The sequence below is a fragment of the Triturus cristatus genome, chromosome 4_1 (genome assembly GCF_964204655.1).
Source record: "Triturus cristatus chromosome 4_1, aTriCri1.1, whole genome shotgun sequence".
NCBI lineage: Eukaryota > Metazoa > Chordata > Amphibia > Caudata > Salamandridae > Triturus > Triturus cristatus.
Window position 1 is genome coordinate 908,262,468 of NC_140585.1, and position 144,179 is coordinate 908,406,646.

Genomic DNA, 144,179 nt, shown 5'->3' on the forward strand with positions numbered 1-144,179 from the left:
CAGGTTAAATCCTAATAGTGCATTATTATCTTTTGTCATATTTACCTATTCTGGCTAATTGTCGTTTTCTAAGTCAGAACTGGTCCTCAGAAAGTTCATCAGAGTCCTAAAGTCCCGTCCTCTTCCGTCAGCATAAGGATCTCTAGCAAAGAGCCGCATGGAGTGTCGCATAGAGTAGCATCGATCAGCTAGGGTAATTTCCCTCTCTAGACTACTAATATTTATACTAAAATTTACATATAACAGTAACATTTTCTTTATTCTCAGGCCACTGATTGGCTGGATTCAAATGCATTTCAATACTTTAGGTAACTTTTTGAGATTTTCTCATGTGGACGAAGATCTTCTTTAGGCGTATGGGAAAGGCTGCTCCTAGGTCAGAAATGTATCAGTCTGTTGGAAATAGGTGGATGTCGATAGTTAATTTTCTCCATTGGCAACAATTGCTTCACGTTCAGGGACATTGGCACCTCGCCCAGGGTAGTCTTCATGGGCATGGTCTGACAGGTCATGGAGAGGACACGGACGAAGTCAGTACAGGCGCCTTTCTCCATTGTTCGGCTGATGAAGTCATGTACTTTAGTTAGGATTCAGTCGGCGGCCAGCTTTTGGTAGGCCAGAATAGTCAACTTTAAGCAAAGAAACACAAAATCGTAATTAATACATGGAAATGATTAAACCAGTGTTATTCCCTTGCTAATACCCTTATGTGTATGCATTTATCTAGCCATATGCAACATTTAAAGCCGTTAATGCTGGTTTATTTAAGCGCAAATCACCTTAACACTGCCTAAGCAACACCTATGGTTTTAATATGCGTACAAACTTAGTTCACTTATTATTTTAGCCATGCAAATGCATTCCCACGTGTATTCTCTTGGTTAATAAGGTTGGTTTAGTACCATCACATCAATAAATTAATTATTAGAATTAATTATTAGTCATTTCAATATAAACTTATATAAATGGGTTGGGTATATAAAAAGAAAACATTTTACCCGCTCCATCAATGGCACAAGTTAGAATCTCTTAACATCCTTGCAACAGAGGTACAACATCCTCTGTCACTGTTATTTAATAACTACTTTATGTATTGTTTTGGCTTTGCAAAGCCTTCTACTCAGTACCAGGCCAACCGTTAAAAATCAAAAGGAACAACAATATCTTTCGACCACAAACTGGCCATGCCTATGCTGTCTAGTAGAATACTGGCTGGAATATTGGCTCACCTAAGATAGCCACAATTTATAAATTGAGGAGCCATTATAGGTTAGTGGGGGTGGCGAATCCACCAAAATATTGGGAGGTGTGGCTTGATGCCGACAAGAGTGGTGGCACTTTCAGAAGCTCCTGCGGTGAATATAGGCCCTGAGCTAAGGGTCTTCTACTACTGGCATCTTTATGTAACCCCTGAAAAGTTCACAGAGGGGTGAACCATTGGAAAGCCCTGCAGTGCGATTGAGGTAGCCACATGGGATGTGATTGAATGCCTGCATACTTGCAGTAGCTCTTCCCAACACGAAGGACTGAGTTATGCCTTGGCAATATGGATACTCTGTCCCAATGGTGATGGAGTATCCATACCAGCAAGAGTGTGGTCTGCCCACCCTATTTAAATTGGGACAGGCCTTTGGTTTAATCACTGGAGAGACTACTAGGTCTCTACCGTGATTAAACCTCCCGCCGGCCTGTCGGATTAAGGGCCGTCCGAGGTTGGCCTCTAATTCTGCCCACCTACTTTAGATTGGCAGAATTAGAGATCAGTTTTCACTGCCCATCACAGCCAGGAAAACTTTGGCAGGAAGGGGCATTAAGAACTATAAAATGCTCCCCCTGCTATGGAAGGGGAGTCCCAATGTGAGGGGAGCATTGTCTTTTTTATTTTCAAACTGAAAATCTCGCTTTGAGATTCTCTTTTTGAAAAAAAAAAGAATTTGCTGTACAGTTCCATCATGCTTCACGAAGCAGTGCGTTAAACAGCAAAAAACATTGACAGGAATCACCATGACGGCCGTCCCTGGCAATGCTTTAAGAAATGAGCGCTGGCTTGGTGGTCATTTCATAATTTGGCAGAAGGAGATGCAGTCAAGGTGATGGAGTAAATGACTCAATTGTCCTGACTGCCAAGGCCTCTGTCCACCAAATTATAAATTGTCTCCTAAGTGCAGTTTGCAGCATGCTGCGCAGAGCCCCCCTCGCAGATCACCTCCTCTTGCAAACACGGGGATGGTCTAAAGGCACACCTCGATGGCACAAAAAGATCACTGACTCTGGAGGGCAATTAACAGCAGTGCCATGGCCTCTAATCATTGTACACCGGCAGTACTCACTGGCAGAATAAAGTGAGGAGGTGAGACACCAGGGACCTGCAGACCCAGATTCTGACTGTCGATGATGGAGGAGAGACCCCCCCTTGGAAATCAAGTATACTGTCTATTCCAATATTGTTTCCCTGTAAGAGGAAATAGAAAGAGGATTTCAATCTATTAACGTGGTGCAGTCTTGGAATGGGCTTACACTTCCCTCATAATTGATGAACACATATTAGCTTAGTCTTGTACCATGCTGATGGCGCACCTGCCAAATTCTAGAATTTTTTCATATTTTTATACTGACCTGTTTTGTTCTTTTTGCCTGCACAGCAATGTACCTTCCCTGAGATAGACAAGTTGAACTCACATCCCTCAGAGGGATAACAATCCTTAGCAACAACTGTAGGAGGATGAGAGTGATGGGATCCTGGCCCTCAATACACTAATTGTGGAGCCACCAAGCATGTGTGGCTCATGGAGATAACTATTCACAGAACCAGCAGCATTGGCATAGACAGCTTTAAACAAATGGGGTACACCATCCACCACTGGGAGGCATTGAAATCTTATTCTATTCACTGGAATATAAGGGACTCTGAGTTCGGCCTTCCATAAAGAGCAGGGCGATTCAGTTCTGACTTATAGGCACCTCCCCTTAGAGATACCAACTGAAGAGTATACACGTGAGACAATTCCTTTTCTTGAAAGTAGTTGCTAACCCCAGATATGTCTTCATTGCCTCCAGACATGTTCGCCATCCCAGCAGTCAGGGGCACAGCTCTCACCACCTTACTGAAGGATCTAGTGGACATTAAGTTCTCCCTTGGTGAACACTGCAGTAGAAGCTATGGTCACAGATTTGCAATCTCTCAGTGGAAAGGTCACTGCATTTCTGATGCAACTTATGGTGGTGGAACAGCGGATTCACTCAGAGGATACTAAGATAGAAACAATGTACGAATCTCTGGAGTCCTGTAACAAGCTGAGAAAAATGACCTCATGGCCTTCCTCAGCACATTTATCCCTATGACGCTCAACATTACTTTTATTCCCCCTTTAGAATTTCACCATGCACATAGGGTGCGGTCTCATCTCAACTCATCCTCTTTACAACAATTGAATATTCTGATCTGCTGTGTCCCATAGCAACAGGCCAAACGGATTATACTGACTGCAAAAAAACATGGCCCCTGTTAATACAATAGTACCAAAGTGTTCTTTGTAGCATTTCTCATACAACACCAACACCAAAAGGAAACAATTTCTGGTGCTCCACCTCAAACTACACAAAAATGAAATTAAATATTGCTTCCTGGAGCCAGCATTGATGATCAAGCATGATCAATGGACTACGATGAAATATGAGAAGCATGAGGACTTAGAAGCTTTTTTAAACTAGATGACACGTGTATGGGCACAATACCGTTGACAGCATCCGTGACACCGAAAACAGAGGAGAACCTGAAACGGACGGAGATTATGGAACATGCAGAACATCTGCAATTAGAAACGTTGATGAAAAAAGGTGAAACAGCACCAAATATCACCCCTGGCAACCAATAATGCCAACACATAAGTCCAGGTCACCCCTGAAGATTTAAGGAGTAAGGTCACTGCAAGACAATCTCCCCTAGACCTTCAATGTTCTCTTTCTTCCGCTGGACAAGGTATCCTAATCTTCAATTTGATCTGGAATGCGACCTTTTCGTTGTCCCGGACTACAGACTGGAAATGACTTTGGCTAGAGATCCAACAGAGTTCCTAGTACACTATCATATGTTCTCTCTGTACTGTCTATCCTGGACTTGAAATTTGAATTGCACTTTCCTATTTTTGTTGATGCCATTTCTTTTTTCTGAAAGGGATTATCCTTCTACGGATGCATAACTTTCAACTGTAGGACATTCAGACCGATAGGCTGGTTTTTTTTGTGTTTCAATTTTTTGTTGAAATTTATAAAAAATAAAAAAAAATACATATATTATAATAACTGCATGCATTATCATACAATAAATATATAAGAAAATTGTTATAAGCATATAGTAAAACTTTCTGAATAATTAATCATATTATATAATTGAATAAATACATAAACATATAAATGCAAAGACAAATATTTGGATTTATATTGAGGCCATCAAAGATGGAATTAAGGGAAGGGGGAAGAGAGAGGGAAGGAAAGAAGGGATCACAAAAGAAAGCGATAAGTGAAAAATTTACAATATGAAGCATAATGCAATATGAGTATGTTCCAAGGAAAAGAAGACACTCTAGAAAAGCAATGCGAATAGATAAAAGATGAATATAAGGGTTAAGTAATTTCACTTGATGTACATAAATATAAATGCATGAGAAGACATTCTAAGTGATAGATAAGATAAGGTAAGATAAGATACAATAAATACTTACCATAACATAAAGTAATTATGCTGATTCAAAGAAAGAGAAAAAGTAATATTCTTTGATATAGACAAAATGTATTAAATTACATTATAGTACAGGCCGATAGGCTGTTTTGAGGGAACTAGAGTACTGCTGGGGTGGGACATTTGAAAGTTACAGTAGACCCCATCCTGGACAGGTCGGGTACCCCAGACTTGCGTCAAGATAAAGACATACATGTTTTGACAGACTTGATTCAAGATCACGGTCTGGTGGAAACTCTACAATTACTTCACCCATGTGAGAGGAAATATACATCCTCCTCCTGCCTGCACAGCATTTGTACTATAATCAACTACTTTCGCATAACACCATTGCTGGCTAGACGCCTAATAAAGGTCGCAATAACACCAAGTGGGCTCTCAGACCACAGTCTCATTGACATCCAATTGTATGTGCGAATACATCACAGTTCAAGGGTTCACAAGACAAGACACACTTATGCTCCCACCTCAGTCAATTTGTTTACGTGGACAAAAAAACAGTTGCATCTGTGCAGACACTGTGGGCCGAGGATGAAGTCTGTGTCGGCACACTCTTGTCAAGAGACTCGGAAATTGCAAAGAAACACCACACAAAACTAGACTGTGTTTGGAATCCACAATCCACATCCTGATTGTAAATTACTCCCAAACCCAGACATATAGTGCTTTGAAAGCCTTACTAAAAACTAATACAGTTCTTAGCGACTTAGATATGATGGAGGCTGAGAAATCCCTGCCCTGCCTCCATCAACGGCATTATGAAAGGAGGAAAAAGCAGGTGGATGCTGGTGGTGCAACTTCAACAAGCTGAATCTGTCAGAACAATCCCAGCCCTTTGTAGCTCTGTAAGAAAACGTATAATACTCTTGACATCAATCACAGTAGAATTCCAAAAATACTATCAGACTCTGTACATCTCAGGTATTCACCCTGAACCGGAAAATGTTGGCAGACTTCCGTAGGAACCAAGAAATATCCCGGATAACCAAGGAACTGGGCAATACAATGGAAGGAGATACTTTAGAGGAAGAAATTGCTGAGGCGATTGACAATATGACTACTGATAAGGCCCATAGGGATGATGGCTTCCCTAAAGAATTTTATAAGATCACTAATTTGTTTATCTCCCTGTTAACATCAGCTTTTAAAGAGGCCTTAGACAAGGGACATCTAAAGGATGAACATGTCAGGGCCAGGATATCTGTTATACCTAAACATTGTAAAGACCCCATAGAATGCTTTGGTTACAGGCCCATTTCTCTTATCAATACATATGTCAAACTTTTAGACTTTGCTACAGCAAATTGTTTGAAAACCCTCATCCCCCATTGATTCACCCTATGCAGGTAGGATTCATACCAGGTTGCTCTTTCTCTAATCACATACGCACCTTTTCTGATATCACACGGCAAGTTAGGGAAGACTTGGACGATAAAATTCTCTTTTTCCTAGATGCTGAAACAGTGTTCAATAAGGTGGTATGGAGGTATTTATTTCGAAAAATTGAACAAGTGAATGCATGGGTATGAGACAGGATTTCAATTCCTTGACCAAAAGGATGCATCATAACCCAATAGCCTCTGTAACCTGCAGAAATTACACTTGAGCCTTCTTCCAAATTCACTGTGGAATCAGACATGGCTGCCCCCTATCACCCATATTGTTTCTACTAAACCTAGAACCCCCTGCAATTGTGATACGACAAGATAAACAGATCAAAGGAATTATGACAACAGTGAAATTAAATTCTAATGCTGTTATGCGGACAACATCTTGTTGACTATCACTAACCCCTTAGAGTTAATGGCTGCATTGGTAAAACAAATATAATTATTTGCACCATTCACCTGATACAAGATCAATTGGTCTAAATGTGAGGCTCTTTCCTTGATTCCTGTTACTAGAAAGACATGAGTGGGAGGTCTACCCTTTCAACTGTTACCTTATAAACTGAAATACCTGGGAATGTACAACAACTAGGGATTGGTAGACACGATTCAAGAAAAACTCTCTTCTTTAGTTGATGAAAGGAAAATAGACCTCCATAGGTGGTCATGTCTAAAGCTTTCATTGTGGGGAATGGTTCAAATCATTATAATGAATATAGTGCCCCGGTTTAATTATCTGTTCGGCATGATCCCTCTGAGATGCCAAAAAAACTGTTTAACTGAGATAGAGAAGATGATCTCTAGTTTTTGTTTGTCACAGAGAGAAACTCAAATTAAAAGATTCACAGTTGTATGCTATCACGAGAAAGGGAGGCCTTTACTTGCCACACATGGAGAGATACTGGCTAGCCTACCAACTGGCACACACTATTTGTTGTCCACTCTCAGAGCTACTCCTCCATGGGTGCATATTGAACCACATGCCCTCAATGTTAATACCACAGGGGACTTAACACCCTACTTCTTGAAAAATTGGCATACTATAATTAGGAGAAGTTGGTCTGGTATATGCTGTCCACTATTTAAAGTGGGCCCCTTGCACCAGTCCAACTGACCCTTATGTTGTATGAGGTCAAAGATAACCTCTAGAAAGCTATCCGACGATACCCAGTTGGTATTTCCTTTTAAAGACCAAAGGTGTGACTCTTTTGAGAATATTAAGTGCTGCCTAAAGGATATAGCTCAATGGATGAATAACAACAAACTTAAGCTGAATGCGGACAAAACAGAGGTATTGTTTTTTGGTAAAAATCCGCCACCCGTTACTGATCTCTGGTGGCCAGAGGAAATGGGCTGTCCTCCCGCCCCTGTAGAATGTGCAAAAAATCGAGGAGTTAAATGGCAGACGGATTTATCTTTATCTGCCCAAATTCAGCAGGTGACAGGAGCATGTTTCAGCAGGTTGAGAAACCTGCGTAAAGTTTTACACCTTTTGCCTGAAAACCACCGGCGGGTCGTGGTCCATGCCATAGTGACGTCTCGTTTGGACTACGCAAATGGCCTTTATCTGGGCCTACCGGCATACCAGATAAAGAAATTGCAAATGGTTCAGAATGCGGATGCCAGATTGGTCAAACGTGTTCCATTCAGACAACACATCTCTCCGCACCTGAGGGAACTGCACTGGCTGCCGGTCGCCAATAGAAGTAACTTCAAGGCACTATCCCTTGCCTTTCGTGCACTCCATGGAACTTGCCCCAGCTATCTGAAGCATAGACTAGGGGTCTACAAGCAGGACCGTCTACTTAGGTCTAGCTCGCAGAACCTGCTACGTATCCCACGAGTCAGGAAAGCACGGATGGGAGGTAGATCTTTCATGCTCAGGGCATGCTATGGAATGCCTTGCCAAATGGCCTCCGTCAGGTTACCTCGGAATTGCAATTTAGGAAAACAGTTAAAACATGGCTTTTTAATCAAGGTTAATCTCCCTGGACTCCTGTTTCTATGGCAGGCTTTCCTACTCGCCACCTGTTGCTATAGCGCCGGGACACCTCCTCGGAGGTACCTGTTTGCGCTCTATAAATGGCAGTATTATTATTATTATTATCCTAGTGGTAGCTGTGGAGAGCAGCCTTCAGACTTAACCTTGAAGGAAAGTAAAGCAGCTTGTTTCACCAGAATATCACCTCCTGAATTAACTAAATGAAGGAGAACCAAACAGTAGTTATATAAAAATATGTATTTATTAATATAACACTCACTACTATCCTCTACATGAGGACAGAACACAAAGCACACAATATGAGATCAATAGAACAGTTGTAAGTAGCACAATACACAGTGGGCTCCAGGGGGACACAAAACCATATAATAAAATAGTGGTATAACAGTCCCAACTTCAGTCAAGACTGGGTCTGGAGCATGAAGAATCACTGGGACCCCAAGGAACAACCCAAGGTGAGTAGATAGGAACCCCACAAAGGATGGGTGCAGTGTGCTAACAAACTGCGGGCTCCGTACAATTCTACGGGGAAGTCGCTGTTGCAATTTTAAAGTTAAAGGACCCTTCTAGGAGGACTTCGAGCAAACCCTTTGGAACTTGAGAGGTTAGAGAGCCACCCCACCCATGGATACTTTAGTACCCGAGTTACCTATCCCAGGGGAGCCGGGTGCATAGGTCTGGAATAGTGTTGGAAACCGCTGTTGTTCTCAATAGAGGGCTGTGAAGAAGTACTACTGCCGTGAAGGTGAAAAGGGTCCGGTGGAATCCAAGCCTGAATTATGGAAGAAAGGAACCTGAAAGCAGAGGGAACAGAGTCTGGGTCACTACAGAGTGACCAGGGGCTTGGTAGACGAATGTCCACCAATGTTGGGTGCTTCAGGTGCGAAGAAGGGATGCTTGACTATGCAGCCACGAGAACCAGGAGATGCTGAGGTCAACCAGGAGCCAGATGTGAGCTGTTCTAGAAAGGATTTCGAGTGCTGAGGGGTCGGTGTCTGGCTGGAGCATCAACAAGCCTTGGCAAAAGCAACCCATGAAGGAAGGTCAAGCAGGTTACGGTGTGAACCGGCAAGGTCCAGGGGATTCACCAAGCAATGGGGAATCAGGGCACGTCTGGAGCAACCAGGAAAGCACAACAGAAATCAAGTTGACCCTCAGGAAGACCCACAGGCCATAGGACCAGGAGTCGGGAGGGGACCTCAAGCAAGTTTGCAAAGTACCAGCCCACGGAGCACTGCGAGTAGGCCAGAGTTCTTTGGTGAAAATACTGCTCAGGGTCAGGACTACAAGGAGTCCTACGCACAAACTCAAGAATTGCCAACAAGCATATGCAACTGCAAATGGACGCAGTGCACAGGGGTTCAAGCTATGCAGTCACCACGAGGGATACTGGTCTCAAACTTGCTGAGAGGGCAAATCAACCTCAGGGACCTTCAGAAAGCCACCTCCTGTGTAGCTTAAATCTTCAAAGTCCACAGGAGCTTGGGAGCAGCAGACTGGTCAGTTGTGTTGAGGTCCCTGCTAGGGCAGGGGAGTGACTCCTTCACTCCAAGGGAGATTATTCAGTTGTCCTTAGTACACCATAGGTCCTGCATGGAGTCTGTATGGAGCAAGGGCACAGACAAAGCTTCGGACGGAAAGGGGGATGAAGTCAAGCCCAGTCGAGGTCCAGTGAAGTCCAGAGTGTCCAGACGGTCGAAGATCAGTGGTTTCTTCTTCTGGAATCTTGTCCACATAAAATCTAAAGTCTTACAGCTGGGTAAGCCCTATTGTACCCACGGGAGAGGGTTCGACAGATTCAGGGGACCCTCCTAAAGGAGGGGCAGGACAGAGGAGAGATTACGCCCATGTCCTTTGTCCAGTTTCACGCCAGACAGAAGGAGATGATAGACGGAGTGCTGAAACCTTTCAAACACTCCCCTCCAGTCACAGATCTGGGTTGAATCCATCATCATTCCTTAGCTCACTTTGCCACCCCAGGTCAGATGCAGCTGTATGCAAATCAGTCTTGACCCTGTGCCTCATTGGAACAGTCCAGCCCAAACTGCCAAGCCATGTCTCCCCTGGACCGGAAACAAGCATCCTGGGATCTGTTTCGGGCTAACAGCCCTCATCAGCCAGACTAGCTTGTATACAGTGGCAAAGTGAGCAAGGGACCCACGTCTGGGCATACCCTGCCAACTTAGGGCGAACAAAGCAAACACAAGGAGATGATGGACGGAGTGCTGAAACCTTTCAAACACTCACCCCCAGTCACAGATCTGGGTTGAATCCATCATGATTCTTTAGCTCACTTTGCCACCCCAGTTCAGACACAGCTGTATGCAAATCAGTCTTGACCCTGTGCCTCATAGGAACAGTCCAGCCCGAACTGCCAAGCCATGTCTTTCCTGGACCGGAAACAAGCATCCTGGGACCGGTTTCGGGCTAACAGCCCTCATCAGCCAGGCTACCTTGAATCCAGTGGCAGTTCAGGCTGGACTGTCCCCATTGGGCGGAGGGTCAAGACTGATTTGCATATGGCTGGGTCCAAACTTGAATGGCATGGTGAGCAAAAAACCGATGAATTTAGGCCCAGATCTCTGTACTGGGGTGAATGTATGACATTGTTCTGCATTCTGTCCATCAATTGTTCTTTTTTGCATTTGTCTCCCCGAGTGGGACGGGTATGCCCAGATGTGGGTCCCATGCGCCTTCATGCCACTGGACTCAAGCTATCCTGGCTGATGAGGGCTGAAAGCCAGAAACCGGTCCTAGGATAATTGTTTCCAGTCCAGGGAGGACCTGGCCTGTCAGTTCGGGCTGGACTGTTCCCATTGGGCGCAGGGTCAAGACTGATTTGCAAATGGCTGGGTCCAAACTGGAATGGCATGGTGAGCATATAAACAATGGATTTAGGCCCAGATCTCTGTACTGGGTTGAATGTATGATATTGTTCTGCATTCTGTCCATCAATTGTTATTTTTGCATTTGTCACCCCGAGTGGGATGGGTATGCCCAGACGTGGGTCCATTGCTCTCCATGCCACTGGACTCAAGCTATCCTGGCTGATGAGGGCTGAAAGCCCGAAACCGGCCCTAGGATGCTTGTTACCAGTCCAGGGAGGACCTGGCCTGACAGTTCTGGCTGAACTGTTCCAATTGGGCGCAGGGTCAAGATTGATTGTCATATGGCTGGGTCCAAATTGGAATGGCATGGTGAGCAAAAAAACGATGGAATTAGGCCCAGATCTCTGTACTGGTGTGAATGTATGACATTTTTCTGCATCCTGTCCATCAATTGTTCTTTTTGCATTTGTCACCCCGAGTGGAACGGGTATGCCCAAACGTGGGTCCCGTGCTCTCCATGCCACTGGACTCAAGCTATCCTGGCTGATGAGGTCTGAAAGCCCGAAACTGGTCCTAGGATGCTTGTTTCCAGTCCAGGGAGGACCTGACCTGGCAGTTCGGGATGGACTGTTCCCATTGGGCGCAGGGTCAAGACTGATTTGCATACGGCTGGGTCCAAACTGGAATGACATGGTGAGCACAAAAACTATGGATTTAGGCTCAGATCTCTGTACTGGGGTGAATGTATGACATTGTTCTGCATTCTGTCCACCAATTGTTCTTTTTGCAGTTTCACGCCAGAGCATGAGCCACTGGCTCCTAGAACTGGTTTGAACTGGACTACGCACAGGGTCACCAAATGTGCCCGAGGTGCAGACTTTCAGGTGTTCTCAGAGTGCACCCACCCAGCCCCAATAAAGCTCCAATAAAAAAAATTGCAGTTGCCTCTTCTGCCAAATTGCTGACCCCACCCCTGCAATTAGGGAGGGGCGAATAGTTATATTTCTGTGTGTGGAGTCTCAGCTGGCTCTGCCAGTAGGAAACCTTGCCCCAGCAGTCCTTCTGCAATTGGAGTGCCGGGACACAGTAATGGTCAATCTGTCCTATTTAGGGCAGAATGACTGTCACTGGGTTTCCCACCCCAGAAAGCAAGGCTTGGCAGATCCAAACAGAGACGTAAAGACAAAGGCCCTGATGCATAGGGAGAAATCACCTGTGCATTAGAGATGTGGTTATTGTTTTCGGAAACAAACTTTCGTTTTCAGAATTTGCTTCAGAAAAACGAAAATTACTTCTATATAGGGTCAAAATACCCTAGTACCCATTAACCATTCTGCTCTACCTTCAGGGCATCCGCCATGCAAAAAGGCATAGAGAGCCTCGCTAGGAAGATTGGGAACTCTAAATATGGCTGGCGCTCTTCCATCACTAATGCAGTTGCAAGGGCCTCTTCAGACCTGGTGGGGTGGCAAGCTATAAAGCCACGAAAAAATTACTCCAACTGACCTAACGATGGTCAATCAAAATGCTGGCGTGGAAGAACAAGAAGACCGCACAGAGGTGGCTACAACCAGCGGTACGGACACCAACAGATGTATCCATGGCCGGGCCCATGTGGCCCAATACCATTCCAAGGTCCTCCCCAATTTCCTACTGGTCCATACTACCAACCTGACTACAACCAGCATTTTTAGGACAGGGCGGAAGACGAGGAAAACAAGGAAGACGCAGGAACAAGAGAATTCAATGGGAAAAAGACAGGACTCAGACGAACAAGTGGAGCAACACCAGAGGCCCGCAACAACCAGGCAAGAGCAACATGAGGGACTAGTGATGAACCTGACTAACACTACACTCACTACAGATGAGCTTACTGTCCTGGAGATAGGACTGGGCTTTGTCCCCACCACCTACCCAGACAAATTCCGTCTACGCTGTGAATTGGGGGAGTTTTTCAGGAAAATTCGCTTGAAGACTTTTTTCAGGGAGAAAGAGAGACCCATAGACGATCGCAACCATACAGACCTGAGACCGAAATCAACATGTTTTCCCCCCTCAAACATGATGCCTCCTGAAGTCCTGTCCTTTGAGGAAGCAGTTGTTAAAGAAGTTGAGGAGCTACAACCTAAAAAAGAAGGGTTCAGCAACCTGAGTACCAAAGAACGCATAGCCCTTGAATCTCTAAAATCCAGAACGGACATAGTAATAAAGCCGGCGGACAAAGGAGGGGCCACGGTGATCCAAAGCATGAACGCATACAGGACTGCGTGTTTGAATCTACTTGCAGACACACAGTATTACAAGAAGATTAACAGAGACCCGAGACAACATCTAAAGACAACCATCTGTACACTCACGGCGGACACCCTAGAAAGAGAATGGATCACCAAAAAGGAACATGATTTCTTGAACAAAGAAGATCCTAGAACCCCACTATTCTATACGATCCCCAAGATTCATAAAGGCAAAATTCCTCCTCCGGGTAGGCCAATCGTCTCCGGCGTTGGATCACTCCTGGAGCCACTGTCAAAATATGCAGATTGGTTCTTACACCCCCTGGTGACACGAATTAGGTCGCATGTACAAGACACCAAACACCTCTTCAACCTCTTAACGGATGTAGAATACAATCGTGAAGAGAACATACTGGTCTGTCTTGACGTGGAGGCACTGTACACTAATATACCGCAAGAAGAGAGCATCAGAGTAGTGGAGGAAAATTTGAAACTAGATGAGTGGATGTGGGCAGCCCCTATAGAGTGGATCATCACTCTCATACACCTGGCACTCACAGAAAACTTTTTAAAGTTTGAAAATCAACTGTACCTCCAAGTACATGGTACTTCAATGGGCAGTACATTCGCCCCAAGCTTAGCCTATCTATATGTGAGCTATTTTGAAGACCAGCACATCTAGACTCGGAACCCATACAATAATAAGATCATAGAGAAAGCAAACAAAAGAGCGCGCAATAAACCAAGAGAAGCACTTTTTGAGACACATGTGAAAACACAGCCAGGCCAGCTTATATGTGTCACCACATACAATTCATCGTCTAATGACGTGAAAAAAATAATCAACAGAAAATGGTCAATCCTGACGTCCAACAAACAAACTCACTTATGAGAAACCCATGTTCTCATTCAAGAGAAACACAAGCTTAGGACTCATTGGTGCACACTGATACACTAACACCCACGTCCATGAGTCATTAACACTTTGGAATACTCCTTCAGTAAAGGGACACTACCCCTGTGGGAACTGTGTTACATGCCCATTCACAGAGCACACAAATTACCTAGACCTAGGGTTAAATTCTCCCTGGAAACAGAGATCACATACCAACTGTAATTCTGAGGCAGTGGTATACCTAATCAAGTGCCCATGTGATCTGGCATATGTCGGAATGACCAGCCGCAAAGTAAAGATTTGCATTAGCGAACACAGAAGCACAATACGTCGTGCTATATCAGCGACTAAACTCACTGCACATTACAGGGAAAAGGGGCACAAAGACACAGAGATCAAATGGACCATCATAGAGATGGTCAAAGGCACTGGTAATTTACAGCGCAGACTCATCGAGCGAGAGCAACGGTGGGTGTACCGCTTAAAGACCCACGAATTGGGTCTGAATGATTGTATTCCTTGGAGTCAATTAAATAGATGAACTTTTACCACCCTCCAGGGAGTATCCTTTCCAGTTGAGTCAGGCGTTGACCCTTGTATCATCCCAAGACAGGGTTGTAGTAAACATATACACCTATGCACAATATTCACCAATGAATAATGATGCCGCCTGTTTTGCCACCTAGAGGATATTTAAGAGTGTACCACCTATACAGAGGGGAGTAGTAACCATGTATATCTATGCACAAAATTCACCAATGAATAATGATGCCTCTTGTTTTGCTATATAGAGCATATTTAAGAGTGTACGACCTATAGAGTGGGTTTTAATACCACAACTCGCCATGGTGTGTACTAACGCTGTACTTTATACCAGACTGACGGGAGTTGAGTGGCCCGTCCTTTACTACATTTCCCAAGATTCTTTTAACTACACACGCAACGTCTTTCACACGCGATAACGTCACGCGGTGTACGGTTGTTCCTTTATACTAGACGTCCTAGCGTTGCGAGGCCCGATACACTACATTCCCCAAGATCCTTACACCCACTCCCGCAACGTCACTCACACGCGATGACATCACGCGGGGGCGGTATCGGCAATCAGTGCCGTTTCCCACTCTACATGGACTTACAAATATGCCGGTCCCCGATACAAACTCGCACAAGCCGGGGACCGAGACCGAACAGGTTAGAAGGCGGGGCAGGACTCTTGATGAAGTAAGTGATCGCGAATGTGGAGGGAAGCATGATCATATTGGTCCCCTCTCTCCTGATACAGCAGAGTGAGATTCCCTGCTCCGAGCACTTTTCTGTTATGTTAGACCCTGACACTGCCAATTTTTTTCCCACTTGGGGCACACCACAAGGTTTGACTACAGAGCTACCCCTACATGGCCACACGGTCCCATGAGAAACGGAGACTCTCCAAAATTTGGGTAAGACAGTGTGTATGTCTGTGTATATTTATTTCTGAGAATATGATCAGCATGGCTATTACAACATAACACAGGGTTTTAACTATGGACACGACACGAGTGATGAGTGAGACTTTAACATTGTGATTGATTACATGATAACACGCACTGTCTGGCATGCAGATAATGTCAGTATGCGAGCAACTTCTCCACCGCACTATATTCTGTCACATAGCAATGTCATGTACAGATTTTGATGCGCGTGGCACAAAATTGGAAGAGAGTGAATACTACTAAGTTGCACAGCCCTTGGACACTGGTGGGCTCGTTCTCTTTCAATAAGCACGTATTTGGAAAACACAAACGTGGAAATACCACATTTATACTCATACAATGCTGTATGTTTTCTTCCCTCTTCTTTGTTGATTTCTTACATATGGAGACCCACACGTGATAGATAATTTGTTTGTCACACACGTAAGGAGCAGCTACTCTGCCCTTTATTCACTGACAGGAGAGGGACCCCCCTTTTCTGTACCCCAGGGAGGCCGACCATAGCCCTGAAGAAAGTCCGGAACCTTTATGGCCACATATGGACTGAGACATGTTGCCACTAGGGTCTTAGGACCATAACACTCCTACATTGACCCGTCTTTTAAGAGTTTTTTAATAACCCTGACAGACCCAAAAATAAAGGGAAACCGGAGATCTGTAGGAGGTTTTTTAATCTTTATAGCCCCCCTGGTCTTCTATAACTTCAAAGAGCTCCCAACACTGTGGTTGAGCCCACCCCGACTGATAGGCGTCGGGGTGACCAGATGATGAAGCATGACACCACTACAGTGTGTGAGGGTAACTAAACTAAAAGGAATTGCTTCCTTGCTCACCTGTTGGTGAAGTTACACAATCTCCTTTACACTTCATTCTTCACGTCCTCCCATTTAAGTGCATTTTGATTGACCATCGTCAGGTCAGTTGGAGTAATTTTTTCCTGGCTTTATGACTTCATGTGGGAGGTGTTACTCTGACCCAGTATCCTCTCTACCCTCCAGGCATTGAAAAAGTTTTTCATGCGCCTTCATTGTGTATACACAGGGTGGCAAGCTACCCAGAAAGCCACAAGCCATAAATGCAGTGCTTAATTTGAGCTAGTGGCTGCATGTGGGGCCGCCCTGCACTCATTTTTGGGGGGCTGTATGTATATTTCCTCATCAAACTTTGACCCAGACTAAGAAAGAGAACAGCACAAAAAGGGGGAAAGAAGGAGACAGAGAAAGCTGGGAAAACAGTGACAAAGAAAGTTGGGATGAAAAACAACCCGAAAGAGTGAGATAAAGAGACAGGGAGTGTTTGGTGATGGATGAAAAAGGCACGAGGAGAATCAAGACTATGCAGCCTTGGTATACAGGACTCTGACCTTCAATGGTGCCGGACATGTGTTTTTAAGCCAAACTTTTGGCCCCAGCACTTATTCTTCTACAAATTAAGCACTGCATAGAAGAGTCCATTTGTCTCTCCTTGACACTGTATTCCACTCTAAAAAAACAGCAGCAAGGGAAAAGTTAAGGTTTCACTGTAAACCCTACTCATGCAGCACCTACAATCTCTTTCAGGGAGAGACACAAGCAAGTCCCAAAGTAACCTGTGCTCAACCCTCTGGTAGCTTGGCACAAAGCAGTCAGGCTTAACTTAGAGGCAATGTGTAAAGTTTTTATACAGCACTTCAAACAGTAATAAGGTGAGAGCATAACACAAGAAAAACCTCACTTCAATTTAGAAATTGGAGTAAAGTTTAATACATTATTTGACAGACCAAAAAAAACAAAAATCCAATCCGTAGAACAGGAGATATGTAATTTTAAATATTTAAGTAAAAATAGCGCCTAGAAGCAGAAAGTCTCAACTGTGGTTATCTGGTTGTGCTGGATTAGGGCAAAGTTACAAGTTCAGGCTGACCGTGATAGAGCACAGACCAAATAGAGGGACCAAGTTAGGCCCACTGTACACAGTGCCTTAAATCCTGTGTTGAGGATGCATTGTGCATCCGCAGTACTGAGAAAGCTGTGGGCCTGCAATGCAGAGTCCTGCATACTCAATGAGGAGGCTGTCGAGGAGGTACTTGCAGTGCAAAGTCCTGCATCAAGGATGCGTCACGCATTGGCGGTTCCGTGGAAGCTGTGGGCTTCAATTTGAAGTCCTTCATCATCATCGAGGATACTATTGATGAGGGGCTTGCGATGCGAAGGCCTGCATCGAGGAGGTGTTGCACAGCGGCGGGTCCAAGGAAGTTGTAGGCTGTGATGCAAGGTCCTACATCAGGGATGTGCAGCGAAGTGGTGGCTCTGATGCTGCTATGAGGGGATGTGTTGCGCCGCATCATTTCTGCCCACAGAACCACGGCTGGACTAGCAGAGCCCTCTCAGGCCCACTTCCAAGGGTCTAGGATTCAGATGGTACCACTTGGGGGGTAGGACACATAGCGGACAGACGCCAGGTGCTCAGTTCAAGAGGGTTGGTGCCTTTTCTGTCCAAGAGGCTCTGATCAGGAGGCCAGCCCACTAGCCCTTTGCATCACTCTGGTGGTCCTGTGTTCTAGATGCAGGTCCAGTCCTTATCACTCAGGCAGCAGGGCAGCAGAGTAGCAGGGCAGTCCTTCTGAGTCTTCCACAGGTCCAGAGGTGCACTGACAAGTTGGGTCTGAGGAGACATTATTGATACCATGTTCCCACTTTGAAGTAGGAGACGTTTCTAGAGGCTTCCACCCCCAGAGGTGCTTGGAATTTTCTGCCTCCCTGTCCTGGCCCAAGCTAGAATGGTGTCATAAAAGACTAGTGCCAAACCCTTTGTGAGTGTTCTCAGGCAGAGCCTTTGTGATGTGCAAGTGTGTAAGGTGTGGAATACTATGAATAAAATGGATGAAAAATTGGACAAAAGTATGGGAACTTTATTAAGTCTCTGGAATTATGCTGTGCGTCCGGGACAGGAGTGTCACGTCGCTCCAGTGCTTTGGGTACAAGTGTGGAAGGTGACAACTCCCCCCCCCATCAAGTCAGAGAAGGCCCATCCTGCCAACACCTATTCTCCTTTGTCTCACTGTCTGGGAGGAATACACAAAGAAAAACTGCCTGCTACCCTTAGTAACGGGACCCAGGTTACAGGCTGTAGGCACCAAATGGATAGGACAAGAAAATGCCAACTTTCTAAAGTGGATTTTCAGAATTGTGACTTAACATTAAGTCTGGGCAGTGAAATCCGCAAAAATTGATTTTCAGAATTGTGACTTAACATTTAGTCTGGGCTGTGAACTCCGCTCGCGGAGTTTGCGGAGTTTTCCGCACTCCGCGTTACACAGCGCTTGCGGAGTTCCGAAAAACTGGAGGGTAGATTTTTTCCTCGCTCGCATTCGTCAATGTCAAGTTGACAAGCTCAAGCGAGGAAAATCCACCTCCCGGCGAGAATTTTCCTCGTTTGCGATTGTCAACATCAAGTTGGCGAGTGTGGAAAATCATGTACACAAAGGGAGCAAAGTGGGATAAGAAGTCAGACCACCCCCCACTCCACCAAATATAAACACTATTAGGTCTGACCTCTATTGAACAGAAACTCTCATCATTTTAGGATATGCAGGGAGTTTTATCTGAAACGTTCAATTTCCCAGGCTAGTCCAGATTACTGTCCATGAACTGGTAGTCCTTACTGTTCAATTTAAGAAGAAAATGTCAATAACCAAGTCACGTACACATAACCCAGTGGTTTCACGCCATCAAATAAATGTGTACAACAAAAAATGGGAAGTGTGGCCAGAAAGCCCCTCACGTATGCAAACCCAAGGAGCTGCTGGATGGTATTCGCCAGTATGCCCACGTTATCATCATAGGTTTCTTTTGTGGCCTAAAAAAAAAGGGGTTGTGTGCTTGAAAAACCTCAACTGTGAGAAATCAAAACAGTAAAAACCAAAAATTGTGTGTGACAGCCAGCACTGAGAAAATAAGACTCACTCGTTGCACACTGGTCCTCAACCGTGAAAAGAGAACACTTATTCTCGCAATTAAAATGAGGTATCACTCACATACAAGATATTCTGTGGGTGTCCTCAAGTTAAAAAAAGGCATGTATATGGCCACTTTAACTCACAGAAGGCCAACATTTTCTGTTGCCGAACTTATTTAGGGCAACTTCGTCAGGGCTGTCGGGGATACCAGTCTTCACCTCATTCCTTTATCACACCAAATCTGTAGTTATTGACAAGGTTAAAAAAGAAGAAAGTGCCAATCACGAACAAACCCTATGTCCATCATATTTGTTCGGTATCCTCTTTTCAACAAAAGAAGACCCTGCACACACTTGTATATTTACCGAGTGGTTGCTGTAGTCCCTCGTACCTGCAACCACCTTCAATCAAAGGTCCCGCGCAAAATAGTCGCGTACCACTTTCCCAACTGCAACTGTCAGTCTCCACCTGTAATCACACGTATCTTAGGTGACTCGTGTGCAATTACATATGTAAACACACTCTTATTACATGCGTGCCCTACATCGCCCAATATTCACTGCCCCTTTCTTGACAATGGACGACCTTGAAAAACCTGTTACACATATGAGGCCAAAAGCTCTATAAAATATCTGTGGATCCCATCAATCACGGTTCAATTTATTACAAAAGACCAAGTCCCAATACTTAGGGGCTCGTAGTACTAAATGTGTGGAAAATCAACCTCCCAGAGAGATTTCTCAAAGCGGGCAGTCAGATTTCTCATTGCGAGTGGTCGCGTATGCTCATGACCGCTCACGTTGAGAAACCATCTGTTCACATCGAGAAAGCTACCACTCGAGTAAAAATCTACTCGAGCGGCAGTAAGGAAGCAGTGTCCGCTTGCGCTGTGCATGGTGCAGTTCACGAGTATTGCACAGTGCACACAAGCACCTGGCACTGAAAATCATTGCGAACGGCATTTATCTAATGCACTCCACTACTTACGGAGCTCTGTGTAGCGCGGGAGAGTTTTTTTTGCACTTCGCAGAGTTCCACTCCACGGAACTCCGCGAACTCCGCCCAGGCTTACTTAACATCTGGCCTTACCATTAGAGAGGGTTTTAAATCACAATTGATTAGACATCAAACATGAGATTCCAACTTGCTTCAAATTGAAAGGAACCACTTATTAAACGAGATAAGGTAACCCAGTGTTATCCTATGGGAAAGGTAGGCCTTGCAGTAGTAGTGAATAACAAATGTAAAGGTTTTTCACTACCAGGACATGTAAAAGTTAAAAGTTCATGTCCGACTTTTTAAATGCACTGCATCATGCCCTCTGGTCTGTTCAGGGCCTACCCAGGGTTGATTTATATGTATTAAAAAGGAAGGATTAGGCCTGGCAAAAGGTTTATTTTGCCAGGTTGAAATGGCAGTTTAAAACTGTACACACAGGGTGCAATTGAAGGCCTAAGACATATTTAAAAGGCTACTTAAGTGGATGTCATAATCAGTGCTGCAGGGTCACTTGTAGCATTCAATTTACAGGTCCTGGGTACATATAGAACCACTTTACTAGGGGCTTTCAAGTAAATTAAATGTGCCAAATGGGTGTAAGCCAATTCTACCATGTTTAAAGGAGAGTGCAAGCACTGGTTAGTAGAGTCCTAAAGCCAGCAAAAACAAAGTCGGTAAAATCAGGAGGATGGAAGGCAAAAAGTTAGGCAAAAACCACACCAAGGACGTCAGAATCAACAGGGCATAAGTGGCATTATTTTGGTAATCTCTTGTCAAGATAGTTTTGTGTATTTAGGGCCTCATGTAGGTGGGCTTGCATTTACCACTTCATAAATACCGAATCATACCGATTCGGTATTTATGAAGTGGTAAATGCAATGTAGGTAATGAGTCTGTAAATATTACCGATTCGGAAAAATTCGGTAATTACCGAATCGGTATTTACCGATTCGGTAATCAGGCATACCTTCCCATTGATGGGAAGGTATGCCTCATTACCGAATCGGTAAATACCGATTCGGTAATGGGGGAGCACATGCAAGGGTGGCAGGGTGTCACATTGACACCCTGTTGCACCCCTGATTCGGCCATGTGTGCACATGTGGCACACATACATGCCCTAAGGGCATGTATGTCTGCCACATTGCACACTTCTAAGCGCTATAAAATGCTTTTCAACATCCATTCCTTATTTACCACCAACTATTAGTTGGTGGTAAATACCGACTCCAAACAACACCCACACACTCCCCCTACATCTCATTTCTGTATTCGGAATTTACCGAATCGGTAAAATTACCGAATCGGTAATTTTACCGATTCGGTAAATTCCGAATACAGAAATTCTCCCCCTACATCTCAAAAGCCAAAATACCGGTCGGTAACGGTATAATTACCGAAAATCGGCCGTTACCGACCGGTATTTGGCTACCTACATGAGGCCCTTAATGAGATAACACCATCACACCATGCCACCTACTTAGACCCCCATTCGGAGAGAAATTGTAACACAATTGACATCCTCCCAGTGTGAGCAGTAGAACGCTGGCAGTCAACAAACACTTTGGTTAAATTTTTTACCCGAGTGGAACATTTGGGTAATGTTTGAGCGCAAAACTATAAATCCAAATGTGAGATGTCAACAGCTGGCTGTTTGGGTAATTCTTGAGGGTAAAATTACAAATTTGAATGCAGGAGGCAGTGTTTTGAACCCAAGTAACTGGAAATCAACTCAAAATTACATTTTCAAGTTGAGTTTCTTCCCAAAGAGACCATTTGGGTAATTTTGAAGTGCAATACTCATCTCACGTTATTCCATATAATTCTGCATAATTTGGCATAAATATACTACAGAAAATTACGTGAGTTACGCATACTCCTAGTTTCACCCTCGATTTTTCGGTCTTTTTGTAATAACCAAATAAATCAATCTTGTTTCTTTTCAATTGAGTCTTTCTAGCTCTTTGAACATTCATCCTAACTTTCATGTCTCCCAGTTGAATCCTTTCGTACCTGATCTTTTTGTCTACTTTCACCTCCTCCTCCTCTAATAGTAGACGGGGAGCCAGAATACAAAGTTAGCAAGATCTGCGATTCCTGATTTTTCAGAGGTAGTATGCAGTTTTTCTTTCACTGTCAGGGCTATCTTGCTATTGAGCATTATTGGGTTCCTGACTTTTCTGTCCATGCCCCCAGCATGCTTCATCAATTTTTCTGGCCTTACCTGACAAGCCTGGGGCTTTGGGAGGGGCGTATACTGTTGTGGTTGATGCATCTCCATTGCCAGCACACCTCAGAACCGAAGTACCTTGCATGGTCCTGCAGTTCCTGGGGTTCAGAAGACATGGCTTGTAGCCCACAGCAGCAGGCTGTGTGTTTCACTCACTTGGGGCTACCTTAACTTGTGCTCCTGGGCTCATAGCTGCTGCTCCTTGCTGTTCCAGCTCCTAAATGTCAATCATCTGAGGGTTTGCTGTGGCCTTTTAAAGCTGCTCCGCAGCTAGTGCTCTTCAGGTTTTCGTTCTTTGTTCTTTTCCTTTTGCTTCATGGCTGTTTCTTCCTTGGTTCCTTCCTGTCTTTACCAAACCTATATGTTTCCTGTCATGTGATGCTTGAATGTCATTTCCTTTACCTGTTCCTCTACTATATAAAGGTTTAAGTCTGGTTGGAGAGAACATCAGAACAAAGCCATGTTCCTTCACTTGTTTCCTTGCTCCCTCTGCTTGCTGACCCTGACTCTTCGCTCCTGAAGAATTCAACGATAGGATTCTGGATTCCTGGTTTTCTTTAATCATTTGAAGACTTCATCCAGCAAGGAGGCTTTAAGGCTTTTTCCTCCTGAGTAGGTTTCAGCTCCTCGAGGGCACTTGCCTACCACATATTCCGGTGTGTGGTGACATTGTGGCTTCCCCAAACAGTCACCTGTACATTGGACAGCAGCTAGCCCAGTCCCGGATTACGGGTAAGCGTCCAGACCTGAACACCTGATGCCAGAAGCCATCTCTAAGAGCGTCACAGTCCTTTCGGCTGGATGCAGACTTTCAACAGAGTCAAGATCAGGAAGTTACCTTGACCAGCCCTGACATTTTGGGATAAAGAGTTATCTCTTCTAAGTTCCAGCTTGGTACTGAGGAGAGAGATGACCCTGGCAGAACATTGCAAGCTAATTTCCAAACTCTCAAATATTCCTAGCACCAAAGCATACTATTATTTGTTGCGAATGTGTTTCTTGTTGTGCCCGTGTGGGTGCCTTCTGGCTGTATAAGTCCCAGGACTGTTTGTGAAAAAGAATGCCAACATGCTGTGGGTAAAGCTCCAAAGACAAGAGCTATACCCACCCAAAGGCCTCCTTCTACGAGCCCAAGGAAGGCAAAGAATAATCAGCCCTCCCTGCCACAACCGAAGTACCGTGTTACAGGACTTGCACCGAAAGGCAGAAAACACTTTTTAAAACAGCATTCGTGTCTCTGAAACCAGTACAGGAAGCCACATAGGTAGCCGAGTCAGACGAACCGTAAACGTCAAAGATTCAGATGTCAAGAAAAAGTGGAAAGTTAACTTGCAAGTCTGCCTGCCTTGGGTAAGGCAACTCCTCACGGGAGTGAAGGCTGTGCGAGAATGAAGGGTACTGATGAGTAATTGGGTCTGTATCCAATACTTTCTTTCAAACCACATCCTGTCAGATTTCTCTTTGCTTGTCAGCAGACTCCTTTTACAACTCTATAATTAAGGTGTTTCCAAGTAGAAATACATCTGTGACTAGCAGGCTTAACTGCTGCTGTCACTATAACGTGATGCTCTGTGCAGGATAAAGACCGTGAGCGTGGCATATTAAATACGTCGTCGATTGAAAGGAGACCACACCAAATGTAGCTGTTTTAGTGTCTAAAGAATGGGTGTCCTAATTAAACAAGACAATGGCACTCTTTTTATGAGACTGCAAATGGGTGAAAGGGTGGGACTCTGCAACAGGCCCTTTAACACACGGAGCTACCTTCAAGCAAGACGCATCCAGCATGAAATTGCGCGCTCTCTCTCTCCTCTCTTTCCTCGACCACAACGCAGCATCCGGGGCTCTCTGTGCACTGCAGAGGAAGGGACCTGACAAGCACAAATTATAGAGGCAGTAATTGTATCTCACAGAAATTTCTCGGGGAAAGGGGGGGGGGCGGTGTACTGGGAGGCTGCAGCGACATCATCACTGGCAGGGTGTGCATGTCACACCAGCGAGCAGCAGGGCTCGGAGACATCACTTATTTACAGAACAACCGTACTCGGGCGGGTTGTTAGCGGCTCAAACGCGGCTCTCTCTGTCATCCGTAAATGGCATCCTGTTTGCTCCCCCGGATTCCTTCTCCGCGCGGCGCATTATTTATCCGTTTTGTTCTACGTCCCCAGCCTGATTTATCAAAGGCCTCGCGCGCTTCTGCCGTCCTCCGTGTCAGCGCTACATCCTCGTGCGTCGCAGGGCCGCATATTCATCTTTTTTCTAAGACAGCTCCAAGAGGGGCAGAGGTAGCTTGGGCGACCATATATGCACTGAGTTTTTTGTTGAAAATATTTCATTTAAGTTTTAATTCTTTAGTCAGTCGTTATAAGATTTCGGTGTGTAATACTTAGAGAAATAAGCTTGTGTGCCCTTCAAGCCCGGCTCCAGGAATTTTTATTTGGGTGGGCCAAGGGTGCATTTGGGTGGGCCACTGCGGCCTATATGTCTAGGCAGTTCAAAAGGGGGTGGTGATGGACGGAGCATCAGAACCAATCAAACACTCACACCCAGTCAACAGATCTGGGTTTGATCCATCACCGTTCTTTAGCCCACTCTGCCACCCCAGTTCAGACATGGCCATAAGCAAATCAGTCTGACCCTGTGCCTCATGGGAACAGTCCAGCCCGAACTGCCAAGCCATGCCTTCCCCGGACCGGAAACAAGCTTCCTAGGACCGGTTTCTGGCATTTCAGCCGTGTTCAGCTAGGCTTGCTTGAATCCAGTGGCAAAGTGAGCAAGGGACTCACGTCTGAGCATACCCTGCCAACTTATGGCGAACAAAGCGGTACAAAAGGGGGTGGTGATGGACGGAGCATCAGAACCAATCAAACACTCACACCCAGTCAACAGATCTGGGTTTGATCCATCACCGTTCTTTAGCCCACTCTGCCACCCCAGTTCAGACATGGCCATAAGCAAATCAGTCTGACCCTGTGCCTCATGGGAACAGTCCAGCCCGAACTGCCAAGCCATGCCTTCCCCGGACCGGAAACAAGCTTCCTAGGACCGGTTTCTGGCATTTCAGCCGTGTTCAGCTAGGCTTGCTTGAATCCAGTGGCAAAGTGAGCAAGGGACTCACGTCTGAGCATACCCTGCCAACTTATGGCGAACAAAGCGGTACAAAAGGGGGTGGTGATGGACGGAGCATCAGAACCAAATCAAACACTCACACCCAGTCAACAGATCTGGCAAGGTATGCTCAGACGTGAGTCCCTTGCTCACTTTGTCACTGGATTCAAGCAAGCCTGGCTGAAGACGGCTGAAATGCCAGAAACTGGTCCTAGGAAGCTTGTTTCCGGTCCGGGGAAGGCATGGCTTGGTAGTTCGGGCTGGACTGTTCCCATGAGGCACAGTGTCAGACTGATTTGCATATGGCCATGTCTGAACTGGGGTGGCAGAATGGGCTAAAGAACGGTGATCGATCAAACCCAGATCTGTTGACTGGGTGTGAGTGTTTGATTTGGTTCTGATGCTCAGTCCATCACCACCCCCTTTTGTACCTATATGTCTAGGCAGGCCTGCTTCAGGGCCCTCCTTTATGTCTTCTTAGTCTTACAAGGCCCAGTAAAATTCATTCTTTTCCAAATCTCTTTCTAAATATTATCACTCTTAAAAACTGTTTTTTCTATGTAATTTTCCTTTGATGGGAAGAGGAGGTTTCTGAGGTGGTAGTATCAGGCAAGAGACACTACTTGGGCTCCCTCTGTTCGAGCCTTCATGGAGGATCCCTCTACATTACTACCTCCACCTGACCCCAGACTCTGCAACACACTCCCTTGCAGGCTTGATTATCCACTACTCCTCTCCAGTGCACCTTATCTCACAGCTGACCTTGGGCCCCAGCCCCATATCAGGCACCATCGGGCTCCACTTTCATTTTTCCCGGTAAAAACATTAGTAAAATCACCTTCAAACCTAAAACTTTGAATATAGCTGTAAATATAATTAGCACACACTTTAAAGTATGTTCCACAGTAGCCCTTACGACCCGACTGCTAATTAAATAAACAAAAACAGAAAGGCCATGACAGGGCCGGCTTTAGCGCTGATGCGAAAGTCTTTTTTGGTGCCGCACCAATAACCTCTTTCTCCATAAATACCTTTACTACCACCTTCCAACAGTGCCCCTCATCCCTCCATGGCCCCTCTATTGACCTCTTCCTCGGATTCCTTCACTGCCATACGCCACAACTGCCCCTCATCTCCCCATAGCCCCTCCTCCTCATGACCTCCTCCTCGGATTCCCTCACTGCCACCCTCCATCAGTGCCCCTCATTTCTCTGTAGCCTCTCCCCTCATGACCTTCTCCTCAGAATCCCTCACTACCACCCTCCAGCAGTGCCCCTCATCTCTCCCTAGCTCCCCTCTCTACCCCATGACCTCTTCCTCGGATTCCCTCACTGTACCCTCCAACTGTGCCCCTCATCGTTCTATAGCCACTCCCACTACCTCCTCCTTGGATTCCCTCACTGCCACCCTCCAACAGTGCCCCTCATCGCTTCATAGCCCCTCCCACAACCTCCTCCTGGGATTCCCTCACTGCCACCCTCCAACAGTGCCCCTCATCTTTACGTAGCCCCTCTCATATGCATTTCATTTGTTGTGTAGCGCTACTCATATCAGTGTAGTGTGTGTCAGTACTTTACACCACGCACACCTTATACAGAGACAACAAATCATACAAGTATGTAAATTAGACAACAGGGAATGGCATATAAGCCAATGAGGATTACAAGGTGTATGAATCACATGTCATCCATAATGGTGGGCAGTATATTTTAAGAGGGTTTGGTCTGGAGAAGCACAAACTCAGGATTTAAAGAGTACTCCAGTGGTTAGGGGTTGGCTTTACTGATAAAAATGTATATCTGCCCAAAGATACTCATTTTAGCAACATTAGAATAATGAAAGACTGGGGAAGTTCTAACTATATCACAAAACAAAAAAAGCAAAGTTCTAACTATACCATTCAGGTTTGCATGCAGTTCTTTGATGATAGTTCATTGGTCACTGTCCTATGTTAGGATTGTAACTTCTGAACTGCTAGTAACACAAGGATCTCTGTCACAATGACAGTAACCCACTGAGCTTCCACATCAATACAGTTCATCTACACTTAACTACTAACAGAGAAATGATTGCTCTCCACCAGGATCATTAATCACCAGCGTTATCTGGGCATTTTTTATTGTCTTATTGTTGTCCTGCATCGGCCATGATAATGATAAAAACTGATTAAATGAAGCACACACAAAGTATGCGTCCTGCTGGGCCTGTGCAGATTTTAAAAAGAAAAACAAATAGTGACACATTCTCTTACCTACTCCATTAGTCAAACTTAGTGTCGCAGCCTGATGTGATAAGCAGCTGCAGGGGTTGGGATGGGTGAATCAAAATAAACAAACTTATTTTCTTCTGCGCTGCATAGAAAAAGAATATCCACGCAGCAGGACAGTAGGCAAAGGTTACCGCTGCCAAAGAAAGGATTTGTCGCCTTTCGCCATGCCCCTGGTGGAGATGAAGGGGTGGAAAAATAAACAAAGCCTTGTTAACATGTAAATGGACTTTTAAAGACCTGTGAAGTACTCAGGTGCGGCTGCGATAATCTCAAAAACTGTCTGTGTGTGTGTGCTCGGGAAGCTGTCTCAGCCCAGGCGCACACACACGGCGTGGGGGGAGGGGCTTTGACGCACTTTGAGCCCCATGGCGTTACGCGCCTGCCTTCAAGCCCTCACCGCAAGGGCCAAGGCTCCTGTTTGGGTGGGCCAGGCTCATGTTTGGGTGGGCCTGGCCCACCCGGCCCACCCGCTAGAACTGGGCCTGGTGCCCTTATGTAATTAAATGCTAACTTTACGTAAACCGTACAGTGAGCATCTATTCAACAAAAAAACAGTTGGGAGTAAGGGACATCAGACACTGTTTGACATCGATTACTTCACAGAATGGGAGTTCATATATCACCCAATAATGCAAGGAAGTGATGCCACTAGAGTTGACATTACTGAAGTGAAGAACTCTAAATAAGTGCAACATTTTTAAAATAACACAATTGTTACACAGATAATTGTCTAGTTTTGATATTAGCATCATCTAGCCCACTTTAGTCATCATGTGCCATCACACAGCCATAGACATGTTGTTGGCTCACAACTTGAAAACCGGGGTCAGACGTTCAGTGGTGGTTGCTGTGGCATTTAAGTGGTGGGGTAGCGTGGGGGTTTGGGAGGACAGCGCGAGGGGAAAGAATAAAAAAAAGAATCCTTATCTGCATTCTCCATCTTCGGTGCTCTTCTGGCCTCTGCTTCTTGACACCCGGCGTGCCACATGGTCCCCTACGCCAATCCAGACGCTGCTCTCATGCTGGTATTACCCAGAATGAGAGCAGCACCGTGATTGGTGTGAGCGCCATAGTTAGGCACTCACTAAGAGACTACGACCCTTTGCTTGTTCTGTAAGCACAGCTGGGGTGGAGAGATCTAAGTGCGCATGACAGCTTGGCTGGCCTTGGACAGCCGACCAAACTTTCATGCGCACATGAAGAAAGCAGTGCCACCACTCCTCCTCCTTACTGCAGTGGTGTCAATGTGTCGGAATGGATGGCTCACTTTCCGCTCAACCGCAGGAAGTAAGCAAGGAAAAATACAATGATAATAATCTTTTCTATTATCATTTTATTTCATTTTTCACTGCTCAAAAGCAGTGGGGTGAGCGCACGAGCCACAGCTGCAGACGTTACTGTTCCAGTCTAATGGTTACCTTCTTAGAAAATGAGCCTGGCACACCTCTTCATGGGGCCAGCACCCACACATTGAGCTGAAAGTTAGCAAAATAATTGTATTGGTTTCTGTACTCTTAGTGCCCGCTGGAAGAAAAGAGTTGTAAATCTGCTCCAGCAGAGTTACACCCTCGTATAGGTGCAGATTTGCAACTTTTGGGAATTCACAACATCTTGCATAAGTATGCCTTGAAATTTGAGTCAACTGCAAAAACAGCAAGCTGATGAAAAGAATGCATGAACTAATCCCAGCCACAAGCAGTCTCTAGGGGGCAGCTGTGCCATTCTAGACAGAGCCCTGCTTTTTTCAGATCAGTGATGGTAGTGATCCAGTAGAAACAGTCCAGTCTGAACTGACAGGCCAGTTCCCCCTCCAGGTAGGAACACAAGCAACGCGAGACCGGTTTCAGCCTACTTATGTCTCATCCGAGAGGTATAGTTTAAGTCCTGTGGCACACTGAGTGTAAGGCTCTAATCTGGGCAAACCCATCGCACTTAGGTTGTCTAATGCAAAAACAACATGTTGATGGAAGGAGTGCTTGAATTAATCTCAGGCACTGGCTCAATCAGGCTGCATTCCAGACCATCTTTTTGCCCACTTTGCCACTTTAGACTTATGCAAACCAGTTTCAGTAAGACTAGTCTAGCCTAAATTGCCTGGACACTGTGCAATGGAACCATGCATATTTCTTATTCTGCAGTGTGTGTTTGGCTCTGTTGAAATGATTTATTTTACAAAACAGAAAGCCTAATGTCGCAGGACTCAGTCGGAGCCACAGAAAGAAAACATGGTTCATTAGAATGGGGTTTTATATTTGACTCTTAGAACTGCACTTACATCCTCTGAGGCTAGGGGCAGCAACAGAACTGTCGAAATTAACAGAGGACAAGCCATGAATTCTAGCTGCTACCTCTGGCCAGCACTAAGTGACGACTATGAAGCTGTACCATATTGTAGATATTACGTATTAATGGACTCCTAAATTGTCAATATGCAGTGTTAAAATGATAACATTGCTTTGCGGAGAATGTCAGATCATGAGAAGGCACAATAGCAAAATAGAGGGTATGGTTTAGGGGTGGCACATGTTATAGTCGTTCACTCTTTTATGGAGTTTGTTCTATGCAGTGATTATTTGTGGGCTTTTACTAATGCTCACACCTTGGGTTTGGGTTTATATACATCCCCGTTTTCTAATTTTATATTTGTATTTAACTTCCACTTATTTTTCTTTTTTCATTTTCTGATTCTCTAAATTTATTGCCGTGGTAGATATTCAAACCAAATTGGCTTGAATTACATGTTAGAGTATTTTTAGTTCATAATCACAGCCGGGAGTCTCACAGAGCTATATAACCTTAGGGACCGTATACCATTCAAATATGGCGCTAAAAGAGCCGAGATCACCGACTATATACTGTGAGGAGGTCTTGAGTGATCAGGTGTTTACTAGAACACGTGACATGATTGGCAGATCTCATTTAAGACGCTGGCTTTTTCATACACGGTTTCGTCGTGGACTCGGAAGAAGTAGACTTTTAGTCAGGTAAGACGAGAACGCTGGTGTTTCTTTCAAGCTCTCAACAGGAAAATGTGTGTGTTTTTCAATTAGAATTGTCTATTTTGAACTTCAGGGGGAGATTTTTCATAACTATCGGACCTCGTTAAATGAATAGTATCGTTATGATTTATAAGGCGCAGGATTGAAAGCCAGCATGTTTTACGTGTTGTCTGTTTATTTGAGCACTTGGCGCACAATCTCTTTGGTAGTTGCTCTAATGTTTAAAACGAGATTTTAGGAACGGATGATGGATATGGGATTATCCATTTGTAATAATTATCAATCTATTGTTGAAAGTTTGTTTAGGCGAGAGTTCGATGAACGCGTGCTCATGGTGATTTCCGTTTTTTCTTTTAGAAAATGGAGCCAACACATTGGCATCAAAATATACAACGACATTGTTGATTAAATATGCATATAGTTCCCTTTTGAAGTGGTCTGGAATCTTTACTACAATTTGATTGTTTTGTGACGTACATATGACTCAGGGGTACTTATGCCGTTTGATTATTGGAGAGGTAAGATTGATTTTTCTTCCTTCCGTAAACACCTTTCTTCCCCCCTTCCCCTCTCCCTCTGTTAAGGATAGGGTTCCGTGGTAACTTGCCTGGTTATTAATTTTGTAATATTGCTTCAATTAGGCCACTCATTTTTCAGACTTTTGAAACAAGTACCAACCTGGAGTTGATTATTTAGTGACGTTTTGGAGCGTGTTCACATGTGATGTTTTGGGTAAGAATTGATATCTATGGCCCATGCTTATATTGTACTTTTCAATAACTTTTTCGATGATTATCTGATGCGCCATCATGGTTACATATTTAATTAACAATACTAGAGGTGATTATTATTGCGAGGTTTCCCCCTTTGCTTATTGCCCCATTTTCTCCTTCTTTTTCCTTTTTTCTCTCCTTTCTTTTTTCTTTTTCTTCTCTTTTCACTTGTAATTTCTGGGGTTTTGGTCTTACTGGGACTCTTTTAGCACTTAATATGGGCATATCTTGCTCTTACTTATTCAGGTCGTTTTTATGTTACCTTATATACGTAAGGATATTATTTTTATACCGTTACGAATTAATATGATGAGGATTGTGTGTCAGGATTTACGCATACTCAAGTCAGATATTCAAGTCATGGTTCTAATTACTTAACTCTTGTTGTCTCGATCTATGTACCACATTTTAAATAATTTTTTAATGTTGTTAGGTATGTATGTATATATGTATATTGTCTTACATGTATTTCTTTGTCATTTATATATAAATGTGTCGTAATTTTCTATTTTTTATTAATTTTGAGTTTTGTGATGTTTGCGTTTTGTGATATATATATGGATTTTATGTTTGTATTTGTATTCATTTCAGCCCTGACGAAGTGCGTAAGGAACGAAACGCGTTGGCTGAGTTTGAATTTTAGAATTTAAATAAAGAATAAAAGACGAAATTTGGATCGTTTGGAAAGACTTTTATTCTCTGGTGCACCGTCCATTCTTCTAAAAGTTTGCCTATCTGGTTTCCAGAGAGCACAAGTACGGCCTGCTCTGGACGCGATTTGCACCAATTCAAAAAATTCAACATTTACTTGGAAATTGATGTGCTTAACATTGGTCAGCCGTATTGTCTTTTGTTTACACAATAGCAAAATATGTGATGCAAAGGCTCAGCATGCTACATGCAACCTTAGGTACACAACTGCATTATGAAGTCATGAACTGGTAATAATGAAAGTTGCAGTGATTAGATTGCATACAACACACAAAAAATGGCACCTGTGTGTGCCTGACATTATAAGGAGACCCACTGAAGGCCTGTGAATCACTTTCACTTAGGTGATGATTACGAGTTTTTGGCGGTCCATAGACTAACCAAACCCACAGTGGTGTGCACCCTACTTTATTGGTGTAGAGCCACAGCAAAAACCTATAGATAGAATACAGGAAAACACTGCCCATAGCAACAAGCAGACGAAGAAAGGAAAAATTCAGAGATGCAAAATTAGATATCGTCATAGAGGACTGCACCTGTCTCAACCGCTCCAAAAAAGGCAATTTTGCAATCCGTAATCTGAAATGTGAATCCACGGAATGTCATCCAGTGCATCAAAGAAAGACAAAAATAGTGGTATAAAAAACAAAAAGGTTCCCCTTTCCCACTGTTACAAACTGAAAAGGCTGTAGTCCAAATAGCAGCCTGGATATGGCAGAACTGTGATCAAATCTCAAATACTCAATTTCCAGGTTGCTAAACTTACAAACATATATATTGAAAAACACAATACAGAAAAGTGTATACCAACTAAACATACAATTTCAAAAAATGCTATGTACATCAATTTTTATTTACAAAACTTTTTTTTTGTTTATACAATAGTATAGCACAAAATGTGTGCCTAAATTAAAAAAACATTAGTCAGTGTTTTGACATTTTAATAAAATACATTATTATAAAACAAAGAACAAACTGTCGACGCAGAGTTTCAGTGTTAAGGTGGTTCGTCACCTTCTTCCGGACAATAGTTCAATATTAAAAATCTATATCAACAGTATAAAAATACAAAAGAAGCTATATTAGAAACAAAAAGCATTCCTTGGTGAAGTGTAGCTCACTGGTTAGAGGAGGCATACCCTGAAGCAGAGGTCAGACCCGGGACCAGGGTTTGATTCCTGACGCGGCAGGGTCTGGAGCCCAATTGTCCACGGACTCGATAATTCTCGCTTCGGTGCCTACTCTAAGCACGAGTTCACACTATGCAGCTCTGGGCAACAAGCTTGCTTAATCTCCACAACGGCCCCCCCCGCGGCGGGATGCCTGGCTTTCACCTTGGGGATGCCCAGTACGGGTTATCTCACAGGGAAAAGCCAGGACGGGTTCCCAATGCAAGCGCCGAGATGCCCAAGGGTAATTTGAGTGCTATATAAGACCGCACATACATACATACATACATCCTTTTAACATGCTTCACAATTCACAATAACAATTAGCAACTCAGAAATGTATCCTTTTTCCCTAATATGCAGTAGTCCAAAATATCTGGTAATTCTGCTATTTGTTTTTATTAAAATATATAAAATTAACAACGTTTATACACTGTTAATGCCCAAGGGTGGGTTTATCCCATATGTCTTGTTTAGCCATTGGAAGACAGACCTGAATACAATATACCTTAAATCTTGATACTGTAGCCCTTTTAATTGACTATCAGAAGGGATGATTCTCCCACGTTTCCTCTCTCATTAATCTTGGGGACACTCTAGTTGTTTCTAGAAATAGGGATATAATATTGGAGTCAAGACTTCTGATCACTTCTTCATACTATACCCAAGTGGATAAATCAAATAGGGCACATCACAACAGACCTGTATGGTCTGGCTCTTTTAGTTTCCAAAGATCCGTATTACTAATCTATCATGCTCTTTGACAGTCTTGGTATTATTTGAAATTCTACAAAAGATATATAATGGAACTTTAATAAACGGTCTTTAATAAAAGGTTCATCCTTATTCCACGTTTGGTGGAGGTATCAAGAATAAAATTATATTGTCCCACCTGTTTGTTGTCTTGTCACTATATCTTGATCAATTTATTAAAATCTGTTTTCAGTGTGATAATCGCACTATCAAATGAAAATAAAACAACCTAGGCTTAGGAATTGCCGATTGGGTTTTATTGCAAACAGGCCCTTTAATATACTATTTGATCGGTAAGCCTATAGCTTCTCACCTTTAAGGATTATGACAAAGGCAAACACGTAATATTTGTCGGGTTACCACATCCAGGTAAAGATACTTCTGGATATTTCTATCTGTAAAAAATCAATGAACATAGAGGCATTTTATATTAAGTATTGTGAGCCCACATCGTAAGACTATCCTAATCGAAAAATACCTTTGCCCACCTGTGTGATGTCTGGTCACTATATCATAGCGTGTTAATCCGAATCTTTAGTACTGTTAGTGCTACACTGTAAAGAAATAATGAAAACCTAGGCTTAGAGACTGCATATAAGGTTTATTTTAAAGTTTTTTTTATAAATGCACACAGTGTCTCTCGTAAAGCTTACACATTCTTACCTCAATTAAAAAAACATTGTTTTGTTGATAAATCAAACCGCAATTTCTGTCAGTTTGTAGAATCCAGTAAAATACAATTTTGGATGATCTGGGAAAAATAAACCCATTATTAATATTGAGGGCACTCTACATGCCTTTTATAAAAAAATATAAAAACAACGTTCCCTATTTTCGCATGGCTATCATTATATTACATATTGACAAAGAGTCACAAATATACTATACTCCTTCAGACTCACAAAACTAAATTATCTAGATATGAGAGCATGGCAATATAAATGGAAAAATGAGGGTTTCAATGTTCACCTTATATCTATACATTTCTCTGAAGGGATTGTTTTCAACATGACCCATTCCTAGAGACACGATGATTTCCATGTACCGGCCTGCATTTAAACTAGGTGAATACTCATGGGTCTTTAAACTAGTCTTCTTCCATAATTTAGCATGGCTATAGCCCCATCCTGTGTCAGCAGGTTCTCTTACCTTCGAAAACTGTATCAGGGAACGACCATCAATCTTGCTGTCCCTTCATCAAGATTTGACAGTGTGGCTTGTTCTGGGGCTCCTTTTACACCCCCATCCCTATGACGGCATGCCGTAATCGTACACACCTGTGTTTGCACGCCGTAAATGCTTGTATTTTTGTCCTGTGCATAAATAAACAACGGGGAGGCCATCTTGTAGTGTGTTTGTAATCCGAGAATTACGGGTCTTCCGCACAATCAGATCCTATTGAAAGACATATGGGCTGCTTTATTAACGCTTTAGTGCTCATATTAGGGTCCTATTTGCATCGCATTTTATGTGCCAAAAAAACCGCTAGTTCTATATTGTCATATTATTAGCAATATTCACATTGACAAATATGAATGAACGTGAGCCACTGGTCTCGATTCATAGACGATGTGTTTTTTATTTGGCTGGGCACAAAGGAAGACTTCGAGTCATTTATACAATGGTTACATTTAGGTGATGATAACTTAAGGTTCACATCATCTCATATCAATAAAATGTGTGAATTTCTGGATATTAAAATGAAGGACACCAATAGCACCCTATCAGTGGAGTTGTATACCAAACCCACTGATCGAAACACTATGTTGCACTTTGGAAGTTACAACCCTTCTGGTCAGAGAAATAATATCCCTTTTGGTCAAAACCTTAGAATAAGACAAAATTGTACGAGCATGAAAGATTTTGAATTACATGCAAAAACATTAACTAGGAAATTCACAGACAGAGGATACCCCAAGAAGATAGTGAATAAAGAATATAAACGAGCTAAATATTACAATAGAGACAGCTTGTTTGAACCAAAACTAAAGGGTAATGATAATAATCAACAAATTGTCTGTGTAACCAACTTTTCCAGTATAAGTGATAAAATTAAAAATCTTATAAACAAGAACTGGAACTTGATAAACGACAGTAATTCATTACTTAAACCACTTTTTGCATTTTGGAGAAATAAGACCATAAGAAATTGTTTAGTGCACACATACTCATCTTATGTGACTAAGAATCAACTGCGAACCATTGATGGTTCACAGCCCGTAGGCAATTTTCCCTGTGGTTCCTGCAAAAATTGTACTACTATCATGAAGGGCACTTCAGTGACGTACAATAATATAACTTACTACCGACAGAGTATAGTAAACTGTTACACAACAAACGCCATTTATTTGATTCTGTGCCCCTGCGGGAAAGGCTACATTGGAGAAACCTCTAGGGATATCAGGCTGAGACCAAATGAATATAAATCAGTGCTCCGCACTAAACAGAAGAATGCACCCCTAGTAGAGCACTGGATTGAAATGGAACATAAAATAGAAGATTTGAAGTGGTGCGTCATTGAGGCAATACAAATGAATGAAAGAGGAGGAGATCTGACAGCAAAGAGGAAGGAAAGGGATCAATTCTATATGTCCAAATTTAATACATATAAATGTGGACTAAACAGTAGGGAGGAATGGGAAAGAATTATGTACGGCTATTTGTAGTTCCCTCCAAAGTTCCCTCATTTAGGTCCTTACAAAAAAAAGATTTATGAAAAAAATGTTTGTTCCGTGTGAACCTCTGTGAAACTCATCATTATCTGTGGCACTATAGATGTAAGTTAAGCTGTGTCATACAATATAAATCCAGTATTCGCTATAGAGTAGGTCCCGCAACTTAATTGTCAGTGATAAAGCTGTTTGAGGATCATTACATTGTAACACTGTTGAGTAAGGATGAGGCTCTAGATGTAGATAATACCTACAATATCGATATACTGCTCAACACAACAGTCTGCAACTTAGAATAGAGAAGTACATAGAGACTCAGCACATTTCCATATTTTAAGATGGCCGCCATATTTTTTAATGTGAATATTGCTAATAATATGACACTATATATCTAGGGGTTAAAACAGCATATTATATGCCCCAATACTTAAATAAGGTTATGGAGAGAGCAGGACCCAGTACTTTCCGTATAGATCGGGTTCAAGTTAAACTACAAGATAGCCGCCACGCTTTTTACTGAGATGTGGGACGATATTGCATGCATTTATGGCATACAAACGTGATCACGGTTCCATTTCAAGATGGCCGCCCCCCTTTTTTTTGTGCACATAAAATGCGACGCAAATACGGGTGTTTTTAAAAAAAAATCCTTAAGTATGACAGTAAATAGGACTGTAATATGAGCACTAAGGCGTTAATAAAGCAGCCCATATGTCTTTCAATAGGATGTGATTGTGCGGAAGACCTGTAATTATCAGATTATAAACACACTACAAGATGGCCGCCCTGTTGTTTATTTATGCACAGGACGAAAATACAAGCATTTACGGCGTGCAAACACAGGTGTGTACGATTACGGCATGCCATCATAGGGATGGGAGATTAAAAGGAGCCCCAGAACAAGCCACAATGTCAAATCTTGATGGGGGGACAGCGAGATTGATGGTCGTTCCCGGATACGGTTTTTAAAGGAAAGAGAACCTGCTGACAAAGTATGGGGCTATAGCCATGCTAAAATAGGGAGGAAGCGTAGTTTAAAGACCCATGAGTTTTCAACTAGTTTAAATGAAGGCTGGTACAAGGAAATCCCCCTTATTTTTCCGTTTATATTCCCATACTCTCATATCTAGATAATTTCGTATTGAGAGTCTGTAGGAGTATAATATATTTGTGACTCTTTGCCAATATGTAATAGAATGATAACCATGCAAAAATAGGGAACGTTGTCTTTATATTTTTTAAATAAAAGGCATCTATAGTGCCATCAATATTAATAATGGGTTTATTTTTTCCAGATCATCCAGAATTGTATTTAACTGTATTCTACAAACTGACAGAAATTGCGGTTTTGTTTATCACCAAAACAATGTTTTTTTAATTGAGGTAAGAATATGTAAGCTTTACAAGAGACACTGGGTGCATTTATAAAAAAAACTTTTAAAAAAAACTTATATGCAGTCTCTAAGCCATGGTTTTCATTATTTCTTTATAGTGTAGCACTAAGTGCTAAAGATTCGGATTAACACGCTATGATATAGCGACCAGACATCGCACTGTTGGGCAAAGGTATTTTTCGATTATGATAGTCTTACGATGTGGGCTCACAATACTCAATATACAATGCTCCTATATTCATTGATTTTTTACAGATAGAAAAATATCCAGAAGCATCTTTACCTGGATGTGGTAACCCGACAAATATTACGTGTTTGCCCTTGTCATAATCTTTAAAGGTGACAAGCTATCGGTTTACAGATCAAATAGCATATTAGAGGGCCTGTTTGTAATAAAACCCAATCTGCAATTCGTAAGCCTAGGTTATTTTATTTTCATTTGATAGTGCGATTATCACACTGAAAACAGATTTCAATAAATTAATCAAGATATAGTGACAAGACAACAAACAGGTGGGACAATATAATTTTATTCTTGATACCTCCACCAAACGTAGAATAAGGATGAACCTTTTATTAAAGATCGTTTACTAAAGTTCCATTATATTTGTTTTGTAGAATTTCCAATAACACCAAGACTGTCAAGAAGCACAAAAGATTAGTAATACGGATCTTGGGAAACTAAAACAGCCAGACCATACAGGTGTGTTGTGATGTGCTCTATTTGATTTATCCACTTGGGTATAATATGAAAAAATGATCAGAGGTCTTGACTCCAATATTATATCCCTATATCTAGAACCAACTAGAGTGTCCCCAAAATTAATGAGAGAAGAAACGTGGGAGATTCATCCCTTCTGATAGCCAATTAAAAGGGCTACAGTATCAAGATTTAAGGTATGTTGTATTCAAGTCTGTCTTCCAATGGCTAAACAAGACATATGGGATAAGCCCACCCCACAGTGTATAAACGTTGTTAATTTTATATTTTTGTAATAAAAACAAATAGCAGAATTACCAGATATTTTAAATTACCGCATATTAGGGAAACAGGATATATTTCTGAGTTGCTAAATGTTATTGTGGATTGTGAATCATGTTAAAAGGAATGCTTTTTGTTTCTACTATAGCTTCTTTTGCATTGTTGTACTGTTTATATAGATTTTTAATATTGAACTATAGTCCTGAAAAAGGTGACGAACCACCTTAACACTGAAATGGCGCGTCGACAGTTTGTTCTTTGTTTAACAAATCCAGTTGGCCGCACACTGCTCGTCACACCAGCAAGTTGCCCCAAGGAACTCTGGTAGATGTAGTGGCGACGGCGAATGCGCCTATGCCACAGTGTTTGAAAAAAAGTATGTGTCGCATTAGCCATCCCTGGACACGTGTTTCGAGGTAGTTGCCTCTCGTCAGCAGGGAGTAGGTAAGTGTAAAGGGGTGCCGCGTGGACTGCTAATAACGTAAAAACAGGTAGAGTACCTCTCATGGCGCGCAGGTGCTGGTCCAGAGCTCGTCAGCCCAAATGGCTCAAGGGAGCCTTTATATAACAAATCCAGTTGGCCGCACACTGCTCGTCACACCAGCAAGTTGCCCCAAGGAACTCTGGTAGATGTAGTGGCGACGGCGAGTACGCCTATGCCACAGTGTTTGAAAAAAAGTATGTGTCGCATTAGCCATCCCTGGACACGTGTTTCGAGGTAGTTTCCTCTCGTCAGCAGGGAGTAGGTAAGTGTAAAGGGGTGCCGCGTGGACTGCCAATAACGTAAAAACAGGTAGAGTACCTCTCATGGCGCGCAGGTGCTGGTCCAGAGCTCGTCAGCCCAAATGGCTCAAGGGAGCCTTTATATACCAAATCCAGTTGGCCGCACACTGCTCGTCACACCAGCAAATTGCCCCAAGGAACTCTGGTAGATGTAGTGGCGACGGAGAGTACGCCTATGCCACACTGTTTGAAAAAAAGTATGTGTCGCATTAGCCATCCCTGGACACGTGTTTCGAGGTAGTTGCCTCTCGTCAGCAGGGAGTAGGTAAGTGTAAAGGGGTGCCGCGTGGACTGCCAATAACGTAAAAACAGGTAGAGTACCTCTCATGGCGCGCAGGTGCTGGTCCAGAGCTCGTCAGCCCAAATGGCTCAAGGGAGCCTTTCTATAACAAATCCAGTTGGCCGCACACTGCTCGTCACACCAGCAAGTTGCCCCAAGGAACTCTGGTAGATGTAGTGGTGACGGCGAGTACGCCTATGCCACAGTGTTTGAAAAAAAGTATGTGTCGCATTAGCCATCCCTGGACACGTGTTTTGAGGTAGTTGCCTCTCGTCAGCAGGGAGTAGGTAAGTGTAAAGGGGTGCCGCGTGGACTGCCAATAACGTAAAAACAGGTAGAGTACCTCTCATGGCGCGCAGGTGCTGGTCCAGAGCTCGTCAGCCCAAATGGCTCAAGGGAGCCTTTATATAACAAATCCAGTTGGCCGCACACTGCTCGTCACACCAGCAAGTTGCCCCAAGGAACTCTGGTAGATGTAGTGGCGACGGCGAGTACGCCTATGCCACAGTGTTTGAAAAAAAGTATGTGTCGCATTAGCCATCCCTGGACACGTGTTTCGAGGTAGTTGCCTCTCGTCAGCAGGGAGTAGGTAAGTGTAAAGGGGTGCCGCGTGGACTGCCAATAACGTAAAAACAGGTAGAGTACCTCTCATGGCGCGCAGGTGCTGGTCCAGAGCTCGTCAGCCCAAATGGCTCAAGGGAGCCTTTCTATAACAAATCCAGTTGGCCGCACACTGCTCGTCACACCAGCAAGTTGCCCCAAGGAACTCTGGTAGATGTAGTGGCGACGGCGAGTACGCCTATGCCACAGTGTTTGAAAAAAAGTATGTGTCGCATTAGCCATCCCTGGACACGTGTTTCGAGGTAGTTGCCTCTCGTCAGCAGGGAGTAGGTAAGTGTAAAGGGGTGCCGCGTGGACTGCCAATAACGTAAAAACAGGTAGAGTACCTCTCATGGCGCGCAGGTGCTGGTCCAGAGCTCGTCAGCCCAAATGGCTCAAGGGAGCCTTTATATAACAAAACTGACGAGAGGCAACTACCTCGAAACACGTGTCCAGGGATGGCTAACGCGACACTCATTTTCATTTTAAACTTTTGGCATAGGCGTACCCGCCGACGCTACTTCATGGACCACAATTCTTTGGGGTAACACGCTGGTAGGACTAGCAGAGTGCGGCCAATCGGATTTTTGTTTATATTCAGGCTCCCTTGAGCCGGTGGGGCTGACGAGCCCATGGCTACGCACCTGCGCGCCTTGAGTGGTACTTTACCTGAGAATATTTTTTGGCAGCCTACGCAGCAACCCTACACACACACCTACTCCCTGCTGATGAGAGGCAACTACCTCGAAACACGTGTCCAGGGATGGCTAACGCGACACTCATTTTCATTTTACACTTTTGGCATAGGCGTACCCGCCGACGCTACTTCATGGACCACAATTCTTTGGGGTAACACGCTGGTAGGACTAGCAGAGTGCGGCCAATCGGATTTTTGTTTATATTCAGGCTCCCTTGAGCCGGTGGGGCTGACGAGCCCATGGCTACGCACCTGCGCGCCTTGAGTGGTACTTTACCTGAGAATATTTTTTGGCAGCCTACGCAGCAACCCTACACACACACCTACTCCCTGCTGACGAGAGGCAACTACCTCGAAACACGTGTCCAGGGATGGCTAACGCGACACTCATTTTCATTTTAAACTTTTGGCATAGGCGTACCCGCCGACGCTACTTCATGGACCACAATTCTTTGGGGTAACACGCTGGTAGGACTAGCAGAGTGCGGCCAATCAGATTTTTGTTTATATTCAGGCTCCCTTGAGCCGGTGGGGCTGACGAGCCCATGGCTACGCACCTGCGTGCCTTGAGTGGTACTTTACCTGAGAATATTTTTTGGCAGCCTACGCAGCAACCCTACACACACACCTACTCCCTGCTGACGAGAGGCAACTACCTCGAAACACGTGTCCAGGGATGGCTAACGCGACACTCATTTTCATTTTAAACTTTTGGCATAGGCGTACCCGCCGACGCTACTTCATGGACCACAATTCTTTGGGGTAACACGCTGGTAGGACTAGCAGAGTGCGGCCAATCGGATTTTTGTTTATATTCAGGCTCCCTTGAGCCGGTGGGGCTGACGAGCCCATGGCTACGCACCTGCGCGCCTTGAGTGGTACTTTACCTGAGAATATTTTTGGCAGCCTACGCAGCAACCCTACACACACACCTACTCCCTTCTGACGAGAGGCAACTACCTCGAAACACGTGTCCAGGGATGGCTAACGCGACACTCATTTTCATTTTAAACTTTTGGCATAGGCGTACCCGCCGACGCTACTTCATGGACCACAATTCTTTGGGGTAACACGCTGGTAGGACTAGCAGAGTGCGGCCAATCGGATTTGTTTTTTTTTTAGTTTGTTCTTTGTTGTATAATTATGTATTTTATTAAAATGTGAAAACATTGACGAATGCTTTTAAATTTAGGCACACATTTTGTGCTATACTATTGTATAAACAACAAAAAAGTTTTTTAATAAAAATTGATATACATAGCATTCTTTTTGAAATTGCGATTCTCATATTACCATGACTACAGAATCTGGATTTCATTAAAGACATGGAGGCTGACATTATGCATTATTCCTTTAATGCAGTCCAAGCAGCCGCTTACATCACAATATTAAAAGGAACCAGAATAGAACAATAGCAACACATGAAAGGCATGAGCCATCAACAATCTGTCTCGTTTAAATGTGGAGGAAAATAAGTTAATTAAACTTGAAACATCAAAACGATCTGCTAACGAGCAGGATGAAGGAGAAGGAAGAACGAAGGTAAAACCAAAGGCCAAACTATACACAGTTAAGGAGCGTTACCTGAAAAGAGAAAGAAGTAAATATCTCTTGAATGTAAAAAATAGTGTCAAGCTTATCAAGCTAAAAGGAAAAAGAGATGAAACTAGTACTGTTAATAAAAAGTACAGTAATAAACTGTAACAAAAACAGCATTAAATCATTGTAAGACCACCAAGGGGTGAGATGGGAGGGATAATGTCAGCCTCCGTGTCTTTAATGAAATCCAGATTCTCTAGTCATGGTAATATGAGAATCGCAATTTCATTACAAGAACGGAGGCTACATTATGCATGTTGGTAGCTTTGTGAAACAACGTCAGACATATGTTCAATAGGCTTGCAATAATGACGTGCAAAGGTGCTAGCATTTGACCAGTCAGCAGCTTTAAGAATGTTGTCAAACTTACCTCCAGACCAGAGAGATTGACTGGCCATAGTACCCCTCTAAGGGAGTGAGTTTAAAATTTCTTTAAGTCAATACCTGCTAAACTTATAACAGTCTTAACCCATCTAGCAATAGAGGTCGAGGTTATGCCTTTGTGGGGTTTAACAAAGGATATACGTAATTGGTTAACATTCTGAGGGCGAAGAGCAAACATTCTGCGATCATACTCTCTCATGCAGTCCACAACGCAAGGTTTTGGACATAAATCAAAATATGGGTAAAAGATTGAATCAAACATAGTCTTTGTTCTTCTATAAAACTCAAATTTGATTCCGAACATGTTATAAGATCTATTCGTAATCTCCAGGGCTTTGACATCAGAGACCGTTCGTCATGAGATTAGGCATAGTAGAGTAGCCACCTTAATGGAAAGGTTTTTTTTTCTATTGAGGAGAGTTTTAACAGGCCAGTTATTGAAAAGATCAAGGATTAGTTTGACATTCCAAAGACTTTCATATTTAGGTTTAGGAGGTCTTCTTAAATGAGTGCTTTTCATCACGCTACAAACAATGAGATTTTTCCTTCCTTTTTACCATTGACAAGGACATGACCAGCAGAAATAGCCGATCTATAGCAATTGATAGTTCTATAGCTGAGGCCTTTATCAAATTGTTTAACAAGGAAGTTAACTATGTCAACAATAGGTGCTTCCAAGGAATCCAGGTTCCTTTCCAGGCACCAACATACCCAGATTCTCCATATGTTGTTATATCTGTAGTGAGTGCCTGGGGCCCAAGACTCTCTGAGGAGAGTTGCAGCCGTCGCCGAAAGTCCTGAGATTTCATTGCATCTCCTCACACTCTCCAGGCAAGAAGGGTTAAACTCCTGTTCTGAATTAGGGGGTGAACTCCTCTGTCTATGTCTGCAAGAAGATTCTCTAGGATAGGAATTAAGAAGGGGGGGTTGCAAGCTAGTTCTAGAGTGGTGGGGAACCATGCTTGGGATGGCCAAAAGGGAGTTATTAGGACAAGGAAGCACTATCTGAATAACTCTCTAAATCATGGCAAAGGGAGGGAATGCATGCACCTTGGCTCCTTTCCAAGATTGTAGTAAGGCATTGACTGCTAGAGCACCTGGGTTGGGCATCCAGCTGAAGTTGTTCTCCAGTTCAAAGGTTAGTCTGCTCGCAAATAAGTCTATCTCTAGAGGATCTAAAGATCTCCAACGCCACCCCCACAAGGAGCATTGACCAATGATGATGCTTTGCACCCGCAAGGGTGTGTGAGGGCACAACGATTACCCGCAGAGGAGTCTCTTTACCCTACTCTATATACATTTCAGAACTTACCTCTTGGAGACACCCACTTCTAGAAGCAGTACCGATTAGGACTGCCAGAGTGTAAACTCACCTTCGCCTTTAGGAACTGATACCCCCCAGTGTTCGTATCTCTAGAGGGCCCCAGATCTTGTTTAGGGTACTGAACACGGAAACATTCAGTTTCCAATTGCTGTGATCTAACAGGAATCTTGAGTTCCAGTCTGCAGAGATGTTCGATTTCCCCGGAAGGTATTCCGCTTTGAGAGCGATCTTGTCTTCCAGATAGAACATCCAAAGTTTATTTGCTAGATTCGAGAGGTCCGCAGATTGTATGTTTCATTGGTATACACTTTTCTATATTGTGTTTTTCAATATGTATGTTTGTAAGTTTAGCAACCAGGAAATTGATTATTTGAGATGTGATTACGGTTCTACCATATCTGGTCTGCTAGTTGGACTACAGCCATCTCAGTTTGTAACAGTGGGAAAAGGGAACCTTTTTGTTGTTTAAGCACATATACCCATCCATTTTCCAAGGATTAGGGTACCTCCCTTACTTTGTGACACAAAAATAGTGGTATGACATAAAAAGCGGTGCCAGGGATAATATTGAAGAAAACAGACAATTGGCAAGTAAACAGGTTGTGCACTTCTTCAGCAAAATTTGTATATGTTTCCAGAGACACTTGGGGAGAGCACAATAACCCTAAAGCAGCTGTAGGATGCCTGAAATAGACATATTAACACCGGTACCAGTGCATCTGCTCACTACTAACTTTATACATAGATTTTCTCCTTCATCTCTTGAAGCTAGTGCCCAGAAATGTGGAGGTTGATGGTTTTTCTAATGATCAGTGTGTCATTAGCTCCTCTTCCTTCTAGTCTCCTTGAAAGGTGTGCACATGTTCAATTTCAGTCTCACCTTACTACTTTCAAGCTTCTTGACACAAATCAATCCAGATTTCATCCTTTAAAAATCAATTCAGATTTCACCGTTTAATGCTTAGTACCACACTTGGGGATTTATTACGAGTTCGGCGGTCCATGGACGGCCCGACTCGCGGGGACATGAGAGTTGTGTTCCTCCGACCACCCCATTATGACCAGGGTGGTTAGGCCAGTTGCGCAACGGTCTTGAGACCGCATTATGCTTGGTGGGGCCACTGCGGCCCCACCAAGCATATTACGAGTTTCCTCAGCCCCACACTTTCATGGCAGTGCAACCACCATAAAAAGTGTAGTGGTGAGGAAACAAAGGGGACCCTATAGTGCCCTCCTGTGTGCATGCACACCAGTACATGCACAGCATTGACTGCAGAAGTCCTTGCCATGCAGGTACTGCCTTTGACGTTCCCATTGCAGTGCCTATTCCATAGGCACTGTCCTAAGAACGCCAAAGAACTGCCTGCCAGACAGGAGAAAACTCCTAATCTGGTGGGCGGTTCAAACATGGGTTTGGCGGTCCGAGAGCAAGGCGGTCCTGCTCCCGCACTGCCAAACTCATAATATGGTCCTAAGACTGTCACCATTCAAGTGTTGGATAGCACGTTACTTTTTCTGGAGAATGTAGAAGGTAGTGGGTACCTGTTGGACTTGGCCCTTTTTGCAGGGTCATCCCAGAACTTTTTGCCTTCCTCCTGTATATTTCTGACCTGTTGTTTGTGGTTTTGTGACTCTGGACACTTTACCTGATCAGTGCTAAAGTGCATATGCTCTCTTTTGTAAATTGTGTTATAGATTAGTGTTTCCATGATTGGCAATTTTATTTACTTGTCAGACCCTAGCATACTGTACTATGTGTGCCCAGGGACTGTAAATCAAATGCTGCTGGTGGGCTTGCAGCACTGATTGTGCCACCCACAGAAGCCGCTTGTAAAATGTGACTCAGGCCTGCCATTGCAGAGCCTGTGTGCAGTCTGGGACTGCCATGTCGACTTGGCAAGTTCACACACTTCCCAGTCCCTAAACATTCCCTTTTCTACATATTAGTCACCCCTAAGATAGGCCCAAGGTGCCCCTGTTGGCAAGGTGCATTGTATGTGAAAGGTAGGACATGCCCTAATGTGTGTGGCATGTCCTGATAGTGAAATACTGCCAATTTCGTTTTTCACTATTGCAAGACTATCTGTTTCCATAGGACAGAATGGGGAGTTTGTTTATAACATCTTATAATCATAACTGGCCGTAGGAACAAGATAGAAAAGTAATGTTTCGTATGCCTGACCTCAGAATGTTAAAGTGCATCTTTTAGGGAGGGTGATTTTTACATTCTGTGTTTGAAAATACCACTTTAGAAAGTAGGTATTTTCTTGCCTAACCTTCCACAATGATGGCTCTGCCCCCCTGTGGTGTGTCTGGAGCCAGGGCTCACACTGACAATGAAGGTTATTGTGCACTTGCAAAGTGCCCTAGGGAACTGGTTTTGGCTGGGTACAGACACGCTCTGTCTTCAGAGAACAAAGGATTTTTGGGTATAAAAAGAGGGGCCCAGACCCCAGACTTTTAGATCATTCCTGGGAAAATCAAGAGAAACCTTTGCCAGGTAGAAGAGCCGCAGAAGCTGAAGAGGAATACTGCCCCTGTGCTGTTTGCTGTCTGGGGCCTACAGTGGCTGCTTGCTGCCAAGTAAAGGAGAAAGAGGACTTTGCTGTTTGTTTTGTCACCTGCTTGAAGAAAAGATCTCCAAGGGCTTGAAACTGAGCTTGCCTTCTGTTCTGAAGTCTCAGGAACACAAAGAGTTCATCACTTCTGTCTCTCTGCAACTGGAACTGCTTTTTCAGCTGCCACAGAAGGAAATTGCAATACCGACGCTGGCGAGCAACGCCGTAACCTAGACTGAAGCCGTGGGCACTGCTCGTGAAGAGCACGATGCACCGCCCTACTTGCACCGTAGGCCTGACGCCTGATGATGCCTGATTGACTCTGAAGCCGTCAACAAGGCCGCTGCCTGTACCGGAGCCGAGGACACCACTCGTGACATGCACGACGCACCGTCCCTACTCGCACCGCAGCCCCGACTTCACCGACACAGTTCTTCATCCACGCGGAGCCGATCCTCGGCATGGGTGACTGCCGAATCCATCGACATCGCACCGTCTTAAGGAGCCGACGTATCGCTGCCATTCGTGATGTCACCTCCCCAACACAGTAAGGAACCGACGTTTCACCTCCCCTGTGCTGCAGTAAGGAACAGAGGCATCACCTCCCATAGTGTCGTAAGGAACCGACGCCGCAGGCGCCAATGAAGCATCACACCCCCAAAGCCGTGCACCGTCTTTGCTTTCATCCATTCCAAGGTACTGTTCTTTGTGGGTCTGCTTGACTCCGGGCCAGACACCACGCACCTCACGGTCAGCGCCGTACTTTGGGATATTCATCTGTCACAACGTTGTTATAACTCCAGGTGGAGTTATTTGTTGCTACAAGCTTTATTTGAGTGAATAACCTATATTTAAGGATATCTTGATAACTCTATTGTGGATTTTTGTCATTTGGTCTTGTTTAGGTTTAGATAAAGATTACTTATTTTTCTAAACTGGTGCGGTGTCCATTTGTAGTGTCTTCACTGTATTGCTGTATGTGTTCACAAATGCTTTACACACTGCCTCTGAGATAAGCCTGTCTGCTCGTGCCAAGCTACCAAGGGGGCGAGCAGGGGTTATTTTAGGAGTGTATCCCCCTTACCCTGACTAGAAGCAAGGGCCCATATTTGGAGAAAGGTGCCTACCTCTACCAACTACAGACCCCCATTTCTAACAGTACCACATTGACCAGCACATGGAGGGCTACTGAGTCGTGTTTTACTTGAAACTCACAGGTGAATGCTATTGGTGAGTATCTCTCCTGTTTTGAGTGCTGCCAAATGGAGGTTTTGGCCTATTGAGATATATAAATATTTAGAGATTAGCGGTACGTATGATCGCTGAATTATGGAAATCTGACCATATACGTCTATTCTTTTGATTTCTACTGACTTCCTTTGCACTTCCTTACATCTTTCAAGCGGCACTGCATCAACTTCAAAGCACTTGCCCTGGACCAAAAGAGAATATCTGGCTGATAAATTGAAGATAGAAATTAGTAGCTTGAGAAATTAAAGATATTAAAAGGACTTGATAATGAGATGGGTAAATTGCATTCCCAATGGGAATGGGAGTTTGCATAGGGATTGGAAATACAAATAATGCAGTAATTATCACACGCCACATATTTTCTTCAGGCACAGTTTAGCTGGACAAACCACCAAAAAGTACCAGGGTAAAATATGTGCTAAATCCCAAAATATAGATGGAATTTGGAGCTGACGGCACCTATTCTGCGTGTAATTGTTAATTGTTTCAGGGGGAAACTTAGAATGTGAAATATTTATCTCACCCAGTAAATACCAACATTAGGTTATCAGTATTTACTGTTTTCAGAAAATATCTTTTACCCCCATTTCACAGTAAATTCATTACTCCTAAATTCCACAAATTCTATACAGCTAGGCTTTCAGGCTACAACTGTTATGCTGCTGAGCCGTGTCAGACTATTCAGGCTGCTTTTGTGACTTGTGTATTGTTTATCCTTTATTATTCTGCGTGATTATTTTCCAATTTGATTTGTAAGTTGTTTCCACTTTGAGAGTCTATAACCTCTATATTGCTTTTTAATATACTCTTTTTGTGCTCATAATTTGGAGTGTGGCGCCACCCCTAGGTGTTAGATGTAACACTTAATAAAAATGTAAATTAAAGTACTAAAACAAAGCGTAAGACAAGGTGAAGTAGATCAGGCTATTAGTTTAATTACTACTAAGGTCACAAAATGTACCCCATAAAGAAGTCAGCACATATTTTCAATAGAAAGACATATACATGCCAAGCTTTTCCATTATGGTGTGGTAGGCCCATTATAGCACAGTGTAGGTTTCCAGTGGTAGAGCCAGAGAGTGTGACCCACACCCTACATGACATCATAAAAGAAACACTGGCCATGTAACATGCACCTCGTACATCCCAGCTACATGTTAGCAGGGCAAGGTGGTGTCAGGGAGTGAAACCCAGTGAGGAAGAAACACAGACACTTGGCAAAAACCAAAGGGCAAAAAAAACCTTTGCCCTGAGCATTTGCAGCAAACATCAGTGCCTCAACCTCGTTTGTCAGGGCTTTACATACCTGACTGCTGAGGTTGGCATGGTTGCAAAAAGTGTAATGAAGTCACATGTGGTATCAAGTAAAGAAACCAGCGAGCCCAATGTTTCATTCAGCATCATTGCCTGCCACAACTAACTCACACCAACTCCACCTTACGTTAAGGACATCTGCTCAGGAGATACATTTACAGTGTTACAGTCAGGCAGCTGCCGAGTAACATGCTACTGTGGTAGATGTGGCAGAGTAGGGGCAATACACTCCTGTAATAGACTTGGCTAAAGTGTGGTGTGCTCCCTGCCTGTTACTGCACAACATTCTCCAGGTGGCAAGTGGGATATGCAGGTGAAAAGGGATGCAATCAACAACAACAATGCTACAATGAAAGAACGCCATACCTGAAAACTGCAAATCGCGGTTGTAACTAATTACATAAGGTAAGGTACAAAAGATTCTTTCTTCACTAGTCTAATCATCGAAAATATGACAGAAAATGAGATTATCACGAGTTTTACTCTGGGCCCTGATGTGTAGAGCGTACACCCTAATCTATTAATATGTCAATGCATGTTCTTAAGTGAAATTATGTGCACTTTACGTTGGCGCAATTCACAGGTGACTCTTATTCTTAACTGTTTTTAAAAATTGCTGTCAATTGTTTATGTTTGTTTGTTTTCATTTATATAGCGCTAATCACCAAAGGTCTCTAAGCTCTGCCTCATAAACGACAGACCTAACATAGCAACAACGCTAAGCTTTTTATTTCACAATCTGTTTTTATCGATGGTAAAGCCCTTGGGGAGTGATTGCCTAATTGTCTGAAGCTCTCCATCATGACACACTTTATTTTACAATGGGTTGATTGGCTTCAGGATACCCCGAAGTCAATTCTATTCATTATATCGCTCAGTTATGTTTACGGGCAAATCACACCAGAGAAACTAATCCACCCACAGCTTGAGAAATACACTGGACCAGGGAGACTGCCTCCAGGGTCGCACTGAGACAAATATTGGGTCCGGGCACCAAAAAACAAGCATTAAAAATGCAATAGGTCTCACCTTTTATTAAGTTAAAACCATTTGCTTTGCTATACAATACCATTAGCAAAGCAAATGGCTTTAACTTAATCAAAGGCGCGACCTATTGCATTTTCAATGCTTGTTTACCCTGTACCTAATACGCTTTGTGTCCAGGTCAAAAAGACTAAATATTTGTGTGTGTTCCTGCTGTCCCTCTATCTTTTGGGGTCTAAACATCCACTTCCAATTTTCAGAATGTTTACCTTAATTTTCTAGTCTTTTCATTCTTCTGCCTTCTATTTTCAAAAAATCTGGCTTTGTACCAGAACAAGAAGTGAACTGAAATTCGAAGTTACACAAAGTTTAGGTGTTTCTGTGGACTAATCCATACATTAATGAATCAGCTGTAGTTGTGTATGCCTAGCTGAGTGGTCAAGGTTTGAAACTTGGTGGAGTCGCTCCGCCTTTAATCCTTTTGAGATGGTTAAACAAATACCACTGATAATGAAAATCGAATTTTAAAAAATCATTGGAGTATTGATAACACATTGTTTACTCTAGTCTTGTATCTGGCCAATCCAGCAAAATCAAGTCACAAAATCAGCAACATAACGCTCCACCTATATCCAGCTGCCGGGCAACTGTTAATTTATTGACCTACAATGCATGCAACCAATCAATAAGGCCCTTCAAACACCTCTGATCCGAAATCCTTAATCTAACCCTGGGTGTAATTTGTGAAGTAGCGCTACGCGTAGCTACGTGAAGTGCTCTTTGCACTACGCGAGCTACGCATAGCTTTGCAAACTGCGTAGTGCACTGTGCAAGATGCTGTTCGCACTGATCGCACAGTGCCGGATGCTTGTCCGTACTGTGCAATCAGTGCAAACTGCATCTGGCACAGTCCAAGCGGTCGTTTTCTGCCGCTTGAGTAGATTTCTACTCGAGCGACAGCTTTCTCAACGTGGACTGGTAGTTTCTCATCGCGAGCGGTCACGAGCATACGCGACCACTCGTAATGAGAAACCTGACCTCCCCGCGTTGAGAAGCTCGCCGGGAGGTTTATTTTCCATGCTCGCGATCAGCCACTTGATGTGGCTGATCGCGAATGAGGAAAAAGTCTCGCCGGGATGTCATTTTGCTTGCTCGCGGTCGCCAACTTGACATTGAGGACCACGAGCAAGCAAAAAATGACTGCTGCACTATGCTACACTACGCGTGTTTGCACTGTGCTACGTGCAATTCACATAGTAGAAGTAGCGCAAACTTCGCAAACTACGCGAGCGTAGCATAGTGCTTTGCCCAGGTTTACCTTAATCAATACCTCTATGAATAACCAGAACACAATATCTGAATGACATCATCAAACAGCAACTCTGACTTAACCATCAATGGAAATTTGAGAACTACGTGGATATGTAAGACCCAGGCAACAGACAGTGCTACAAGGCCACACTAACAGCAGAATGGGCACTACACAAATTTCAGTTACAATGCACTATGGTGGAAATTGCCACAAAAGTACACAGTCGGAGGTCCAAATGAATAAGGAACTGCCATGTTCAGATTTAGATCTCGCCTGAAGAACTGATTTTACAGTAATCAGTGTCTCGCTCCAAACTCTTTTACTGAAGGTCTTACAAGGTGACATAGCCCCAGCTTATTGCTCAGCTAACTTTGCTTCCAGCAAGAGCAGCGCTGAATGCCACGTACAGAAAAAATGCACAAGGACACAAAAAAAAGTCTCAGAAAAGGAGACAAAGGGGGTGAGACAATACTGAAGTAGCTGCCTTTATGCTGCCAGACTAAATGAATCTGTTATAAGGATTCACTTGAAAAAAATAATTTTGTACAGCAAAATCGCCGCTTGAATACACACCAACGTGAGACATGTGAGAACAAGTGTGACCACACCTTAAAAGGCACTGGGAAGCAGAACTACAAGTATGGTATGGGGCCACAACAGAACAACATAAACAGGGTCTCACATCTACAATTCATACCGAGCAAATGCGTTTTGAAATGGAAGTCCACCGAGAGGGTCATTCCTGCCCAAATAGGATGCAGTATTATTTCCAAGATCTCTTTTCCCGGTCTGAAAATAAGTTCTAAGACAGTGAGTGCAGCTGTTTGTAACCACTGCTACCAACAGGGATTGTGTGCTCAAACGTACAGTGCTTCCCAGAAAGTTAACTGAACATTTCATTTTCTTCAGGAAAAATGTCAGCACTCAAAAACACTGGTTTCATACACAGTAATTAATCATAGACCTTAACGTTGCTATTAACACGTGTCTATAAACAAAAACATCCAAAAAGTTTAGTAGGCACTGAAAAGACTCCTGTCAACAAATACAACCTTAAAGTAGCGTATACGACCAGTCAAGTGTAGCTGTAGGTACTTTGAAAAAACAAGTCAATGGACACACTCAGCTGACAAGTGGTGGGATAATGTTTTGTAACATTACAAACCTAAATTAACTATCGTTTTAAAGCAGATTTTGTCTTAGACTGGGTGTTCAAATTAAATAGTGAATTGCACAATAACTTTGCACATGAAATAATTATCAAAAAATCAAATCGGTTGTTATGGAGCTCAACAGGGTGCCCCCATAGTTGTTTTGTTTATCATTTTTAGAAATACGATCTTCTTAACGAGGGCTCCAACATGAGCAAAAAACGACTGCAAATCTTGTCAAGAGCCCTAAATTGGATGCATATTTCACAGGAGATCAGCATGTTAGTCTGAATAGGCTTTAGGTTGAACAATAAATCGTGCGCTCTTCTCTCCGTCCAAAAACAGCAAATGTTTCCTTACAAGTAACATTATACCACATATGCTTGAAATGTATTAAAAAACGCCAGATTGATTCGGTAAAATAACTAACCATGTGCATCATTTGTGTTCGCATAAAGTTAAACAAGAAACATACCTACCTACACCCATAAACACAATCGTGAGAAATGTTTTCCTAAATCCTGTATTTGCGGTGATGTGCATATTAAAAGAGGGAACTCCTCCTGTGGAGCTCCGCTTCCCTCACAAGACCGCATCGATTATCATCTTGGAGCTGGAGACGACAACAAAGGCCACGCTGCCGGCACAGGCCCGGCGCCTCGGCCAATCAGCGAGTGACACTAATAAATTAGCAACATGAACTCGTGTGTTTTTTAATTTACTTTTCACGGGGCAATACTGAAACGCATTGTTTTAATTTGACACTAACTGTAACAATCAACTTCAACAAATGTCTTCTGTTTAATTGAGCCAAATGAAAATGTGTTTAAGGTAAATGCTATATTTGCGGCCAACACCGCTAAATGACATTTAGTGGCAGATAAATACGAAAACAGGCGCTTGAAAACAGACAAGCCGGGCATGCCGACAAATCAGTGAAACAAGCGCCATACACGTCTTTTTTCCTCACTAGTGCTAGTTCACCACGTGTTTTTGAGAAATACAGTGCGCGATTACTAAATGTAACTGCAGTTACACCTGGACATTTAAACGTGTAAGGATATTAAATGGTGACTGCATCTTTTTGTTGCGAAAGGGTATCATTGTGTCCACAAATAAGGCTGTAGCACTTCACAGAATGCAAGGGTCAGAATTGTAAAAGTTGTATGCCGAGCGCTACATTTGGTTTCAAAAACACACTGAACCCCGACGTGAAGAGGGATAACGCCCCCATAATGTTGGCAGGAAAAAAGCTTTGAAGAGAATTCAAATATCAAAACGAACATTATATTTGTGGCAACTCAAGCGGCTAGAAAAGACAATGACGCAACTTTAATTAGCCGCACATCTGGTCGCAGATGTTTGTTCGGTCGTAGAACAATATAGCCGACACTGCTCCAACAAAACAACAAGCTATTTCAGCGCACAACAAACAGAAAAACAAGCTCTCGGCTTTGGCAAAGGCAGGCGATTGTTTATAATTGCATCACACTTTCACTTTAAGTGGAAGCGCGATGCAAAAATAAACACGCGGCTGCCTCTGCCAAAGCCGAATGATAACAAAAAAGTGCGTAGCGGCTAATTAGGAGACACTGTCTCCCACCGTCAGTAAGAGATACAATCCCGCTGGGCGTGGATAAAAGGAGACAGGGTGGCAACAATCAGCGAGTGACATGCCTTCGGTGCAATCAATTCACTGCCTTTGGCATAATTCGTGATGCAAAACGACGCGCACAAATCAAAACTTTAGGCGGAGCTGGGAGGAGGCTTCTGGAATCGTATTGATTCCAAGAAGCCTCCGGTCATTCTCATGCTAAACTTTTGCCAGAAATGGCATCTATTTACATGATGTTGGGTGTCAGCATAGTGTTTGTGATTTTGTAAAACTATCATGATGCGACATAACGAAAATTATGCAAGATTACATCAGTTTAATGGAAATTTAGCTTGAGCATAATCTCTGCTCCAGAAATTGTTAGGGCATTTTCGTTTTCTTTGTTGCACATAATTTTACCTACCTATAAATATACTATTATTTAATCTGGCAATAGATGTAATGGAACAATGAGTTTATTATATGCATGTAGGTTGTATTTCTGTAGTGCAAACCTAACCATAAGGCAGTGGACTGCTGTACTGGGTCACAGACAAGCTCAAAGTCAGTGAGTGATAGTAGAGGTAGCTGGTTTGTGGACCGTTAATGCACTGTGACACAGTGTTCTTTAGCTTCAACTCTTTCCTAAATGGGAGCAGTGTTGGGGCGGACCTAATGGAACAACGTTGTTTCAGATTCTATATGCATTGATGGAAAAGGCTTGTGACCTTGCTTTTACTTTTTGCAGTTCTTAGCCTGCAATCTGATGGCATCCTTGGTACAGGTGTGCCAAGAACCATCTGAAATGGTGAGCATGTCTGCAAGATAAGCGGTGGTCCTGGTTTAATTGGCTTTGTAAATGCTACAGGTGGTTTTTAAAATGTGTAGGCCAGCAGGAAGAGACAATGGAGTTCCTTCAGGATGGCGGTGGTGTGATCATATTTATTCAGGAATTGGACTTGCTGGATGTGTAGGATGTCCTAAGGGATGCTGCTGTGAATTCTTGGGGGCCAAGGATCTGGGAATTCCCACCATCTCACCATCCAGATCTGACAGTACAAGTGCTTTACAGCCGTTTCTAAGTTTCTTTCTGGAAGAAATTGTTTCACTTTGTATAGAAGAGAGAGTTATTACCAGACAATTGTTGTGTTTGTTTGCCAATGCGTTACTGGAGGATGAGGTTGATGTCCAGAATGAAACCGAGTGACTTGGCATTCAGTGAAAGCTGCAGTTCAAAAGCCATCAAGGTTCAGGTAATTGAGCCATGTGTGAAATGTAATTGCTTTTATTGTGTGTGATTATTGTGTCAAAGTACATCTAGGCTCCTAACCAATTACCACACTCTGTTGTAAGCCTTGGTGTTAGGCCCAAGTTGCCTTTTGAAAGTTAAGGGTACAAAGAAAGTGCTTCTATTGGAGAGCATTCATATGTAAGGCTCTGGGACACTAGTGGTAAAAACCTCATTACACTGGAAACTGCTCAATAACCACAGACAAACATTGGTGTAAGAGAAAGGGCACTACACCAGTTATACTAGCTGCTCACAATAATGAGACAAATGATTTTCCAAAGTCTTTCTTTGGTTTCCATAATCTGTGTCAGTGGATTAGAATTTGTATCCAATCAAATGTATTGTATTTGCATGATTTCATTTTGTTTTCACTGTGGCCACATTTGGCTGATTGAGGGGAACCTATCTTCTATTCACAAGGGCATCCCGATTATCTATAAGAAAGTCCTTAAAATGAGAGTATATGTAGCATTTGCTCATATAGGATTACTGCGTGCTTTACCAGCAGCTACTCACTACGGAACAGGAGCAACCACTACATACATGTGTGCTTGCAGTACCTTCCATATGAAATGGAGGAAAAATATCCTGTGTGAACACTCCTGGAAGAAGAACATGAGAAAGAAAGAAAGAAAGAAAGAAAGAAAGAAAGAAAGAAAGAAAGAAAGAAAGAAAGAAAGAAAGAAAGAAAGAAAGAAAGAAATCCATGATTAAGGGGTGATTTAGGGATTGGTGGAGGACATTACATCTGCCACTCTGGCAGACTACCGCTAGTGAAATTTAGAGATCACCACTGGGCTGGTTGTGATCTCTGTACCTTCAGAGAAACCCCCTTCATCGGGATTCCATTGAAGGTACCAAAAGTCTGGTGGATGGGTGCCGCTGGTTTTACCAGCCTTCCGCCAAACTTTTTATTTTTGAAAAACAAACTCCCACTGTGTGCGTTTATTTTTTAAAAACAACCCGCCACACCCAGAGAGTTTTGTGCTGGTTGTGAGCGGTCATTATTTGAGGTTTTCGGTTAGCCACTGCCAGACTACCAGTTCCAAATAGAGCGCATGTTGCGATCCCCTTACTTTGATAAGCTATTTCTGTTGACAAAGCCAATGGGGTATCGCCGACGGAAAGCTGAGGGTCGGCCTGACTCTAAACAGGGTGGTGGACTGAGAGCTTGGTGGACTGGGTACTCTGTCACATTTGTGATGAAGTACCCTGTCCTCCAAACTTTAACTCATGCCTCAAGTGAAATGAAACTTTTCCAGTCTTGCTGCAGGCGTATTGCTCACTGTCCATTCAATAGAGTATTCTGTACCATGAAATCGTGATGCAGCTGGCAGCAACCCCTTACCTCCATTGCATCCAAAGAGGACAAGGAGAGCATTTGCCGGCAGTAGGCAGACTGTCCCCTGTTATGAATTGGTCACAGTTGATGGACAAACGTGGCAGGAGACCTCTAAATGTCTGCTAGGGGCAGTGCTACTGTGAAGTTTGTTGCACTACCCCCACAAAAAGGACTGCTACCTTTGCCCTTGACCAGCCAGGACGCCTTGCAGTTGCGGGAGGAGTCGGCGAAGAGGCACAGCAAACGGGACTGCGAGGTCCAGGGTGCACGTCTCCAACCTTCGTGAGCACACCTGGAACCTCTTCCCTGCCCCGCCTTCTCAAAGCCCACGCCTTGCGGCCCCCGCTTCGCGGGTGCTGCTCGGAGGCTTTGACTATTTATTGACTGCTCCTGGAGGAGCGTGTTGGGACTGCTACCTTTGCCCATGACCAGCCAGGACGCCTTGCAGTTGCGGGAGGAGTCGGCGAAGAGGCACAGCAAACGGGACTGCGAGGTCCAGGGTGCACGTCTCCAACTTTCGTGAGCACACCTGGAACCTCTTCCCTGCCCCGCCTTCTCAAAGCCCACGCCTCGCGGCCCCCGCTTCGCGGGAGCCGCTCGGAGGCTTTGACTATTTATTGACTGCTCCTGGAGGAGCGTGTTGGGACTGCTACCTTTGCCCTTGACCAGCCAGGACGCCTTGCAGTTGCGGGAGGAGTCGGCGAAGAGGCACAGCAAATGGGACTGCGAGGTCCAGGGTGCACGTCTCCAACCTTCGTGAGCACACCTGGAACCTCTTCCCTGCCCCGCCTCCCACACGCCCCCTCTCCTATAGTAAGGGCCCAGCCCACACGCGCCAGCGGTACGCGCGCGGTCGCAGCTCGGACGAAGACCGGACAAAGAGCGGGCCGTTTGAGGCCGTTAGAGGACGGGAGAGGTCGGGCCTGGGCCATTCTCCCTGGATCCCCCAGCCTATCAGTGGACGTAGAGGATCGCTACTGGCACGTCCCCGCAGGGATGCCACCAATCGAAACCAGAAGCAAAAGCGCCACGGCCGGCGCATCTACTTCTAAGGGCACACTGGATAAATACTTTGTGAAAGCCGGGTCGCTGCTAATAGAGGACATCACGCTCCTGGAAAGACGAATATCCCAAGAGCTGGACTGGGTGCGGAGATCGTCCATGGGTCCCTTGGCCCAGGCAAAATCTCCTGTGGTAAGCTCTGAACTTATTGTGTTGGACACAGGGGTGGATGGCATGAACAATCTCACTGGGTCCCTGGATATATCAAATTGTATTTCACAGTCAAGCAGAAAGGATCCTAGTGATTGTGCTGATTTTAGCATGTTAACTCTCCCGCCTGCTCAACCCCACCCTAAATCCATTAATTTAAGTCCCACGACAGATAAGGATAATACCAACTCCAGAGTCGCTAAAGCGAATAAGCGAAAGGGGATTAGGGAAGGAGCTATCCCTAAAAAGAGCGGAGGACCCAAGACCAAGGGTGTGCGCAAATTAACTACCACAAAACCTTGCACAAACCCGTTAACAAGAAGCTCCGATCTGAACGATAGGGAAAAGTTCCAAATGGGTAGAGCTGGGCCCATCTGCTCCAATCTATTAGGGGAGACAAACAACCAGCCCGACTTAAATTCACGTGAGCCTGCTGAGGAGGATATCACCCTTGCCGATATAGGTACCCTCATAAGGAAACTCCTTAGCCCACTAGAGGAAAGGCTAATAAAAATGGAAGCTAGGTTAGTGGTCATTGAAAAATCTACAGTCCAACTAGCTGATAGTTTGAAATCAGCCAGTAAGGGTGGAGCAAAGGGTCCCGACAGGGTTACAAAAACAGGTCCCTCACAGCCTAACAATCGGGCTAAAAGCCCCGCACACATAATGCAGCAGGCATTACCCACCTTGCCAGCAAATATCAATACAAAACCGAGGGCAGATGCGCAAAACAACCACACGGACCAGTTTAATCATTTATCTTCCCCTCCAACTAGGGCAGACCAAATTGGGCAAAGTAACCCCGTCCCTACTGACTTACTGAATAATGTGGAGTCAAAGGCAGAGGGAGTGAAGAAGAGGCCAAACCCTGGACTAATAAACCTACTTCCAGAGGCAGCCCCATATACTGTTGTTCTGGTAGGAGTGCCAGAATTGAATGCTTCCTCCAAAGAATCCACTGCCTCGCTTAAAAATAAGGTGATCAATTGGTTATGCACCTATAGACCACTTCCTGAAGGTATATCAAGCCCCGTTCTTATGGTACGAAGGGTCTCGTGGCTGGGCAGTCTAACCAAATCTATTAACGGTGACTGCGTTATAGTTAATTTCAAAGACCCAAGGACAGTCCGTTATATTAGTGGATGGGCTGCAAACGAAGAGGGAACTACTATTCAATCATTACCCCTCTCCTTCTTCTACCCCCCACGAATACACGACAGGGAAGGTGAGACTTGGGGGACTCAGATGCAAAGATCGGTTGGGTGGGGAGCCCAAAATAAAAGGGGAGTCTTCCATCACCCAAGTAGACAACACCAAGGGCATCCCGACCTCAACACAGTGCACTCATACCCAGAGAGATTGGGCGGGGGACCACCTAGAGGTTGGAGAGTATCACCCAACCCTCGAAGAGAAGAGTCAGCCTATCATACCCCCAACATGGCTGAAGAGGGCTGGGAAATTTACCATGGGAAAGGAGGCAACTGGGGTGTAGGCGAGTATAATTATCCTTCCTGGAGGCCCCACCAGCAATTTCATCTCCCAACCTGGAATAGCTATAGCATTCTAGACATGGTCGATTGACTGCCCGCAGACCCCAGTGGGAAATCTAATTCTATAGCCCAGGAGACTGAGGATGAAATAAATCAAGAAATAGAGTTCCCTACCGACCTGGAACATTATGTGCCCCTGAGCAATGCCACCAGCAATACATCTCAGAATGCAAAGGGGCAAACAAGTATCCCCCTGTCGCACATAGAGACCATGATTAGCAAGAAAGGGAATGCTTGTACCCTCAACACCTCCTGGAGTGATAGGTCCCTGCCACTAAAAATATTATCATGGAATGTGGCGGGTTTGGGAAATAAGTCCGATTGCAGTGAATGGACTGAATACATTGATTCCAAAGACCTTTGTATGTTCCAGGAAACCTGGGAGAGAGAGGAGCATGCGAGGCAGGGCTTCGCAGTATTCTCTATCCCCGCCAAATGGGGGGGAAGGGGGCGCCCATCGGGTGGTCTTGAAACATGGGTCGCAGCCCACTTGGGATGCAAAGCAACACGCTTCCCAGTGGCTTCAGAAGATATACTAGTGGTCATATTGGAATGGTCCTACCGCTGCAGACTAGCGGTGGTGAATGTCTATTCGAGACCGGTTGCCACCTCGCAGGAATCCCCTACCATTGACAAACTCTCAGATCTTTTAGCTGAACTGCCCTCGGGGTTCCCATTTGTAGTGGGTGGGGATTTGAATTCACACTATGAACCCCTACCTGGTCTTTTAGATGGGGCAAGTCTAGAAGAAGAGGCAAGATGGCAAGTACCACCGATTGAATCCATTTCGCCAAAAGCCTGGAGCCCGCTGGCCGTACAGATTACTGCCCTAACCTTGAGACATGGAGTTAGGGCCTGTAATGGGCGAGCCAAGTCTGATATCCCGAGCAAACCTACATTTAATCGGAAGGGCAGGGAATCAAGACTTGATTACATCTTAGTGCAACTCTCTTCATGGTCACATGTCGTTGATTTTAAGGTCACCGACAGAGAAGATAGCGACCATAACGCCCTGGGGAAGTAGAACATCACAAGACATACCCTGACCTGGTTGTAGAAAACAACAGGAGAAGAATTAAGTGGGAAAAATTTGTAACATGCGCAGATAAACTGCCCCGGCTTTATAATAGCCTCATTCCCACTTTGGAAAAAATGGCGCTTTTGAGTGTTGGACCTAGTACAGGGGCTAACAACAATCAAATATGGCTGCTCCACGAAGAACTTGTAAAGACCCTATCTCTGGAGCTATTCAATAATGGTCCCAAGAGGGGTAGAGGAAGGAATCAGTCCACTTGGTACAATGTGGCGTGCCGTAGGGCAAGGAGAGATCTCTTGTCGAGTATCAAGAACCGCAATAGCAGGTCGGAGATACAAAACAAGAGACGTGAATACAAGAAACTAATTACTAATGCTAGGATCGAGTGGGACCAGAACAAATGGGAAGAACTTGCCAGTGCTCTAGCCTCCATGGACTCGCGGAAGTTCTGGAGAATTGTCAACTCAGGCTCCGAGGAACTTGTCTCGGCAATAGAGCCTAATATTTCTTCTAAAGCCTGGCAGGAGCACTTCCAGTCTCTGTATTCAGAGGTGCCAGGCCACGGTAGCAGCAATACTATCCCGCTGGTCCACAATTGTAAGGAAGGGGATCCATTTACTATAAGGGAACTCCGGCTTGCTATAACAGGCTTGTCAGCGGGAAAGGCACCCGGTTTGGACGGTCTCCCAGGTGACCTTTTCAAGCAGGAGCCAGATATATGGGCCCCCTATTTTATGGTGCTGTTTAATGCGATTCTTAAGGGCATGGAAGTACCTTGTACTTGGCTGGGCACAGAGGTGGTCCCGATCTTTAAGAAAGGCTCGCCTCTGCTCCCATCCAACTACAGACCCATTAGCTTGATAGATGTGTCGCAGAAACTTTTTGGGAGGGTTATTCTAGACCGTCTGCAGAATTGGATAGAGGAGACCGCTACTATGAGCACTTATCAGGCTGGGTTTAGGAAGGGGGTATCCACCATCGATCAAATTTTCCGCCTTAGTCTTATTTATTGGAGGACGGCGCTTTTGGAAGGGGGCAGCCTGTACACGGTATTCGTGGATCTACGGGCTGCCTTCGACCTGGTGCCCAGATCAAAACTCTGGAACGTCCTGGGCGATATGGGAGTCCCGCCAGACATCCTAGCCATACTGATTAAGCTACACCAGGATAATTTTGCACAGGTCAGGTGTGGCCGGATGGGGGGCTTAACAGAAAGATTCCCCGTTGATAGGGGGGTGAGGCAGGGATGTGTATTAGCACCTACCCTGTTCTGCCTCTTTGTCAACGGGGTAATCGCCCATTTGTCCAGGTGGTATCGACGCTCCCAAATTAAACGGCAGCAGGGTGCCAGCTGTAATGTTTGCAGACGACACCCTGCTGCTCTCCAAATCCCCCATGGGAATCCAAAGGATAGTGGACGGGTTTTTGGAATTTTGTACTGAGAGGGGTCTAGAAATTAATGCCTCTAAGACAAAGTTCATGATTTTGAACCCAACACCTTCAACACGTCCAAACCCTCTCTTAGGCAAGGTGAGATTGGAGAGGGTCTCAACATTTGAATATTTGGGGGTTACCCTGAATGAGAAAATGACATGGGGGACTCATTTGACTAGGGCAAATTTGAAACTATCGCAGAAGACGGGGGGAATCCTAAGAATGGCGGGCAAATCTATATATCGCCCATTGGGCCCTATGATACAGATCTACAAATCTCAAGCTCGGGGCTCAGTCGTATATGGGGCGGAGCTCTGGGGCCATGTATCTGCAGATAATCTAACAACAACTGAGAACAGGTTTCTCAGGCAGTTAGTGGCCCTTCCTTCGAGTACCCCATTGTTTCCCCTGAGATTGGATCTAGGTCTAAGGCCAATCGCCGAGGAGCTAGGGCTGAAGCCCCTGGCCCTTTGGCGAAGAATATGGAGTAGCCAGGATCTTGAAGATTACAGAAAAGAGCTCCAAGAGTTCATGGCTCTACCAAATATCTCTAACATTCCTTGGTTAAAATATATAAGGAGTACATGTGAAAGCCTAGGTCTTTCCGAACTATGGATCAACCCTGCTAACTCATGTAAGAGGACCTCTCGAAAGGCACTTTCACAATCCTATTATCAGTTGAAGCTGACAAATAGCATAGTTAACACACGGATGGGATCTTTAACCCACACATTTATACAACTGAAAGATTCCTACCAAATGGAAAGTGTACTGGACGGAATGGGTCCTGTGCTGGCAAGAAAGTTATACCTACAATGGAGATACGGATCTCTCCCTTTGAGGGCCTTTACGAGTTCGTGGTCCAAGCCCTCGGGGGTTGAGCTGTGTCCCGCCTGCACATACCCTCATGAGAATGATTTACATGTGGTTCTCTTCTGCAAAGCTTACCAAAGAGCGAGGAGATACTGGCTTTTACCTATTCTCAAAAACATGGGCTTTAGGAACTATCTACCGGCGTTCAGAATCCTCAAAACTGATCTGTCACCTCCGATCGTTTTTGCACTATCAAAGTATCTAATGGCTATGTGGTATGTTCGATCTCGCATTTTAAAAACAGGGGCCTCTGTTTAAAGTTTTAACTCATTGGTGTATTTTTTATGATTCTTTTAATGTTTTTTAAATGCCTTGAATCATGAAATTTTTGAAGGTTATTGAGTGATTGAACTTGCTTAAAACATTGTTAACTTTCAAAGTTTTCTTCTTAAATAATATATTAAATGTAATGTATTTTTATCTTTGATGGTCCAAGTGACCGAGAATAAAGATTGAAATCGTAATCGTAAACAGTGCCCCCTGGAGAATAAGGATGGAGGTCAGGGCATCTAGCCCAATGAAAACAAGTGGCACCCAGAAGAGGATGAGGTCCCCATCTTTAAATAAAAGTGTAGATAAACAAAGGACAACTGCAAGGCAAGTGATACGCACTCTCATCAGTACTGCACCAGAGATGCTAGTGGACAGCTTGCTATCTTATCAGAGATGTGACAGAAGCACAAGTGAGCCAGTCTCGGGGGCACACCTTGGTGCAGTGGGCTCTTGTTGCAGGAGGGAGGCCCACAAGACAGGCGGGGAGGAAGTCCAAGGGCACCTCCCTTAAGAGGCAGGAGTGGAGGTGAGGATACGATGAGCCTAGAGAGAGGTGATCAGCAGGGGAGTGCAGAGAGCATGCAGAGAGCGCCTGTGAGGACAGTGCCCCTACGGCAACAGGTCACAGAGCAGAAGAATTGGGTCCACAGGGGCAAGCCTGCAGCAGAGGGACCTGAAAATAGTATATGTATGAATGCAGAGATTGAAGGATTAGGGGGGCTTTTGAGGACACGGCTTCAGCTGGGGCAGATTTGTTGCATCATAAGATCTCTGCTGGAACAGGAGACTGGAACAGGGCATGCTCTGATCCAGGATCCCAATCCTAAGGGGAAGAAAGACTAGTGTACAGGCCTCAGAAGAATGGGCAGAGGCAGGTAGCCAGGGACTGGTTATATTCTAGAGACAGGAAGAGGAGTCAAGTGATGAACAGCTGGACAGTGACAGCAGTAGTGAGGAAGAAGTGGAGGCTAGAGGGCCGGTGGGGCAAGGGGCAGCTCCTAAATCGAAATAGCATTAGTACACCGAAACGGAAAGGGCCGAGGACACTAGTGGCAGAAGAAATGCAAGGTTGATGAGGAAGCGTTGGAAATAGAAGAAGAAAGTTCTGGTAGCGAAAGGTCAGAAATGGAGGACAGGTGGAAGGGGTGACATAGGTGCAGCAGAAGACATTGGTGGATCAGCAAGTGGCGGGACAGTTGTTATGACAACAGAGGTTCAAATAGGGTGGAAGTGACGTAGAACCCAGGGAGGCGATCGGGCAAAGAAACCAGCCTTGGAGCAAGCAGCCTGAGGTGCCCAGAGAGAAACAGCAGTTCTCTATTAGTAGACTGACAAACAAAATGGTGGAGAATGACAAATAGCACAGATATGAGTCAAATACAAAGCATTTAGTTCTTGACTCTCAGTTATAGGGATAACAAACAATCAGAGGCTTGTCAGGGAGGTTAGTGTGGGGGTACAATAAGCTCAGCACTCCACAAATCCCTCAACTGCGTAATAACTTATTTTACTGCCCAGTGCTTGTCTTTTATACAATACACTTTAAACTGCAATAGTGCTCACTACAATATTAGAATACTCTGACTCCACAGACAAGGGTACGGTCAGTGCTCCACCTCATCCTTTTCTATAGGATAGGAATAGCCTGGTGTAGGTCTTAGGCACAGGTGCAATGCCCATCCATATTCTCCCTTCGTTCGGGGAGCAGGCAACTGCCGCAGGTACACCAGCCTTCAGCTCCCATCTTGGGAGTAGATACGAGGGGGCACAGTGAAGTAACGAGGTGGTTGCGGTCAGGTATGCAGGCTGTCTTTAGAGTGTTGGCCCTCTTCTGAGCACATAGTGTCATGAGACCTTGGGCTCACTTTGTTTCTCTCGTTTTAGCTTTATATTTTACACATTTTAGCAGACATCATTTTAGCAACTATTTTTACATGTTTTGCTTGCCAGTTTTTAGAATTGCTTTCTTGCTATGTAATAAATACACTCTGTTCAAAGCTAGGAACAGAGAGCAAGATATTCCAGCGCTTGTGTTGCCCATTCGGAGACAGCTTCTAACATCTAGACATATTGCATCTGAGCTGCACCTTTAACACAGTGGTTTCTATTATATAAACAATGCACTGGACTTCAGAGAACAAAAGGACACTCCATCAAGACTGGCCTGGAACACAGGCTGTGTTTGACATGCTGCTCTGCTGATGCTGATCTTCAGCCCTGCAGAGAGGGATTGCCAATTCCACTTCAGGCTGATTACCCTGGCCAAGTTACCAGGCATGGGAGCTCAGGATAACCTAAGAGAATGGGCAGAGGGTTCACCCATTATGTTCTCTGAGCGGGGGTAGTGATAGGTAGTAGTGTATACAAAATCAGACTGCCATAGTTGGACTGTTTTTTGTTTTCACCATGTCCATCATGCTGGTTACATTGCTCTGTTATATCTACCTAATAATCACAAATCATTCTTTCTATGCAAGACAATTGTTTCAATAAATGTTTTAAAAACATTATTCATATCTTTCGTGTGTTTACCATGAGCATTCAAAAGTAAACAATGAAATGGGTAAGATCTGTTTTCATGATTTCCTTGGGGATCAGAAGGTCATGTTCGAGGTTCCTAAAATCACCTGCCAACCTAAGTGGGTTAGGGGTTCGGGTGAGGCACTGTGAGCTAGCTAGGAATTGGGATGACATTTTCTGATGGTGTGGATGGACTCAGTCCCTACAGTCTGAAGTTCTGTTGTCTTAATACGCAGTCCTCCCTTTCTTAGTAGGAAAAGTATAACAATAGTGGGTGCTCTACTTTATTCTATGCAAATTCCCTCTATGCCACACCTCGCTGCTTTACTTCACTGTACGCTACTTCACTCTACACCACTCCATAACGTTCTGCTCATTTCTGTGCAATCCACCCTATGACACTCTACTCCACTCCACTCCACCATTTCACTCTGCAGCACTCAACTGAACGCCAGTCTGTGCCACTCCCCTGTACACGACTCCATGGCACTCCACTCTGCGCCACTCCTTCTAAGCAACTCCACTCTATGACACGCTACTCCATGACACTTCACTCTATGATATTCCACTCTACTACTCTCTATGCCACTCCCCTCTGCTCCACTCTACTTCACTCCACTGTATGCCGCTCCATTCTATGACACTCTATGTCACTCCATTCTACGCCCCCACTCTACCCCCTCTACTCGACTCTCCTCCATGCTATTGCACTCAACAACACTCCTCTCTATGACACTCCAATCTATAGCAATCCACTCCATAACACTCTGCAGCATTCTACGCCATTCCACTCTACGACTCTGTACTCCACTCTGCTCCACTACTGTACTCTATGCCACTACACTGTATACCACTCTTTGGCACTCCACTGTATGTCACTCTATGCCACTCCACTTTACGACACTCAATGCCACTCCACTCTATGCCACTCCACTGTACAACACTCTACTCCACTCTATGCTATTCCCTCTATGACTCTCCATGCCACTTTACTCTACTCTATGCCACTCCACTCTACACCACTCCACTCTACTCTAGGACACTCCACCCACTCCACTCTATGATACTCCACTACTCCACTCTTCACCATTCCGCTGTGTGACACTCTATGCCCCTCCACTCTACAACACACTGTGCCACAACACTCTACTCTACTCTATGCTCATCCACTCTATGCTCCACTACTTTATGACCTCCACTCTACATCACTCCACACTACTTCACTCTACACCACACCACTCCACTCCATACTACTCTATGACAGTTTACTCAACTCTGCGCTATGCCACTCCACTCTATGACACTGCACTCCACTCTATGCCACTCCACTCTATGTCAATCCACTCTACTCCATTCTACACATCTCTCTATGCCACTTTACTCTACTCTATGCCACTGCACTCTACAACACACCACTACACTTAATGCAACTACATTCAATGTCACTCAATGTTACTCCAGTCTACAACACTCTTCTCCACTCTACGCCTCTCCATTCTACGCCCCTCTATACTACTGTATCCTACTCCACTGTACTCCGCTGTACTCCACTCCAAGACATTCTACTCCACTCTACACCCCTCCATTCTACGGCACTCTATGCCACTCCACTCTACTCCAGTCTACTCCACTCTATGTCACTTCACTCGAAGACACTCAACTCCACTCTACACCCCTCTATGCCACTCTACTTTACTCCACTTATGATACTTCACTCCACAGAACTCCATGACACTCCCCTTCATGACACTCCACTCTACTCCACTTCTCACCACTTCACTCAATGCCACTCCTCCTCGCCAATAACTTTTAACCATGCAGAGCATTAGCCACGTTGGTATACAACACGGCTAAAACACACTGGCAAGGCCAATAGCTGTTGCAAAGGTGGGACCCATTGGCTTTGCCAATGCTTGTTTGCAATCCAGCTTCACATTTTTCTAACATCCTTCTCATGTGGCTTTTCACTATATACCCGTTCCAAAGACAACCCTTCGAGTCGTTCCCAAGAGTTAAGAAGGCACCATCTCCGAAGTGACATAATGAAAGGTGACACATTTCTAGAATGAAAATTCATTGTCTTAGCAGAGTATTCTGTTGGACTGGCCTTATGAGTGAGACTTCCTCCACTTGTGTATATTAAGGCCCAAACTCTCTTCACATCTGCGCTACACTTGACCATGTTCACTATACGCTAAGCAGTGCACCGCCCACACCCATAGCCTCTTAATGCATCATACTATGTCCTGATGTATAATTAAATTAAGTTGTTTTTTAATACAATTTGTCTTTGGCTGTTTCTAAGTAAGCAATTGAAAGTCGGTTTATATTGCTTTTGTTAAACTAAACTGGTGAAACCATTGTTGTTCATACAAAACTATTCTAGTAATCACCTGGAAATTCGACCGACCCCTATCAGGCAAGAAGGGGGCATGTTCCATCGCCCTACGGCTGCCGGAAGAGGTCCATTCACTCTACAACTGATGGCCGGATGCCCAAGAGACATACTGAAAAGCCACCAATGGGCACTGTGCCAGCCTGAGCTGCATTTACTGCTGCAGTTATTGCAGTCCGAATAAATACATTAGTAAGTCAGTTCCAAAATAAAATTTTCTATTGAGGTGAAAGTGACCTTCCAGTACTAAGGTCAAATGAGCTGCAAGACCTGCAAAGCAAAAATGACTCTTTTTGAGTCCATCAGGAGACTGTTTCAAAATGAGCTGGAGTTGGCATACGTAAGGCATGCACCAGCACCTCATTCCTTGGAATTCGTGAGCAGTATGACACAAGATTAGAGCGCTGTCAGTACGCAGAGGTTAATAGTGAATGACTGGTGCATGCAGGGAGCTTCCTGCCCTCTTTGGAGGTTCCAGTGACCGTCAGAGTTCATCTGCTTTCAGGAAATTAAAAGTTCTCCCTGCCTTCAGCCAGTAATCAAACACAGGGAGGTAATGCCGCAGTTGATAAACACAGGCCTTAATCTATGACAATCTATCAGATAGCGTGCCAGACAGAACACCAACCTGCAAGAGCAAATTGATTAACATGACTCATGCAAGGTCGTCATGCAAAATCGAACCACCAGAATGAAGGCGAGATGACAAAATATTTCCAAGAAGGACTGTCCCTTCTTAGGCTCAGTTTGTGCAGCGTTTCAGCCTGTAGATAGGAACATTTGAAATTATTTAAATTAGCCTTTGGGATTTCTGGTTGTTTGGTTGACCAGTGCCAGGAAATTTACTGCACTAAATAAAAGGGCATTTTTTCATTTCCTTGCCTGGTACAACGTTTACTGTTTGTTACAACATTTGGGTACTCCGACTGACGATGTCAGACTAAGATGTCTCTATTTTTTGTTGGCCCTTAAACCTTCCCTTTTTCCAGGTCATGAAATGGAATCCTAGCAGAGTGTTTCATGCTTTATGATCCTCACAGTAAGTGCCATTCGGTTGGGGTTCATGAGAAGTACCAGTATCAGGAACAAATCGAATTTGCACCACATTCCAGTATTCCTAATTGTGTGGCATTGCTGCATTTCCAAAGTGTTTTCCCATGCAAAATTCGCCCGGCAAAACTTGGTGAAATTCAGAGAATGGAAATCCGTGGCAATGAAGAGCACAAACTTCCATTCTCCCCTTTATATTCAACTTCTTTACACTGAATGAGTCAGTAATTCAGCCCAAGGTAAAACTGCAAGGTGGAGTTCAGATGCATGTGCACCTTCTGCATCTGTGTTCCACACTGAACGAGACCATGATACAGCCCTATGGAGTCACACCCCAGTATCAATTTTTGTGTTTGGTGTTTTAGGTGAAATACCGTTAGATCTGAGGAAACTGAAATACGCATACTAAAACCGAAGATTGAATCCTAGATCCTCTGATGTGGCGACCAGCACAGTATTTCCAGCAAAGCAAAAAGCCCAGGACCTCGTTTTTGATGTTCAAAGTGCCGCAGCATATTTACAATGCCATATAAATCCAATGTACGTAGCTTTTCATGACTGGGTAAATATGTGCCCCTTTCAAGCAGAATACTGCGTGAAAGAGGCATTCCTTGGGTGTTGCTGTGGGTCTCCCATGCAACACCCATGGAATCCGAAGCATTCCCATATTTATGAGCAATCGTAAACCTGGGAATACTTCAGATTCCTATGCCTTCCTATATGAGGCGTAGGAGTGGCGCAATGAGGAGAAATATGTTATTTTTCATTTTTTCCTCTTTCTATGCATGCTGCGGAAAATGCCATCAATTATTGTTTTTGTCCCTTCCTGCACAAAAACATTCCTTCCCGCAACACAGACACCCTTGCCGGCTGTCAGCAGGTCAGGCATGAACTAGAAAGACCAGGTATTTGTCTGTCTCCAAATAGCGCATCCAGATGCACTGGGATCTGAAGTAGAAAACACTCTGTTCTCGCAATATCAAACTTTCAGGTCGTTGTGAAGAATAGAAGTTCTTCTAAAAAAGTAAGACAATTGAGTGTGAGATTTTTCCACAAGAAGTGCACTGAGGGTGAGAGAGTTGCCACTGCTTGCATTTACCTGATTATGGGGCACTAATCTGAAATGATTGCTCAAGGTAGGTCTTTCCTTTATGGAATGCTTTCTTGACCACAGGCTCTGCATTGAATGATATGCTGTCAACAGTGTATCTAAAGCTTGGCCACTATCAGTTTTTTTTACTTCTGCCTTTAAGATTTCATGCAATGTGTTGCAGTGACAGCCTAGAGTAAACACGCATTTTCTTTAGTCCTTTTTTTTTAACATTCACAGTTTCTACTTGTGCAACAATTGTTTTGGGGCTTTGGCTATCAAACTAATTGAGCTGACTACGGGTTCTTATAAGACCTTAAGTGGCAAAATAGGATGGACATAGCTGACAAAGTTTCAGATTGCTATGTTGATATTTTCATAATTACAGTGTAATAATGAGTGACAATTCAACGAGTATGAGTGACACTTTCTTGCAAGCAAAAATCAAGCAATGAAGACGAGGGAAACATTTAAATATCGAATATTAGACCCATTTGAGCAAAGAGAAATTCTAAGAAGATCTTAAATTTGGTGCGAAGGCCTGTTGCGGCTGTCTCATAATTGCAATGAAATTATGAAAATGTCACACATACCAATCTGAAACATTGGCAGGTATGGTGATTTAACTACTAGGTGCATTCTGGGAGTTGTGGTCTTGATATGCATCAGAGGACCACTTTGTATAAACACACTTGAAAACAAAGGTCTCTAAAAAGAAAGCCTTGGCTTGTAAACATGGTGTCCTGCTGACAGTCGATCTGGCCAAAATCCTACATCTCCATCGCTTTATTTGTGCAGGTGGTGGGGTCTTGTGCTCTTTTTTAAAGGAATGGGACACATTTTTCATTATTCAGACTTTTCCCAGAGTAAGATATAAAGGCAGAAAAAGGAAAAAGAAGAATGGAGAAGAAAACAGTAAAAAAGGAGAAAGCATTGACGAAAAAGAACCTGTAAGAGAAAGCTAAAGAGACCAGCAGTGTTGGGGTGGTGGAAAAAAGAGGCAGTATTTACCCACAAGTCTAGGCACCCCAGCATTCGGCTACTCCTGCAGTTGGTCCCTAAGAAAATCTTTGGACCCCTGTGCTTATTATTTTTTTCAAATTAGGCACTGTCTCTATCTTTACCTCTCATTTCCACGAGTTGACAATCCATGCTTCCCTAGTTCAGAGCGTCCCTTCCTTGTGAATAATTTGTCCTCACACCCTGGGAGGCTTGGCCTTCACAGGTGCTCAGTGTTAAGAGCTCCCCAACTCCATCCTTTACTGAGTTCATATTGGTCTCCCCTATCACAGACTTTGTTTGCTGATCTTTTAGGTCCGATGTGGCACGTCTGCGAGTTCTGCGTCCTCTGGGCCCTGGGTTTATCTCCTGATTTTGAAAGGCCTTATTCCCCAACCTTTCTGCATGGGGCAACTCGGTCCTCAAGGCTCCTTATGATTGTGGGGAACATGGCTCGCAACTCATGGTCTTGCTGGTGTAGTGTACAAGGCCACCCTAAGAACCATGCGAGGCAGGAGAGAAGGACTGTGGGGGGGTCCAGAGAAGGGAGAATGCGGCGAAGAGGAAATGATCCGAGGAGTGTCGGCCATTGTGCTGCCTTTGCTGCAGCTCAGCTTCACACGAGCAAAAATGAGTTAGTGCTGGGCCTCCCAAAAATGAGGTATTTCTGCCATTCTGCGAATTGGTGACTCACCGTGCTGAAAACAGTTGAGCAGCTGCATAAGCAACTAGGATTAGTAATCAGACACTTACTTTTGCAGCAGTTGCTGCCAGCGAGTCTGGTCCTGCGCCTGGTAGCCGCAACAATTTGGACTGATGGGCCAGCCTGCCTGATTACTTTCCCCTGCAACAGCACTAGCCTCTGTCCAGTCCTCCAGTCGAGGTTAGAGCCAGCACAACATTTTGATAATAGCCTCAGTGCTGCTGGACTCACTGCAGTGCCTGTTGACGCACCATCACTTTGGTGGTGGACGGGTTGGGGTGACGGCGTCGTCACATTATGTTACTAACTAGTCCGACTCAAGTGAGCAGTTATGCATGGTGTGAGCACTCAGCAGAAACTATCTGCCCAGCCGCAACATTGTAACCTCACCTGCCTGAGCCCTGAGAGAGCTGAGCCAGCCTGCAAGTTGCACACACCGAACGCTGCCAGATTTCTGTCTGTATTGTGTTAATTTAGTAGTGCTACAGCTTGGTTTGAGAACCCAGCAGGTGCTATATAAATGTGTGACTTTCCATTTCAATGTGGTGATGCGGACCACCACACTGAAATGCGTTATTCTAACGCCTGATACATGGTACTTGGCAGGGCTGGATTGAAGCATGCTCCTTAGGTTCCGAAGGATTTGGAAGAAGAAAGGGCCATATGTAGGAAACAGTTTTGCGATCGCAAACAGTGCGATTCGCAGGAATCTGGGTGTTTGCGATCGCAAAACATACTTGAGCCATGTAGGAAAGGTATACGCAGAAGAGCTGTGCGAATCGCTAATTTAGCGATTAGCTATTTTGCGGAAAGTGGAGTCTGCGAATAAATCAGCGTAATCGCAGTCTGCGCACCAGTATTAGCGAAAATCGCTGTTACCGAACTCGCAAATAGCGATAGCGCAAAATGACATGTTCAGAAAACTCGCAAATAGCGATTATGCAAAATTCGCAATTTTGCACTTCCCAATTACCATCAACACTGAGCAGGTGGTAACCTACTGCAACCTATTTAAACAGGCCCACAATGCCACAGGGCCTTTCCACCATGGCTGGGCTGTACGTGATAGCCAGGAGGCTGCGAATCAGGGATGCCACACAGAGACGGAGACGCCAGGAAAGGATCTACAGAGCACGCATCACCCTCTTCCAAGTGACCGATGAGGAGATCCATGTCAACTACAGGCTGCACCCAGACAGCATCCTGGATTTAATTGCTGAACTGACACCCATACTTGACCACCCCACACGCAGGGCACACTCCATTCCCACCCATGTACAGGTGCTGTGCTCACTGCACCTCCTGGCATCAGGTAGTTTCCAGGGGGTCATTGCCACAGCAGGAGGTGTCTCCCAAAGTGCACTTTCGCGCTTCTTCCACGCTTTCCTGGATGCAATGGTACAGAGGCTGCATCACCACATACAATTTCCTAGCACAGCACAGGCACTGGATCAGACCAAGCAAGATTTCTACCAAATTGCACAATTCCCCCATGTCATTGGCTGCATAGATGGGACACATATCGCTATTTCACCCCCCTCACATAATGAGTATGTATTTCGCAACAGAAAGTCATATCATTCCCTGAACATCCAGGTAGTGTGCAATGCCCAACACTTAATCACTGATATTGTGGCCAAATACCCTGGAAGCACACACGACTCATTCATGTTTCGCCACTGTGCATTACATCGCAGACTCACAAATGGTGATTTTGGAGAGGGCTATCTGCTAGGTAAATGCCTGTTAAACACACACAGAGGCAGTAGAGTGATGCAGTGGCAGGACACTATTGAACATTAATCTGCTTATGCCCCGCAGGTGACAGTGCGTATGCTGTACGAGACTACATCCTCACACCGTACCTGAATCCATCAACTGCAGGTGAGAGGGGGTACAACAGCGCACACAGAGCTACACGCTGTGCCATTGAGAGGACATTTGGAATCCTAAAGAGCCGTTTTCGATGCCTCCATAAGAGTGGTGGAGCGCTACAGTACAGCCCTGAGACGTGTTGCAAAATAGTGGTTGCCTGTGCAATGCTACACAACATCGCTACCAAGAAAGGAACCCCAGTGGACCTGACAGACTCTGAATCATCAGATGAGGATGGAGCAGCACCACATCGCGCTCCCGCAGGAGGTGCTGGTGCAGCTGCCGGACGTATGAGACGTGATGAGATCACCCAAAACTACTTCTAAGTGAGTAATGATGACACAATGACACTGATTGGTGACTGACAGGGATGTTTATTTCTGTGTCATCAGGCATTGAGTGATCTCACGTTGTGACGTTAAAGTCCCTGCATGCACTTGTTTGTGTCACAGTGCAAAGAGTAACAACAGACACTGAGTCTACATGGACTGTGTTGCATCACACATGGCCATTAGTCCCTTGTGTCCCTTCACCTCCTACGTGCACGGCCTGGTGCGCCTCGCTGTGTGCGCGCTGTGCCCTCCCTTGACTCATCCTCCACTGTGCTCTGTCGTGCACTCCTGCGTCTTTCCTGTGGTATTGGGGGAGTGATGCTGCTCCTGCTCGATTGTCCATCAGTGTCCGTGGCTGCAAGTGCACCTATGCCACCTGTGGCGGTTGCGCGCATCTGGTCCACCGCATGTGTGACCTGCACCAAGACACTGCCCACGTCCTGGCAGCAGTGGGCCATCTCGCGCTGCATGCCAACACATCTTCTGGCCAGCAAGGATGTGGCGGTTGTGTGGCGGTTCACAGCCCTTGTGTATAGGTCCAGCCGTGTGTGAAGGCGATGTCTGTCCCGGCGCCGCGCTGCCCTGTCCCTCGCTATCTCCCTGCACAGTCCCTCCAATGCACCAGTCATGGCCATCACTCCTGCGCGCAACTCGGTCATGTTGTGGTTATGTGCTGTCAGCTGCCGTTGTATTGACCTGATTCCCTTCACTTGCAGGCGCTGCTGCTTCAGCATGCTGCCCTCCAGGCCCGAGAACACCGTGTCCTCTTCAACAGGAGCAGTGCTGGTGGACGGCCGTTCCCTGCGTCTCATCCCTCTCCCTACTCTTGATTGTTCAGGGGACTGTGTTTGTTGCAGTCCTGCACGCTGCCTGTGCACTGGCTGTTGCTCCTCTGCTGTGTCTGGTGCCTGTGTCTCCAACAGTGGTAGTGGTGGGACAATTATGCGACGCCTGCATGGTGCTGTGTCGGCAGTTGTGGCTGCGCCCTGATCCTTCTGGCATGCCTGGTCCTCCATCTCAACTGTTGGCTCACATTCAGCCTCACTATCCTGTGTTGGTGGTGGTGCTGTGGATTAAATGACACACATTAGTACTGTGTCCTGTGTGGTATTTGTCATGCATTAGTTTCAAGCAATAGAATCTCATGGGTACTATCGGTCTATTTCTATCTCTGCATGATGGAGTCCTTCCTATTCCACCTGTCTGTGTCTCACTGGCACAGTTATCAGTGCATGTGACTACGTTTCCCATAATGCATTACTGTGTGTGCTGTGTGACATTTACTGGAGTTGCAGTCAGGTTGCCTTTTGGGGGATGTGGGTGGTTTGGGGATGTAGCAGGGGGTCTTGCCATGCACCTTACCTTGTCTGGTGTCTGGGTGTTCTGAGCTGTCCAGGTCAGCCACTCCACTCACGCTCTCAGGCTGCAGTGTGCCCTCCACCAGCTCCTCCAGGGGTGTCGGTTCGGTTGCAGTGGAAGGGCCCCCACCGGTTTTTTTAGCCTCTGCCAGTCTTGTTGCCACCCTCTCCTTTGACCTCTGCCGCATGTCATACCATCTTTTACGTAGGTCCTCCACACTGCGGTGTGTGACACCAATGGCATTCACTTTCTCTTGGATGTCACTCCAAATCTTGCGCTTTCTGGCCTCAGGTACTCTCAGGGAACTTTTCCCAAATAGGAGATCATGGTTGCTGACCACCTCCTGTGTGAGGACCTCCAGCTCCCTCTCACTGAATTTCTGTTTCCTCTTCCTTGATGGTTCCTCCTGCTGCTTTTCAGTCCCCTGGGAATCCATTTGACTGGTTTTCAAATGCAGAGCTTCACTGTTCTCCTCTCCACACAGGCTCTCAAACAGCTACTGGCTCACACACAGCTGCTGGCAATCAGGTGCAGCATGGGCAGTCACACTTCCTGGTTGTGATGTCATCATTCTGCACCTGAATTGCAGATTCCCAGATTTGCGATTCCTTAATAGCGTTCTCGCAATTAAGGAATCGCTATTAGGGTAATCGCAAAATAATTCTGCGAATTTTTGCGCATCGCTAATTATTCGCTAAAATCTACCTACATAGCCATTTGCGATTCGGAATTTGCGATTCGCGAAAAATCGCAATTTCCGATTCGCAAATTTCATTCTACCTACATATGGCCCAAAGTTCCTTCCTATCGACACACACAGAAATTCTCAAGAGTCCAATTCGAGACACGCCAGCTTTCCACCTAAGCCATATAGTAAGGTAACGATGATGCCTCCCGTACACCACCCCAAATACTCCCAGCAGTCCCCCAGGCAAAGTCACTGGTAAGACACACAAAATTTCTTTTTGGGTTAGGGCTCGTAAACCCCCGGCCGTATTTATTTCACACACAAAATTCCAAAACACATTTCACAATATCAATGCACAGTAACCCATCACGTTTACAGTTTTATTTACAGTCATTTTCCTAACCATATCTAAAAAACGTTGTTCCTGCGCATCCACAAGATTTTGCTTCAAGTGAGATCATGATTGGTCCCATTGTCCCTTGGTCTGAACGTACCCGCCCAGACCCGGTTGGGTCCTTCTTTATGGAGGGATCCAACCCACCTACATCATGTCCCCTACCAGGGTACACCTGGACAGGGCACTGGCCTGCCCACTAGAATACCTACCTCGGGTACCTCCCTAAATCCTTCATCTCCTCCCCCAAGGGCCAGTGCCAGCTTAGTGGCCAGTCACCTGTGCGGCTGGCTTGCAAGTGACTGCTCGCAATCTCCCACACCCCTGCAGCCTCAATTCAGCTCGCTACCCGCCCTCCTTCGAGGGTCCCATGACACCACTGTATCTTTGTCGAAAAGAGAAAGGATGCCCTAAATGAACCCTGAAATTTTCCCACCATTCATAAGCTTACACTGCAATTTGACAAAAATACATAAATATGACATGACAATAAGTCATGGAAGAGAAGAGAAAGTTAGCATGACAACTGCTCACGGATAAGCTAAACATCTTGAGGCGTACAAAATTAAATAATCTGTAGACCTAGAATACCCTTACCCCGATCATCCCTCCCTCAGAGCTAAACAGCTTCACCTATGGCTGATCGTTATGGGGATGGTGAACGGGGAAAAGAAAGCACTGGAGAAGTGGTGTGGGGGGCTGTGGGGAGAAGCATCCTTCCTGAAGAGGTGAGCGGGAACAAAGAGCACCGCTTGCCGCTTCATGGCTCCTTTTATGGGTGGGGCTCAGTGCTCACTGTGACGGAACAACCTGCAAGTACTAAAAGTGCTTCCGGTGCCATGCCACCAGCATGCTCAATCCCCACCAACCTACACCGGGAGGCCGCGGCGCCCAGCGCAGCAACCCCCAGTTTTGGCCCAGGCGTACCGCCATAAGGGTGGCTCCCCAAAGTTGGGGGAGCCTTTGTCAGTAGTCCTGCTTCTTGAGCCATATGAAAAAGGCAGCTCAGAGTCAACATCTTGCCTAGCAATGATTGCCCATCTAAAGGATTCCTTCAAACTTCTTTGACTTCCGCCAATGGTTCTTTCTATGTCCTGGATGCAGTTTAGATTACTTAGCTGAGTGACTCCTTATATAAGGAGTTAAAGTAAACATATAAATAACATTTAAAAAAACTAAGTTAGCTGAGACAAGTTGATGTCATTGCTCAGTTTTCTCAAATGCAATAACAGCTTGGGGTCTGATCTGCTAATTGGATTTTGTCTTTTATTTCAACTGCATAAATTCATATTGTGTAAAGTGCATCTAAGAAACATCAATATGATACACTATCAGCAAGTAGAGATACATACTATGAAATAAGCAAGTGTGGAGATAAAGACGAAGTAATTAGTACATCATGTGTGGAGTATGGACAGATGACTGTGCATTTTAGCAGCCTGGTCATTTGAACTATCTTAACCATTGGGGGCAATTGCCTGTAATTTGTGGTTCTTGTTTTGCTTGATCCAAAGCAATGCAGCTGTTTCCGAGACACATAGGTCAGGGCCTCTGGCTTCTTCAGGCAATGTTAATCTTGAATTCACAGCTACGCTGGCTGCACACCTGCAGCTTGAGTAAGGTACATAACGCATGCACCTGAAACCCCTCCGCTGCATGGAGATGTAGTTTAATGGGATTTATCAATGATGGAGCCCTTTTGACTCCTTATGGATTCAGTAGAACTTTGATGTAAGAGCTAGAGCAGATTGAAGTGAATGCAGGTTTATAATGTTGAGTTTGTGGTTACACGAAGATGAATAAAGACATGTAATATCAAAGATCTGTGTGGGGTGTAAACATTAGCGGGTACCCAGGCTGAGGAGGAAGCTATAACTGGTGACATGATAGGGTATAAGTAAAACGGAAATCAACAGTGGTCTCCCAGATAGTTTGCTGTGGTTCAGCAGGATTCTTGTGCATGCCACGTGTGCTCAATGGAAGGGCAGAATCGATGTTTGGCTCATGAGTTGTCAAAGTAACTCCAGCCAGTGTGAAGCGTTTGAAGATAACGAAAGCTTTACTGAGAAGTCTATACATCATTGGCCAAGAACTGGCTGGTAAGGCCACAAAGAGAGGTACTGCGCTACTACGCAACCTAATGTTGTACATCATACGGATTGATGACTTTAAAGGTTGATGCAACCAGGTTTTGAAAGAGCAGTCAATAGTGACAGCAAATTGCAAGATAACGCTATGATGAGAAGCAATGCGAGACAGAGATCAACCAGGTGTCAGACATTACAAAGAGATGCCTAAAACCGAAGCAATTCAGATAAAGAAATAGGTATCTGGTTACCAGAACTGAGTAAAGAGTCATCATACCACAGCATTGGGGGAAGTGTCCCCAGAAGAAGGGCCCAGGTTTTGCTTACGGAGCCATCCATACGTGAGTTGGCACACCGTCAAAGCTGTCAGGTGGTGACTCAGAACAACTCCAAAGGTCTCTAGAGAAGTGAAGGGCTCTATTGGAGACCAAGAGGGTGGTAAAGGTTCCACAGACTGTTCTAGATGACCCAGAGGCCAGCACAGCACAGGGTCTTAGAGATGGCACAGATGAAGTGGCTCCTAGCGGACAGCAGACAGTGCAGGAGAGAATTCCACTCTCAGAGTTAGCCAATCTCAGAAATGGCTACCATTCTGCATCGTTCCTGATACCACCACCACCACTCGAAACTGCCTAAAAAAGCAGAATATTGGTGGCAGATGGACTGCTTGGCTAGAGACAGTTGATGATTTCATTGATGCGTTAGATGAAACAGATACAAGAAGATTATCAAATGCTTTAAGAATCTTGCTGGTAAAGGTGTAAAAGAAGGCATATAATAAAATGCCTTGAGCTGAAGAAATGACATACTGTCAAATCAAAGAAATCTTAAATCTCAAATTCAATCCAATGCGAAATGCAGATTATGATAGTAGCTTTTTCAGCCAAGGACAACAAAAAGTTGGTAAAACCATTGACTGATTTATTTAAAGACTGGATATGCTCCTCAATAAATAAATTTAATTATGAAGAAACTATACGTCTTAGAGTTATTGATGGATGTCTGTCAGATTCATTCAGATGATGAATGATGAGAGAAGCTTTAACTCTGGAGTGAGTTCTCATCACTGCCAGAGCTGAAGAGCGTGCTGATTGACAAGCTGCTGACAAGGGAGCCGGAGGTGCCCAGAGTGAGTCAGTCTTGAACATGAAAGTAAGCCAACACACAAGGCTGAAGGACACAAAGTGATGTCTCCATGGAAAAAGAATTGGTGCTTCAGGTGTTGATATTCATTCCCACATGAGGGTAAATGCCCCGCCATTTGGACAGGTTTGCAAAGGCTTTGAAAAGGAAAATCATTTTGCAACGATTTGCAAGGAGAAGGAAAAAGTAAGTGTGTCACGGCATGAAAACAAAATAGCCACCTCAAAGTTCCAGAAGAGACATTCAGCGCATGCACAAAAGGCCAGGTGACAACACTAGTTTAGGCAAATCAACACAGATCAAAGTCGATCGTCATCTAAATTACCGTCAAAATGTTCCCCGGTATCACCATTAAGTAAAAGTGAAGATGGTGGTTGTGAAATATAGATGTTACCCCTCAAAAAAAACGTGTGAATGTTGGACTGACGGCTCGTGAAGAAAAATACTCGTCAAAGAAAAATCAACATGAAAAAGCTCCAAAGTCATTCAAACATTGTCCGAAGATTGCACTAAAAGTAAACAGTTGCTAAATACCTTTTATTATCAAAAGTGATGTGTCGATAAAAATTATGCATGAAGAGAAATACAATAAACGATCTCCATTGCTATGACTTACTCCGTTGAAAACTATAGTGTATACATGAGCTGCATCAATGCCATTAAAAGTCAAGGTTAATTTGAAGCAACAATGAAACACAAAAAAACAAAAGTGCAAGCACCCATTCATGTGCTTCAAGGTATGGAAGCAGGTGCCTGTCTACTCAGTTTCAGTACAGCTGCTTATATGAGGCTGATATCAGTGAACTATAACATAAATGCTCATCACAAAATAGTAAGTCAGTTCCCTGTATTGTTTCATGGGTTAGGAAAACACAAGACTCTAAAAGTACAGTTACACATTAATGAGGATGTCCGTCTTATTGCTGAAAGACACAGACAAATTGCATTTTATTTACTGAAGGCTGTTGAAAAAGAACTTGAATCATTACTCCAACATAACATAATTGAAGGTTCCATTAGTCCAACAAAAATGGGTTTCTTCCAAAGTGGTAGTACCCACAACGGAAGTGAAGGAGCTGTACACATCTGCTTCGATATGTGTCAAGCGAAGAAGGCAATTGAAAGAGAAAACAACATCCAGGTCCTCACATTGCTGACATGATAAGGACACCTCCACAGCCCTCCCTCCTGCCAGCCCACACATCCCAGAATGAGATCGGAGCCGCGTTACCCTGTTTTTCCCCACCCAGGTGCATTTAAATACCCAAGCTGCCTCCGGCATTGTGGGATCTGCGCAAGCGGTGCCCAGGCGAAGCTCAGACCAAGGGTGGGTCCATCTGCGCCCATCAGAGCCTGAAGGAGGCTGGGCTGGGCCACCCCTCTTTCGTCTAACCCCCAGCTTAAGGTACTGTGCCTGCTGTCCCTGCTCTGCCTGCCATCCTTCTCTCTGTGCTGCCTGCTGTTCCTCTGCTGCCTGCTATCTCTGTCCCAGCTCTACCTAAAGTCCCTGTCCCTGTGCTGCTTGCTGTCCCAATGTTGCCTTTGTCACCGAATTGTGGCTCAACACCATCACAAACTCCAACATCACCACTGCTACTCCCAAAAGCTACAAGATAATACACTGAGACCTCACAAACTAACAAGGTGGGGGCATTGCCATCATCTCCAAAGAAACGATCAGATGCATCATCACCCACGATGGACCCATACCTCCTATGGAACACTTCAACTACCTACTACAAACTGACATGAAAACCACAATAAGAGGCATCCTCACCTACAGATCCTCTGGACCCTGAGCAACATTCCCTGATGCCAAACCCAACCTCATCACCCCACACCCCTCTAGCAATTGACTCTCACCACTATGTCCTGCTTGGTGACCTCATCTTCCAAATCGACGACCCCAACAACACCAACTCCATTGCCCTCCTGGAGAACCTGAACAACTTGGCCTCACCCAACTGGTCACCACACCCACGCACAAAGCCAGACATACACTCAATCCCATTCTCACCTCCGGTGACAGAAGCAAATTCATCCACACCACAGAACTCACCTGGACTGACCACTCCATCGTACACTTCACCATCACCGATGCCCAGCACATCATCACCATGCATCAGATCTCCTCCCACTGCAGTTGGAGCAAGGTCACCGAAACTCACTGGTCACAGGCTCACCCCACCTCCCAACCTGAGGCCTCAACAGACCTAGACTTGGCCATCCAGATCTTCACTGCCTGGATCACCAACAGTGCCAACAGAGTCGCCCCATTGAAACCTCCAAAATCCAACAAAACCGCCAAACATACCAGCTGGTCCACCCCAGAGCTCAGGACCACCAAGCGTCACTGGCATCAACTAGAGAAACAATGGTGGGCCACAAAAACACCCCGTCAACAGAGCAGCTCACAAGACAGCCCTCCACAACTTTCACTGGCAAATCAATAAGCCAAGAAAACAGCCATCACTATGTGCATCGACTTCGCGACCAACCACACAAAGGAATTCTTCAAATAGTCAAAGACTTCTCCAATCCTATAGCTATAGAGAACACTGTCCACTTGAATTCTGCGGCACACTCTCAGACTACTTCCGCATCAAGATCACCAACATCTACAACAAATTTCAAACTCCAACCCACCACCCTCAACACCAATGAACTCAACCAAACAGTGAACATCCGCCAAGCCATAGCAATACAAAGAATGGGAGAGGCATTGTTACGAGAACAAAAGTTCATAAGGTGCAAATCCCACAAATAATGCTCGAAAACGATGACAGAAATGTCGAGTCTTTAAGTTTTGTGGATCCTTTTATCCTTTATTGAACATACAACAGCCAACACGTTTCACCCTTGCGGGCTTCTTTAGGGCAAAAAAAATATAGTCCACACACTCTGCGAACTGTAGTCCATATGATGCAAGCTCAAGTCGAACGGCACTTTCTCAAAAGCTTTAAACTTTACCGCAGAGTCTGCATAAACGTGTTTATTCCATATGCAAAAGTCCTAGGTCACTGTCCAATTCCGAGAACAGACTATGTTGGGTATTACGCGCTCAATCGCTGGCCTCCTTTCACGCCCATCCGGTGCAATTGTGTCACTTCAAATGTATTCAGGAAACATCTGCCAGGCCATTACCAACTGGTCTCCTCTCCCTGCCCTGACCGACTCGCCATCATATCTTCCATCCACTCCGGGGTGCCCACCAAGCCCTGACCCCACCAACTTTGAAACCTCACAAAGAACCAAATCAGCATGCAACTCACCAGCAACCTCCATCTCCACAGCAACCTTCCCTGACAGATTGGAACATACAGACGTCAGATCCCTCCTAAAAAAAGTCTCCTCCTACCCAAGCGTTCTCAAACATTATCAGCCAATCTTCCTGCTCCCCTACCCAGCCAAAGTACTTGAGAAAGCCATTAACCAGCAGCTCACCGAATTCCTGAAACAAACTATATGCTGGATGCTTCACAGTCAGGATTCTGTGCCAACCACAGCACTGAGACCGTGCTGATTGCTGCCACAGACAACATCAGAAAAACACTTGCCTGAAGAAACTGTGGCCCTGATCCTCCTTGACCTCTCTGCGGCATTCAGCACTGTGTCCCACAACACTCTAATCAACAGATTCTACAGCATAAGTATACAGCAAGACACCCTCAAGTGGATCACCTCCTTCCTTACAGGATGCACACAGAGCATCCAACTGCCTCCTTTCACTTCCACGCACAAAGACATCCTATGCAGCATACCACAAGGATCATCCCTCAGCCCCACGCAGTTCAATATCTACATGACCCCCTCACAGATGTCTTCAGATCCCAAGGACTCAACATAATCTCATATGTAGATGACAATCAACTGACCCTTTTGCTCACTGAGGACTGCTCCAACGCCAAATCCAACTTCCGTGATGTCATGATCAACATAGCCAAATGGCTGAGAGACAACTGCCTCCAACTCAATTACGACAAAACTGAAGTACTGATCTTCAGGAAGAACACATCCTCATGGGATCACAGCTAGTGGCCTGCAGAATTCGGATCTACACCCACACCGACCAACCATGCACACAACCTCAGCATCATCCTCTACAGCCAACTGACCATGAAATGACAAGTCAATGCAGTCGCATCCTCCTGCTTCCACACACTTCGCCTGCTCTGCAGAATCTTCAGATGGATCCCAACCAACACCAGAAAAACTGTCACTCAGGCCCTCGTCACCAGCCACCTCGACTGTGGCAACACACTCTACACCGGCATCTCCACCCAGCGCCTCAGAAGACTCCAGACCATACGGAACGCTGCAGCCAGGCTCATCCTGCACCTCTCCAAATTAAACCACATCACTCCCCATCTGAGAGACCTCCACTGGCTCTCCATCCAGAAGAGATGCCAGTTCAAAATCCTCAAGCACGCCTACAAAGCCCTCCATGACCTAGGACCTGCCTATATCAACCATGAACTGAACTTCCACCAACCCTCTAGACACCTGTACTCCTCTTCACTTACCCTTGCGTACACCCACTGTATCCGTTGTAGCCGCAGCTGTGGCTACTTCTCCTATATTGCTTCCAAGACCTGGAATGAACTTCCCCTCCAGCTCCGTACAGCCCACTCGCTGGCAGACTTTAGATAGAGACTCAAGATCTGGCTCTTCGACGGAGACACAACACCCAGATACCCCTAGGGGTGACAGTGCTGCCCTTTATAAACGCTGTTTGATTGATTTATTGATTGATAACAAAATGAATGGTGTGAAGGTCTTCTCTCACCTCAACAGAAGGAATTCGAGGAGAATTGCATGTACATTACAACATATTGGTCTGTTCAGTTGTAAAAGACTACTTTTTGGAGTGTCATCAGCTGCAGAGATTTTTCAAGATGTCATTCGACGTATCATACAGCCTGTCATGAATGCTTTTAACTATAATGATGACATATTCTTTTTCAGAGCTACATAGAAGAAGCATGATAAAGCTCTCACGCAAGTCTGCTGTTTACTTGTTGATGCAGGTTTAAATTTGAATGCCGATAAATGTGATTTCTTTAAGACAGAGCTAAAAGTATTTGACCATATCTTTTCTGATGGGGGTATGACACCCAATCCAGCTAAAGTGCAAGCATTGTCAATTGCCAGTCCCCCGCATGATGCATCCTTTTTGCGGTCATTCCTTGGTATGGCCAGCCGCTGTTCTAGATACATACAAGACTTTGCCACCGTAAGTGCTCCATTGAGAGACTTGACGAAAAAGATTGTTTCATTTTATTGGTAATGTGTATGCAAGCAAAATTTCATGAGTATCGAACAAGTTACTGAGAACACTACTGAAATGGCATATTTTGATCCAAAGCTTCATACAGATGTTGTTGTTGACGCTAGCCCAGTAGGGTTAGGCACAATCCTTGCACAGCACATTGGACACCCAAATGCTTGAAGACATATTGTGGTATATGCAAGAATAAGTTTGTCCCAAACTGAACGTGCTTATTCACAGCCTGAGAAAGAAAGTTTAGCAGTGGTGTGGGCTTGTGAACATTACCAGGTTTTCTTATATGGAAAGCCTTTCACACTTGTGACGGATCATCAAGCATTATTGGCCATCTTTGGCAATCCAAGGGCAAAGATGCCTCCTCGTTTTGAACACTGGGGTCTAAGATTACAAAAATACAACTACACAATTGTGCACCGTCCAGGGAAAGATCAAAGCTCCATCAACTACTTTTCATGAGTGTCTCTACAGTGTCATGGTACCCCTTCCAAGACTGATGAAGCCTACATAAATATAATTGTGAAATCAAGCACACCAGCTACCATTTCGTTGGAGCAAATTGTCACTGCCACAAGTCAAGATAGTGACATGTTGAAATTAAAAGACATTATAACACATCAGCCTTGAAACGAGCACACTCCACCTCTTACAAGTGACAGTGAATAAAAGTAGTTTAAAAATGTCAAAGATGAACCGTCAATTACTCAAGAAGGCGTTATCCTGAGAGGTTTGCGAATTATTATTCCAGTCAGTCTGAGACAACAGATAATTGAAGTGGCCCATGATGCACATCGTGGAATCTTTGCCACAAAATGAGCTATCTGGGACCGAGTCAGGTTTTCTCATCTTGATGACAGAGTTGAAAGAGAATTGAAGGCCTGTCATTTATTCAACTGCCTTTTGTCAAAAACCACTCAACATACTTTAAACGTTTCAAAGTTGCCAAACATGTATGGGAAAGAATTACTATTGACTTCTTCGATCCTCTTGACAATGAACATCACCTGATGGTGATTGTTGATAAAAAAAACCTGTTTTCCATTGATAGAAGATCTCTTATCTATCACTTAAGAAAGAGTCCTTGAGAGATTAGGCGGCACCATCGCTACATGAGGTGTTATGGCGATCTTAAAATCTGACAACGGCTCCCCTTTCAACAGTCGAGAATTGTGTGAGAATTTCTCAGTCATCTTAATGGGAATCATCAGAAGAGCACACTTATTTGGCCACAGGCCTTGTCAAACATTTCATTAGTTTTACAAAGATACAGGAAACCGAAGTACATCGAAAGTAGATCTATTGTAAAGACAACCCCCGAGGAAACAGGTCCTTCGCTGTTGGCAACCGCTCTGACTCCTCTCTGGATTCCACAATCTAGAATCCAGTGAAGATGTCAAGCAGGAGCCATGGAAACACAGAACGTGAAAATAGCAGCAATACAAAACATCTTCCCCCCCTAAAATAAAAAAACAAAATAAGCTTGTGGTATGGATTGGGAGGCTAGCACTGGGTGTCGTGATGATAAAAGACCCTCCCGTGTGGCGGGGTGGTAACTGCAGCAGGCGTGGACCTAAAAGGAGAGTGAACAGGCAAGGCTGTCCACTGTGTGGAAGATGTGAAGGGCGCTGGTGCTATCAATAACCCGATGGGGTTATGTTTCCGGTGTGTCAGCCGTATAGGGCTGTGATGTCGTCGGGGTTCGACTTCTAACGCCAAAGAATACCCCGGTGAAGGTTATGTGCCAGTAAAGCTGGAAGAGCATCAGTGTTGCATGACCACAAAAAAGGTGGTCACCCCTGAAAACACTTACTGCCAAATGTGCAGTTCTCAGAGAAACAGTGGCACTCATCCGGGGGCAGGAGAACGTGAGCCAAAGCTGCTCGGCTTATGTAGGCTATCTGATTGGAGAAAGCCCAAAGGAGAATGAAAACACCTGCAGGCAACAAAGCGGCCGGATATCCGCCGGAAGCTGATGCATGATGGGAACGGTAGTTCCAACGGCGGTTGTCATAGAAACGTGTGCAGGGTCAATGAGAGCTGAGCAGGGTCAATCAAATCACGAGGCAAGATGGCGGCTGAGTGAGAGATCTCGGGAGCTCACCTTCGCGTTGCTCCATCGCTCGATCGCTTCACCCGGGGATCTGCAGATTTGTGCTGATGTCGGGCGCTGACTAAGATGCCCTGTGATCTGGTCGTGCTGTCAAGAAGGAGTTCGGGGGCTGGCTGTAAGGCGCGAGGCTAGACTATCGACGAGAGGGAATTGCTGCTCACGTTGGGAAGCACTCGCACCATGACTATTGCTGTCAGCGGTATCCGGCCGGAGGAATCCCGTCAGGCATCAGCGGGACGTGTAATCACCTAGCAACGTAGACGCTACGGTGGTGCTTCGGAAGGACAAAGTAATGGCGATGACAGCGCGAGGAGCTCATAGCAGGACACGCTCAACAGTCCCGGCGAGTACGTCCATGGTACAGCAGGACCCCGATTCGAAAGTAGACTATGGAGTTAAGAAGCCCGGTCAAGGTACGGGTAAGGGTAGCAAGAGCAATACAAGTAACAATGGGAAGAGCTGTAATTCTAGCACAGAAGGCAGCATATCGGCCAGTGGAGCAGCAAAAAAATCAGCCCGTAATCACTAGTCTGTTTCCCAAGAAGGACACGAGTAGAGAGGGAGGGCAAAAGAATCAGCAATCTAAGGATGGCACTAATATCGCTAATATTGTTGTTAATTCTGATAAAGGCGGGGAGACTCAGGCTCAGGAAGACTTGCTGGAGAATAGGCGGGCCTCATGGGGGGTTTAATAATGAGACTATGGTGCTGACTATGGCTGATTCTTCCATAGTTATCCCGCAAGAGAACGCTGGTCGCAAAGCAAATAAACAGGTTTCCTCACAACCTTCCCTCCCTGCTAAGGAAAATATGGAGAAAGACGCTAGTATCAGACAGGAAGTCAAAAAGGTATCATATATTGCGACAGATAAGGAGCAAGAAGGCCTCACAGAAGCTACAGAGCGGGGCTATTTATCCCCCCGATCCCATGGAATTTTATTTTTCACTGAATGAGGAGTCTGCAGACTCTGGTTCTATTGAATCGCAAAGTGGTAGTAGAGACGATGGGTGCGCAGATACTTCCACAAGTAACTATAGTCAACAAGGAGGCAGAAAGGCTCCCAGGAAATCCAAGAGACTTTCAGAAGGGAAAAAGTAAACTCTTATACAGGACAGAATGGAGGAAGTGGGTGAACTCAGGTAGGATTATTCAGATACACAACCACAATCTCTGGTAGACCCACACGGAATAACAAGCATTACTAAGAGAACTCTAGGGGGTATGGAGATTCCTAGAGACCCTGAACTGTCCTCCGAGCCTACATTAGCCACGATCCTGCAATCATTAAATGCGTTTGATAATGAGGTCAAAACAGAAAATCGTCATGCCCGGGTGGCCACAAACAAATTACAGGGGGCGGTACGAAAAATTGGGAAGACCTGTACTGAAATCGCGGAAAGAATGAGCATAGTGAAAAATCAGACAGAAATATTGGAAACTACCGTTGATACTTTAAAAACACAGGTGATGTCTCAAGAGAATATGGCGAAGGACATCATGTGGAAACTTGAGGAGGCAGAAAATCGCCAACGTCGGAATAATTTAAGGATCCTAGGGATCCCAGAGTACAGTGAAGGAAGTGATATCCGTGCATTCTCTATCAATTTGTTTAAATATGCGTTTCCAGAACTAACGCACTGGGATTGGGACAAGGAGATTCAAAGAGTGCATAGATTCCCGATGTCAATGTCTAAACGCCCGCAAATTAACCAAGCCTATCCCAGAGTGATTTTGATTTATTTCGGGAACTTTCTGCTCCGTCAAGCAGTGTATGACCTGGCCAGACCCAATAAAAAGCGGAACTGGGATAGCTTCTCATTTTTCGCTAAATCAGATTTTGCACACGCTACAGTGGAGAGACGCTGGCGGCTCCGACAGTTGATTACACCATTTCAAAAAGTTGGTGCCGCCGCTTTTCTTCAAAATCCCGCCAAACTGAAAGTAATCTCGCAAGGCCGGACTTGGTTTTTTACTTCAGAAATCCAAGCAGAGCAAAAACTTAGGAGATATCTACTGGGAAATCTGGACTTGTCTAGAACAATTAATAGCTTTCTCTTCTCCTATTTCATATTTGTGGCTACCCAACTGGATTATGCGGGGGGTCCCTTCCGTTTTGACATAAGGGTGCGTCGATTCTTCTGTTCCTTGTTTTCTTTCTTTCCTTTTTGGGGTAGGGAGATAGATCGGGAAGATGGGGGAGGAAAGGAAATTGAAGGAAGTGGAGGGGGAGAGGAATCCGGGAGGAGGGAAGAAGGGAAAAAAGAAAGAGGTAGGAAGAGAAAGGGGAAAAAGGGGAAAGAAAGAGAGGGAAAAAAAAGGGAAAAAAAGAAAATAGTATGGATGGTGGGATGGGGATGTGGAGAGTGGGTGAGGTCGGATCAGACGCTATCACACAGGCTCAGGATTGAGCCTCGTTGCCTAATTAATGTTGGGGGGGTGGGAGTTGGGGGTGGCTGGGGGTCAGTGCAATTTCTAGACACAAAATGTATGCGACAAGTGGAGGAAAGAGGAGCCAATATGAGAATAGTAACACCAGTACTTGGCAAGTGTGGTGTATAATGAGGGAGATTACTTTTGTTAAGCATGGACCATTTGAACAAATATCATCATGCCCAAATTGAAAATTGTTACTATTAATATCTGTGGTCTTAACGATAGTAAGAAAAGACAGAGAGTTGCGGCAGGATTGCAGTTGATCAGAGCCAATATCATATGTTTGCAAGAGACACATGTTGAGGGACCACAACAATATCTGCTGAGAACATTAGGATATCGACTGATCATAGCCTCAACACAGGGGGTGCGCAGGAGAGGTGTAGCAATTTTGGCAGAAGGGGGAGATCTCCAATTCACACGCACATCAGCTGATAAATTCGGTCGTTGGGCTATCGCAGAATGTCACTATGATTCCGGGGAAAGTAAAATGACTCTTTGCACTATATATGGAAATATTAGTGATGATCCAGATGTTCTGTCAGGCATGGCTAACAAACTATCCCATTGGCCTCTCCCATTAATTGTGTGTGGGGATCTTAACATAAATCTACCAGGGGAATGGCTTTCAGTTCGAGGTTTTAAGTATTCTGGCCGGAAACCAACGGTTTTCCAGGCATTAAAAAATTTGTGTGTAATGCATGGCCTAATTGATGGTTGGCATTTAGGGCATCCTGGGGATCCAGGATTCACGTATTACTCATATCCGCACTCTCTGCTTGTGCGGCTGAATTATATACTCATATCTAGTACTTTGCGATCCGCTAGCATAATAGAAAGAACACCAAGAATCTTATCGGACCATAACCCTTTAGCACTAAGTCTGGAGTGTGGATTAAATAACCCCAAAATTAGGACATGGACATTTGAAAGAGCATTTTTGGGGAACGAGAAATTTTGTCAACCTATGACTAAATGGATTCCCGGCTTTTTGGAGGATAACCTTGGTAGTGCTGCAATAGATGTGGTCTGGGATGCCTTAAAGGCCGGTATTGGAGGGGAGACAACACAGTTCTCTCACTGCTCCAATAAGGAGGCTAAAATAAAGATGGCAACACTCCAGGGTAATCTGGGTAGAGCTGAGGGAGAGTTGATTAAGGTAATTCAGGAGGGGCGTACACCTGGGAATGAATTAAATCGGGTTGCGGTGGCTAAAAATCAAATAATAGATATTCTAATGGAAAGAGCAGTTGCGAAAGCAACAGCCAATAAAGAAAAGATTTATGAATGGAGTGAACAGGTAGGCCACCAGCTGGCGATATGCACTAGAGAAGAATATTCGGCCAATTTAGTCAAAGAAATTAGAGATCAAGTGACTGGTCTTAAGACTGAACCCACTGATATCAGAACGGTATTTCAAAAATGTTACCAGAATCTTTATGAAATCACAGAGAATCAACTCGGAAGATCAGAAACATACTAAATCTAAATGCCCCAATAAGATTCGAGAAAGCAGACCAGGAGAGCTTAGATAATACTCCACTCTGGGAGGAAATTTTATTATCTATGAATAGTCTTGCTACTGGGAAAGCTGCTGTTATGGACGGTATCCCAACAGAATTTTATGTTAAATTCTCAGCACAACTAAAAGAAATAATGCAGGAACTGTTTATTCACATTTTTGAGGGAGGAAGGCCACCAGCCTCATGGTCATCTGCCAAAATTGTAGTTTAAAAAAAAAATAATAAAGATCCTTTAGAACCCAGGTCTTATCGCCCTATTTCATTGATAAATGGAGATTCAAAAATGTATTCTAAACTATTAGTAAACCGATTAGCACCGATCATTCATAAGATTGTATCGGAACGTCAGCATGGGTTCATTCCCGGGAGATCCACAATCGATCATGTCCAAAGGGTAATTTCTCTATTCGATTTTACTAAGGTGACAGGAGACCCTATGGCACTTATTCTACTCGACGCCGAAAAAGCCTTTGATAGGGTCTCCTGGGAATACCTTTGGGCCACAATGTCATATAGCGGGATCAACAAAAGATTTATCAAAGCAGTACAAATGCTTTATGTGGAACCCATTGCTAGGGTATTAATAAATGGGGTATTATCTGAAAAAATAACCATCTCTAGGGGGACAAGGCAGGGGTGTCCGTGCTCTCCTCTTCTTTTCGCGATTTACATCGACCCGTTCATCCGTAGGTTGGATCAAAACACATTAATCTCATCAATTTGGGCACAAGAATACGAGACCAAAACACTAGCCTATGCAGATAATATTTGCTTTAGTCACTAGCAATCCTAATAAAGCAGTTGTGGCGATAGAACAGGAAGCGCTGATTTTCGGAGCAGTATCTGGCTATAAGCTAAATCAGAGTAAAACACAGATCATTCTTAACGACAAAATTACGATGAGAGATGTTAGAGTTATAGATAAAGCCACGTATCTCGGGGTGAGAATATCGGCAGAGGTGGATAACATAGTTAACAATAATGTGGGACCTTTGATTCAACGAACAAAAAAAGAACTGGTATGTCTTAATAACCTACATTTAACGATTGGTGGGAGAAGTAATGTGATTAAAATGTTATATCTCCCCAGATTTCTTTATTTTTTTAGGACTATTTGTTTAGAATTTCCCCCTCAACTATTTACAGCGATAGAATCTATGTTCTCTAGATTCATCTGGGGATATAAGAAGCCACACCGGGCTCTAAGGTATATCACACTCCCAAAGGATAGAGGGGGAATGGCAATGCCTAACTTTAAATTGTATTACTGGGCTACGGTACTAAAATATAGTTCAGTACTTATATCATCAGGGCCCAATAGTAATAATACACCTACCCCACTAACACTTATATTGGGAAGGGGCTCGGAAGGTTGTCTCTGGCGACATATCAACGACAGTTATTTCAAGAAGGTGAAATTTAAGAGTATCTATGGTATATACAAGGTTTGGGGTTGCGCTCGTAAATTATTGGGATTTGGACAATACTCACATTATACCCCTTTATTCAAAAATATTGATCTTGCAGAGATATTTGATGACACTTGTATGGATCGCTGGATACAGGGAGGGATATCACAGCTCGGCTGTTTCTTCACGAGAAGTCGATTGAAGACTTTTGATGAATTACGTAATGAATATGACCTTAGTCATAGGGATTTTTTCAAATATCTACAGGTGAGAGATTTTCTAATAAAGAAAGGGGGGGGGGCAGGGAAAAATTTCATACAATACAAATTATAGATAGTAAATGTAAAAAATCTAGCTTAACTATTGGGGAGATATACGAATATCTGAACTTTTTGGGTACCGATGATATGGAGAAACAGATAAATATGTGGCAGACCAAGTTGGGTGTTTTGCCACAAACCCCTCTTCGATCCTTTGAAATGTCACAAACCTGTTTTATGTCAGTTAAATTACAAGCCCAGTATTATAAAACGTTTTTTTTCGTTGTATTAAACCCCGAAGAAAATATCGAAATGGGGGACTGGAAAAGGTACAACATGCCCACGATGTTCATTATTCGAGGCTGATAGTGTGCATATATTTGCCACCTGCAATGTGCTATCAAATTTAATAGTGGAAATCTCTGATTTTCTATCAGAAATTTTTGGAACAGATGTTCATATTTCAACAGAGGAAATATTGTTGGGTACAGCAGACAGCATCCGTCCAAAATATATGCTTGGTCTGAGATTTGTGGCTATGGCCATCTTAAGGCTATGCATACCCTCAGCCTGACTAGACCCGAATCCACAGACATTCCCGCAATGGAGGGCCCGGCTGTTAGCAACTTGCAACCTGGAGGTGGCTATATATAAAAGAAAAGGGCGCAAATAACGTAATAGAGGCATGATGATATGGGACCCACTGTTGCAATGGATGTGCAATTATACATAGATGAGAAAAATGGAAATGAGATGTAAATTCAATTCAATAAGAATGGGGATATCTTAGATTGTTCTACATTATATCAAATATGATTACAAATTCTCCTCACCCTTATTTCTTTTGAAGTATCGTGTGCAATCATACAAATTGTGTCTCTGTTTGAATTTGGGGGGGGAGAATGTGATGAGGTGGGGGGTGGGGGTGGCGGCCAGGGTTGGGGGTGAGATTCATGTAAACAGAAAATTAATAAAGATATGTTTAAAAAAAAGAAACGTGTGCAAACTATGCGCTGTGGCTGGAGGTTGCAGCGAGTGAGTATTGAACTCATGTTGGTAGTGAGAGCTAAGCTCCAATATGGAAGTAGCGGGAAGGTGGTGGAGAAATTGAAAATCGGGAGGCAGATTAAAGGGGCGGACTGATAAGGGCAAAAGGCCCATATGGGGAGACTATACCGTGCATGGCGCTACTGGTGTAAAAGCGCTTATCTGGTAGGCTGCCAGGATGTTGGCTGACCCGGAAGGCCGTTTAAGGGGGAAAATTACCCGTATAGGGAGCCCAGTGCGAAGCGCTACTGGTGTGAAAGCGCTAACTTGTGGGATGCCAGGATATTGGCTGCACTTGTGGCTCTGACTATAGGGGGGCAGTGAGGAGGAGGGTGATCATGCCAGCGTCAGCCAGGGAATGTCATCATTGAGTCCCATGTCTGCGGTGCCCAACCTAAACACCAACCTCTGCTCTAACCTGAGGAGTTTGGTTGCCTAACCAGGTGTGGTTGCGTTCAGATTTGGTTTGTCAAGGATAGTCCAGCTAAGTGTGTCTGCACCATGCTGCATGTCAAAGAAATGTTTAGTTAATTTTGTTATTTGTTTTGCACACCTAATCGGGCTCTTGTGTTCAAGGATTCTGGTGCGTATCTACTCCTGAACTGAACGCTCTGAATCCTTTACTGAGGAACTAGCAACTCCCAAACATGGCGAAACACACAGGACTATCATATGACGACTCAGTATTACCTGAAATTCTTACTACACCCAGCATTTTAGAAACACCTCTGACCCAAACTATGGCAACCTCAGACGACTGGAACAAATGTACTAATCTGAAATGACTGTATATCAGAACCATTACACACGGCTCAATCATGAGAGAGTACCTTCGGGGTAATTGCGCCGCCAGGGGACTCACAGTTACCAACGTCCCCAGACTATTTCTCCACAATCCCTCCTTCCTGAAAGACTGGTCCCTCATTACATGGTGATTCACGAGGGATTGGTTAATCCTGATTATTAGCACAGCCAAGAAGGAGGCAGAGAAGATCCTGGTCCAGATCCAGACTTTGGAGTCTGAGTTAAAGGTCAAAATTGGTGCCACCATATTAAAAAAAACCTGGATGAGACCAATAAGACTACTAAAGAATACAAAGAGACTCTGCTGTCAAGCAAAATTACCAAATTCAAGAAAGATCCGGCAAAATTTTCCACTGAAAAGGTGTATCCCTACACTGATGCTTCGTACCAACCTCCAGAGTATCATAGGGCAGGCCGAAGATACGGATCAAACTATTCATCATCGGATAGAGAAGACACATCCAGTGACTCGGACACAAGTCAAAGTAATGCTAACCAAAGACCACAATACCGCTACCGTTCCCATCATGCATCAGATTCCGGCGAATATACAGCCGCTTTGTTGCCCGCAGGTGTTTTCATTCTCCTTTGGGCTTTCTCCAATCAGATAGCCTAAATAAGCCGAGCAGCTTTGGCTAACTTTCTCCTGCCCCCGGACGAGCGCCACTGTTTCTCCGAGAACTGCACATTCGGCGGTAAGTGTTTTCAGCGTCGACCACCTTTTTTGTGGTCATGCATCACTGATGTTCTTCCAACTTTACTGGCACATAACCACCACCGGAGTTTTGACCACCACACTTCTTTGGCATTAGAAGTCAAATCCCGACGACATCACAGCCCTATTCGGCTGACACACCGGAGACATAACCCCATCGGGTTATTGATAGCACCAGCACCATTCACATGTTCCACACAGTGGACAACCTTGCCTGTTCACTCTCCTTTTAGGTCCACGCCTGCTGCAGTCACCACCCTGCCACACGGGAGGGTCTTTTGGCATCACGACACTCAGTGCTAGCCTCCCAATCCATACCACGAGCGATTTCAGCCTCTCTTTTGTTGGGTGGAACACCTGGCTTTGAGGCACACACCCGTAGAAGCCACTTCCCTCCCTCCACACAAGAGTCGAGATTTCACAGTTCCACCTCTTCGGGAACGGTGACGTTGGCCACACCGCCGTTCCGAGAAGCCACTCTGCGGGCCAGCTTTTGTGGCCCACATCCTGCGTGCTAATCTCGACTTCTACTCCTGGGGTAATTGAGTTGCATTAAACATCAACTAGCAGACAATTACATTCTAAATCTGCGCACGTCTCTCATGTCCCTCATAAACATTGACATAGTGTTCTATTCTCTCCATTTCCCCCCTGGGGCCTTCTGTTTTTAAATGCTATGAACCTTCTTTAAAAGGATGTGGCGCACGTACCATATGGCTAAGAAGCCAGGACAGATGTGGTGAACTTCGTATAACCAGAGTGGTGAGTCACGCATCCTAGTGTATTACACATTGTTCTAGTATGGAATGTATCTCAATGTATTAGTTAATGGAAGGATCTAATTGTGCAACCGTGATACATCTTTGAGAAATTTGTATATAATGGTGATATGTTGTTATTTGTCTCCATCATAGGTTATGCGTTGAACATACTGAACAGCGAAACATCCCTGGTTCAGTATTATATCGCTTATTTATCACGTGTTTTTTCATGTTTTTTCACGTACTACTCACTTATTTATTGCAGTAGCTACATTACCGACCCTGAAGAAAGCCATGACACTACTCTAGGTCTTTTGGCTGAAACATGTTGGTCTTGTAATAACACAGAGGCCTTGAATCTTGGCACCTACGTTATGAGCTATATTCTGTTTTTGATCCTGACACCGGGTAGCTGAATAAAAGTTGTACCATAGCTAACCCTGTAGCCAGTTTTAACCATTTACTTCACAGCACAACACTTCTTTTAGCACACCCTAGCTCTTATAGGGTTTTAGTACACCCGTCCTCCTCACATCAAAGCATCCCTGAACTCCTCCCTTGCAGTGAGGGTGTTGTAGCCCACGTGTGGACTAGGTCTCTCACGCAAGGAGGTACTCCCATGATGAAGCATGACACCTCTGGTGTGTGAGGGGAACTGTCCTTAAAGGGGAAGGAATCCCCTGGTATGCACTAAGGCACATCGAGTCACATATTAGACCTCCCTATTACTATGGACCCAGGGCTTCTTTGTGACGTGGTTGGGATCAAGTATCATGCCCAAATGTTCTGCTCCTTCCAACCCAGTAAAGCTCTGCCCTTTTCAACAACATATATTTTAGCTTGCGTACTTCTGTCTTTATATAAAATGTCCCCCAAAAAAATATCCCAAAACTGGAAGCTTGGTACCACAGTATCCCACTGGCTCGATGTCCTGTGGCACAAGATTGCATTTGCCAATGGATTCCCAAACATTTTTATCAATTATGGTGTACGGGGAACATGAATCCGCCCACAATGACATATTGACTTGGATGAGAGAAAGAACACATTTAGGAGGATGATACGTACCAGAAACCTCATTAACTTCATTCCCCCATATGACCATTACTTCGACATCGCTGTCACTCTTGATCTGTGGTGCCTCATTATTGTCCTTAACCAAATTCACAAAGCATTTCCAAACTTCATTAGTCCCAGATCTATACATTTTGGAAAAATTACCCAACTTATTGCACCTGAAACAAGAAATTAATTGATCTCTGATTATCTCCTCATGAAGGTCCCTGAATCTGCATGAAGCAGCTAAAGTTCTTAATACAGCCACATATTGCTCAACTGTTTCTCCAGGTAACTGTGCTCTAGAAAAGAATCTATGTCGTTCCACTACAATGCAGTTTTTTTTCCCGTAATAGTCTTCTGAAGTTTTCAAAGCCTCCAAATATTCATCAAAAACATTCTCTCCAGAATTCGAACCTTCTTCTTCATCTTCACCATCACGGCTGGTGGAATTAGCACGTAAAGGTTTAGGTAAAAGTTTTCAATACTTTCCTGCCTTCAACCCCTAGATTATGCTTTAATAAAGCCAATTTGCGAGATGCTACAAATGTTTCTCCCCATTTACCTCAAGATATGTCTCAAACTATTCTTGCCAATCTTCCAAAACCATGGAAGGAGCACCGGTACTTTGTAAAAATTTGGGCAGAGCTAACACAGATGTGGTATCCATACTTGCTTTGAAATTAAGAAATGCGTTCTTCACAATGTTATAGTGCACAACAATATGTAAATAGTCTTGCTGGATCAACACAATAATTTAAAATAAATAAAGTAGTCACCGTAGACTCTGACAAATAGATGAAGTATCACAAAAGACAAAGTCCAAATAATAAATTGCATAAACGTTCAATAGTCGCAGTCACTGAATTATTTTAACTTGGCAACACAAGAAATTAAAATAATGAAAGTAGACACCGTTGTCCAAAACAGCTCCTGGAGAAACTACTTCTATTTTCGTATTGGTGATGGCAAGGTAAGTACTTTGTTGCGGAACTCACCTCCTCAATAAAGATGCCTTGTAGCATAAAGGAGCCTTTCCTCTATTTTTTCTTTATTGACTGAAAATGCCTTGTATAGTTCGTTGAGTACAATAAGAAACTCACCGCGGCATTCCCTGGTGTACTGCAGGACTTTGAAGAACTCGAGTTGACCGGTGCGCTGGCCGGCAAACAAACGTAATTGAAAGAGAAGACAAGCGTTGCTTTGCTAGGAAACAAACTTGACGCCACCGCACTTCAACATTAGCGCAGTGACAACGTTGCACATAATAAAATGGACATACGCTGGAAGTCAGGTAACGTCAGCGTAACAATGCGCTATAGAAAATTCCATGCAAGAACAGTCACGGACTGCAGGCGCGCGGCTCCTTCGCAGCATTCAAAATCAAGCAGGTAATCCGAGCTCCCGTAGCGTTGAACTGACTCAGGAAACTCCGAACAGTACATGAAAATGCAAGATGCCCAAAACATCCTACCTCACGATTAAAGACCGTATAAATCAAAAGTAGGGGACAGCAACTGCAGGTCCCTTGCAGCATGTTAAACTTGCCCCAGTGGTTGTCATGGATGGAAACAGCACCTGCAGAATTCTTCCTGCACAGCTCGTCGCCACTTCTAAAAAGACACAGGAAACCGAAGTACATCGAAAGTAGATTTATTGTAGATACAACCCCCGACGAAATAGGTTCTTCGCTGTTGGTAACTGCTCTGACTCCTCTCTGGATTCCACAATCTAGAATCCAGTGAAGATGTCAAGCAGGAGCCATGGAAACACAGAACGTGAAAACAGCAGCAATACAACAATTAGTACCCTTAAGAATGCTGTTCAGCACGCTGTATTGGAAAAACTCAACCTTAAAATTGTCTTGAATTCTGTCCTTTGAGATTATCGTTCGACTCCTCACAGGTGAAAGCCCTGCAATCTTGATTTTCTTGAGAGCCATGATGACCAAATTACCTCAATGGGCCAGGAGAAGAGCAAGTACTGAGGAAGAAACCTGTATAAAAAACTTGGCTCGTAAAAGGAAAATGAAGGCCTATGCTGATAAACATAGACATGCAAAAGATGTTACTTTCATTAGAGGAGATCAAGTGCTTGTTCATCAGTCTAGAGAATAAAAATCTGATGATCCCCTTGATGCTGAGCCATTTCATGTTGCGACCAGCAAAGTACACATGGTGACTGCCCAACATCCTGGGAAGTCCATTACGCGAGATTCCTCGCATTTCTGACATGTGACTCTTCACTCGTCAGGCACTGATGTCAATGTAGAGACTGGGTCTTAAAGGACAAGTGAAAACCCCATGACTGTTGTTGTTCCTACATCGCCAACGCAGATCACAGCCATATCTACTGCCTGTCCCCATTTTCCAACGACACGATCAGGATTTGTTCTCAGGTCGCCATGAAGACTCATTGAAGAGCTATGATTGTATATATATATTGGTAAAAAAAATTAATTTAACAGAGGAGGCGATGTGGTGTCGTCCGAGTTAGCAATGACAGGACCCTTTTGGCTCCTGATGGATTCCGTAGAACTGTGACATAAGTGTTAGAGCATAATGAAGTAAATGCAGGTTTAAAATGTTGAGTTCAATGTTACACATTGATAAATGAAGTTATGTAATACGAAAGCTGTGTGTGTGGCTTAGTCATTAGCTGGTACCCAGGCTGGGGAGGACGCTACAGGGGTTCCTGACTGAGGTCCTTCAACTCTTGAGGGGAGCCCAATTCAGCCCAAGGCCAATGAAAATCGTTGAGATTTGGCAGACACAGGGGCCCCTCACAGGGGCCCCTCTTCACATTCTGTAGGCAAGCCCCATTATTTTTCCTTACACCACTGCTTTAAGTGCAGAGTCCTCTGGCTTTATGGCTAGAAAACGAAATAAAATCAAACAAAAACAACCCTTGCAATATCGTGGAACAGGCACTCACTTTTTATTTTAGCAGAGGAGATGCCCCTCCCCCTCAAACGCAGACAGAGCACGAGGAGAAACAATAATCCATCCAGCGCACCGGTGTGTTATTGTCACGGTTGCAAATCTATGATGGGTGATTCCACACCTGTCAGTTCCATTGATTCATAATTCCTCGTGTTCCTGCTGTCAGGTCACGTGATTTATGCCCACGTGCCAGTGCCAATGATTTACGATATGTCCCGAATCCCGATCCCTTCCGTCACGTGATCGATGATGTGGAAGGCACATTCTAGGTCAGATGAGTTACCTTCGACAGCTTTGAGTATATGTATATGGGATGGAACTCCCCCCCCCACACACGGGGTTTCTATCCTAAGGGAGAAGCTGAGAGTCTGTGGCCTATTTGTGCAATCCAATTTGCACGAAAATAAAATTGCAACTGAGTCCCTCACAAAAAAAGTAATGTCAGCGATTTATCATTGCAGTGTGCGCTGATTTATTCATTTTTATTTTAAGCTGAGCCGAGCAGTATCATTCCATCGGCTCCAACGCGCAGCCATTTAGCTTCCGGCAAATTCAAGTCAAAGTCAGCACCCGAAATACTGACCTGATTTCCAGGCAGACGAAATCTATCAACATCCGACCTGACTTGCTCCCTCTTCCCTGAAACTGTGAAACCTGCCTAGTCTGTCCCCAGGGACATCGCGCTGATGTGAAAGAGAGAGGCGGAGGCCTCTGACACACGAGGAGGGGCTGTGGACGCCAGAGCAGACAGCATGGGCACAGCGGCCCTAACAAGTCCGGGCCAACCACTGGCGTATCTGAAAGTGATTAATACGGGGACTGAGAAGGGGAGACCACAAAAAAAGGGTGGGACCACGGAAAATGGACAATCGTACATAAAAATTGTACACGTATGTTAAATAAAGATATGTATACAAACAAAGCCATTTCAAGATTTGAAGCAGAGTATGATTTAAAACTTCTTAAGGTCCGTAGAAGGGGGAGTGGTGTTCACAGCATCTCAGTCACTTCTGTTCTTCTCGTCTCACCACTTTCTTCTTTCTTTCAGTCTCTCTGTCAGAGACATTTGGAGAAATGAGTTATAGAGACTCAGCTTGCTTGTTTACTTTCGTTTTTTAGGAGCCAGCCCAGGCTGTCCAGCCAGTCTGCCCCTGCCCGAGAGACAGAGTGAAAGAACATGCTATATTTGATTCTGGTTAGATTCAGCAAGCACTTTAACTTTTCAAAGTGCATAGGCCCAGCCCTGCTGAATAGGCTTTTAGCTTTAGTCAGCATGCGCCACTTACTGTGCAGTAAAAAGTGGCATGGTGTGGTGCCGCTGTGACTGCACTGTCCTTGAGGAGCTGCTCCCAAGCAGTGAGATCACGGCTTGCTGCCTCCTGACTCTGAATGCCTGTCGGTTGCATCACAGGCAGTGCAGTAAGTAAAATCACCCATCTGCACCATATGACCAAATGGTTCTGACAGACTAGCTACAGTGCAGATTGAGGTTGTAAGGCTTGGTCAGACCAACTGTCTTTCTGCTTTTCTGGCATGTATGTGACATGTCAATGTGCAGTGCAGAGCCGCATTGTCTGCTTCTTCCACGATTGCGCCATCCACATGGACCCACTGCTGAACCACTGCGATCACATCCTAGTGCCATCTGAGTCATAGCTCTTCACAGAAGAGGGACAGCAGTGCAATAAACAGAAAACAACACGCTCTGTGTGCACTGACCCAAAAGGTTAGACCCCATTCGACTGCACCACACGCAGCAGGCGTGTTCAGGCTGCTAATGCGTTGTTGCTCTGGTGCTGACCAGTCGGGCGAGGCTCAGATGTAGGCTGGCCAAGGAAAAGACTTGTCAATGAACTGACCAAATTCACTGAGGGTTTGAATGAGCAGAAAATGGATAGAAAATTCTTAGGTGTTCTGAGCAGAGGGTCCCAAATTATGTTTGACCTGGGGCCCCCAAAACCCTTGAGATTTCCCTGCTCTCGGTTAGACACATGGCCCTTTTGTCATCTTACCTTTCTGAAACTCCCATATGCATATCAGACAACTCATCTCTTTTCTCCCGCACCGTTTTCCCCCCTCTATCCTGCAACTACTTCATTCTACATTCTTCCCTTCACCACCCCCACATACACACAATACACCCACTCACCTCTAATCACTCCATTGCTCTGTGTACCTCCTGCACAGAAGCAAGCTTTGGATGAACACGTATTCTTGAAGCCCTTTATGACCCACTGATGGGCACTGTGAGAAATCAACAATGCCCTTTGCCTGAGCTCCGCAACTCTCAATTGTGGCCCATTATAAACACCCCCCGACTGAAACAGATACACGGGTGACCCTTTTCACAGTATGCGCTTTTTAACACGTTTGGCTATAGAGTTTTCCAACACATAAAACATAGAGATATTGGGGCAGATTTATAACGGACTTGCGCCACTTTTACGCCGCCGTTGCGTCACTTTTGTGATGCAGCGGCGGCGTGAACCCTGCACCATGCTGCGCCCCATTTACAACATAACGCATCTAGGGAGATGCGTCACGTTGTAAAGCTTGCGCCACATGTGGGCGTACCTGCACAGGGGGGGGCGTTCCGGCGCAGGAACGCCTCTGAAAAGTGGCTGAGTGAAATCTACAAGATTTCACTCAGTCACTTTTCCGGCCATGCTGCGTCAAATCCCTGCGCCTGCTTGAAGCAGGCGTAAGGATTGATGCAGCATTGTAGCGATAGGGCACCTCCGAGCTTTGCTGGAGCTGCGTCGCGCTTGCGACGCAACTCCAGCAATGCGCCAACCTTCCGCCATCAGATGCGTCACGCATCTGTTTATCCTTGCGCCACAATGCGGTGCATCTATTGTGGCGCAAGGGTAAACTTTCGTGACGCATCTTCCCTGGCGCATCCATGCTGATTTGCAGGGATGCGCCAGGGAACATAAATCTGCCCCATTGTGTTGTATACAATGCTTTTGCGATACGTGCATTCCATTCATTGTATATACCTCTCCGGTAGAAACGGTCAAAAATAGGAACTTTCAGACCGTTCGCAGCACTCACTTTACATGAGTCATGTGTTGCATTGAAAAAAAACAAAGAAGCCCAACATCCTGGAAACAGAAAGCATTCTTAGGGAATGCAGGAGGAAGTAAACCATGACATGCAAATAGGAACAGCATGTCTTTTTCCACGTGAGCAAGACGTGGGCATCTCACTGTAGCCTGCTGCGGATGATGGCTCAAGGAGAGCTGGGGCTAGCAACAATTACAACACACTGCACTTTCATATTCCAATGAACAAATGAGGACCTGCAGTCAGCTGACCGTCACGGGTCATGTTTATTAATTCACCCAAAAGTAGGCATAAATAAACAACAGAGCAGAGGAATTAAATTGCAGCACATGAAGCAGCTCCATCATTGTGAAGAAGAGGGACTTCAGAAATGCCCATTTGTCTTCTGTCTGAGGAGTCCAGGAGCACTAAATGTCTGTGTTTATGCACCCATGAGGCACACCCTCATCTTTGGGCTATTGCCCGCGACTGTCTGAGTGTGTCTTGATACTCACTAGCCATGGACAGCGTTTTCTCGGTGAGACTGGGCGTGGCAAAGGATCTAAACACCTGCTATTGACTAACTTTCCAGTTTCCACGGCTTTTAATAGCAGGGCTAATCTCCAGAACTCTTCTCCCTATCTCTCACACGCCCACGACTGATACCGAGGGTAAAACCACTGTCTGGCCCACTCTTGCCCCTCTCTCTTCCCCACGTTATCACACACACTTTTTACATCTCTTAACGCGGATCTGCGGACTCTGCCTCCAGAAGGACGTTCTCAGGCGCCCACGCCGGCTGTTGTTCTGGGCTGAATGCACATTTCCAGGCATTGTATGGCAGCTCGTAAATCTGCCACATCACCAGCCCTAAATTCTTACTCTAAATTCATACACGTCTAAAAGTGACTCACAATACACAGGCCCACGCACCCGGAACAAGCCTCTCTTGGAGATTTGAACACAAATGTAACTTTGAGATTCTATAGCTCTGCGTGCCATTGCTTACGGGGTCGATATTGAACGTGAGTTTAATGAAACCGCACATTACTCATACGCAATCGTCTCCAACGAGATCGGAACATTTCCATCTTCATGTGTGCGAAGTCATTTATTTGTTGTTACAAAAGTGCTTAGAAAGAGAGGTTCAGATAGTAATAAGTGACTATTTGTAAAGAAAATTGTATTTGGTTTAAATGCAAATCAGCATATTTATAAACAACAAATAATTACTGTAAAAAGCAAAAGGATTAATGGTGCAGTACTCAACGTTTAGAAACGAATCTTTCATTTAAAGTATGGAAAACCCGAGAAAGGGAATTTGCACAAATGAAGAAGGAAGGAAGAAACACATTGTGATATGAATGACTGTGATTTTTCTCTTCTTTGGAATAATCCTCATCTGAAATGACAGCATGCTAAATGAGAAAGTATGGAAATCAGCTGAACGTTCAAGTAAATCAGGTGTAGTCAAACGGAGATACGTCTTCCTTCAGGAGATAATGGCTTGCCTGACTTGACATTGACTATGAGAAACCGGAGCAGAAATGTTTAGCAGGAAGGAATAGTTCTTTTCTACCTGGATAATATTTTCTAGTGTTGCGCGTTTAGTAAAAGCTTCTGATATTTGGACCGGTTTGGCTTAAGGTCCTGATGCTGTAATAGTGTTGGAAAAAAGTAGAACTGACTGGATGAATGAACAGGGTCTTGATATATCCAGAGCAGGGGGGGATGTGCAGAGATGTGTCTGAACGTTAAACGGATAGAAAAGCAGAAACGTCGGAGCAGAGTGTAGTGGTCGCTAATTGAACCTAATGAGTTGAGTTTATCCGAGTTAGATGCATGTTGCTCAGGGAGACTTGTTTTATATCTTATACTCTTTGGAGACCGCTTTGTCCGTGCATATGTTTTTTAAGGTGTACAGGGTTCTTTCTGTTTGTTTTTCTGTTAGGTTTAAGTAGACCTTTTAGCTCTGCATTGTGTGTGTGTGTGCACATGTGTGTGTGTGCATGTGTATGTGTGTGTGTATGTATTTATAGAAAGAGAAAGAAAGAGAGAGTGAGTGAGAGAGAGAGAGAGAAAGGAGAGAGGAAGAAAGCAGATGTAACAGGTCACTGTGTACATCGCTCCACTGTACACCACTCCATCATATTCACTCCTCTCTAAGTCACAACACTCTACCATACGACACTCTACACCACGACACAACACTCTACATCACTCCGCTCTATGCCATTCCACTCTTCTCCACTCTACGCTCCTCTACTCCATGACACTGTACTCCACTCTATGCCACTCCACTCTACAACAACTCTACTCCACTCTATACCATTGTATGACTCTGTACGCCACTCTTTGCCACTCTACAATAATCTACTCCACTCCACTCGAATCCACTCCACTTTATCACATCATACAGCACTCTACTGTATGACATGCCATCTGACAACACTCCACTCAAGTGTATGATATGTGTGGCGTACAGTAGAGTGACATGTGGTAAAGACAGGTGGCGTGTTAAAGAGTGGAGCGCCTCTTTAACATGCCACTCCACGTTATGACATGCCACTCCACTATGTGCCCCTCCACTGTAAGACACTCTATGACACACCACTCTATGACATGCCACTCCACTCAATTCTATGAGATGACAGTCCACTCCACTCAACTTCACTCTACTCCATACTATGCCAATCCAGTCTATGCCACTTCACTTCACTCTACCACTTGCCAATCTACTCCATCCTATGACATGCCACTCCACTCTACAACACTCCACTCTACAACACTCCACTTTATGACACTACACTCTACTCTACTCTATTCCACTCCACCCTATGTCACTTCACTCTACAACACTTTACTCCACTCTATGCCACTCCACTGTATGCCACAACACTCCTCATAATGAACTTTGAAGTACCCAAAAAAACCAATCAAACAAATAATCCCATATTAAGCAACATTATATGTTTTTAAACACATTTCTTAAAAGTTAAAGTTAGGAAAATGTCATTTATTATTCTTATAGAGAAACAATATAAACTGCACATATATTAGAAATGACTAAGTTATAGTTATAGTTATAAATTTATAGTTATGACTTAAAATAATAATTTAGTTCCTACCCTAAATTTACTATAATTTGCGCACCTTCGTATAGAGTCTTGTCAACTCACTAGCTAGATTAAATTAACTACAACTTGTGCCTTCCCCATGCACTGCTTATACCCTATCATATTACATCACTTTTAGCATGTTTAATCATATAATTCATAAGAACACTCATGCCACCTGGAATGACATAATTCATGAGAAGAGTGTGTATGGTAGAGAGGTGAGTTATAGTTAATTTACCGTGTAGGCCTGGGTGGAGTTCTACTACGTTTTTAACTCGTGCTGTAAAATCAGCGCAAACAGCACCACGCGCAGCACACGAGCGCTGCTTTTTTCTGCCGCTCGAGTAGATCCGACAGCTTACTGAACGCGAATTGAAGGTATCTTAATGCGAGCAGTAGCGACCATCCGCGTTGAAAAATCTCACAGAGAGGTGGTTTGGAGTAAGATTTTCCATGCTTGCCAACTTAATGTTGATGAGCGTGAGCAAGGAAAAAACTTCACTCCGCTGTGCTTTTAGGAACTCGCACTCTACGTGGAGCATAGAGTGGGAAAAACTCAGCAAACTCCACAAGCGGAGCATAATTTCGTGCTCAGGCCTATTAGTGTGGCTGGCAAGTTGTCCTGACTCTACAGAGGTGCACGGGCGATAGTAATTTTAGGATGGAGGGTATGGTATGTTATAACTACAAAGTTATAATTCTAACTTAGTAGTTTCTAATGTTTGTCTAATTTAAGTTGTTTTTCTATAGAAATAATAAATGACTATTTCATAACCATTACTTAATCGTTGTTTTTTTACACACATTCATATATATATATATATATATATATATATATATATATATTGCATATCACTCACAGCATAATATATATATGTATGTATATATATATCAAACTTCTGAATCCGCCCTGCCGTCCCCCTCTCGACGGTCTCAAAGAGCACGAACTCCTCTTGCCTTGCAAAATTATTTTATTCACCAGTTCCAATCTGCTAACGCGTTTCAGTCAACAAATGACCTTGCATTTTGACTGAAAAAATTAAAAAAACAAAGGTTACAGGAACATTATAGTTAGGCTCAGATTTCAGTGGTGAAATTCAGCAGTTATTGTTACCTGAGCTAACCATAACTTACACCCCTGCACTGCACTGCCTATGACCTCACATATTACATCACTCATGACATTGTCAGTGACATCACTGATGACATAACTGATGACATCATCCTGTGACTCTGAATGTTTACTAATAGTTTTTGAGTGTTAAACATATATATTAAGGTACCATAAAAGTTATATCAGTGTAGTTTCTGTACAGCTAATGAGTGATTCAAGTTTTTTAACATAGATTATGTGAGTGGCTGTCTGACTGTATGTATCTGTGTTTGAGAGTGTGTCTGAGTGCGTGTATGGGTGGGTGTGTGAGTGGCTCTATTAGTGTATAAGTGGGTGGGTTTGTGAGTAGCTGTGTTTGTGACTTAGTGGCTGTGTGAGTGGCTAAATTGGTGAGTGACTGGGTGTGTCTGTGGCTATATAAGTGGGTGGCTGTATGGGTGGATGAGTGGGTGTGTGACTGGCTATATGGGTAACTGAGTGGCTATGTGAGTGGCTGGATTAGTGAGTTACTGGGTGTGTCAGTGGCTGTATGTGTGAGTGAGTGGCTCTGTGAGTGGCTCTATTGGTGGGTGAGTGGATGTGTGAGTGATTGTATGGGTGAGTGAGTGGCTGTTTCAATGGGTGTTTGGTTAAGTGAGTTGGTGTGTGAGTGGCCATATTGGAAAGTGAGTGTTGGTGTGAATGGTTGTATAGGTGAGTGAGGGGATGTGTGAGGTCTTGTATGGATATGTGAATGGATATGTAAATGGTTATGTGGGTGTGTGAGTGCTTGTATGGGTAAGTGAGTGGCTGTGTTGAGAGTATGTATGGGTGAGTATGTGGTTGTGTGAGTGGCTGTATAGGTAATAAATGGGTGTGTGAGAAGTTAAATTGGTGAGTGTGTGGCTATGTGACTGGCTGTACCGGTGAGTGACTGGTTATATGAGTAGCTGTATGGGTGAATGAGTGGCTGTGTGATTGGTTGCATGAGTGAGTGGGTGTGTGAGTGACTCTATGGACGAGTGAGTGGTTGTATGAGTACTTGTATGGGTCTGTGGATGGGTATGTGAGTGGTTGTGTGAGTGGGTGTTTGGGAGGTTATATAGGGGTGTGAGTGGCTCTGTGGATGATGTCATCAGTGATGCCATTTGAGATGTCATCAGGGATGTACTGACGATGTCATGATGGATGTAATATGTGAGGTCATAAGCAGTGCATTGCGGGGGCATAAGTCATAGTTAGCTCAGGTAACTATAACTGCTGAATTTCACTGGTTTTGTACAAGTGAAATCTGAACCTAACTATAATATTCCTGTAACCTTTGTTTTTTTTGGAGAATTTTCTAAAGTTTTTTAAAGTATATTTCCTAACTATAACTTCCCTGTAACCTTTGGTTTTATCAGCGAATTTCTAAGGGTTAAAAACAATTATATTTCCTAATTATAATTGCCCTGAAACCTTTGTTTTTTTCAGTGAATTTTTAAGGTATTTTAAATTTTATTTCCTAACTATAATGTCTTTGTAACCTTTGGATTTTTAGTGAATTACTAAGAGTTTTTTAATTTTATTTGCCACATGTAACCTGTGACCTTTGAGAGTTGGTGTGTGAGTGGTTGTATAGGTCAATTAGTGTGTGTGTGGCTGTATTGCTCTATTAGTGGGTGTGTGAGTAGATGTATGGGTCTGTAAGTGGGTGTGTTCATGGTTCTGCGGGTGTGTGAGTGTGTGTGTAAATGGTGTATGGATTGGTAAGTGGATGTTAGTGGCTGTATGGAACTGTAAGTAGATGCAATAGTGGCAGAATGGGTGTGTAGGTGTCTGTGTGGAAGTGTCAGTAGCTGTGTGAGAGACAGTGCCAGAATGGACTATCACCTGCCACTTTATCCTACAAGAGAATGCAGTTTTCAAAAAATGTCTACCTAACTGGAGTACTTTCTTCTGGTTAATTACTAAGAACTACTTCATTCATTAAATGTCCAGTGTGTATTCTACATTACATCGGTGTAATGGATCTTGAGCAAATGTCTCAAGTGAGCTAGTGTGTGTTTCAGCAATGTAATTCTTCCTTGTGCATCTTTATAAATATTTTTTGATAATATGAATTTTTCTGTAGAGAAGACTACAAAGAGCTAAATCTCCACTAAACAAGGATACTTTCTCTTAACTACATGAAGTGCATGCTTCTTTGTTTGGTTAAGATGTCCTCATACACCATGACGTCAAGAATGCAATGCTTCACCTGTCGTTTAGTGAGGCCACCCATCTATTCTCTCGTTGACCTTCCTCCATGCCCCCCGAGTGCCTCTCTCAGGTCACTTGAAGATCTGCACTACTGTGAGGATAGAGAGTATTATGGAGCGGGCATGAGTAAGATCTTCAGATCTCAACAGGGTATGGGACATGAGGTGCACTTGGTCTGCACCATTTCTTATCTCACCTCTCTCGGAACAGCCTCCCAGGGGAAGGAATTTGGGTCAATAAATTAAGGTGACCATGTGATGTACTGGCAGATGTGGCATCCCTGTATGGCATCCCTGGTCCATCTTACTTGGGTATCCGCTGTTTGTCCTTCCTTGAGCATCCAAGATCAGAAGGGTACCTAGAAGTAACTGTGGTATAAACAAATACCAGAGAAATAGGAATATCTGCTGCTAAAGCTTACATTTTCCATTAATGGCTCTTAAATTTGTGGCCTTCTCTTCTGATTGACAGTTGATAGCAGATGTGCTTTTAGTGCTGGTGTGATAGCCCCACCCTCCTGGTCTCCATCCTACAGTCGCACCTGTCTGCATATCCATATATAACATAAGCCCTGGTGAGGTGGTGTTTCCTGGGGCTCCAGGGGGTCCGCTCAGCCCCCTCACAATAATTTTATCATAAGCCACAAGGCAGTGGTTTGCCATGGAGGGGGGACAAGTGCATCCCCTCCTTTAATTTAATTAAAACGCCATGCCCCCAGGAACTAGCACACCCAGAACCTTATTAAAAACAAGCGCAGAAGACTGCAAATTTCCCACAAATTCTCAGATCCACTTGCAATTTTGCAGAAAAATTGTAGTACATTTTTAAAGCCCAAGCGGGGTCCCTCGGGGACCCCACCAGGACATTTATGGAGTCAGGTTATTCCTACCCTGCACCCTTTTAAATATTTGTAATGTTTTTGCGGGACTCCACTGAAGCCGAGTCCCAAGATGACTGCCAATACTTCCTGGTTGAAGTGTTGGCATCCAATTAGATTATAGCACGGGGACTGTTGGATCCATGGAGGATCCGCGCCCCTAGATATACAAATTTGGATTTTGGCTAATATCTCTAGAACTACTTAACGGATTTACACCAAGCTACCAAAAAGTCACTTCTCTTGACCAAGATCTACCTTTCTGCCAAATTTATTGTAATTCTGTCTAGCGGTTTGGGCTGTAGTCATGTTTAAAGTTCCTATGGGAATTAACATGAGGAAAATTAGTTTTTTAACCCCCCACCCCATTTTTCTTGGCCCCTGCTTGACAAATCACCCCGAAACTTTCAAGAAGCAGCTGAAGTGACTGGTAAATTAGTTTTTAAAATGCTGTGAAAATTCTTCACACAGCATCAAAGCAAAACAAAAAAAACTTTTCCTATGGAAACTAGGTCCTAACTGCCTACTGGCAACCCCCAGTAGGTTATTTATATATATATGGTCGCCAGTAGGTAGTTATAGTTAGGACCTAGTTTCCATAGGAAAAGAGTGTTTTGTTTTCCCAATAACTTTGACGCCGATTAACAAATCTTCGCAAAATTTTCAAAACTAGTGATCAGCTCCGGTCAGCTCCTTTCTTGAAAGTTTTGGGGTGATTCGCCAAGCGGGGCCGAGAAAAGAGGGGGGTCCCAAAACGCGTTTTCCCCATGTTATTTTCCATAGGAAACTTTAGACAAAGCTACATCCAGAACTGCTGAATGGAATTACATCAGATTTCTTAAATGGTGTAAATCGGTTCAGTAGTTCCTGAGAAATTAGAAAAAGAAAAAGCTTCGATATCTATGGCCGCGGTGGGTTTGCGAACCCTCCTGACCTGGAGCTTCATTCTAATTGGCTGCCAACACTCCAAACCAGGAAGTGTTGGCAGCCATCTTGTGACTCGGTAGAACCGAGTCACAAGAAAACAGTGGAAAAAAGAAGAAAAGGGGGCAGGGTAGAAACACCCTGACCCTCTAGGCCTGCTCACGGGATCCCACAAGGACCCCCAGCGCCCAAAAAAGCATTTTTAAAAATAATTTTGGCGGAAATCGCGATGGGGTCGCGAATCACGCCGAAATTAGAAAAAAAACCAAAGCGCCGGCTCCCGTGCTTCATTTAAAAAAAGGCCCCAGGTGGGCCAGGACCCGGGGGCACTATAACTTCATTAGTGGGGGCCCGCGGGGGACCCCGCAGTCCCGGGGACTGCCACCTCACCAGGGCTGTTAAAAAAATGTGTGGGAAAATCCCAATCCGCCCCATACTACCCTGGGACCGCCAACTCCCCGGGGCTTTTAGAAATAACCACAAAGGGCACACAGCCCCCCCGCAGCCCCAGAGACCGCCACCTCCCCGGGGCTGTTAAAAAAAAGCATGGGGGATCCCAATCCCCCCCATGCTGCCCCAGGGACCGCCACCTCCCCAGGGCTTTTACAAATAACCTCAGGAGGCACACAGCTCCCCACAGCGCCGGGGACCGCCACGTCCCTGGACTGTTAAAAAAAAGTGTGGGGGTGTCCCAATCCCCCCATGCCCCGGGCACTAAAAATGTAACTGCGGGGGTCTGTTACGGACCCCTAAGGGACCACCACCTCCGAGGGGCTGTGCAATGGTTGAGAGAGGAGCCGCGCAGCTCCCCTCCTGGACTCCTCCATGGCCCTGGGGACCACCACCCCTCAGGGCCAGCTCCTGCAGTGTCCCAGGGTGCCCACCCCGGGACACTGCTGTTTGCTATGGCAGGGCGTGAGCCGTGCAGCTCCCACTCTGTCATAGCAAACACTAGTTTGGATTTTGGAACGTGAGCCGATTGCTTTTCCACAAGGGGAGCTGCATGTCAGCAGCTCCCCTTGTGGAAAAGCAATGCCAGCTTCTGTAGGAGGTGGGGAGTCGGCGGGACCATGGGGGAATTAGGGCTCTCCCCACGGTCCCCAATGGAGAGACCAGGCACCGGGGATGGGGTCCCTGGGGCCAGGAGTGGCCTGGGAGGAGGGCCACGCCCCCCTCCCCTTTAACTAATTTTTTATTTTTTTTTAAAGGCTGGCCGGCCCCGGGAATGGGGTCCCCGGGCCATAATTGGCCTTTAGAGGGGGTCATTACGGTCGCCCTTTGCATAATTTGAAAAAAAAGGGTGCAAGGCCACGGGGTATGGGGTCCCCAGGGCCAAAAGTGGCCAAGGGAAGGGGGGGCCACGCAGCCAAAAAATGTTTAGAAAAAGGAACCGGCAAATCGCCGGAGGCCCCGCCCCCTCCCTGCACCACTGTGTAAACGCTCTTGTGGCGCATTTTAAGGTGGGGAATTAGTTCCCCTTGAATCCTGAGAGTCCCTAGGTGCTATCTAGCCCACCAGGTACCTCCAGTACATGCCACAGGGCTGCATTGCAGAGAGGTGTTCCGAGGCCACGCCCCTTTTTACACCTCTCTGCAACTCAGCTGGGTGGCGCTTACTGGAGGTACCTGGTGGGCTAGTTGGACCCCAGGGACCCTCAGGATTCAAGGGGACTCAATCCCACAACTTAAAACGCGGCACGGTTGCGTTTGCACAGTGGTGAACGGAGGGGGTGGGGCATAATGTGACATGTGTGCAAACACATCCTGTGTTGGGGAATGAAGTCTTCTTGAATCCTGAGGGTTCCTGGGGGCCAACTAGCCCACCAGGTACCTCCAGTAAGTGCCACAGAGTTGCGTTGCAGAGAGGTGTAAAAAGAAGCGTTGCCTCGGACCACCTCTCTGCAACGCAGCCCTTTGGTACTTACTGGAGGTTCCGCTTGGGCTAGTTGGCCCACAGAGACCCTCAGGATTCAAGAGGACTTAATCCCCCAACTCAAAACGCGCCACAGGGCATGTTTACACACTTGTCACATCAGGCCCCGCCCCCTCCCTGCACCACTGTGCAAACGGGCCCTCTGGCACGTTGTAAATTGGGGGATTAAGTCCCCTTGAATCCTGAGGGTCCCTTGGGTCCAACTAGCCCACCAGGTACCTCCAGTAAGCACCCATGAGGTGCGTTGCAGAGAGGTGTAAAAAGGGGCATGGCCTCGGAACACCTCTCTGCAATGCAGCTCTGTGCAGCTTCTTGGAGGTACTTGGTGGGCTAATTGGCCACCACAGACCTTCAGGATTCAAGGGGACTTAATCCCCCAACTTACAACATGCTAGGGGGTAGATTTGCACAGTGGTGCAAGGAGGGGGCGGGGCCTGATGTAAGAAGTTAGCAATCTTGCTGTGTGGAACTTACTGTTGGTAATAAAAGGGATAGTTGGCCCCCAAGGTTGATGTTTAGGGCTAACTACTCCTCCTGTTACCTCCAGTAAATACCACACAGTGGGATTGCTAAGAGGTGTTTCGGAGGCCACGCCCACCTTTCTACACCACTCTGGAAACACGACTGGTATGTTATAGTTAGAAATTAGCATTTAAAAAACCCCTTGAAATTCACTGAAAAAAACATAGGTTTCAGGAACTTTATAGTTAGAAATTAGCATTTAAAAAAAACATTGAAATTCACTGAAAAAACCATAGGTTTCAGGCACGTTATAGTTAGAAATTAGCATTTAAAAAACCTTAGAAATTCACTGAAAAAACCATAGGTTTCAGGGACGTTATAGTTAGTTGGACATTTCTCTTGTACAAAACCATAGAAATTGCCCCATTATAGTTAGTTCAGCTAACTATAACTCACGCACCCGCAATGCACTTCTGATGATGTCAAATATTACATCATTCATGACATGGTCAGTGACATCACCGATGACATCATTGATGACATCTCAAATAACGCCACTGATGACATCACTGATGACATTATCCACGTGAATATCTGATGCACCTCTTCACACTCTAGGGGTGGGCGGAATTTGTGAAGTTGCCTTTCACAAAATTTCGTGAAACGGCAAAAAATCTCTGCGAACACACAAAATTTCTCGTGTTCGCAGAGATTTTGTGCTGATTAATGCGTTACTGAATTTGAGCTTCAACTCGGGCACCTGCTTTATTTCTGTAAGTGCTTCCTGCTGAGGTTTAATTTTTGTGAAAGGAGCATCGTGCCAGAATGAATCCTGCCCTGCATATTTACCAAAAAAGATGCCACCATTTTGTGCAATACCTCTATTCAACTGGAGTACTTTCTACTGGCTAATCAGGAAGTGCTACCTCATTGGGTAAATGTATAGTGCTTTTCCTACACTACAGCTGCGTAAAGGGTCAGAAGAGTTGTCTCCCGTGCCCATGTGTGTCTGTAACTTTGCCACTGCGCCGAAAGGCACCGGGGTCCCTTGAGTGAGCTGTCCATCATAGTGGGGAAAGGGCGGGAAGAAGTAACATACCGCTAGTAATGTGTGTGTGGCGGGGCCAAAGGTGCAGGGCTTCTATGCGACGAGTTCACATGTCTCTTGTTTATAAAGGGTCAGAGACCAATCAGAGCAGCAGATGAGGAGACAGAACCTCCTGGTGTCAGGAACTACACGGGGATTGCGCTCGAGAAACTCATGGATGCACGGAGCTCCATCAAGGATCACAGCTAATTGTTGACGGTAGATATGGGGAGAAAAGCACACCTGCCTAGCCTCGACCGTGCTCACGATTTTGTTTTGTGCTGATTAATGCGTTACTGAATTTGAGCTTCAACTCGGGCACCTGCTTTATTTCTGTAAGTGCTTCCTGTTGAGGTTTAATTTTTGTGACAGGAGCATCGTACCAGAATGAATCCTGCCCTGCATATTTCTGTTCCGCCACGGATCGCGGAAGTTTCGACATTTTCGCGTTCCGTGTGGAACGCGAAAATGCCGAAATTTCGCAAGTTCCGCGAGCGGAACGGAATTTGCCGCCCACCCTTATAATATAAGCTTTGATACACCCACTGTAAAGTACAGACTACCATTTTCGAAACCATCGACACACTAATACCAGTTACTACATATGCACTCACTGATTCCTAGGTCTACACACACATCCACTCATTCACCCATAAAGTCACTCATACATGCAGTCACTCATCAATACAACACTATCATAAGCACTCACACACCTATTCAGACACTCACACCCCACCACTCATCCATGGAGTTACTCACACAGCTAATTCGTCATGCAAAGAATCAATCACACTTCCATTTACTGACCTATACAGTTATACACACACCACATCACTAATTCAAACAGAAACAAACACATACGTACTCTCTTATACAATCACTGATACAAGTACACACTCATCCATACAGCCACTCTCACAATCACTGACTCTCACGTACAGTCATTTATATACTCCAACTCTCACATACACTGTCATTTACATATGTAGTTACTTATACATGTACCACTGAGACATCCATTCTTTTACCAACACACTCATACAGACACTCACCCACCCATACAGCTGTTTGCACATGCACTCTTGAATCCATACACCCAGTGTATCAACCACTCACACATCTATGCACAGAGTCACACACCTCCCACCCACACACACACTCAAGCACCCATACAAATACTCAGCCAACTAATCAATAGCCCATATAGACACTCATGTAGCTACTGACCAACCCATGCAGCAGCTTACACAACAACAGACTGATACAGACATTCACACAGTTTAGTCACTAACCCATGCATTTAGTAAGACACGTTTAATCACTCACTTATACAATTAGTCACGCACCTCCAAAATCCTCCATTTACACACTTATACACCCACTCATTCTTAAATACACCTTGGCATATACATATAAAACATATTTAAACTTTACAGAAACACACAGTCACTGGATGATGTCATCAGTGATGTCATTTGAGATGTCATCAGTGATGTCATCAATGATGTCATTGACCATGTCATGAATGATGTAATATGTGACGTCATCAGAAGTGCATTGCGGGTGCTCGAGTTATAGTTAGCTGAACTTACTATAATGGGGCAATTTGTATGGTTTATATATATCAAACACAAATATATAGATATATAGGTCGTTATAGTTAGGACCTAGTTTCCATAGGAAAAGCATTTTTTACTTGGCTATAACTTTGACATCATCTGACCAATCTGCATGAAAGTTTGGCAAAAAAGTGTTACAGTGGGTACTAATCAATGGGAAAGTTTGGAGGTGATCCGTGCAGTGGGGACCGAGAATTTGGGGCGCTAAATAAGGTTACATTTGTAATGTTAATTCCTATAGGAACCTTTAGTCACCTCTATAGCTGGAACCGCTGAACAGAATTACAGATAATTTGGCAGAGAGGTAGATGTCAGTTCAAGGAAGTGCCTTTTGCTTATTTGGTGTAAATCTGTTCAGTAGTTTTTGAGAAACCGAAGTTTAAAATGATAGTGATATCTCTGGCCATGGATATTTTACAGTGGTTTCAAGATGAATTGCAAATGCAGGTGCCAACGGGAATGCTCTGATTGGCTGGACGCAACCTTGAATTGAAAATTGTGCCTGCCATTTTATCTCTCGGGAACAGTTCCCAGGGCTGGAAATCTTCGTGATTGCCCACATAAGGGGCCAGGGTGTAGATTCTCTGACCCCTTGGTTGAGTAATGGAGTTGTTAGTGACAGAAGTTATATGTCCAAAATTGATTATTTTTTTTAAACCGCAATATTCGCAACGACGTCGCGACTGCCAGCGCAGCCCCTGTGTACCATCGTGGGGACATCCAGACTATCAACGTCATTGCTAATATTGTTGAAAATATAAAAAGAAATATCAATGCATCATTAGAATTCATAGTTATAAAGATATTGCTAAATGTTTTTATAAAGTTATTTATATAGAGAATTATCTACTGTGACGGTTAGAATTAATTATATAGTTATCATTTTTTAATGTGGTGGTGGCTATTGAATTACTGCTTTTGCTTTCTGCCTTCACGACGTAACCACAGGGATCGCGATAAGCAACATCATCGTGGTCCCCGACTTCACTGCCAAAACGGAAAATAGCATTTAGAGATGGTTGTTCTAGAAATACACTCGAAAAACATGAGTTTGAAGTGTAGAGTAAAAAACCTCTTATTTTTTAATGTGTTGGTGGTTGTTAGACCTGTCAGCCCTAGGGTGGTCTTCCCCTCTATTTTTGATCGTGCCTCACTTTTTCCACCCTCATTTTGATGTTGGACTTAGGTCTCCGGGCGCCTTTTCATTGCCAACCAGTGTTAAGGTGCAGGTGCTCCCTTCTCCCAAGATGGCTGCCACAGGCCCCTGCTACTGCGGAGTGGCCTTTATTAGTAGCACCCTAGCTGCCAGGAGCTGGCTGGAACCCCACAACAATGTTGCGACACCAGCCCGCCTTTTTTGTCCCATAGGTAGAATGGGGAAGCTCCTGGAATGTGCTGGAACCTTCTAGAAGGGAGGTGTGGTTTTTACTTTTGCCGCCTTGGATAGAGGTCACCTGACCTAGGGCTACTTAACAGAGGGAGGGAACATTTTCTAGTCGGTTGGCCAGTTGGGGTAAAGCAGAGCTGGATAATCCACGCAGGAGTTTTAGGCGGTAGGGCCTAGCCAGGGACTTATGCCTCTGAGAGTGACAGGATTTAGGTGCTGCCTCTTAAGTGAGTGAGGGATCCTGTAAAGCCCACTGATCTTGCCCAGCAGTAGGAGGACCCAGGGAACCTCTGCCCAGCCTGACTAGGAAGGAACTAGTCACCAACTCAATCCCTACCCCCAAAGAACAGAACCCCCAAGGGCGCCAGAGACACCTGCGCCACAAAGACTTTATTCTGAAACTTCATGCCAAAACTGAATGCTGAAACTTCATGCCAAAACTGAATGCTGAAACTTCATGCCAAAACTGAATGCTGAAACTTCATGCCAAAACTGAATGCTGAAACTGCATGCCAAAACTGATTGCCGGACTGCTGGGGATCAACCAGGTACTAGCGCTGTGACCCCTGCGCTCCCCGACCTGGCCTGGGATCCCCTGCGTCAGTCCCCCGTCGAGCGCTGAGCTCGCAGTCCTCCCGCTTAATTTGCCAACCCCCCCCTGGCGCGGGGACCTGAAGCGTGATCACCGCCGCGGCCCGGAGGCCTGAAGTGTGCCCCATCATCGAGTCAGGGCCCGCGGAGAAGCCCGGGGCCCCGTCGCTGCTGCTGTCGAAGGCGTACGAGGCTGTGACCTGTCCCCCCGCCGCGGCACGCATTGATTGCGGGGCCCGGAGCTGTGCCGGACGCCACTGCAGAGAAGACCCCCCCTGGACGCCGAGATCGAGGTAACCCCCGGGGGCTGGGAGGTAGCGTGGCCGTGTGGAGGCCTGGGACTCACCCCCCTGCTCCCTGGGAGGCTTGGGAAGGACCCGGTGCACCCCCTGTCGATCGGGAGCGGCACCGCAATCTGAGACTCTGGTTCCCCTCCGTGGGATCGCCCCTTGCCTTGAGACTGCCGCGTGTCAGAAGTGTTCACTGCTTTATGTATCCGAGTAGCGCTTTATCCTCAAGTCCTGCTCAGAAGTGTTCAATGCTTTACATATCCGAGTAGCGCTTTATCCTCAAGTTCTGCTCAGAAGTGTTCAATGCTTTATGTATACGAGTAATGCTTTAATCTCAAGTTCTGCTCAGAAGTGTTCAATGCTTTATGTATACGAGTAACGCTTTATCCTCAAGTTCTGCTCAGAAGTGTACAATGCTTTATGTATACGAGTAACGCTTTAATCTCAAGTTCTGCTCAGAAGTGTTCAATGCTCTATGTATACGAGTAACGCTTTATCCTCACGTTCTGCTCCGAAGCACTAGGGAGGCCCGGGGTAAAGTTAGGCTTGCAAGGCCTGCCTTGAAGAGCGTGTCCCAGCCCAATTTCGAAGCGCTAGTTACCGCGCCCGTTACCGCGCTAGATACCGCGCGTGGTGCCACGGCAGAGTGAGACGTTAGTGGTGGGAGGGGCGCAGCGCTGGTTAACCGGAATCTGACGCTAAGGTATACAGGTGTGGCCTACTGCATTATGATGAAGTAATGGTGAATCTAAAGCTAAGGTATTCAGGTACTGCCTATGTGACCATAATGAAATGCTGGTGATGCAAATGCTAATGTGTCCAAGTGAGGCTCATTGCCATCTCAGAAACTGTGCTTGCATATTTGACTATATAAAGCTGATTAATTTGCATTAATCTTACTGTGTGGCGTCCCTTATTGTGTATGTTTCCTGCTTCAGGGGATGAGTGTGTTGTATGGTCGCTTTACACATAAGCCTTTGGGTGCCCAGCCGCTCGAGTCACGTTACCCCCTTAGGGCTTGGTGACCCCAGGTCTTACAGTGGTCATTGAATGTCTGCTTTTGTTTTCCCCTTTCGCGATGTGTCCGGGGGAATCGTGATTACAGACGTCATCATGATCCCCAGAGTCACAGCGAAAAAATTAAATAGGTTTTACAGATGGCTTTTATAGAAAGTCTCAATTAAAAACATGACTTCAGAGAATGCTATAAGAAACCCCTAGTGTATAAAATGGTGTAGTATGTGTGAATATATGTGTTTTCACTTTATGGAAAAGTTGCGATCGTCGCGGTTAATGACGTCAGTGCGATGCCTGAATAACCGCAAAAATGGAAAATAGGTCTGAAAGATGGTTTTGAAAGAAACTTTGTACAAAAATATGAGTTTAAACATGCTTTGAAAGAATTATGAATATATTAATATGTGTAGGGCAATTTTTAGAATGGATTTTTTTTGCATATTATTTTTGGATGTGTTGGTGGCCATTGAATGTATGCTTATTTTTTATTTTTGTGACGTGTCCGTGGGGATCGCGACGTCCTCGCGAAGATCCCCAAAATTAAAGAAAGAAACCCTATTAAAAAAGTCACAATATTTCTGGTACTAGGGTGGCTCTGACAAGAGTTGTTGTGTTGGTTGTGTGTATATGGCTGCTACACATAACACCAGATGCAGAGTTTCAGTTTACTTACAAACACCCTGTTGCCTTCATCTGTAAAGTGTACTCCATCATTTCTATAAATTCCATGGATGTCAAAACACAGATTGTTATTATAGATACAGCCTATGCGATGGTCTCTGAGGAATGCAGAAACAGTTTTATTAACATGTTTTCTGGCTTTGTCAATCTGTGGACAGAATTAATTTGACCACTTCTATTTAGTGGCATATATTAGAGTACATCAAGACAGTGTGAGGGAAAAGCAACATCAGTTCTGCAAAGGTTTCTTTCATTGGGATTTCCAGCCCTACCCAAGTCAATGTGCCTAGGTTGTTGCTACCACAGTGCACAAGTATGAGGTGAGGAGCTTGGGATTCCACAATGGATTTAACCAAAGCGAGCAACTGATTAAACTTTAATCCTCTCTGGCAAAACCAAGTAATCTGCACATTTGGCAAACCCAAGTTCCTGTCCATACCTCTCTTTTTGCAGCCTATTTAACCCAATACATATAGCTGTGGCCTACAATCCATACTCTAAGCATTTTGAAGTGAAGGAACAATAAAATAGTCTTTGAAGACAATTTTTCTGGAAACTCACTACAAAAAGATGACTTTGAAAAGTAGACCAATAAAGCTCTACTGTGATATGTACTGTAGAATCTGTCTATATATGTTGTACACTATGTGTACAAAACACACGCTCTTAGCGAATACCGACGTCGCTGCAACGACATTTGTTGAATATAATTTGTTTTTGTAAAGATGGTTTTCTCCACAAATTGATCACAAAAAGAAAAGTTGAAACAATATCTTACAAAAAATCTAGACAAACTTTATTTAAAAAATGTCTTTAAGTGTATTTTTAGTATGTGAAACACATTTGCTGGTCCTAGATTGTCCACAGTACATGCGACAATGTCTGCTCAAAGAATTCTTAAGAATGAAAAAACAGTTATTAATGTACTTTCTGATAAACATATACCAAATAAAAAATGTGTTGTATATCATATTTCTAATGTTCAATATCCAATTATAGAAAGAAAATATGAAAATCTTAGAAGCTCACTTAAAAAAATTACTGTTACAATTAAGAAATAAAATTGTAAAATAACCATAGAAATTCACTGGGAAAAAAATGAAAGGTTACAGGGACGTTATAGGTAGGATTTAGTATTAAAAAAAAACCTTAGAGGTTCACTGAAAAAAACAAAGGTTACAGGGGTGTTATAGTTAGGAAATGGAATTGAAACAACCTTAAAAATTCTCTGAAAAAACCCGAGGTTACACGGACAATATAGTTTGACTGATATTTTGCTCATAGAAAACCAGAGAAATTCAGCAATTATAGTTAGCTAAGCTAACTATAACTCGCGCCCCCTCAATGCACTGCTCAGGACCTTACATATTAATACACTCATGACATGGTCAGTGCCATCACTGATGGCTTCACTGATGACATCTCAAATGACATCACTGGTGAGATCATCCACAGAATCTCTGATGCATCCACTCACACCCCAATACAACCATTAATACAGCCATTCCAACTTCCATACTACCATTGTGAAAACCATTGACACACCCATACTAGTACTTACATAGCCACTCAATGATTCATAGGTCTACACATACATCCATTCACTCACTCATACATACGTCACTCATACACCTACTTACTCACTAATACAAACACTGAAAAATCTACTCATACACCCATAGGGCCACTCCCACACTGTCAGACACTCGTAGAGCTCCTCAAACACCTGCTCACTCACCCATACAGTCAATCACACAGCCACTTACTCACCCATACAGATATACACACACTCACTTACTCATACAGATACTAACACACACTCTGCCACTTATACAGTCACTGACACAAGTAGACATTCATCCATATGGCCACTCTCTCAATCACTCCACATATGCAGCTACTCACACATATACCACTGACTCACCCATACAGCTATTGACTCACCCACACAGTCATCCCTATAGACAGTTACACAACACCACACAGACATTCGGACACCCATACACATGCTCAGACAACCAATCACTCACCCATACAAAAACTCACATACCCACTCACACACCTATACAACCACTTAGATACCAACAGACAAACAGATACAGACATTCACACAAGTCGCTCACCCATACATTCACTGAGACACTTAATTATTAATCACAGAGTCTCAATGTGGAGGCATCCATGGAGGATTGACAATCCGGATGTGCGAGTGGAGGAACATTGGTGGGCTTGAAACGTCTCAGATAGCGGAACACAACTGAGGCACACACTACAAGACCCACAAACCAACGCGAACTCATTCAAGTCGCCCATTGGAGGGCTCATATTTTTAAGTGGGAGGTGTGGCCTCTATGCCAAAATGACTGACGCGCCTCTGAAGAGTGCAATTAGCATGAAACGCGTCAGGCATGAATCAACAGGTATGTTGTAAACTGGATCTGCCCGCCGATCCGGCTTTTACCTCATGAAGGTTGCTGCAGTGGATGTCAGAGTGCATCTCCACAGGTGGGAACCTTGGAGCTTTGATTTTTACGCAGACGCCCAGCCGCCGGAGATGCCCCACCCGGAAATTTGGGGCCACGGAGCTCCAAATCACGGCGTCTCACTGTAGAGGCATCCATGGAGGATTGACAAGCCGGATGTGCGAGTGGAGGCCCATGAGTGGGCTTGAAACGTCTCAGACAGCGGCCCACAACTTCGGCACACACTACAAGACCCACAAACCAATGCGGACTCATTCGACTCGCCCATTGGAGGGCTCATATTTTTAAGTGGGAGGTGTGGCCTCTATGCCTAAATGACTGTCGCGCCTCTGAAGAGTGCAATGAGCACGAAACGCGTCAGGCATGAATAGACAGGCATGCTGTAAACTGGATCCGCCCGCCGATCCGGCTTTTACCTCATGAAGGTTGCTGCAGTGGATGTCAGAGTGCGTCTCCACAGGTGGGAACCTTGGAGCTTTGATTTTTACGCGGCCTCCCAGCCGTGGGAGATGCACCACCCGGAAATTTGGGGCCATGGAGCTCCGAATCACGGAGTCTCAATGAGGAGGTATCCATGAAGGATTGACAAGATGGATGTGTGAGTGGAGGCCCATTGGTGGGCTTGAAACGTCTCAGGCAGCGGTACACAACTGAAGCACACACTACAAGACCCACAAACCAACGCAGACTCATTCGAGTCGCCCATTGGAGGGCTCATATTTTTAAGTGGGAGGTGTGGCCTCTATGCCAAAATGACTGTTGTGCCTCTGAAGAGTGAAATGAGCATGAAACGTGTCAGGCGTGAATCGACAGGCAAGCTGTAAACTGGATCCGCCCGCCGATCAAGCTTTTACCTCATGAAGGTTGCGGCAGTGGATGTCAGAGCGTGTCTCCACAGGTGGGAACCTTGGAGCTTTGATTTTTACGCGGCCTCCCAGCCGCGGGAGATGCACCACCTGGAAATTTGGGGCCACGGAGCTTCGAATCACGCCATCTCAATGTAGAGGCATCCATGGAGGATTGACAAGCCGGATGTGCGAGTGGAGGCCCATTGGTGGGCTTGAAACATCTCAGACAGAGGCACACAACTGCGGCACACACTAGAAGACCCACAAACCAACGCGGACTCATTCGAGTCGCCCATTGGAGGCCTCATATTTTTAAGTGAGAGGTGTGGCCTCCATGCCAAAATGACTGTTGTGCCTCTGAAGAGTGCAATGAGCATGAAACGTGTCAGGCGTGAATCGACAGGCATGCTGTAAACTGGATCCGCTCGCTGATCCGGCTTTTACCTCATGAAGGTTGCTGCAGTGAATGCCAGAGTGTGTCTCCACAGGTGGGAACCTTGGAGCTTTGATTTTTACGCGGCCTCCCAGCCACGGGAGATGCACCACCCAGAAATATGGGGCCACGGAGCTCCGAATCACGGAGTCTCAATGTGGAGGCATCCATGGAGGATTTACAAGCTGGATGTGCGAGTGGAGGCCCATTGGTTGGATTGAAACGCCTCAGACAGCGGCACACAACTGAGGCACACACTACAAGACCCATAAACCAACGCGGACTCATTCGAGTCGCCCATTGGAGGGCTCATATTTTTAAGTGGGAGGTGTGGCCTCTATGCCAAAACGACTGTTGTGCCTCTGAAGAGTGCAATGAGCACGAATCGCATCTGGCGTGAATCGACAGGCATGCTGTAAACTGGATCCGCCCGCCGATCTGGCTTTTACCTCATGAAGGTTGCTGCAGTGGATGTCAAAGTGCATCTCCACAGGTGGGAACCTTGGAGCTTTGATTTTTATAAGATCGCCCAACTGCGGGAGATGCACCACCCGGAAATTTGGGGTCTTGGACCTTCGAATCACGGAGTCTCAATGTAGAGGCATCCATGGAGGATTGACAAGCCGGATGTGCAAGTGGAGGCCGATTGGTGGGCTTGAAACGTCTCAGACAGCGGCACACAACTGAGGCACCCACTACAAGACCCACAAACCAACGCGGACTCATTCGACTCGCCCATTGGAGGGATCATATTTTTAAGTGGGAGGTGTGGCCTCTATGCCAAAATGACTGTTGTGCCTCTGAAGAGTGAAATTGAGCACGAAACGTGTCAGACGTGAATCGACAGGCATGCTGTAAACTGGATCCGCCCGCCGATCCGGCTTTTACCTCATGAAGGTTGCGGCAGTGGATGTCAGAGTGCGTCTCCACAGGTGGGAACCTTGGAGCATTGATTTTTCCACGGCCTCCCAGCCGCGGGAGATGCACCACCCGGAAATTTGGGGCCACGGAGCTCTGAATCACGGAGTCTCAATGTGGAGGCATCCACGGAGGATTGACAAGCCGGATGTGCTAGTGGATGCCCATTGGTGGGCTTGAAACATCTCAGAAAGTGGGACACAACTGAGGCACACACTACAAGACCCACAAACCAATGCGGACTCATTCGAGTTGCCCATTGGAGGGCTCAGATTTTTAAGTGGGAGGTGTGCCCTCTATGCCAAAATGACTGTTGTGCCTCTGAAGAGTGCAATGAGCACGAAACGTGTCAGGTGTGAATCGACAGGCATGCTGTAAACTGGATCCACCCGCCGATCCGGCTGTTATCTCACAAAGGTTGCTGCAGTGGATGTCAGAGTGTGTCTCCACAGGTGGGAACCTTGGAGCGTTGATTTTTACGCAGCCTCCCAGCTGAGGGAGATGCACCACCAGGAAATTTGGGGCCACGGAGCTCCGAATCACGGAGTCTCAATGTGGAGGCATCCATGGAGGATTGACAAGTCGGATGTGCTAGTGGATGCCCATTGGTGGGCTTGAAACATCTCAGACAGCGGGACACAACTGAGGCACACACTACAAGACCCACAAACCAACGCAGACTCATTCGAGTCGCCCATTAGAGGGCTCATATTTTTAAGTGGGAGTTGTGGCCTGTTAGACTTGGGGGTCTCTAGTTGGCACAGGTATGCACTTGTGACAAATAAGGACCCTCTCCTCTAGTCAGGGTAAGGAGTTACACTCCTAAAATAACCCCTGCTCACCCCCTTGGTAGCCTGGCACGAGCAGACAGGCTTATCTCAGAGGCAGTGTGTAAAGCATTTGTGAACACATACAGTAACCAAGTGACAACACTACAAATGGACACCACACAGGTTTTAAGTTCTTAGGTGCGACACTTTAAGTCAATGTACCTTTTAGATGTGCCTTTTAGATGTGACATGCAGGGCAATGAAAGTGTTGCGACGATGTTGATGTGATGAAAGTTTTTGGTGCAAAGAAATAAAGACGTGAAGATCTTCCAGATGCAGCACGCTTCTCCGATGTTGCGAGAAGACTCGACTCGATGCATCAGCTGCAGCGGCGACACCCTTTACGCGGCTTTGGCAGCGGCACTCTTCTCCTACGTTTGCGAGACGTTTCCGTTCGATGCGATGTTGCAGCGGCCACACCCCTTCACACGATGCGACAACAGCAGCTCCGATGGCGGCACACTTCTCCGTGGATGCGAGGCGCTTTTCTGGATGCAGTGCAATGCGACAACTACGATGGCTGCGATGGCGACACGCTTCTTCCTCGATGCGAGACTCTTCTCTTGATGCGGTGCAATGCGTCAGCTATGATGGCTGCGATGGCGACACGCTTCTTCAGCGTTGCGAGACACTTCCTGGATGATGCGAGATGCTTCCGCTCGATGTGATGCTGCAGCGGCGACACACTTTACGAGAAGCGACGACAATAGCTCCGACGGCGGCACGCTTCTCCTTCTTGAGTCGCGCTTCCAGCTCCTTGCGACACGCAGTCCCTAAGAAGGCCCAACAACAGCAGCAGGCACTTCCAAAGAACTCTGGGGAGCTGGGGGGTGAAGTCTGTTGTTCCTGAGACTTCAGCAGGAGGCAATCTCTTTTCCAAGCCCTTGGAGATCCTTCACAAGTTGAGCAAAAGTACACACAAAGTTCCTTTCTCCTCTCTTTGGCAGTGAGGCAACCACTGCAGGCCAATCCCCCAGGTTCAGGGATAGTTTCCTTCTCAGCTTCTTCTGGTTCCTCCCTCAGCAGAGGTTCTTCTTGTTTTCACAAAGTGATTTAAATTCTTGGGATCAGGGTCCCAATATTTATACCCAGAAAATCATTTGTCCACTGAAGGCAGAGGGGCCTTTGCCCAGTCCAAACCAGTTCCTGAGCACTTTGTTTACCAGACTTCTCCTTTCCTTTCACAGTGCAGGGCAGAAACATTAGACGCCCCACAGGAGGTGGAGCCAGCATTGTGGAAGGCAAGTACAGCCCTGGAGCACTTTGTTGACAGGATTCCTTCTCTTCATTCACTGTGCAGGGCAGAGACATCAGCCGCTCCACAGGTGGTGGAGCCAGCATTGTGGAAGGCAGGCACAACCCTATTCAGGTCCCAGGTGCAACTCCTCCCACCCATCTGGATGCAGATCTCTCTGTTCACCACTGGGACACCTCACCCTGTCTCCTGGAATTCCCCAGCCCTGTCACTCAAACTCCAGACAAAGGAATACAGCCTAGCAGAGGCAGGTTTGAATGGTTAGACAAGAAAATGCCTACTTTCTAAAAGTGGCATTTTCAAACACAGAATGTTATAACCAACTTCACTAAAAGATGTATTTTATCATCCTGAGTTCAGGCATACTAAATTCGAATTTCTACCATGTTCTCTGAGTCAGTTAGGATTTTAAGATGTAATAACCAAACTACCCATTCTGGCCTATGGAGAACAGGTAGCCTTGCAATAGTGAAAAACGAAAAATGGCTGTAATTCACTATTAGAACATGCCACACACACCAGGGCATGTCCTACCTTATCCTTACAATGCAACCTGCCCTTGGGCCTACCATAGGGGTGTCTGATATGAAGAAAAGGGAAGGTTTATGGACTGGCAAGTGGGTGCACTTGCCCAGTCAGCATGACAGTACCAGACTGCAAGCAGGCTCTGCAATGGCAGGCCTAGACACACTTTTACAGGCTGCTTCTGTGGGTGGCACAACCAGTGCTGCAAGCCCACCAGCAGTATTTGGATTTACCAGCCCTGGGCACTCCTGGTGCACTGTACTAGGGTTCTGACAGGTAAACCAAACCAACCAATCATGGAATCACTAATTCGTAGAATAACTTACAATAGGGAGAGCATATGCACTTTAGCACTGATCAGCAGTGGTAAAGTGCCCAGAGTCCTCAAACAGCCAACAGCAGGTCAGAAAAAATATAGGAGGAAGGCAAAAAGTTCTGGGATGACCCTGAAAAAAGGGCCAAGTCCAACATGGCCTCTATGCCAAAATGACTGTCGCACCTCTGAAGAGTGCAATGAACACGAAACGCGTCAGGCGTGAATCGACAGGCATGCTGTAAACTGGATCCGCCCGCCGATCCGGCTTTACCTCATGATGGTTGCTGCCGTGGATGTCAGAGTGCGTCTCCACAGGTGGGAACGTTGGAGCTTTGATATCTATAATAACAATTACCCTGCTTTCAGTACTTACGTGAACTTGGTGCATACTGGGAGTTGCAGTCCGATACAGAGACTGCCACTATTTCTAACGGAGCAGGGTCAGCTGACTCCCTACCAATGGGAGTGCCGTGGCAACTTTAAAGGAGGGGGGAGGTTTGACCCTCGGCTTGTGGCATATGACGAAGGCTTGTATGCCGAAATGCATTATGCTTGTCAGCTTGTAAATAAACGGATTACCTTGAATGCCCCGCTGTGTACTCTCTGATTACTTCAAACAAGTTGTCTTTTTCGTGGATATTTTTCGCGTTTGTCAGTAGCGCAATGAGAGGACCCGTTCATCAAGTGTTCTCGGGGCTTGCTGAGACTGTGCCTCTTTCTTCAATATATTGAATCACCCCAGGACCGCCTCGAGACCAGATCAGGCATGAGGCCACTGCTACACGGCAACTCGTGACTTCACGGCGAGGCTTGGTGATTACACGCAAGCTTCATGGCCCGGTTTCTGTTTGTTATTTCGGCTGGACGTTGGGGACTTGAGGTAGCCTAGGACACAGTAATGTGGGGGTCTACCAGCTTTTACAGAGCCCTCCCCTTTACTTGGCAGTATCAGCACTCATTGAGTAACAATTACCCTGCTTCCAGTACTTACGTGAACTTGGTGCATACTGGGAGTTGCAGTCCGATACAGAGACTGTCACTATTTCCAACGGAGCAGGGTCACCTGACTCCCTACCAAAGGGAGTGCCGTGGCAACTTTAAAGGAGGGGGGATGTTTGACCCTTGGCTTGTGGCATCTGAAGAACGCTTGTATGCCGAAATGCATTATGCCTGTCAGCCTGTGAATAAATGGATTACCTCGAATGCCCCGCTGTGTCCTCTCTGATTACTTCAAACAAGTGGTCTATTTCGGGGATATTTTTCACGTTTGTCAGTAGCTTGATGAGAGGACCCGTCCATCAAGTGTTCTGGGGGCTTGCTGACACTGTGCCTCTTTCTTCAAGATATTGAATCACCCCCGGACCGCCTCGAGACCAGACCAGGCATGAGGCAACTGCTAGACGGCAGCTCGTGATTACACGCAAGCTTCATGGCCCGGTTTGTGTTTGTTATTTGGGCTGGATGTTGGAGACTTGAGGTAGCCCGGGACACAGTAATATGGGGATCTACCAGCTTCTACAGAGCTCCCCCCTTTACTTGGCAGTATCAGCACTCATTGAGTAACAATTACCCAGCTTCCATTACTTACGTGAACTGGGTGCATACTGGGAGTTGCAGTCCGATACAGAGACTGTCACTATTTCCAACGGAGCAGGGTCAGCTGACTCCCTACCAATGGGAGTGCCGTGGCAACTTTAAAGGAGGGGGCTTGACCCTCGACTTGTGGCATCTGAAGAAGGCTTCTATGCTGAAATGCATTATGCCTGTCAGCCTGTGAATAAACGTAATACCTCGAATGCTCCGCTGTGTCCTCTCTGATTACTTCAAACAAGTGGTCTTTTACGTGGATATATATATAGATATACATGGCGACTGGTGAGGAATAAACAACTGTTTTTGCGCCATTCCTGGGTCTGTGTCCGTTACTGGAGGCATTCTGTACTACAGTACTTGGAAATAAAGTGACTAGTGCCAGTAAAGTGCTAATGCCCAAAAGTTTATGGCATATACACATCCTTTCAGATTTAAGTGTGCCTACATAGACCAAATCTTGTTTTGCGACTGTAATTTCGTGTGAACATAGTAACTGTTTGATGCCATATGAAAGAGTGGTATAAATATCAAGTACACAGGTACCCAATTTAATTATAGTCAGTTAAAAGACACAAAGATAAGAAACTACCCTCCTGTCCAAAACCAGTTTTCAAAATCTAAAAATAGGTTGCATACAAAAATATCCTCTCTTAAGAGACCTTGAAATGTATTAGATCCAAAACAATTCCTTATAACCTTTGTATTAAGCATATTGGGATCATCATGCAGTACATCTGAGTTCTAGTCATCTAGGCTACTATTCGAGCTACATAAATTAGATATGAGTCTGTAAGTCCTCATAAAAATGTATGAAGATCTTCTGTTGTGTTGAGCCCACCCGGGGACTTGGAATCGAATTCCAAAATGTAACTCGTTTCCAGGCGTCGCAATTTGGCCTCCCTATCATCCCCTCTTTTTGCCATTGGTATGGCTTCAATGGCAAAATAGAGGAGATGCTGTGGGTTGCTGTCATGTACCGCCTGGAAATGTCTTGCAACCGGGTAACTCTGATCCTTATTAGCTATTGCCCTTAGATGCTGCAGAATATGCTTATGAATTGCCAACTTTGTACTGCCAATATATTTAAGGTGACAGTCGCATTCCAGAACATAGATGCAATATTCCGTCTTGCAAGTTAGATGTTGTTTAATTGCCCTCACTGTTCTGGAAAAGGCAGTGGTATAGGTTTTTGTATTGCTCCCAAACTGGCATGCTCTGCACGATAAGCATTTGAAAAATCCCTTTCTAGTGGTTAACCACATATCCTTCTGAAAATTTTCCTGACTGTTGTTAGCCAACGCATTTCCCATGCTCTTCGATCTTCTAAAAGATATTGCCGGGTTTGAGGGCATAAGGGCACCTATCACTGGATCATCCTGAATAAAGTGCCAGTTATGTCTGATAATACTCCTCAACTCGTTTTCTTGTTTTGAATATGTTAGAATAAGCCTGACCGGTTGCATCTTGTCCTGCACGGTCGGCAGTGGTATTTTATTTCTATACACTAGAAGATCCTCCCTGGCCTTTTCTTGGGATTTTTTCATGGCAGCCTGCACTATTTTGGGGCTGTACCCTCTAGCTAAAAACCTCGCGCTGCTCTCCATTTGTTTAATTTTCGCATCCTCCGGATGACTACATATTCGGCGGATCCGAAGCATCTCCCCATAGGGGATGCTCTTAATCAAATGTGGAGGGTGCAGAAGTGTATTACCTGACGTGGGTTTTCTAAAAAGGGTAGTTGTTAAAATGTTGTTGTTTATTAAGACTTGAACATCTAAAAAGGTCACTGAGTACTTACTGATGTTAAAAGTAAACTTGAGATTAAGATCATTACAATTGATCTCATCTATAAATTTTACCACACTTTCTTCACTACCTCGCCACACAATAAAAAGGTCATCTATAAAGCGCATCCAGGAGACAATGTTAGTAGTATAAATATTTTCAAATTGACGCATGAGGACCAGTTCCTCCCACCAGCCCATAAACAGGCAGGCGTAGCTGGGGGAGAAACTGGCCCCCATCACTACACCCTGTACTTGTTGATAATGCTGGCCATTAAAAAGGAATTGATTGTTTTCTAGACTAAAAGATAACATATCTAATAACATTCGAGTATGTTGCGCATATACCATTGGTCTCGTGTTTAGAAAATACTCAACTGCTCTCAATCCATCTTGATGCCTTATGCAGGTATAAAGAGAGCATACATCCAAAGTCACAAGCAATAAATCTGAGTCCCAAGACAAATCTTTGATCTTTGTTAAAAAGTCACTAGTGTCCTGTACATACAACTTTAAATTCTTCATGTGAGGTTGTAGGAAATAATCAATATATTTAGAAAGATTTTCCAATGGCCCATCACAAGCCTCAATAATTGGTCTGCCTGGAGGGGCATCGACACTTTTGTGAACTTTTGGTATAAAATAGATATAAGGCACCAATGGATGTTCTTTTTTGATGAATTTATATTCATCCCAACTCAAAAGTCCCAGGCTTTTCCATCCCAGCAAGCTTTTAAACAAAGAGTCTTGGGTTGCCTTGTATTTAAGTGGACTACTCTTTCTATAACACTGAACCTCATTTAGCTGTTTGTACGCTTCCTTTAAGTATTCCTTCTTCGGCCAGAGAACAATGTTACCCCCTTTGTCTGAGGTTCGTATGATCACTTTCTGTTTTTGTAGTTTAAGAATCAGTTGATTATACTTTCTTTGATTGTTTGTGTACTTTCTTTTGCACTTATTCGTTGCAAGTGTTAGTCTTTTGATTTGTCCTACCACGTGGTCACTGAATGAGTCCAGTCCATCACGGGCTACAAGGGGGATGAATTTGGACTTGAGCTTAAAGGGGGTGTCCGGTTTGATCTGTCTACTCATACACGGAGCCCCCTGACTATTTGATTGCTCTCCATTAGCCAGTTGGCACAAATCTTGGTATAGATTCATGTCTGCCACCACTAATCCTGTCGATTCCTTGTCTGCTATTTTTGATGTACTTGACAGACGTGGATTACCATTGGGCCTTTGCAGATGAAGTTTCTTAAGCTTGAGTTTGCGTATAAACTGGTAAACATCAGCCCTTGTTAGTGTGTACTGGAAATTGGACTCTGGACAGTAGGTTAGGTCAGAGTTTTCTTCCGTAGGTTGCACTAGTCACTTTATTTCCAAGTACTGTAGCATATAGTCACTTTAAATAGTTTGGTTATTAATCTTTGAGGTAGGGAGGGCGAGAAAAGGCTATTCTTCAAATATGATAATAGCATTAGCCACACAAATTGACCAATGTTCAATAGGATATGGATCCCGATAGGGCAATGGTAAACATAGATACCACACCCTAGATTAATGCCTCAATATCAAACTAATGACTGATTAAAAGGAACATATTTGGAGATTGGTCACTGGCCTGTTAGTTATATATATTTCTTTTGGAAAATTATCGTATCTGTAATGATTTATTAGGACCACATGGGAAGAGAAGTTTTTTCTTTTATATATTTACTTCGAGGGAGCACGTTAAGTTGTAGACACTTTAAATGATTATATGTACCACCTATGAACAGTAAGGGAAAAAGAGGTTAGGAATGCATTTATGCCTTTACAATCGGTGATTGTCTTGTAATTTTAAGCATTTAAAAAGTGAGAAACTTTTTACAGTTGGTAAAAAAACTTTTCCTCGTATGAGTATTTTACATGCATATTTCTTCTATGTTCATGGAGTTGTACATGCACTGGCACTTTAAATTCTGGGGTAGACGCTAAGCGCAGTCATGTGATCAAGGCCGCTTGAACGGCCAAAACGCGTCGAGACAAACTGCTGAAATAAAGAATATAGCACCATTGATGGTCTGCGCTCTTCATTTCTGCAAAAAGCAGAGGGAAAGTGTCACGAGTTGAAGGTGATATATATATATATTCACTGAAAAAACCATAGGTTTCACACACGTTATAGTTAGGAATTAGCATTTAAAAAACCTTGCAAATTCACTTAAAAAAACATAGGTTTCACACAAGTTATAGTTAGCTGTACATTTCACTCGTAAAAACCCAATGAAATTCCACGTTATAGTTAGATCAGGTAACTATAACTTGCGCGCCCACAATAAACTGCTGATGACGTCACATATTACATCACTTATGACATGGTCAGTGACATCACTCATGACATCAATGATGACATCTGAAATGACACATTGTGCATTGCGGTCGCGCAAGTTATAGTTACCTGATCTAATTATAACGTGGAATTTCATTGGTTTTTTACGAGTGAAATGTACAGCTAACTATAACTTGTGTGAAACCTATGGTTTTTTAAGTGAATTTGCAAGGTTTTTTAAATGCTAATTCCTAACTATAACGTGTGTGAAACCTATGGTTTTTTCAGTGAATTTGTACGGTTTTTTAAATGCTAAGTTATGTATTTATTTTTAATTTTTGCGCGCACGGTGCGCTTCGCGCACCGTGCGCGCGCTGTGGGCACTCAGTGCGCTTCGCCCACCGAGCGCCCACGTTGCGCATTTCGTACCGTGCACACCTCGCCATTTTTTACAAAATATCAATTGTTTTTTTCTCCCTTGGGGGTCCTTAGATTTATATATTAAATGTGATTGTTAATTCTTTTTATTTTTCTTATTTTTTTTTACCGTACGCGTACGGTAAGCTTACCGTACGCGCACTCCGCGATTTTTTTAAAAATTATTAAATTTATTTTTCATACTTTTTGGTCCTTCGTGAACCCCATGACGAATGCTAGGGGGTCTGCAACTCTCTTCGTTGCCCCCTTTTCATGTTATCAACCTTTGTTTTTCAGTGCGAGAGACAGAAAATGGCGGCCGATACTTTCTGATTTCGACCGATTCGAATGTTTACAGTCATGTAACCACCAATCAGAATTGAGCTCACGCACGGCACCGTACGCGTACGGTAAGCTTACCGTAAGCGCACGGAGAGCGCTTACAGATATATATATTGATTTAAATGCTATTTTCTCAGGACCTACTGAACAGATTGACATCAGACCTGCAAAAGGCACATCCCTGACCTGAGGACTACCTCTCTTCCCAATTTCAAGTAATTCTGTTCAGCCGTTCGGGCTGTAGCTCGGACTGAAGGTCCTATGGGGAAATGCATTGGGAAAACGTGTTTTGGGACCCCCCTTTTTTCTCAGCCCCCGCTTGACTAATCCCCCCGAGACTTTGAGGGTAGGAGCGGAGCGGAGCGCCCCATTAGTTTTGAAAAATTCGCGAGGATTCGTCAACCGGCGCCAAAGTTATTCCAAATAGAATGTTCAGATTTCCTATGGAAACACGGTCCTAACTATAACTATCTACTGGCGACCGCCAGTAGATATATATATATATATATATATATATATATATATATATATATATATATATATATATATATATATATATATATATATATAATATTTGTGTGTTGAGATGTTATTTCCATTGAAAAAGCAGGGAATTGCATAAAACTGGGCAATCTACTAACACATTCACTTATGTTTTAGCATTCCAACTTTCAAGGTAAAGCAAGGGGGAAGAGGGGATGGATGAACATGAGTATTTTTCCATTTTCGGATCCGATTGGAAATATTGCCAAAATAATAGCACAAACTGATCCACAGATTTACACCAAAGTTGACAAGAAAGATGAAAGTTCCCCAGTAAGTGCGTCTTTTTTTATTTGGGATAAATCCATTCAGTAGGTTTAGAGATATAGCCATTTAAAAACGGTACTATGAAGGCTTTAAATGGTTAACACTTTTGTATATCTTGTCAGTTGAAAAGGCATAAGTTAATTTGCTTATAACTTTGGTGCCATTTGACGAATATGCCTGATATTTACTACCTTCAGATTAAATTGAAACTGCATAAATTTCATCTGTTACAGGGAACACAAAATAAAAAACCACCTGCGGTGACCACAGCAGAGCATATGAGTACATCTATTTTAACAGCAGGAGATGTTGAGTTGTTTCAAAATTTACAGGAATTACACAATGAGAACAATGTTGCACATCAGGATCAAGTCACAATATGCCGGAATGCGGTGGGACCATACTTACCAAATTCAAACCCAAGTCAACATTTTGTCCTATAATGTTATGTGACAACTTGGATATTTTCAGTAAAAAGTAACATTTGAATTTAAGAAACTCCATTTTTCAACTGCACGGGCTCACACAAATTACACCAAACAGAAACACCTTTATTTTCAATTGATGAAAAAATTACAGATGGATGAAAATGTCATCTTCCGACAATCTGATAAAGGTGGTAATGTGGTCTTATGGTCGCGTGATCTCTATATGGAGGCGGCCTTTAAACAACTCAATTACAGGGATTGCTATAGGAGGGCCAATATTCAAGCAGTCAAAAGCACACAGAGTAGTTTCTATTCAAAATTACTAGCCTGGAAAAGTGTTGGACTCCTAAATAATGATGAATTCAGATTCCTCAAGAATGACCATCCAGTAATCCCGGTTATATATTTTATTCCCAAAATCCATAAGAATTCAACAAAACCACCTGGTAGGCCTATTATCTCAGCGAGAAATAGCCTTATGGAGAATACCTCTCAATTTGTAGACTGTTTCCTTCAGGAGCATGTTAAGAAACTACCATCTTATGGCCAGGACACCGGAGACTTTTTGAGAAAGACAAGTGATGTGAAGTGGGATCCTGATTGTATATTAATTTCCCTTGACCTCAAGTCATTATACACCAGTATCCATCACCAAGATGGAGTTAAGGCAGTAGAACACTACTTGAACATGAGACCTATGTACCTGTATACGCACAACAGAATGTTAATAACCGTGATTTTAACTTGTTTGGAAAATAATTTCTTTTTATTCCAAAATCAGGTGTTCCACCAAATCAGAGGGGTTGCCATGGGGGCCTTTTTTTCACCCAGTTATGCCTGCCTACACATGGGGTTGTGGAAAGAACAGGTCCTAAAAACTGATTATGGCAACATTTCATCGAATAAATGTTGTACGTTGGTATAGGTACATCGGTACAGGTACAGTTACGTTGGTACAGGTACATTGATGATCTGTTTTTAATCTGGAGAGGCACGGAAGAGGGTGCTCTTCATTTTATTGAACAGGTCAATCAGAATACTCTCAATCTTCTGTTTACTGCCCAAATGAGTAGAAACTCTATATGCTTCCTGGATGTGGACGTTTTCGTCATGAAAGAAAGGTTGGAGACTAGGCTGCACAGAAATCCCACTGCTGGAAATACTATCCTGCACGCGACCAGTCACCATCGAAGAACCTGATTTACAGCATTCCCTTTGGGGAAATGCTGTGAATGAGGTGGATCTGCAGCACGGATGAGGACTGTGCCGTAGCACAAAGAAAGAGTCGTGACAGGTTCTTGGCTAGGGGATCCACCAAATCAGAGGGGTTGCCATGGGGGCCTTTTTTTCACCCAGTTATGCCTGCCTACACATGGGGTTGTGGAAAGAACAGGTCCTAAAAACTGATTATGGCAACATTTCATCGAATCATGTTGTACGTTGGTACAGGTACATTGGTACAGGTACAGTTACGTTGGTACAGGTACATTGATGATCTGTTTTTAATCTGGAGAGGCTCGGAAGAGGGTGCTCTTCATCTTATTGAACAGGTCAATCAGAATACTCTCAATCTTCTGTTTACTGCCCAAATGAGTAGAAACTCCATATGCTTCCTGGATGTGGAAGTTTTCGTCATGAAAGAAAGGTTGGAGTCTAGGCTGCACAGAAATCCCACTGCTGGAAATACTATCCTGCACGCGACCAGTCACCATCCGAAGCACCTGATTTACAGCATTCCCTTTGGGGAAATGCTGTGAATGAGGTGGATCTGCAGCACGGATGAGGACTGTGCCGTAGCACAAAGAAAGAGTCGTGACAGGTTCTTGGCTAGGGGATACTCGCATGCCATTATTGATCAGGCAATCTATAAGACTCAGAAGATTGGTAGAGCAGCTGCATTGATTAGCAGAGCCAGCACCAGAACCCCTACAATAGAACAGTCAGATCAGCCCACTAGACTAATTCTGACATTCAATAGGCAACATAAAGCCTTACGCAGGATTTTGAATAAAAACTTGGTACTAGTGGGAAATGATCCAGTTTTGGGGCAACAACTGACTAAGACACCAAATATCACCTTTAGAAAAGGACGTTCAATGAGGGACTCTTTGGTGAGCTGCAGTCCTGAAGTACGAACCGCCCAAACATCGCTGAATTCAAGGAAGAGGTTTTTCAAGTGTACATCATGTAAAGCCTGCAAACATGGGGTTAGTAAAACAACATATATGACTCCATTTAAATCAGAGCCGGTGCCCATTACCAAAATCCTCAATCGTAAATCTGAAATGCCGTATATGTGCTGGAGTGTTCTTGTGGCCTGCAGTACGTAGGAAGCACGAAACTGCAGGTACACAAAAAGATACTCCAGCACATGAGAGCAATAACAAACTGTGATGCAACTTACCCGGGTGCAAGACATTTTGAGGACTCCCAAGACAACAACCTGAACATGTTGAAATATTTCGTTGTGGATGCAGTCCCCCCATTAAGACGTGGAGGCAACCGGGAGGTTCTACTACGCAAACTTTAAACTAAGTTTATACTGGAGTTGGATAGTAAAACACCACAAGGTCTCAACTCCAGCGAGGATTTTTTCACCTGCCTATGATAGCTCTGATGTAAATACGTGTTAACTCGTTTATGGCTCTGCCTTGCATAGTTTTTAGTCTTCATGCAATGTATTGTTAGCACTGTTTGCACATTTAAAACCCATCAGGTTTTAGTTGGTGGCACTTTTTCCAATGAGCACAGGCACTTTAGTTTATAGTGATAGAGGAGAATTAAGGCCCGCTGTGGGCAGGATTGTTTACATTTGCACATTTGCATAGGTGTTTTGTCTCATAAAGCAAGTAAATCCCAAATAATATGCAATCAGTATAGGGATTTATCAATGGCATAAGAGTTCATATAATTGATGAAGGATATGGTTATATAGGGCACACTAGGCATGAATTTTACCATTCTTATCTCAATGTAATATCTTTGTATACTCTTTTTACGCATTTTATACTGCAACATGCATCGCCCTTTTTTAAAAAGCTTTATTTATTAACGCATAAATATTTATTGTATTTCTTGCTTTTTCTGATTAAATGGGGGGAAAAATCATTACGATTGTTACTGACTTACTATTGATGTGCAAATGTGTTATTGTATTGGATAATACTCTTCTATGACTATGCTTCGTAACGTTGATGTCACGAGTGTAAGCACTTTCACTTTAAAAAGATGAGGGCACTCCGGAAACACGTCATGTGATGAAGGCCGAAAAGCGTCATGGCGGTGGTGCAGGGCGTTTAATAAAACTATTTGCACCGAATATTGGGGCCGCATTTGTCTGTTCCAATATATATATATATATATATATATATATATATATATATATATATATATATATATATATATATATATATATATATATATATATATATATATATATATATATATATATATATATATATATATATATCAGCAAGCAGTCCCGTAGTGATTTTCAGCCTTTCCCAAGGAACACACGGGCACAGACCACAACAGCAGGTGAAATCCAGGGTTTATTTACAAGCCAAAAATGGTCCACATATATAATAAATATTTGTGTGTTACATAAAACTGGACAACCTAATTACTCACTCACTTACTTTTTCACATTCCAACTTTCAAGGTGAAGCAAGGGTGAAGAGGGGATGGGTGAACATGAGTATATTTCCAATTTTGGTTCAAATTGTAAATATTGCCAAAAGAAGAGAAAAAACTGATCCACAGATTTACACCAAAGTTGACAAGAAAGTAGAAAGTTACCCAGTAAGTGTGTCTTTTTTTATTTGGGATAAATCCATTCAGTAGGTTTAGAGATATTGCCATTTAAAAACTGTACCATGTAGGCTTTATATGGTTAACATTTTTGTATATCTTGTCAGTTGAAAAGGCACATGTTAATTTGCTTATAACTTTGGTGCTGTTTGACGAATATGCCTGATATTTACTGCCTTCAGATTACTTTTGGTATTTTTAAATGTATGCATATCCATAAAGTGAGGGACCAGTCAAAAAGGAGACGCAAAAAAGTGTTAATTTACTAATATGTTTAACACAGCAAGATGAAGCTGCACAAAACTTGGCAGAAGCTAGGAACTATTTGTTTTCTATTGATATGTCAAATTGTCAAGGAGCTGGCATAGAAAAAAAGAGGGGTGCAATAATATTGTATTTTGTTTCTAACATGAGTGCTGTTGGATCAAGCTGCTTCTGGTGGGCAAGTAAGCAGCAAGTGATACCCAGTGCAGATATATTGGGTTTCATGAACATCCAATGAGGTACGGGCAAAGTTAAAGGGATTTGCAAATAACTTTGGGATGAAATTTGGCAAGAACTTAACACATTTAACCCTTTACGCCCTGATTATGATGTGGTCAGTGTATTCTGATCCATTTTGTTTAAAAGGTATTTACCGCATCCGATAATTATCGGATGTATTAAATACCTCAAGCTTCATTAGATGTCAGCAGGTCAAACCTGCCTAAATTTAACATGGGAAAAGCATATCATATTTACTGAATCATGTGGATTTTGATGCCTTAAACACCCAACTAGGTGCTTGTTAACTCACCTGATAAATAACGTACCCATGGTACCATTATTTATCAGGTGCACTTAACAGCCGCTACACTTGTAATCAGGGTTTTAGTATTTTTACATTCATGCAGATCCACAATAGTGGGGTTGAGTTAAAAAGGAAAGGAGAGGGTGGGCAAAAAGTGTATATTTGCCAATAACTTTGGCACAGTGTGAGGAATCTGCACAGAATTTGGCAGAAGCTTGGAAAGTTTAGTTTTTGGCTGATATATCATGGGGATACTCCTAGGAGTAGCAGCGTGATATTCAAATATTTTCATTCATTCATTCACTCACTCACTCACTCATTTATTCATTCATTCATGTCAGGGTTTGTGTCAATCCATCAAGATGGGGCAAAGTTAAAAGTGGGCAATAATATTTTCAATTACTTATAAAATTAGCAGTGTTTGATGAATCGGCATCAAATTTTCCAGGCAATTGCCAAGCTGCACCCAGTGCAGGCATTTCAGGTTTTGAGAAGCATCAATGGGGAGAGGAGATTTTGAGGGTCTTAAAACATTTTGATTTAGAAATATCTTTTGCACTGTCTCGTGGATCTGCACAAAATTTGGCAGAGGCTTTGCATGTTTAGTCTACTCTTGACGTTCTCAGTTTCATGCATTCCTATCAGAGGAGGGAAGTTTAAAGGGTGGGGCGTCGAAAAAAGTGCTGAATCAATGCAAAATGTTGGCCAATTTTTTGCGGGTTTAGCTTACTTATGATAATCTTAAGTTTTGAAAGGATTTGTCAGGGTGGGGTCAAAATAAATGGGAGGAGAATTACAGTTTCATTCACTAATAACTGTGACACTTTTGAATTGATCTGCATGAAATTTGACAGTTAACAAATTAAATTAGATACAAGCTCTATAACCAACCCCCACTTGATGCTGCTAAAGTTATTTGGGCTTGGCCAAAGGCAGGCTACATGGAAGGTCTTGCGCAGTGAGGGTTGGGCAGCAATGGATGATTTGGTGCAGGATGAAGCCCTACAGACAACCCCTTTAGTGCACAGCCAAAGGCTACCAATTTTCATTTTGCATGGTGATCAACGTTAGCAGTATCTTCTTAGACAAGTCTGTGGTGTCCGTCTGCCATTGTGCTAATAGATCATTGTCCAAATCACTCAATGTTGGTAATACAAACATTTGTAAGGCTCTTGGGACCCTTCCACATTTTATTTAGTTTTCCAAAGTGGTCTTCTCCCACCATTTAGTTTATTTCCATAATCCGCATTTGCTCCAATTCCTTTACCATCTTGAGTGGAGTAGGATCCACAGTTCCCACTCTCCAATTGTGTTCTAGATCGTCTACCTCAGGTGGGTAAAGAGTTCTTTAGCTTTCAGCTCTCTTTTCACCCTTCTTTCAGCCATCCTTGCTTTATTGATCCACTCCGGGTCCTAAGTATCCTTCATTTGCTTATTAGTAATGATTCAAGTTGTACTTGTTGTATTTTGCTTCAAAAATTATTTCTCAATTGATGTGCTGTAGCTATTTTTTCACCAAATATATATATGTCTATTTTCTCACTTCGATTATAAGAAACTGGATTTACACCCCCCTGGAGAATATATATATATAGTAGGAAAGTGTGTTTTTGCACATGGTTACTCCCTAACATTTACCAGATACCTGATCCCAACTGAAAGATGTGTGCTGGGATCCTGGTAACTGGGCTCCACTAATGGCACTGTGACCAGGGAAGGCCTTTAAGGGCTGCAGCACTTATAGTGCCACCTTTAGGGGCCCTGCACCTTAACACCCACACACTGCTATTGCCGGCTGAGTGTCAAGGTGCAGGGAAAAGTGAAGAATCGACATGACACACATCCTTGTGTGCAATGCCTGCAATCCACTGCCTGTGGCCTAGGTAAGTCACCCCTCTAGCAGGATGCACTACACCACAGGTTAGAGTACAGTTGCATGAGCACTGTACCCCCTACAGTGTCGAAGTCCATTGTCAGACATTGTAAGTGCAGTAAAGCCATAAAGAGTATATGGTCTGGGAGATGGTCATTATGAACTTGACAGCTCCATAATGGCTTTACTGAAACCTGTAATGTTTGGTAGCAAACTTCTCAGCACATTAAACCCACCCTGATGCCAGAGTGGGATTTAATGTAAAATGCACTCAGAGGGCATCGTAGAGATGTCCCCAGAAAAAACTACCAGCCCTGGTGTGGTTCCTGAATGGTTGCCCGCCATTTGCCACCACCAGACAGGTTTCTAGACCCCTTGGTAGAGGGACTCTGCTCTCTGGGTCCAGAAACAAAGCCCATCCTTGACAGAGGTGTTATGCCTCTTCCCCCAGGATGGGCTGAGTCCATGAAGGGGAAGCTGTAAAGGTCTGCCGCCTTTGTTAGCTGACCCTGCCTTTTGCTGCCCCACCAGCAACTGGCTCCCACTGTTTCGGACCCCCTCTTTGGGCAGGAGAATCAACGGGAAAACCAAGTCAGGAAAAGAGGTGTGCCCACCTTTGCCAACCCCACCCCTCAGGTGGGAGAGGCGAGGTGAAGCACACATCTCAGTCCCC

At 44.4% G+C, this 144,179-nt stretch overlaps 1 protein-coding gene and 1 long non-coding RNA gene across 5 annotated transcripts; one reads left to right on the plus strand and one right to left on the minus strand.

Annotated features, from left to right (window-relative positions):
- The first annotated feature begins 31,012 nt into the window (after window positions 1–31,012).
- LOC146855771 (uncharacterized) lies at window positions 31,013–76,213 on the plus strand. 4 transcript variants are annotated; one of them, XR_014981386.1, is made up of 5 exons: window positions 31,028–31,084; window positions 31,457–31,617; window positions 31,741–31,831; window positions 74,974–75,353; window positions 76,076–76,213. It is a non-coding gene; the product is annotated as an uncharacterized LOC146855771 (long non-coding RNA). The 4 variants fall into 4 exon arrangements; XR_014981385.1 differs by lacking the exon at window positions 31,741–31,831; XR_014981384.1 differs by lacking the exons at window positions 31,457–31,617; window positions 31,741–31,831 and having other exon boundaries at window positions 31,013–31,084.
- On the minus strand, window positions 75,348–77,154 carry LOC146855772 (uncharacterized). Its single transcript, XM_085653685.1, has 2 exons — window positions 76,722–77,154; window positions 75,348–76,425 (listed from the first exon to the last, which is right to left on the minus strand). The coding sequence occupies exons 1-2, from the start codon at window positions 77,152–77,154 to the stop codon at window positions 75,557–75,559; spliced, it is 1,302 nt and encodes a 433-aa protein (XP_085509811.1). The 3' UTR covers window positions 75,348–75,556.
- Window positions 77,155–144,179: the final 67,025 nt, after the last annotated feature.

Excerpts from the sequence above, each read along its gene's own strand:
- LOC146855772 (XM_085653685.1), bottom strand. The coding sequence starts at position 77,154 with ATGGATTCCCAGGGGACTGAAAAGCAGCAGGAGGAACCATCAAGGAAG. Across the intron at positions 76,426-76,721 it reads ACACCCAGACACCAGACAAG|CACCACCACCAACACAGGAT; the intron begins GTAAGGTGCATG and ends TTTAATCCACAG.